At 46.6% G+C, this 117695-nt stretch overlaps 2 protein-coding genes across 3 annotated transcripts; one reads left to right on the top strand and one right to left on the bottom strand.

Annotated features, from left to right (window-relative positions):
• Positions 1–22258: 22258 nt before the first annotated feature.
• On the top strand, positions 22259–27557 carry LOC122919841 (protocadherin-8-like). Its single transcript, XM_044269030.1, has 5 exons — positions 22259–24607; positions 25338–25402; positions 25614–25729; positions 27103–27117; positions 27181–27557. Exons 1-5 carry the CDS (start codon positions 22259–22261, stop codon positions 27555–27557), a joined length of 2922 nt encoding a protein of 973 aa, XP_044124965.1.
• Positions 27558–31444: 3887 nt separating this feature from the next.
• Positions 31445–102517, bottom strand: PLXNB3 (plexin B3). 2 transcript variants are annotated; one of them, XM_044269103.1, is made up of 35 exons: positions 102409–102517; positions 76782–77828; positions 76368–76547; positions 75501–75626; positions 69185–69285; positions 67113–67245; positions 66265–66421; positions 64098–64206; positions 62981–63092; positions 62653–62781; positions 61404–61526; positions 60208–60301; positions 54249–54418; positions 53991–54136; positions 51743–51848; positions 47302–47432; positions 47040–47216; positions 45713–45878; positions 45378–45611; positions 42492–42656; positions 42259–42407; positions 41487–41587; positions 41175–41392; positions 40909–41087; positions 40761–40827; positions 39108–39414; positions 37771–37874; positions 37244–37331; positions 36993–37159; positions 36749–36909; positions 35182–35329; positions 35011–35075; positions 33886–33961; positions 32994–33068; positions 31445–32425 (listed from the first exon to the last, which is right to left on the bottom strand). In XM_044269103.1, exons 2-35 carry the CDS (start codon positions 77817–77819, stop codon positions 32321–32323), a joined length of 5607 nt encoding a protein of 1868 aa, XP_044125038.1. In that variant the 5' UTR covers positions 77820–77828; positions 102409–102517; the 3' UTR covers positions 31445–32320. The 2 variants fall into 2 exon arrangements, with proteins under 2 accessions (XP_044125038.1, XP_044125037.1); XM_044269102.1 differs by lacking the exon at positions 102409–102517 and adding an exon at positions 82634–82773.
• Between the last annotated feature and the right edge of the window lie 15178 nt (positions 102518–117695).

The following is a 117695-nucleotide window of genomic DNA, read 5'->3' as shown; positions in this document are numbered from 1 at the left end:
TTCCATTTCTGCTAACTTCTGGCAAAAAAAAATAAAATCTCCCACGGACTCACTATGCCCCTCAGTGAATACCTTGGGGTGTCTACTTTCCGAAATGCGGTCATTCGTGGGGTGTGTTTACTGTTCTGGCATTTTGGGCGGGGCTAAATTGTGAGCAAACCTGTAAAGCCTAAAGGTACTCATTAGACTTTCGACCCCTTTACGCACCTAGGCTGCAAAAAAGTGTCACACATGTGGTATCGCCGTACTCAGGAGAAGTTGGGCAATGTGTTTTGGGGTGTATTTTTACATATACCCATGCTGGGTGAGAGAAATATCTCTGTAAATTGACAACTTTGTATAAAAGATATTCTGTCACTGCAGTGGGGCGGACTGAGTTCAAGTGTGCGCACAAGATCAGGCCTGATCAGGCAAACACTGCGTTTTTTGTAAAGCCTTAGGTGACCCTAATGTAGTGATATAGATCTGATTGCGATCAGTCTTGATCACTTACAGATACTATACAGTACTAGTGCTGATTAGCGACAGTGATGACGCTAATCAGCGACTAATCAGTGACTGCGGTGCGGTGGGCTGGGCGCTAACTACCTAACAAGTAGCTAACTACCTGGCGGTGATGAGGGACCCTTACAGGGGGGTGATCAGGGAGTCTATATGGGGTGATCAGGGGTTAATAAGTGGCAGGGGGGTGTAATGTGTGTGTGTGGTAATTGGTGCTACTTACAGAGCTTCCTGTGTCCTCTGGTGGTCGATCCAAGCAAAAGTGACCACCAGAGGACCAGGTAGCAGGTATATTAGACGCTGTTAACAAAATAGCGTCTAACATACCCATTTCATTGGTTATTTTAAAAATCTACAGCCCGCCAGCCAATGATCGCGGCCGGCAGGCTGTAGTTCAACTTGAATACTGCTCAATCCTGTGAACGCGCGTTCACAGGAAATCTCAGGTCTCACGAGATGACGCCAATAGGCGTCACTGAGACCTGAGAGCGCTGCCGTCCGGACGCCTATCGGCGTTAGTGTGACGGCAAGCGGTTAATCTGTCAGTATGTCTACATGGTGCGAGAAGCAACGCTACAGTACAAAATGTTCTCTAACCTCCTAATAGAGACTCTTTTGATTTCATTGCCCCCCCCCCCCTTGCTGAAAACAAAAATCTGTTCTGCAGCAGCTGAAGCGAGTCCACCACAGCAAGAGCTGTTGCATTCGGGGTCTCTGCTCTGGCTCATAGAGGGGTCCCAAGGGAGATATGGACGGAGGTTGGCATAATGAGACAGGCCCTTGACAGAACTTGTAAGACACCTGGAGCACCAGCTGGATGGAGTAGATTTAATTTTCCTAAGGCGTCATGCGCACGACCACGTGCGCAACTTATAACGGATGCTGACCTATTCACTTGAATGGGTCCGCAAGGACCGCAATCTGTAAGATATGGTGCGGAACGGAGGCACGGATGGAGTGCTTCCGTGGATTTTCTGTCTGTGCCTCCGCACCGCAAAAAGCAGTGCATGCACCCCTTTTTTGCGATGCGGACCATCAGAGGCAGAGCCCATTGAAGTGAATTTGTCCACGTCTACAGACGGCGGGCACACGGTGGGTGCCCATGCACTGCGGACCACAATGTTCATGAGGCCTAAGGACGCACCAAAATTATTAAAGGGGTTGTCTGAGTGTCCAATACTGATGATGAATCTTCAAGATAGGTCATCGGTATCTGATCGTGGGGGTCAGCTGTATAAAGAGGCTGTGGTGCTCTCGTGAGCGCCACGTCCTCTTCCTAGGCCAGTGATGTCACGTTCATCGGTCACAAGGCCTAGGCGCAGCTCAGTAAATGGGCCTGTGCCGCAATACCAAATACAGCCACCATCCAGCGGACGGCGCTGCGTCTGTCGAGCTGCAAGTAGGTCACGCCGCACATAGGAGCTCCGCAGCCTTTTCAAAACAGCTGATCGGCAGGGACCCCCATGATCAAATACTGATGACCTATCCTGAGAATAGGTCATCAGTATTTTTTTTATAATAGTCTTTATTCATCATTTTAAAAGAGAAAAAAAACACATATAAAATAGTTCACAACACAAGTATCACGCGTATCATAGAGACATTGCCACAGCTTGCTTAATACAATATAGAGGACGCCATAAAATACTCCATAAATTCGCTGTTGCATCTTAATAACTGCAAGATGTTCTTAACAGGAACCTGTCACCTGGATTCAGGGCCGGCGCTTCCATAGAGGCAAGGGGGGCAATTGTCCCTGAGCCTCCGAGTCCTTAGGGGCCCCCCCTCGCCGGCCCGCAATTAACTATAGGCAGGACAGTAACACGGAGATGAGCGCTTCCATTGCGCTCATCTCCAGTCATCTGTATTGCCGTCCTCAGGACAGCGATACAGATGGCTGTGCAGCAGCAGGGGAGGGAGGGGTGTGTCCCTTCCCCTTCCTCTGATAGGCTGCCGGCCTAGTGCCTGCAGCCTATCAGAGGCCGGCGCAGGCGTTGCGATGACGTCATTGCGCCGCCTGAGCCCTGAGCCGTACAGCGCGGGACACAGGCCGGAAGAGGCCTGCATCACATCGCTGCCAAGGAGGTAAGTATAAGTTTTTTTGGTTTTGTGGTCAATACTGGTGGCTACTGGCACATGATGGGGAGCTCTGGCTACTGGCACATGATAGGGTGGGCTCTGGCTACTGGCATATGATATAGGGTGGGCTCTGGCTACTGGCATATGATATAGGGGGGCTCTGGCTACTGGCACATGATATAGGGGGGGCTCTGGCTACTGGCACATAATATAGGGGGGGCTCTGGCTACTGGCACATGATATAGGGGGGGCTCTGGCTATTGGCACATGATATAGGGGGGGCTCTGGCTACTGGCACATGATATAGGGGGGGCTCTGGCTACTGGCACATGATATAGGGGGGCTCTGGCTACTGGCACATGATATAGGGAGGGCTCTGGCTACTGGCACATGATATAGGGGGGCTCTGGCTACTGGCAGATGATATAGGGGGGGCTCTGGCTACTGGCACATGATATAGGGGGGGCTCTGGCTACTGGCACATGATATAGGGGGGCTCTGGCTACTGGCACATAATATAGGGGGGCTCTGGCTTCTGGCACATAATATAGGGGGGCTCTGGCTATTGGCACATGTTATAGGGGGGGCTCTGGCTACTGGCACATGATATAGGGGGGGCTCTGGCTACTGGCACATAATATAGGGGGGGCTCTGGCTACTGGCACATGATATAGGGGGGGCTCTGGCTACTGGCACATGATATAGGGGGGCTCTGGCTACTGGCACATTATTGGGGGACATCTATGGGGGCACTTATTACTGGCACATTGGGGGCACTTATTACTGGCACATTGGGGGCACTTATTACTGGCACATTATTGGTGGGCACTATAGGGGCATCTACTGAGGCCACAAAGAACGGTTATTTTATATGGGGGCTCTGTATAGGGGCATTTTATACTGGGACACATTATGGTGGGTACTATGGGGAAGGTGGAAGAGGAGTACTATGGGTCATCTACGGGGGCACTGAGAAGGGGTATTTTATACTTGCAAATTATGGGGGACACTGAGGTCATCTACTGGGGCACTATATATGGGGCATTTTATACTGGTATATTATGGGGGGCACTAGCAGGAAGAGGGGAGAGGAGCACTATGGGGGCATTATATAGGGGTATTTTATACTGGCACATTATGGGGGCACTATGGGGACATTAGCTCAATGGGGGCATTACAAGGGGGTATTTTTGCACTGTCACATTATAAGGAGAATTATTACTACTGGGGGGGGGGGCATTATGGTAGGCTTTATTACTCCCCCATGGTATGACCCCCTAGTAGCGGCACCAGCCTCTCCCTGCTCTGCTATTCCTCTGCCCCTTCTCCAAATCCTTATTATGAAATCTTTCTCATTAGGATAAAACACATCAGCTCCACCGAGCCCCGGGCCAAAGTGGTGAAGTGGCGTCCGAGATCAGCAAGGGCCAAGCCAAGTAACTGTAAGTTTTCATATGAAATATGTTTGTTATACACATATAGCCTACACTGTGCCCCACAATATACAGTTTCTTCTGTAAAAGTCATCAAGTGTCATGGGGGGGGGGGGCCCTTATTGTTTTTCGGCCCAGGGCCCCATTTCATCTAGAAAAAAAACAAAAAAACTATTTGATACATATGCAAATTAACCCGAGATGTGTCCTGTACATGAGATGAGTCAGGGACAGGACACATCTCAGGTTAATTTGCATATGTATCAAATCGGTTTTTGTACACAATAAAAGCACACAGAGCTATGGGGACTGGGTATTGCAGATGTGCTAGCGGCGATCTAGCAACCCATGTCCTCACCTCTATACACTAAATCCCGGGGACAGGTTCCCTTTAAATACCATTCAGTCACACATACACACCACCACAGCACTACAGGCCCCCCCTCCTGATTTAGATCACCGCTGTCCTAGCGGCCAGCCACGGACCCCAAATCTTCTCAAATCTCTCTGGATTCCCCCTGGTAATGTAAGTCAGTTTGTATATTGGCAAGTCCGCTTCAATAAGCTGCACCCAGGGTTGGACTGAGGGAACCTTCGGGGGCATCCAGTTCAGCAGGATAACCTTCCTAGCATAAAACATTAGGAGACGATACAATATCCTAGGGTTTGGCTTGCAGCAGGTCGTTAACCAGTCCTAACAAGCTGTTTTCTGGGGAGCATATCGCCGGTAATCCTAACTTCAAATTTAAGAACTCATGAACCGCTAACCAATACCCCGCTATTACCGGGCAGTCCCAGACCATATGAAATAGAGTGCCCCTCTCTCCATTAGGCCTTTTTTTTTCCGTTCCGTTTTTGCGATTTCGTTTGCAGTCCGTATGCGGAACCATTCACTTCAATGGGTCCGTAAAAACAACGGAAGGTACTCCGTATGCATTCCGTATTTCCGTTCAAAGATAGAACATGTCCTATTATTGCCCGCAAATCAGGTTCCGTGGCTCCATTCAAGTCAATGGTTCCGCAAAAAAACCTGAATGTCTTCCATATCCGTTCCGTTTTTGAGGAACCATCTACAGAAAATGTTATGCCCAGCCCAATTTTTTTATGTACTTATTGTTTAAACATTATTGTTTGCTTCCATTTCCGATCTGAAAAATCGGATCACAAACGGAAACCAAACGTAACGGCAGAACGGAAACGGAAATACTACTGAAACAAAAAACGGAACAACGGATCAGTGAAAAATGGAACGCAAAATACCGAAAAAGCCATACGGTCGTCTGCAAGAGGCCTTACACCTAGTACATCGCGAGCCAGCAAGTCTGCGCATTTGTTCTATTCTGACCGGAGTAAAAATAAACGGTGTTCTCCGGTTATACATCAATTCCTTCTCATGTCTCTCCTCCTGGAATGTCCACTTTCCATTTCACTAGGGCACTGGACAACGGGGAATCGGGGATGTCTGCCGGTTCAGTAGCACCAAATAAAAGGAAGATACTGGCTTGTGTAATATTATTTGTCTAGCAATTTTTTCTACCTCTCCGTACTCTATCTTGATCTTGCCTCTTCCAAATTGTTCAGTACAGGCATGTCTTAGTTGGAAACATCTATAAAGACTGGTCCGAGGCAGGTGAAACTCATTCTTTAAATCTCCAAAGGTTATAAAGAGTCCCCCTGAGTATCGTTGGGTCAAATACTTGATACCATGCTGCGGCCAGAACTCAAAACCCTGCATTTTATGCAGCTCCGGTGGCCTTGAATTCCTCCACAATGGCAGTACAGAAGACCAAGCCTCACCCCCTCCTCTGCCACCTCACACCCAGGCGTACTGATTCCACACTTTCATGACTGCTGTCATATTAGAAGTAAGACACCTAACTGAATAATTGCCCGCTCTGTAGGGAAAGTTCGTCAAAGCCTCGTAAGACCCCAGGAGCTCCGCTTTGAGAGTGTCTTTAGCTAGTCGCGGTTTCGTATTGGCCCAGAGAAAGGGGAGGTAGAATTTTGTCCATCACCACAAAGTGGGATTTCTGAGGGGCCATTGGTGTCGCCCTATACAGATAAAGCAGCTTGGGTAGAATTATCATTTTGAAGATATTTATACGCCCCACAAGAGACAGAGGAAGGGTCTCCTATGCCTTCAGTTTCCGGGCAAAGTATTCCATTGTTGGTAAGATGTTGAGGGGGGAAAATTGGTGAATGTCCTTATGCACTATTATCCCTAAGTATTTAAACTGGTCCACAACCAATAGTTTTGATTGAGGTGAGACAACCCGTTTATCCTCCCTATCCACCAAATAGAGAGCAGATTTAGCCCAATTGACCATCAGGCCAGAGAACCTACCATACTCATTAACCACCTCCAGAAGTGCCCTCAGTGCGACTTCCCAGTATCCTCTAGATGAGACTAGCATGTCGTCCGCATATAGGGACAACTTCTCGGTGATCCCCGCAATATTCCATCCCTCTATACTGTTGCAGTTATTTAACAAACTGGACAAGGGCTCCATCACCGATGCAAAAAGCAGCGGGGATAGGGGACACCGCTGACGTGTGCCTCTATGAAGGGGGAATGATTCAGATAGGTACCCATTCACTCGAACTCGAGTTCTGGGTTGCAGATAGATACATAAGACATAGCCATTTCCGAAAATTCCCTGGAAACCCAAATCTGTTAAAAAATTCCCACAAGAAGACCCATTCCACTGAATCAAAGGCCTCCCCTGAGGCCTCACAGCCACATTGGCAAGATGGCTGCTGAGTGTACAGGCCGCGGTGTCTGCGCCACTCCTACCAGTAGGGATAGTGTCTCACTCCTGTGGAGGCCGTGGGGTGACTCTAGTACTTCTCTGCAGGGAGTATGCGCCAGCCATGGGGTGTCCCCTGTCTCACGACAATGTACAGTGCCGCGCAGCTCTCTTCTCTACCTCTGAGATGGCGGTTCCCGCGTCTCTCAGGCTCGGTACTGCACGCGCTCCTCTCCCTCAGCAGCAGCACACTTACACTTGCAGCTCAAATATGTCCAGGGCTCTCTACCAGGTGGGGAAGGCAATCGTCAGATTAAAGGGAGATGGGGAAATCAGGATACTCTGCAGGATTCTTAGGAGACCTCTCTCTAATGCTGCCTCACGCCATGCTTGCCAGGACATGCCTCTCAAGGTCATCAGTATTAAACACTTGGACAACCCCTTTAAGAGTATAAGTCTTTTAATTATTCACCCTAAGTTCACACCTGAGCGTTTTACAGTGCGTTCAAACGCGCTGTAAAACGCTCAACACGTGAAAACCAATGCTTCCCTATGGCCCTGGTTCACACTTGAGCGTTTTACAGCGCGTTTGAACGCGCTGTAAAACGCCCGACGCATAAACAAGTTCTTGAGCTTTTTTTGGGGCGTTTGTCGCGCGTTTTGGCCCATAGACTCATTGGACAACACTGCAGTCAAACGCGCGTTTACTATTGCAAAAAACGCGCATAAAACGCGTCAATGAATTAACTTGACATAAAACTGGAAAACGCTTTAAATTATCCCATTTACCAGATTTAGTTGGAGAAATAAAAGGCATACAGAGGTACTGTAAAGTCCGGTGTACCTCTATAAGTACTGAATTACGCCCCTGTACAACGTGGTGCCAAAATACAGCCATGTGCATGAGGCAAGGCATCTGCCCACCAGTGGAGTCTCTGTGAACATGCAAAGCAACAGGGGGTCCAATCCTTTCCTTTACATATTACTCACAGATTTATGGATTCTACATTTCTGCCTAGTTCTTCTGATCCGCCATAAAATCCTGATTAGCAACACTTTATATTAGACAATTATTGGTCCTATTGAGGTATCAACAAGCCATGTGTGGAGCAGGATGGGACAAAGTCCACTGGAGTGGCCCCAACAACTAATTAATGGGGATCCTGATTTCAGGCCCCACCATGTTTGACATCCACAAGTCCTAATAAGGCTTGTGGACAAGTTTTGTCCTCCTAAAACAAACCCTTTAATGTGGTTGTGACATCTTGGAGGCCTCACTGATATTTCTCCTTCAGATAAGCTCCTTGTCTATCTAGGCCATTTGCCTGGCCAGCTTAACAAAACAGGGCTAGTGGACAACTTGCAGATTGCCTGTCGCTCTTATCAGTGGGTGATGGATATGTAAGATATGTAATCGGTGACTGTCAGGTTTATAAGCCACATCTGCTCAGGAGGAGCTGGCATTTGTTAGGAGAACACACACACACATGCCAAGCTGGAGATAACAGAAATCAGGAACAGCTGGAGGAGCCACCATATCAGATCATTCTGCAGCAAAGTACAAGGTCTCAAGGCGAGGTGTGAAAGCAGGCACCTTACCAAACCCTCACCCATGTGTTTCCAGGGACCAAATGTAGCAAGTGTGACTTAACGAGCCAACTGGGCTGGTGGAGGACATGAGGAGGAGATAGATCTTGAATCTTTAGTTACCTTCACACCCCAACTAAGTTCTTAGCAGCCACTTCATTAAATCTTAAAAGGAGCTCAGGCTCCATAAATGAATACAGATCCAGCCCAGACCCCTAAACAACCCCTCTTGGTTCTGCAGAGTGAATGAAACTCTCTTTGCGGCCATTCTTCACTCTGGGTAATAGACTCAGTGTATACTGCAAATCTGAGCTAGAAATGTTCCATCAGCCGCAGATTTCTGTCGCAGGTTCCACAGCAGATTTTACCAAAGGTCTATATAGTTGTGTCAACCTACCCTAACTGCTTTCTCCTTATTCAAGTAAATTGGACAATATTAATCATAATAATCTTTATTTATATAGCGCCAACATATTCTGCAGCGATTTACATCAGGGGTTCATGTACAAACGGTCATAAATAACTTAGCAACAGACAAGTCAATAATTAGAACAAGAGGAATGAGGGCCCTGCTCGCAAGATCTTACAATCTATGAGGAGATAGGGATGACACAAAAGGTAAAAGTGCTTGTTTTGTACAACGGTCCAGCCATCTTGGGAAAATTGGGGAGCAGATATAAAGCTGCATGAGCCTTCACTAGAGGATATCTGTAGTCCTTCTGGGTGCGGTGGAAAGTTTTGTTGAGGATCAGGTTCAGAAAATGATTATAAACGGGCTACTCATGGAGAGGAGCTAGATCAGAGGATGTGATAGGCCACCCTAAAAAGATATCCTAAAACTGTGTATATTGTGATTTAACCTAATTTCTTGGGGTAGAGCATTCCAGAGAAATGATGCAGCTCGGGAGAAGTCTTGGAGCCAGGAGTGAGAGGTTCGGATTATGGTGGATGTCAGGCGTAAGCAGGGGTGCACCACCAATGAGGCCAGGTGAGGTGATCGCCTTAGGCAGCACCAGGTAGGGGCAAGAGGGGGGCAGCGGAAGGGCCATGGGCAATGAGCAATTATGTTTGTGGTTTTTAGCTGCAGATTTCACCCTTTTCAATGGAAGGGTGAGTTCTGCGGCAAAACCGCATCTGATCCGCACCAAAATCCACAGTTAGAAATTGCGTATTTTGGTGCGGATATGCTGCAGAAACGCACATCGATCCTCACGGAAATTCGTGTGGATCTTATGTGCGTTCACCCGCATTTGTGTGCCTAAGGCTGGGTTCAAACGTGACTAATTAGCTGCGGATTCTAGTGTGGCAAATTCACTAATCAGTCACGTGTGAGCCCAGCCTTAGGCCTCATACACATGACCGTAGCAGGTCCATGCCCGTATTGTGGGTCTACAATATACGGGCACCGGCCATGTCCGTACTGTATCATGGATGTGGACACATTCACTTGCGGAACAGAGGCACAGATCAGAAGCCCACAGAAGCACCACGGAGCGCTTCCGTGGATTTTCGATCCGTGCCTCTGCACCGCAAAAAACGAAATTTTTGCGGTGCGACCTGTCAGATGCCGATCACGGACGACCGCAGACGGCAGGCACGCGGTTGGTGCCTGTGCATTGCGGACTGCAGCACAGGCGTGGCCGGCACACGGTTGTCTGCATGAGGCCTAATACACAGAATGCAAATGGAATACGCATTTACCAGCCGTCCCCACTACACACATACACACCAGTCTACACTGTCCAATACACAACCGTGTCGTCCTCCTACCTCCATCATGAAGTCTGAATTGGGCCTAAAGCACTTTAGAAATTGGACTTTGGATACAGATTCCAGGGGGCAGGGAGCGACATCATTTACAGGGGGTGCAGAGGTCGTAAACTTTCTAAAATCCCATTCCCTTGCATTGCACTACAATTTGCTGTGGATTTTCCTTGTGTACCAGTCAAAAGCAAAAATTGCATAAACGGAGATACGAGAGGATACCGGCCATAGGAGCTTACAGTCTAATTAACAACGATGCAGAGTAAAATCTGAATAAAAATTTTTGCAACTGGTCCAGACCAGTGGCTAACCTCCGGCAGTCCAGCTGTGGTTAAACTACGACTCCCAGCATGCTCCATTCATTTCTATGGAGTTCTGAGAACAGCTAAGAAAGTGTGCATCTTGGGAGTCGTAGTTTTACCACAGCTGGAGTGCCGGAGGTTAGCCATCATAGGCCTAGACCAGGCATGTCCAAACTGCGGCCCTCCAGCTGTTGCAAAACTACAACTCCCAGCATGCCCTAATAGCTGTAAGCTATCCAGGCATGCTGGGAGTTGTAGTTTTGCAACAGCTGGAGGGCCGCAGTTTGGACATGCCTGGCCTAGACCCATCATGGCCTTGGAGCCTCATGAGACCCTTCGCTACCTAAGGCCTCGTTCAAATTTCCGTATTAGTGTCACGTCCGCGTTTCATCCGTGAAGGATCCGTGGTTGCTCCATGTGTCTGTTTTTACTGTACCATCCGTGTGTCATCCGTAATTCACGAAAGTTGCTCAGCTGAAAATAAATTTCCAAAGAATCTCCTATTAGTCTTTATTGAAAAACGGACGCAACACGGATGCCATCTGTGTTGTGTCAGTGATTTTTTGCGGACTTTTAGACTTCAATGGGCGTGCTTGGTCCGCATCACAGATCAAAGTAGTACATGCCCCCATGATTTTTTCTACAATCAGTAAAAAAATACTGAACTGTGAACAGACACATTTAAATCAATGGGTAGAAAATGCGGAGAACACACGTCAGTGAAAAACGGAAATGTGAACGAGGTCTAAGGCAAGAGCAACCATCTACAGGCTCTGATATTGAGGGCCATTGCCTAAGTCAGCATGCATAGCGTTAGGCCTCTTTCACACAAGCGATATGGATTGTGTCAGGATCTGCTCAGGGAAAAACTTTTTTCAGCAATTGAGTCCAGCGTCCGCGTCTTTTCCGTCCGAATCGTATCCGGGTGCCTTCTGTTTTTTTCACGCAAACCCCAGTCACTTCTATGAAGCTGCATGGAAAACCCACAATACAGAAAATGCTGCGATTTTTCCTGAATGTAGAGATGATGCGTGTAGAGGATGTGTGTTTACTATACACATCGCATCCGGGACGGAAAACTCGCTCGTGTGAAAGTTGCAGAAGCCAAAAGCAGGAGTGGATCTTAAAAGTAGAGATGGTATCAAGAAGAGAATACGCTCCGTACCTCTAGTCTTTGAAACAGAGGGAAAAAAATAAAAAATTTCTGCCACCCCCAGCAATTGGACATTGATAGTACTGATGGTTATTCAAAAAAAATAAAAAATATATATATATATATTAGATAGATAGATAGATAGATAGATAGATAGATCAGGGATGCCCAACCTGCGGACCTCCAGCTGTTGCAAAACTACAACTCCCAGCATTCCTGGACAGCCTACTGCTATCAGCCTGCAGCAGGGCATGGAGGGAGTTGTAGTTTTACAACAGCTGAAGGGCCTCAGGTTGAGCATGCCTGGGATAGATAGATAGATAGATAGATAGATAGATAGATAGATAAACTGGATAGATAGATAGATAGATAGATAGATAGATAGGAGATAGATAGATAATAGATAGATAGATGGATAAACTGGATAGATAGATAGATAGACTGGAAAGATAGATGATAGATAGATGATAGATAGATAGATAATAGATAGATAGATGGATAAACTGGATAGATAGATAGATAGATAGATAGATAGATAGATAGATAGATAGATAGACTGGAAAGATAGATGATAGATAGATGATAGATAGATAGATAGATAGATAGATAGATGATAGATAGATAGATAGATAGATAGATAGATAGATAGATAGATAATGATAGATAGACTGGAAAGATAGATGATAGATAGATAATAGATAGATAGATAGATAGATAGATGATAGATAGATAGATAGATAGATAGATAGATAGATAGACAGACAGACAGACAGACAGACAGATAGATAGATAGATAGATAGATAGGAGATAGATAGATAGATAGATAATAGATAGATGGATAAACTGGATAGATAGATAGATAGATAGATAATAGATAGACTGGAAAGATAGATGATAGATAGATAGATAGATAGATAGATAGACAGACAGATAGATATATGAGAGATAGATAGATAGATAGATAGATAATAGATAGATGGATAAACTGGATAGATAGATAGATATGAGATAGATAGATAGATAGATAGGAGATAGATAGATAGATAGATAGATAGATAGATAATAGATATGAGATAGATAGATAGATAGATAGATAGATAGATAGATAGATAGATAGATATATGAGAGATAGATAGATAGATAGATAGATAGATAATAGATAGATGGATAAACTGGATAGATAGATAATAGATATGAGATAGATAATAGATATGAGATAGATAAATAGATAGATAGATAATAGATAGATAGATAGACAGACAGATAGATATATGAGAGATAGATAGATAGATAGATAGATAATAGATAGATGGATAAACTGGATAGATAGATAGATATGAGATAGATAGATAGATAGATAGATAGATAGATAGATAGGAGATAGATAGATAGATAGATAGATAGATAGATAATAGATATGAGATAGATAGATAGATAGATAGATAGATATATGAGAGATAGATAGATAGATAGATAGATAGATAGATAGATAATAGATAGATGGATAAACTGGATAGATAGATAATAGATATGAGATAGATAATAGATATGAGATAGATAAATAGATAGATAGATAATAGATAGATAGATAATAGATAGATAGATAGATAGATAGATAGATAGATAGATAGATAGATGCTCCTATGTGGTATATGGTCTATGTACAGTCAGAGTGTTGGCATAGAGCTGTATATGTCTAGGTGCATGTGTAACCCCCAAAGGCCATGTGAACAGAGCCTTGAACATACTGTCAAATGAACATGAGAATTTGCAGCATTTTAGGAAAATCTCTGCATGATCATATGATTTCCATTATAGCCAGAAATCCGATGGGGATCTGAATCGATATCAGGACATATTTCCATATTCCTGATATTATAAATAGCGTTGAGCGAATGGAAGTATCCAAAGTGGACTTCAATCCGAATTTCAATAAAAATTTGATTCGATACGAAGCCGAATTTCCTTGCGTTTTGTGGCGACGAATCGGTTTTCCCTGAAATGGCGATAGAAAATAAAAAAATACATACTCACCTCATCCATTTGCTTGCGAAGAGCCTTCCACGGCCTTCTTGATTGAAGATACTGCTCAAAATCACGTGCGCGGTGACGTATGACATCATCACATCACTGTGCAACATTTCGCAAGGTGTCTTCAATCAAGATAGACAAGGGGGGCTCTCTGTGATTAAAAAGGATGCGCTGAGTATATTTTATGTATTTTTTTTGATTGATTGACCGCGAAAGCCCTCATTTTTAATCTTAGATGCCACTATCAGCGATGAACGCGGCATCTGAGGGGTTCAATGACGGGGGGACAGGGCAATCACTGCCCAAATCCCCCCCCCCCCCCCCCGATGAACGCGCCATCTGAGGGGTTCAATGACAGGAGGACAGGGCAATCACTGCCCCCCCCCCCGGTCATCATTGCACAACAGCTACATACAAAGAAATGTGCTTTGTGACACAAGTAATTTGTCACAAAGCGAATTTCTTCGTGAAATTCGGTGAAGCAGCCGAACCTAATTTTCAGTAACTTTGCTCAATACTAGTTATAAAGACTGAATGTGAGTCTCCATTTTACCAAGATGGCATAAGGAGTCTGTTTCATCTCCAGCTCTAGGACAGGAAGTCCTGTCTGCCCCCCCCGCCGACTCATCAGCCCACGCCGGACTTCAATCATGTAAATGAGGACACAGGTTTGTATATCCAGCAGGGTCATTACATTAGACATTTGCATCGCTTTGCTTTGTTAATGTCCTATTTTTTTCTGCTTGTTTATGTTGGATTTAAAAGGGGTCCTCTCATTTCAGCAAATGGCATTTATCATGTAGAGAAAGTTAATACAAGGCACCTACTAATGTATAGTAATTGTCCATATTGCCTCCTTTGCTGGCTGGATTCATTTTTCCATCACATTATACACTGCTCATATCCAGGAGTTACGACCACTGCTGCAGCGCAGATACGAGTCTGGACGGGACGGGGGCTGTTGCGCATGCGTGCCTATGGGCACTCCTGGTCACCAGAGAGGCCAGCGCTTTTTCCTATAATGTTCAAGCACGACCACCGATGCTGGATTACAGGGTGGTCATAACCCCTGGAAACAAGTCGGATATAATGTGATGGAAAAATTAATCCAGACAGCAAAGGAGGCAATATGGACAATCACAATACATTAGTAAGTGCCTTGTATTCACTTTCTCTACATAATAAATGCCATTTGCTGAAGCGAGACAACCCCTTTAAGATATTAAGTGCCAAAACATGGGGAATATTTTTCCTTGAACTTCCATCCTCACATATACTGTAGCGCAGGGATCAGAAACCTTCTGTACTCCAGCTGTGGGGAAACGATGACTCCCATATTTGCTTAGCTGTTCTCAGAACTCTCCGGAAGTGAATAGAGAATGCTGGGAATTGTAGTTTCACAAGAGATAGACCAGGGTCTATGAAATGCTGGGTGACTGTCATCAAAGCGCGGACAAGAATAGGACATGTTATATTTTTTTAGCGGGGCCACGGAACGGAGCAACGGATGTGGACAGCACACGGAGTCTTAGGCCTCATGCACACGGCTGTTGTTTTGGTCCGTATCCGAGCCGCCGTTTTGGCGGCTCAGGTGCGGACCCATTCACTTCAATGGGGCCGCAAAAGATGTGGACAGCACTCCGTGTGCTGTCCGCATCCATTGCTCCGCTCCCTAGCCCCGCAAAAACAAAAAACATGTCCCATTCTTGTCCAGTTTGCGGACAAGAATAGGCATTTCTACAATGGGCTTTCCGTTCTGCAAATTGTGGAAGGCACACGGGCGGCTTCCGTCTTTTTTGCGGACCGCAAAAAACGGAACGGTCGTGTGCATGAGGCCTAATACAGATTTTTCACACTGATTTCACTGCGTTTCCAGACCAAATCTGCACAAATAATCGCCATTTGTTACTTGCAGATTTTGTCACAGATTTGCCCCAGATTGCAAAAGGTAAAATGTTCACTGAAAATCCAAACAATTGACATGATGCAGATTCCAAAATCGCCACCGCCAGTCAATTTCATCACGTAAAAAAAATTGGAAAATTTTGTTAACTTTGCTGGTCCTGTATAATGCTGTGGATTTTCCGCAAGAAAATCTGAGGAGAGAAATAAACCTTACATAATCTACACCGTGTGTATGTGGCCTACAAGTGGCCATACACATTAGGTGAACGTTTTACGACCATTTATATGGAGGTGTCCTGATGGCAGATGGCAGCGAAGAAGGAGGATCAGGGCACGCCTGATGTTAAACATGCCCCGTCCGTTGTTCTTACTGTCAGCAGCGTGTCGTGGCTTTCATTATAAACTGGGAACAGAGATCTATTATTTAGCAAATCTGTGCCGGATTATCACCAATTCCGGACTATCCGATGCTGGATTAAAGGAATCTGACCATACTTTTCTTTGACCTGAATCTGATGATTCCTGGCACCAATAATGTCATTTTACTGTGTATAAATCAAGCTTTAAGCTAATGATTAGTTTAAAATCCAATTTTGTGGTGTAAATTAGCACCATATTGAGAAAATTAGCACATGTCCCTGAAATTGCATTGAGCTCTCTGGGGGGGAGGTTCATCACTTTGGTTACAGTCAGCAAATTGAGCAAAGGGACAAACTGTGTCACCTCCTGCCCACCTGACACTTTTGCCGTCTGAACTGCTGCTTCCGAACACACAAACATGTGGCGGAGGCTGGAAATGCTGGAAAATTTTAGCTATAGGTCCCCGATTTACAGAAAAAATAAAAATAACCCAGCCATTTGCTTGTACAAATGGGACAAATGTGTGACGAACAACCACCATTTAAAGACATAATTACTGCAACCTATGAGGTAATTTAAAGAAAAAGTGCAAACAATTCTAGAAAGTGGAGCAAATTCTGACTGGCCACCATATTTATGGAGAACCTGAGCCACTTTTTCCCCACATATATCAATTCAATGGGGTAGATTTATTAAAACTGGTGTAAAGTAGAACTGGCTTACTTGCCCAAAGCAACCAATCAGATTCGACCTCTTATTTTTCAGAGCTCCTTTGGAAAATGAAAGGTAGAATCTGATTGGTTGCTATGGGCAACTAAGCCAGTTTTTATGTACACCAGTTTGATAAATCTCAGAACAAGTGCAAAGAACCTCAAAAAATTACATCCTGCTTTTCTGTGCTGCCTTGGTGTTTTTAGCATACACCCAGGGGATGATACACCCTACACGGAGTGCCATGGGCCTCATTCATCAAAACCTGTCTCACAGGAAAAAAACAGGCCTTCCGTTTGCCCATGGCAACCAATCACAGGGCAGCTTTTATTTGTCCACAGCAGTTTAAGAAATGAAAGCTGAGCTCTGATTGGTTGCTATGAGCAACAAGGTCTGTTAGAGTGATAAATTAGGTCCTGTGTCAAAGGAAAGCTGCTTTAACACGTGATGTGTGTCTATTACACGTTTTCTTCACCATTTGAAGTCTGGGTGGAAAATTCAACACAAAAACGCCATCCGAAGGGCACGCACCTTTTTAAATATGTGGGCTTTTATCTAAACAGGCTGTGCCCATAGCAACCAATCAGAGTACAGCTTTCATTTGTCCACAGTAGTTTAAGAAATGAAAGCTGAGCTTTCATTGGGTGCTATGGGCAACATGGTCTGCGTGATAAATGAGGCCCTGTGTCCATGGAAAGCTACATTTTACATGTGATGTGTGTCTATTATATGTTCCACCTCCCCCCCTTCCTCCTCCCCCCTTCCCATTTGAAGTCAGGGCAGCAAATTCAACCCAAAAACGCCATCCCCTATTTAAACACGTGGGCTTTTATCTAAACAGGTCATGCTGAGTGGTATCTGGTTGCTAGGGGCAACTTGGCCAGTTTTCTGTTAGCCGATGTGCAAACTATGTTGGGTGTGAGGCTTTAATTGGTTGCTATGGACAATAAAATGACGCTTTTGGATTTTAGGCCTCATTTATCAAATCTCTTTCTGAATTCTAATCTTGTTAGAATTATGTAACGGTCAAGGCCTAATTTCCAAACAGGGGCAGTGCCTGAGGACCCGTGTCCAGAAGAGGTCCACAAACCCTAAGTCAGATAAAAAAAAATGCATTGGAAACGCAAATATGTATGCTATTTTAGTGTTGTACAACAGTCTGACATTTTTATGCAAGCAGCATTTTGAAAAAAAAATAAAAAATAAATAAAATAATTATGACAGGCTTAGAGCATACTTGCCAACTCTTCTTGAAAATGGGGACACGCACAGCGCATAAAGGGCTGTTTTCTCCCAGAAAGCAGCCCTCTGTGAGCTCTAACTATAAGGGTGTGTTCACACTAGCGTTATGGAGTCCGTTATGGCTTTCCGTTATAACAGGGTTATAACGGAAAATAACGGAATCCATAGGATGGAATGCAAAACAGAAGCCTTTTAGGCTACTTTCACACTAGCGTTCGGCTGTCCGCTCGTGAGCTCCGTTTGAAGGGGCTCACGAGCGGACCCGAACGCTTCCGTCCAGCCCTGATGCAGTCTGAATGGATGCGGATCCGCTCAGACTGCATCAGTCTGGCGGCGTTCAGCCTCCGCTCCGCTCGCCTCCGCACGGACAGGCGGACAGCTGAACGCTGCTTGCAGCGTTCGGGTGTCCGCCTGGCTGTGCGGAGGCGTGCGGATCCGTCCAGACTTACAATGTAAGTCAATGGGGACGGATCCGTTTGAAGATGCCACAATATGGCTCAATCTTCAAGCGGATCCGTCCCCCATTGACTTTACATTGAAAGTCTGGACGGATCCGTCCGAGGCTATTTTCACACTTAGCTTTTATATGCTAAAATAATGCAGACGGATCCGTTCTGAACGGAGCCTCTGTCTGCATTATTATGATCGGATCCGTTCAGAACGGATCCGATCGAACGCTAGTGTGAAAGTAGCCTAAGAGGCATTCCGTTTTGCTCCGTCCTAATAGAAGTCTAAGGGGAAAACATAACGGATCCGTCTGGGTCCCATTATTCAAGACGGAAAACAAAGTCCTGTCGACAGGACTTTGTTTTCCGTCTTGCAAAACGGGAACAAGACGGATCCGTTTTGATTCCCATAGACTTCTATTAGGACGGAAAGCAAACGGAATGCCTTTTAAAGGCTTCCGTTTTGCTGCCCATAGACTTGCATTATGATGGAATGCAAAATGGATTTCGTTATTTTCCGTTATAACCCTGTTATAACGGAAAGCCATAATGGAGTCCATAACGCTAGTGTGAACCCACCCTAAGGGGGGTAAAAAATAAATGGTAGATAAGACCTTTATCAACCCAGCAAATATAACATAATTTTTGTCAGAAAATTTTTGCAGATTTAATGGGGTTGGCATATCTGTAGGATATGCTATCAATGTCAAATAGGCGCAGGTCCCATCTTTGGGACCCACTCCTGTCTCCAGAAGTGAACAGAGAGCAGCCGCGATGTGCGCCCACCGCCTGTTCACCGTTATGGAAGTTCTGAAAGCAGCCGAGTGCCGGCTTGGCTATTTCCGGCAGTCCCATGGTAATAAATAGAGAGGTGGCTGCGCTTACACGGTGCGTTTCCATTCACTGCCATAGAGCACGCTTGCTTGCCTCTTTTCAGAACTGACATAGCAATGAATGAATAGAACATTGTGCTCTCTTTCACTTTGGGGGCCCAGTTCTGGAGATAGGAGGGGGTCCCACAGTTGGGACCCACACTATCTGACATTAATGGCATATCCTAGCGATAAGCCATCAATGTCCCAGATGGGACATCCCCTTTAGGGTCCATTCACATGGCCGTATGCATTTTGCGGTCCGCAAAAAATACAGATGATGTCCGTGTGATGTTCATGTTGCATCCGTTTTTTTACGGACTTGATGTAACAATGCCTATACTTCTCTGCAAAATGGACAATAATAGGACATATTCTATATTTTTTTGCGGGGCTACAGAACTCCCATACGGATGCAGACAGCTGTCCGCATTTTTTGCGGACCCATTGAAATTAATCTGCAAAAAATGCAGATTGGATGCGGACCAAAAATACGCTCATGTGTATGGGGCCTAATTGACGCATCTTACTTCACCAGACTCTTTATTAAGACCGATGTATGAAATGCCAGTCTTAGTAAATCTGCCCCAATGTGTTACCCCATCCAAAGTGTATTAGAAGTATAGGGGGCGATAAGGGGTCCATTATCATTATTGCCCAGAGGTTCCTAGGAGCAATTGCTACCTCTAGATCCCCTATTGCTACACCTCCTTAGGCGGGCCCTTGGGCAAAAGAGTCACCGTGGGCCCCTGTCTGCAGACTCATTTTGACAAGCATAAAGCATCTCTACTTCTCAAGCACCCTGAAGCCCAGCGGGCCCTAGAAATCTATACCTATGATGAAAGGCTGGTTGGATCTGGGGCCACTTGACACATGTATGGCCTACATACAAAGCATCCCTCTAATTGCTATTAGCAGATGTGTGAGACCTCTTTGTATTAGGACCCTGCAGCCATTAGCTCCAATTACCACGTCAATTGTATTGATTTGATGGGTAACTTCAGGGCTCATTGGGACCAGGGCCGCACACAATAGACCATTAATGGTCAAACATCCTTTCCAGCTTGAGCAATAGTTTCAATTATTTCTTTATGACCCTCTCCCACCGCACACCTACGCCAAAATTATTGTCTTATACCGCAGGCCACTCACAAGTCATCAGAGGATACGACCCATAATTCACTACTCTACAGCTCAGGCCAGGCCACTTTCACCTTCAGTTTGGTACCAAATGCTCATCCCAAAATTTTCCAAGACGATAGCGCAGTGAGGCCTCTTTCACAAGTCAGTGATTCACGTACATTTGCTGTCCATGGTCTACACAGACCACTCACGTATGCATTGACTCGGTGGGGGGTTCTACCGCTGGGATTCCCACCGATCACAAGGACAGGGACCCTGTACACCGTGGAGCCCCCAAAGCGAACAGCGTGGCCGCTTGACATGAGCGCATTTCCTCCATTCATTTCTATGGGACTTCTGTAGATGCTCCCAGTGGTAGGACCCCCACCGATCTAATAGTTATCCTCTATCCTGTGGAGGTTATCCTGTATGGGCCAACTTTTACATACCGCCGGAATACTCCTTTAATGTATGTATTTACACAGCCATAATTTACCATGAATCACGTGTCTGTGGTAACATCATGGAAGCATGCCTTATTTTGTCCATAGTTACAGATCCCTCACGAATATTATAGTAAATGAGTCTATGAAAACCACAGACACAAAAACCTTCGGTCTGTAGGTTTCACTGATTGTTACTAGAAGATGGAAACTCATTTTCAGCCTAGCAGTGTCCGTGAAGCACAGAAACACGGATGAAACACAGACTGAAAATCACAGAATCACGGATCGAACACAGATGGATCATGGACAGTGTCATGGATGAAACACAGACCATGCCATCACAGACACATTCTCACGTCTATGTCCGTGATCACATTCATGAAGATGTCCGTGAAATGTGTTTGGTCCATGAGTCCGTTTTTTACCCTCCACGTGTCATCCATGTTCACACTTTAGGCTGAAAATTAGTTTGCAGAGTATCTCCTACCAATGATCCGTAAAAAGCACGGACCAAACATGGATGGTATCCATGTTGTGTTGTGGTATTCAAGGACCCATAGACTATAATGTGCATGAGGGATCCATAATCACGGACAAAATAGTGTGTGCTTCTGTGGAGTCATCACAGACTGAACCACTGATGTGTAAATGCACGTGTGAGCAGTCCGTGGAGACCATAGATAGCACATGTCCATGATTCACTGACGTGCAAAAGAGGCCTTAAATTCCGGGTATAACAAGTGATAACTCTGATTGGTAGGGGTCCTACCGCTGGGACCCTACCAATCACGAGAACGGGGACCCCATACCCTATGAAATGGACGGAACAGCTGGTCAAAAATGCGCTCCGCCGGTCCATTCATTTCTATGGGACCTCCAGAGATAGCCAAGACGAGAAATTAAAGGAATAATCCAGAGCTGCTCCGTCCAATTCAGGGGGGCTCCACAGGGTATAGGGTCCTCCTTCTTGTGATTGGTGCAGCTGGCTTTACAATTACTCTTTTCCCAAAAAAATAAATTCTCAGCTCGCTTGTATTTCATTACACATAAGGTTTATAATTTGCAGTCGTTTTGATGTCTGAGGGTCCAGTACCGGTGATATTAGAGGTGACATTTACATCTGAAGTATAACTAACCATCTAATCAACTCCTTTCTGTAGTTGGACCTAATTGGGTTTCCTGTGTAAGTTACTATGTGTATTTGACTTACACCCTACAGGGACTCAAGTCTACAGTATATTAGCTGGAACCCCGCTGAGACCACTGTTAATGGCAACTTAATTTGTCAGTCCTCAAATCCTCAATGACCATTTGTCCTAGAGAGGCAAAGATTGGTGAAGAAGGACTGAGGTGGGAGGTGAATCTGCATAGTCATGAGCATGTAACCTAAGAGGTGGGAGGATCAGATTTACATTCACTCTGATTCCTCCTTAGAAGAAGTCCTCTGGACCACCACACAATTGATTTGGCTTCTTGGATGCTGAACTTTCCTTCTGCTAGACACATCAGGATTTTAAACTTTGCTGCATCTGCAGCTTAGACTACAGAGACTGAACATGCTGGGAGTTTTAGAAATTACCCCGGTATTACTACTGGGCCTCTACACATCACTATGCCTTGGGGAGACCCTCCATTTCTACACCAATGAAGAAGAAGCTCTTGGAACCATAATTTCTGTTCTATCACATCATCCTATGTTCAACTCCACTGAAGGTCCTGCTACTAATTTCCGTGTTATGAAGCAGCTCAACAGTACCTTCATCCAGGTGCGAGAGAGTGATGGGCAACTGAGCATCAAGGAAAGGGTAGACCGGGAGCAGATCTGCAGGAGGTCTCCAAATTGTGTTCTTGCTCTGGACCTCTTCAGTTTTTCGAAGGATGCCTTCAAACTCATTACTGTGAAAGTTGAGGTGAGAGACATCAATGATAATACCCCCCATTTTCCCAGTCCTGAAATGCATGTGGATGTTTCTGAAGCAGCTGCTGTGGGTACAAGAATCCCATTGCAGATAGCAGTGGATGACGATATAGGTCTCAATTCTGTCCAGGACTATCTAATCTTAGGTAACAGTCACTTTGGCCTTGATGTACAGACCAGGGCGGATGGACTAAAATACGCAGACTTAATTCTGATGAAGGAGCTTGATAGAGAAAGTCAGGCTTTCTACAGGCTGGACCTGATGGCTAGTGATGGAGGAAGCCCTCCACTTTCCGGCAGTACAACCGTGATTGTTCGTGTTCTGGACTTCAATGACAATAGTCCAACCTTCCAGAAGAGTTCGGTCACCGTAGATTTGTTGGAGAATGCTCCTACAGGCCATCTTGTAGTTGATTTAAGTGCAACTGACCCAGATGAAGGTGCAAATGGAGAAATTGTGTACGGTTTCACTGCTCAAGTGTCTCAAGAGGTACGTGAACGCTTTAAAATTGATCCAAAATCAGGTGGTGTCATATTGAAAAGTGAAGTTGACTTTGAAACTAAACATTTGTATGAATTTGATGTCCAAGCCCAGGATCTTGGGCCTAACCCATTAACAGCAACTTGTAAAGTCACTGTGAACATTATAGATGTCAACGACAATGCTCCAGCCATTACTGTGACTCCCTTGACTTCCTTTGACCATGGAGTTGCTTATATCACAGAGGCAGCTGCTAAAGACACTTTAATTGCATTGATCAGCACCTCAGATAGAGACTCTGGCCTAAACGGCAAAGTTCACATAACCCTTTTTGGACAAGATCACTTCAAACTGCAGCAAGCCAATAAGGACAGCTTCATGATAGTCACCACCTCACTTCTAGACCGGGAAACCATAGCTGAATACAACCTCACCCTGGTGGTTGAAGATATGGGCGTTCCATCAATGAAGACAATCAAAAAGTATACCATCAGATTGACCGATGAAAATGATAACGCTCCTTACTTCAAAAAAACTATATATGAAGTGTCCTTTCCAGAAAATAATGCCCCTGGAGCTTATATTAATACAGTATCTGCTGGAGACCCTGATGCTGGTCACAACGGCAAAGTATCTTATAGACTCTTGGATGCAAAAATAATGGGACAGTCCTTGTCCACTTTTGTGGTCGTTGATGTTGACTCAGGGGTTCTACGGGCAGTACGGTCTTTGGACTATGAGAAGCTTAAAGAACTCAACCTTGATATTGAGGCCTATGATCATGGAGTTCCCAAGCATTCGACACGTACTCAAATGAAGATTAAGATAACTGATGAAAATGACAACTATCCAACGATAATCTCTCCTCTACTCGAAAACGGAGGAGCAGATATCCTGCTGCCGGTCAAAGCGCCACAAAATTACTTGGTATTTCGGGTGAAGGCCACAGATGCAGATGATGGAGCGAACTCTCAGTTGTCCTACACTCTACAGGATAAGCATAAGCTATTTACAATGAAGAGAGACACTGGGGAGGTCTACCTACGTAGAAGAATCAACCCAGTACAAGATAAAGATCTCAGTATAGTAGTGGCTGTATCAGACAATGGTAGACCATCCCTGTCCTGCAATGCAACCATAAGATTCACACTTACTGATATTACTCCATCAAACATGGAGATAGTCATGCACCCATCTGAGGAGGAACAGCATCAACTAGACCTATCCATAATATTCATTTCGGTGTTATCAGGAGGTTGTAGTTTACTTCTGGTGGCCATTTTGTTAGTTGCCTGTTCCTGCAAACGAAGATCTGATCAGTCTAAGCAACAATCCACAGGGAGCGCTGTAGAAACAAAAGAACGACTACTCAACACTACCGCCCAGTTTAAGGAACGTCCCTCATCTTCTCCCGACTCCTGTCAGCAGTCCCTCAATACAGAGACTGAGAACCTCAGTGTGTCCTCCACTAGGGAACAGTGCGGAGAACTCCACTCAGCTTCATCCGTAAGTAATGCTTTCTTCCTTGCTTCATTCAACCAATTGTATTTTTTTCAATGATAATTATTACATTGGTTTATCTACTAAATCAACCCTATCCTGTCTGGTGGGGTTGATCCTGCTGATTAAAAATAGATTGTGGCTTTCCTGAGAAAAACTGATTTTATTACTTATGCAAATGAGGGCTTCGGTGCACCAGTGGGTGGGGTCTAGCCACTTGGTGCACCACACCCCTCATTGCATAAAGTCTTTTTTTTTCTCTCAGGAAAACACAACTGATTTTCCAATGACAGGTATAATTTTAATCAGCAGAATCAACCCTTCCAGGTAAGCATGCCAGGTTTAGTCTGGTCTTCTTAATGTCTATGTGCACATTTGCAAAAAATAAATAAAAAATTGCCTTGATCTAAAATTAAAAAATAAATCCTATTATTTTGTCTTTACAGCTCTTATCAGGATCAATGTGTCTCCATGGTAACAGACTACATACAAACGGAGCGGTCTGATTCTGCAGGCACACCTTCTTCCATGTGTCCACAGCTTTATGCTACCGTACAGTCTGTAGGTTAGCAAGAAGTAGGGAGAAGCTGGAAGAGAGGATGCCCCCAGGATCAGACTACACTGGCTTTGTTGTTGTCTGTTACCATGGAAACACACAGGTCTGCACAGGAGCTGTAGACACAAAATGATAGGAGTTTTGCAGTACAGTACTGTAATATTTTTCATATCGTTTCAGAGCTCGGTTTCAGCTCCTTCATGTACGTCTGATTGGCAACAGGACAGATTGTCGGACGGTGTAAGGTAATACCATAGAATTTTTTTTTGCATTTTTCTTGTTTCTCTTGGTGACATCAGAAACTGATCGGAGTATATATAGGAGCATATGGCTCACGTAATGGCTTATGGCGGCACTCCTAGTCCCTAGGGGTCCTGGAAGACCTAGCAAGTTTCTTTAGAAATCTTTCAAATGTGACAAAATCTAAGCTCATCCCATGATATTATTATCTTGTAGGAGTTCCCATCCAGAGACCGTAAAGGAAGGTGACAATGACGTCAACAACAGCACCTCTGACACCAGCGGGGAAGGTGTGGGGAAGGGAAGTGGGCTGCCCACCCAGGAACAAACAGGTACAGTATAGCATCATTATTTTTCCACCTGTTTCCTTCTGGTACTGTGTATATGTAGGACTTGATCTTGGGTGCAAGAAGCTTCTATTGAAATCTGCTCTTGTTTTTTCATGGGTATTGAGTAATCCGTCTGTCCCCCTGTAATTTAGGGGTCATTGTGTGTGTGTGGGGGGGGGGGGGGGGTAATAGGCAGAAGCAGATGGAGAACTTAAAGTGGCCCTTAAAAAAAGAAAAGCCTAAAATTGGCCCCACATCATAGACAAGGTGAGGCCAACACAAGTAGGCAGCAACAACTCAAGCAGGCAGGATGACCAATACTATAGTGCAGCCACATTACTACCCCAGCAGAACCAAACACCACAATGCAGTGCAAAATACTGCCCCAGCAGAACCCAATAATACAGTGCAATACAAAATACCGCCCCCAGAAGAACCAACTACTACAGTGCAGCACAAAATACCGCCTCAGCAGAACCAAATACCACAGGGCAGCACAGAAAACCACCCCAGCAGAACCCAATAATACAGTGCAATACAAAATACCGCCTCAGCAGAACCAAATACCACAGGGCAGCACAGAAAACCACCCCAGCAGAACCAAATACCACAGGGCAGCACAGAAAACCACCCCAGCAGAACCCAATAATACAGTGCAATACAAAATACCGCCTCAGCAGAACCAAATACTGCAGTGCAACTCAAAACACCGCCCCAGAAGAACCAAATACTACAGTGTAGTACAAATTATTCGGTCTTCATTGTTCATGGGCATGTGATAACCAGCAAAACCGCACGGCCACTAACAATGAACACCGAATAAACAATTCACGTTCTAATTGGTTAATTTGATCCAGCTGCAGCTTGTACGGCCACGGCCCAACCACAGCGCAGCCGCCCCGATTAGCCATACCCTACCGATCAGAAGACTCCTTTCATATTTTCAGACTCCTCCTTCTTTCATTTTTTCAGACCCCTCCTTCTTTCATTTCTTCAGACCCCTCCTTCTTTCATTTCTTCAGACCCCTCCTTCTTTCATTTCTTCAGACCCCTCCTTCTTTCATTTCTTCAGACCCTCCTTCTTTCATTTCTTCAGACCCCTCCTTCTTTCATTTCTTCAGACTCCTCCTTCTTTCATTTCTTCAGACCCCTCCTTCTTTCATTTCTTTAGACCCCTCCTTCTTTCATTTCTTCAGACCCCTCCTTCTTTCATTTCTTCAGACTCCTCCTTCTTTCATTTCTTCAGACTCCTCCTTCTTTCACTTTTTCAGAGCTCCTTTAGAAAATAAAAGGCAGAATCTGATTGGTTGCTCCAGGCAACTGAGACAGTTTTTCTTTACACCAATTTTGATAATTTTTATTTTTTGTTCTTTTAGTCTTGTCCTATCGAGGTGTGTAAAATGTGTAGTGTTATAAATACTAAAATGGAAAAAAAAATCTATCCTATTTTTCAGAATCTCTGTGCACGGAGAAGCCCATGGCGTACCAAAGCGCAGAAAGCGAACTCGTTCAACGCAGCAACAGATCTCTATACAACGGGCACTACACCATCCAATATCAAAAGGAATACGCCATGTCCTACACAATGGCTCCTCCTTACTACAGCACCTACAACCCCCGCGTCTACAACGGTCAGCAGCCCCATTACAACATAAAGGACTCTTATTACCATGTCCACCACCAGCCAATGCTGAGAGAGTACCAGCGAGACCCCATCTACCCAAACGCAACTTTATTACCACCCAAGCTCCCCAGGGTGCACCGAGAACTAAGCTGCGATCCTGAAATGTCATCCCAGACTCGTTCTAGTAACGTAGCCACGGCCTTCTAAGCTCATGTGTTACACGTGACACGTACATGCTGAGCAGGCGACGAGAAGGCAGCAGGGGCTTCCATCTATGAGGATCGATCGGCAGCCATACATGAAACACGTCAGCTCTGCTCAATCGCTCTACACAACGACATCTGGAACGTTAAAGGAACGCTCCACGCAAAATTGATCCCGAGGGGCGGAGCATGACACGGTGATTCTCTAATTGGTATTCTTTGACAGTGTATAGCAGGCATCCTCAAACTGCGGCCCTCCAGCTGTTGCAAAACTACAACTCGCAGCATGCCCGAACAGCCTACAGGTATCAGCCTACAGCAGGGCATTGTGGGAGTTGTAGTTTACAACAGCTGGAGTGTACAACAGCTGGAGGGCCACAGTTTGAGGATACCTGGTGTATAGGATTTGCCCAGAGTCTTCCTTTAAGTTTTTAAGTAATTTTTTATGATATGAATGGGTTTCAGATGTTTTTCTTATGATATCATGTAAATAGGACTTTGTATATTAAGGACTTGCATTTTCAATAAATATTTATTATTAAGTCTAAAGTGTATGCTGCTTTATCTGTGACTAGAGGAGAAATTCTGGAAATGGGGTATTCCATTGAAAAATTATCCCCTATCCACATGTTTCGCTGGAATACCCCTTTAAGCAGTTTCTCAGTCATATTTGTCCCTTGAAATATCCGCCGAGATGTTGCTGAGATTTTTGATTGAATTGGAAATCCGCCAGGCTATGGAGAGCTAAAGCTTCCCTTCTAAGCGTATAACCACGCGGCATGGCCATGTTGCAGTCAAGTATCATGCAGCCGTACAAGCCGTAGCGTCCTCTAATGAAGGCCTCAGGCCCAGGACCGTACTTTTTGATCCGTGTCCGAATGGGTCCACAATAAGCAAGATATGAAGCGGTTCGGAGGCATGGATTGGAAGCACTACTAAACGCTATTTTTTTGCTTGTGCCGACCTTCTCTTGTGGATCGCGGATACATTCAAGTGACAGACGTTGCCCGCGCATTGCGGACCACAATTTGCGGCTCACAGCAAGAGCACGGGGCACAAATGATCGTGTGCATGATCCCGAAGACTGGTCTAATCAGTATGAGCTGAAAATACGCGCATGTCTCCATGAAAGGATGACTTTTTAGGATTTTGTTTTGCAAAACTCACCACTTAAAACTGACAATGTAGAAATTGGACAGTTTTTTTGTGACTAAAACAGGCAAAACCTACATAAATAGGTGGGAAAAAAGGTGCAAAAGTTAGAAAACTTCTGAATTAGTCAAGAAAATGTAAAATAGGCAAACAAGGCGCAAAAGCCTCCAAAACAGGCATGGAGACAAAAAAAATAAGTGTCTAAAACAGCATTTTTATGCCTAAAAACAGACACCTATATTATAGTAAATGTGCCCCACAGAGGGCAGCACCATGCCATGCATGCAGTTCACCGTTACCGGCCTGTATAAGGGCGAGTTCACATCAACGTTATTTTTCCGTTCTTCTAATCCGTCAGAAGAACAGAAAAATAAAGAAATAACAGATCCAGTAAAAAAAAAAAAAAAAACGGATTCTGAGCATCACTTATGCACAAAAAAGCAGCATGCAAAATATGGTCGTGTGCATGGGACCTAAAGGGAATGTGACACTAGAAAGTGATCTATTGTTTAAAATTATCCTTAAGCATATTTTTAAAGAATTTTTTATGGTTATTTTAATTTTCCATTTCTATATGAAAAACAAAGTTTGCAGTTTTCACATTGGCGACTAAGGCTACTTTCACACTAGCATTCGGGGCTCCGTTTGCGAGTTCTGTTTGAAGGCTCTCACAAGCGGCCCCGAACGGATCCGTCCAGCCCTAATGCATTCTGAGTGGACGCGGATCCGCTCAGAATGCATCAGTCTGGCGGCGTTCGGCCTCCGCTCCGCTCAGCAGGCGGACACCTGAACGCTGCTTGCAGCGTTCGGGTGTCCGCCTGGCCGTGCGGAGGCAAACGGATCCTTCCAGACTTACAATGTAAGTCAATGGGGACGGATCTGTTTGAAGATGACACAATATGGCTCAATTTTCAAACTGATCCGTCCCCCATTGACTTTCAATGTAAAGTCAAAACGGATTTGTTTGCATTATCATGAACAAAATGCAAACGGATCCGTTCTGAACGGATCTAAGCGTTTTCATTATAGGTGCGGATCCGTCTGTGCAGATACCAGACGGATCCGCACCTAAACGCAGGTGTGAAAGTAGCCTAAGCCGAATAATGGGCGCCACTTCCTGATCTGTACAGTTCACTTTACTGCAGTTAACTGCTTATCATTACAGGCAGGATTACAATGACAGATATCACCACTACATAGATAACACAGGATCCATCATTTACTATAAGCTGTGATATCACAGCTTATCTACTCCTTCCTGACCTCTGAACAGGTCACAGAGCATGCCTAGAAAACTCTGCTAAAGAAGTCAATGAGGTCCCCTCCTATCCATTGTACCTATGGGTCATGGTGGCTCCTGTAAAGCACATCTCTTAATGAGTTTAAGAACAGCTCAGGCAAAATGTCCGCCCCCATAATCATGTTCAGGAAATAGAATTAAAAAATATATAAATCTGCAATGAGAAAATAATATAAGATTATAAAAAAGGATGTGTGTCGCTATCTGTTTTTAACTTGCAAAAAAAATAAAAAAATTTCAACAGATTCCCTTTAGGCCTCATGTACACAACTGTAGAAGGTCCGCAATATATACGGGCACTGGCCATGTGCGCAGCGTATCACGGATGCGGGCCCATTCACTTGAATGCGCCTGCAATCTGGAAGATACGGTGCGGAACGGAGGCAGCTACGGAGTGCTTCCGGGGGTTTACAGCCGGCATACGGTCATGTGCATGAAGCCTTAAGGGAAGGTTCACACTGAACTTCTTGGAGTAGGTCTTGTGCCAGATTTGCCTGCAGGTTTTTCAAATAAAACCATACGAAAAGAACCCCCTGTGGGATCCACTTCTGGCTGTGGGTGAAAAAGCTCTGCCTCAAAATCTCCTAAAAAACACACACCAAAAAACTCAGTTTGAACCTACCCTTTGGCCGAGCGATACGGGAGGTGTCAGGGTCTGTGCAGTGAAAAATTAATGATTTTGCAAGCAAGTTGAATCAGTTTTGCCTGCGGCTGGGTTCAGTTTTTCAGTTGTTGTTTTTTTGCAATCCTAAATTGCTGTTGCGGCAACTTGCGACCCCATTCAATTCAATGGCTGCACTTCACAGTGATCTTAGGTCGAGGGGTGTCGTGGCCAAGATCGCTGCGTAGCTCCAAGGTGAAATAGTTACCCTTCATTTCAGTTAGCCAGTCCCAAACTAATACCACAACTACTACTCCCAGCATGCCTCTTACAGCTTGTGGGAGTTGTGCTGTAGATTGGAAATGAATACAATAAAATAATTTGTCCAAAGAATGATTCTAATTATAACATGCCGGATAAAACAGCATATCATACAAAAATCTCACACCGGAGCAGCTTGGAATCGAACCAACTCGAGTTTCGCCTCTTATACAGTAGAGGGGCTGTGCCGTGGGGAAAGCGGTCAACAGCGACACTCGAATTGGACTCGATTTGGTTAGTTTCCAGGCTGCTCCATTTGATACGATTTATGCACTTATTTATCCTGGATGTTTTGTAAGCTGGTGTCTGCAGCTTGTCCTTATCGGAGGACGCCATCTTCTTTTTCTTTCCTACGAAAGTCCTGAGGACACCGTCTTTACAGTTTGTGGACTGTACCCTGTACCAATATTGGATCTTCAAGATAAGCGGCTCATTTTCTGAGCCCACTACAGAATGGAGACCGCCCAAGGGAGGTGAAGGGTGGTAGGCCCAAAAATGAAAAATTCGGACAAATCACTTTCTAAAAAATCATTTTATTTGCGAAACAATTTGCATAAAAACAACAATAAATATAGTTATACCTATGTACAGGCTTTGCATAAGTTAGAAACACACAAAAGCGAAATGACGCTTTCTGGAGACAGACGCAGTGCGGTGATGAAGACTGTCCTGTGGGGCACCACCACCAGACAAAACAGTCACTGAAGGCCTCTCCTAGGCAACACTCTGGCATCCTAATGACACAATATGGCCACAATTTACCAAAGCAAACAGTGTCCTGTATTCAGTGGTTCTGTCCCCCAGGGCCAGTCCGGTAACGAGCTCAAGCACAAGCACAAAAGACTCAAAGCACATACATACAGTATATTGAGGGACATGAACGAGCATTGTGGTCCACAGCAAACAATCAGAAACACCACTGATTGCTATGGACGATACCACGTACAGTTATGATATACATCCACACTGTGTACTATGTATTAATTCCCTATTATACAAGGCTGGGGCTGCGTACTGTCACGCTCCTACGGACAAGTCACAGGTGGACCCCAAAAGACCACAGGAAGAACCAGAAGTAAGGCACTTATACAGTTCCACTGAGGTAGGCAGTGCACCGCAGGGCTGGTGATGAAAAGAGCAAAGGATTCTGGGTAAAGTAGTTCAAATTCATACGGCAGAACGAGCCATTTCTTCTGTATTGGGGAAAAATAGTGCAAAAATGGTAAATCTCATTTTGTTCTTGTCCATTAAGAGTTCCCAGATCTCACGCCTTTTGATCAGATGGGAACATGCACTAAAATCCTAGTCTGAGACCATCATCTGCTTCTCCAGGGTATGGTCCTATAGGGCATTGCTATGGGAAGCAGCAGAAAGTCCGGGGATACTGCATCAATTATAGATCCGTCACTTTGTTTTCCACCAGAGCAGAGATCTGTTGAAGGCGATATGCCAGCTGCATCTTCTGCCCGCTGGGATCCTCCTCCAGAGCCTGGCTGATCTGTTGTAAAGGAAAGAAGGATGAAGGTTAGTGGAGATCTCACGCAGGTAGAAAGGCATGTAAGGGTATTTTACATGATTAAGGGGACTAGTCCCTTTAAATATTATATCACCTTCTACATTATTATTTACCTTTACTATTCTGTATTTTCTGATTTGTCTGTTTTGACATTTATATATTTAATCACACTTAGTAAATATTTTTAATCACTCAAGCCTGCTTAAGCCTATTTATTCTCAAATCTTTGAATTCACGTTAAAACAAATGCACAAGAACATCCTCCATATAATGCCACAATCCGTCCTGGATACAGAGGATGGGTCTGAATGATTGCTGACTGGTATGTCAACCTGGAGCCAGCAGTGCAAGAATGCAATTGTTATAAACAGAGATAAGCGACTGCCAGATACAACTGTAGGCACTTATCTCTAGCAAAATCCAACCTGTTTGATGGGTGACGGCAAACAGACACGCCACAAATATCTCATGTCTACAGTCACAGGCGAGGCAGCGCCTCTGTAATGGATCTGTATAGACCGAGATAAAAGGAAGTAAAAGGCACACTCACCGGATCGTAGTACTTGTTGATATAATTATATAGTTCTTGTAAGGCAACCAGAGTGTTCAGGTCATCGGAGTGAATCTGAAAGGAAGCAGAGGGGCTATCTATTATACATATATAGGCATAGTATAAAGCCTGGGAAACAAGAAAAGTCCCAGAGAAGACCTAATACTCATAACCACATGCTGGGCATGCCCTTGAACCTGCAGGCCTCTCATTTAAAGGGGTTTTCCGGGATTTTCATATTGATGGGCTATCTTCAGGATAGGTCATCAATATGAGATCAGCAGGGGTCCAACTCTTGGACTGCTATAAGAGGCCACAGGCCATGTGATGTCACGTTCATCAGTCACGTGGCCTAGGAGCAACACAGTTTCGATAAAGTGAATGGGGCTAAGCTGCGATACCAAGTACAGCCACTATGCAGTGGACAGGAGTTGGACACCCACCGATCTCATATTGATGACCTATCCTGAGGATGGGCTATCCATCCGAAAATCCTTCAAAACCCCTTTAAATTTATTCCTGTTTGTGCACAGGCTTCCATTTCATTAAAAACATTGGGGGTCATTTACTAACAGATATACGTCACTTTTGTGGCGTGTATCTGGCGCAGATCCTGTCGCACGCCACGGCAGGTGTAAAAAATAAATAAAAATGAGGGCATGGCATGGGTGTCCCGTCTCTTTCATCATTTTCTACACCTGGTTTAGGTGTAGAAAATGGTCTAAATGTAAGACAGCAAGGAAGCCGGCTTACATTTAGAATCGGTGGTGGATACATCGAAGTTATGTAGAGGCAGGCTCCTCTTCATAACTTCGGCAATCCACCGCCAGCATAGGGTCTAAAACGCCGGTCTCAATAAATGTGCTCCATTACACCCAGGAGATTTACTCACCCCTGACAGCTCTGTGAGATAAGAGTTCATTTCCTGGTAGCTAGCAGGGGTGGTGTCTGTGATGTCAGCATAGTACCTAGGAATGGAAAACATAATACACATGTATAACACACAGAAGATGGACGATATTAGAACACCATTGTACTAAGATTTTTTTTTTTTTTTATTTGCTCCCTAAATGGAAAAATAAGCAACTTTCTAAATAGCCTTCTTTCGAAATGTCCTACCACTTTGCTTCTGCATAGTGTAAGCCCTTCACCTCGCTGCTGAAGTGGACATAACTCTGTCACAGCTCTGCTCCTATTTCTGATGTCTCTCTCTGCTCTCCCCCTTTCTTCTCTGAGTGTTAAAGAGAGCAGAAGGGAGGGGGAGGAGGTTGTACAGTAGAGTGTGGAGAGAGGGGAAAGCATCCATGGAGGGCAGCTCACACAAGCTATAGATTGGGAGGAAAGCACATACAAGGCCGGGGGAAGATAGCAGCACTCTGGACACACAGATCCAGCATATATTACTAGGGGGCAGAAGTCCAATTGAGGGAAGTCTAAAACTAGGAGCAGGTTGCAAGTTGAATATCAGGGGGTCTGAAAAGGAATGAAGATTGCAGCCTGGAACTTGTCATATTAAAAGGTGTTCATAGCCAAGGCTTTCTCAACTTTCCTGAAACATACCTACTGCACAAGGTGAGTAGTGCGTAATCCTAAACTATTTGGGCCGCTGTGCGAGAAGCCGGAATACAGTTAACGGTCTCTCCCTATTGGCCGAATTGGATCACTTGGCTGCATTTACAACATCAACACCCCAATTTTTACCCCCGCTCTTTGCTCTCACGAGGCCCCCAGATTGTTGTATGTATGTGTTTTTCTAATATATAGATATATCTCTCTCATATATCCAGCCATCTCATATCCATCAGTCTGTCTACCATATCTCTCTCCCGCATATCCATCCACTTATCTCTCATATCCATCTCTCTCTCTCCCTCTCTCATAGCCATACATCATCCATCTTATATCTGTCTATCTATCCATCTCAGCTTGTTGCTGTGCCCCCCCACCAGCGAGACCCATGAGGACGCGAATGCCAGACAGCCTCTAAGTCTTATGCAATGGATGGGTATGTACTTACTTCTCCACCAGCTGCTTGTATCGTGGGATTTCACGAGCATAGAGTAATTTATTGACAGGCGAGTCCTGTAATGAAACAAGAAAAGTCATCCACAGAACGCAACAAGACGAAAGCCGTCCACAGAGCCACATTATAGATGGAGAGAAATTGCAGAAATCCTTATGTACTCACTCTGCCCACTTTATGCTCCGAGACGGTACATGAGTCGATGAAGGTCTGAGCAATGACTGAAAGGATGGAGTCTACATTCTCCGACACCTCGATATCAAAGACCATCTGAGGGTTCTTCAGTATGAGCACCCAGAACCTCTGCATCAGGCTGTGACCAGGCAAAAAGACAGATGGACCCCAGGAGTCATTATTAAAACATTGTTATGTTCTAGCGGTGGCTCCCCCTAGTGGTGATCCCAGGAAAAAGAATCAATGTTCCATCCCCTGTTACAGGGATGCCAAACTGGTGGAAAGCTAATGCCCGTACAGCCTACTGCTATCAGGGCATGCTGGGAGTTGTAGTTTGCAACCGCCGGAGGGCCACAAGTTGTACATCCCTGTTCTATTGCAATAAGGCATGGATGCCCAACCTGCGGCCCTCCAGCTGTTGCAAAACTACAACACCCAGCATGCCCAGGCATCCTACAGCAATCAGCCTACAGCAGGGCATGATGGGAGTTGTAGTTTTACAATAGCTGCAGGGCCGCAGGTTGAGCATCCCTGCAATAAGGTATTACATTAATGGTAGATTAATGGGTATTACACTTTCAGGGAATAAAACATATGTTTTCTATAATGTAAATTCATACTATTTTTCCGGTATACATTCTGTACCGATTCCTCATGATTTTCAAGAGCTCTGCTTGCGGTCATTCAATAAAAACCTTAAATGGTTACTTCCAGGGGATAAAAATCTATCTCAGTCATGTAATGAACACGTGTGCATGGCCTGTTACAAGACACAGCTCTGATAACAACCGTCAACCTGTGCGACAGTTTATTCGGCCTTGGAAGTTGACACTGAAGGATCATGGAATGACAGCAAGCAGAGATCTTAAAAATGGTGAGGAATTAATATATACAGAACTATATAACTTTTCATTCCACAATACATTATGGGGGTTATGACCAGATATACACCCATACATCAGGCGCAGATTTTGTCGCACGCCATAGTGCGACAGAATCTGCGACTTTTCTCCGCTCACGCCAGGTCCAAAAAAGGGGGCATGATGTGGGCGGCCCGTTTCATTCATCATTCCAAATGGTCTAAATGTAAGCCAGCGCCTCTTCATAACTCCGGCGGATCCACCTCCAGCTATAGGGGTTAACGCCGGTCTTAATAAATGTGCCCCTATATGTATTCCATGAAACCGGGACACTCATTTAACGCGTGCTTACATCTTTGTTCTGCCCAATCTGACCTTCCAGTGTGGTGCAATGCTCCTGCGTGCTGGGCGGTACAACTTCGCATGCCCAAAAAATACTGTGCGCTGGTCCGAGTAATTACATACACTCTGGGTATGGTACTCCCGCGAGTTGGAGCACTGCACCAGCGGGGAGAGAGGAAGGAGACAGCTTTGGGCCAACTCTCTATAGCCTTCCGAATGTCTGACTTTGGTTGCACCAAGAGAGAGAGCTCTGGAGCACAAACTTCAGCTCTGACAAGTGAAATACTCTGCACACTAAACCAACAGGAAAATTTGTGGGTGCTAGTAGGTTTTATTATTACTGTTACTGCACCCACCTGTGTGTCTTCCAGATATGAACTGTCTCCTTATCTACAATTCCATGTTTCTCAGCCATTTCATCCAGGAAATCAAAGAAGTATTTGATGGCTATGGGGACAGGCCGATTTACCCCCAACATGGCCTGGAAGGTGTCATCGACAAACTTCTGCAGTGTTCCCTGTGAGGAGTAAAGATGGGAAGTGTCTGCTGCGGCACATCATAACCAACCCTCCCTCTCCACCGGGCTGCCATCCTCCTTACCTTCATGTACAGCAGGCGCGTTAGGTAGATTTCTGGAATGGCTTTGGCGCGCTCTCTCTCCCGCAAGCTGCTCCGCCGCTGCTTACACACCTCCGGCTCCTCAGCAGACTTCACCAGGTGCCAGATTCTGATACCACCTTCTTCACCATCTTCCAGCATTGGAGTTTCTGATAAGGAGAGAAGCGATAAGATGGTAGGAGAAGTGACGTGGGGCAATGACAGTTCCGGGTCAAGAAGACCTGAATACTTACTCTCACCACCCATGTAATTGTTGCTTGGCGTCTCACATTGATTATTATGTAGCCGGGGTATTAAAGCGACAGTGGCGGCATCTGGGACCTTTTACAATAAGATGAGAATGGTAAAATATGCCCTAGACTGCGCTCTCAGATACATCACACTTAAAGGGGTTGTCAGAGATCTTGATGGCCTATCCTCAGGATAGGTCATGAAAATCAGATCGGCGGGGGTCTGACTCTTGGCACCCCCCCACCCAACGATAAGCTGTCTGGAGGGCCTCTTCCTCAGCTCGCAACATTACATTCATCGGTCACGTACAAGTGATTGGGGCTAGGCTGCAATACCAAGAAAAGACTCTACTCAATGGACGGCGCTGTGCTTGGTAAACTGCAAAAAAGCCACAGGCCTTACTGAAGGACCAGGGTCTCTTCAAACAGCTGATCGGAGGGGATGCTGAGAGTCGGACCCCCAATGATCTGACATTGATTACTTTAGGTCATCGATATTAAACACCCAGAAAATCCCTTTAATCCCTTACCTTATAATGGTTCAGTGTATTCAGCTTCTTCCATTGACCCTGAACTAAGGACGTCAAGTCCTCATCCGAAAGAGTCAAATGGCCTGCTTGACCAGAGCGCCACTCTGTGGAGACATCAGATAATAAAAATTACAATTCAGGATCCAAACTATATACCCGTCAACTTGACGCGCACAAATGCAATTTCCTTTAAAAAATATGAAGATGCAATAGAGACTTTGAAGACATGAAACTTGCATGCCACCATGACCTTCTCAGAATCAGAGAAGACATAGCTCTGTATAAGATCTCATCCTTTAAAGGGGTTCTCCACTTTGGACAATCTCCCCTGACGATAAGCTGGGTGCCTGCAGCACCACCACTGGTAAAGTGTAGTATTGCACAGTCCCTAATGAAATGAATGGGCTATCCATGTAATGCACAGACTTGCTGGGCCCTCCAGAGCAGTAGATGCACTTTGTATCCACTGTTCACTCTGGCTAATAAAAGAAGGTGCTGAACTTGGGGAACCCTGTAAAAACTCATAATTCTCTATTCGTGTATGTGATGTCTTTGGTCCATGCCTGGCGATATCTCCTCTCTCCTGGTGGGCACAGTCAGCGGAGTAATTACCTTCCCCACTGCACACTGCTCGCAGTCTTCCCGATTCTTAAAAGGCCAGCACCTGCACAGGCTTATCTGCACACAACCAATGGCAGTGTTCCCTGCGGTATACAGTACGCCTTCCGCTATGGGAAGGTGCCTGAGCAATAGGTTCCTAGCTTATCTAGTCCTGCAAATGTGTGCTATTGAATTGTTCTGGCCTCCTGTTCCTGAACTCCGCCTGATCACTGTATTGACCGTGTGCCACCTGCCCTATTGCCTGACTACGGTACTATATCAACTCTGCTTGTCCCGTTGGTGCCATGCATCAGTGTTTTTTGTCCCACCTGTCTCAGCAGCCACTAAATGGAGACCACTTGGCTTGGTGGTTCCTGCAGCGAATTACAGAACCCCTGTATGAGGATGAATGCAGGGGCCCACCTTGACAAGTCCCTCAAGCCAAAAATGTTCAGCAGGCACAGTGGGTCCACATATGTGTTATAGGGCATTTGAACATAAACCAGACAATCCCTTTAAAAGGTCCCCAACCCATATTCGCATGGTACATGAACGTGGCATAAATAACGGTTCCTGGTTGAATAATGCAGAGACATCCACCAGTCACATGGGATATGTAGGTTTTAATTAGTTGGGGAGGCCCAAGTGTTAGAAGTATGAAAGAGAAATTTGAAGTTTGTGCCGCATATTATAATACCCCTACACATACACCCTTACGGTATCTCTGTAGGCCTTACCTAGGTCAAGCGTGTGGACAGGAGATCGCTGAGAGAATGGTGTTCCTTTGTAGACATGGTTCAGTATCTTCCTTTTAACCTGTGTGATGGTGTCCGTGTCCAGCACCTTGACTGGAACCTGCTGCACTTCTGCCCCATTCTTCACTATGACTGTCAATGTCATCGCCCGGCACTCAATGTCCTCCCTCAGGAGCCGTCCATCGTTCAGAGTGCGCTTAGCTTTACCGGTCACTGCGTCCACCGGGCCTTTATCTACCTGATACATAATAGCCCGGTACAACCTGTACAAAGGCTCTGCTGCGGCCTCCTGTGGGTGGAGAAAGGAATCCGAGTAATTAAAGGGGTATTCTGGCCCGCGGCAATTATCAGTTATCCACTGGATAGGTGATAGATGCTATAATGGTGGAGGTCTGACTGCTGGGACCACCGCTGACTGATAGAAAGGTTGTGGCTAGAGGGGAGTTTAAATGGAGGGGTATTCAAGGGCTATGGCACCGGTGGCCTTGCAGTGCAGGGTAACAGGGTTCCTCTTCTGGGGATTATGGGGTCCCAGTGGTCACACCCACAGCAATCTAGCATTAATCACTTATCCAGCAGATAGGTGATCATTTCTGCAAGACAGAATACCCCTTTAACACAATATTTCAGATCCCCACATTAGGGCACCCCAAATATATAGGGGTAGGAGGTCTGTCTGAAGCCAGGAAGAAAAAATATTGTAGGTTGTAGATTAATCTTCAACAAAATGGCAGCTCACTGTATCAAACAATGACTGAAGATGTCAGAGCTGATTATACAATGATACCATTCAAGACGTATTGTCCAAGCGTTTAATACTGATGGGTCATCCTGGATAGGTCATCAGTATGTGATCGGTGCATGTCCAACGCCAGGCAGCCCCGCTGATCCGCTGTGTGAAGAGGCTGTGGCACCACGACCTCCCCTCTGCTTGCCGAGCACAACACCATCCATTGGATAGTGGCTGTGCTTGGTATTGCAGCTCAGCCCCATTCATTTGAATGGGACGGAGCTGTGTCTAGGCCTTGAGACCCAATGAAGGTGATGTCATTGACCTAGGAAGAGGCTGTGGTGCTCATGGAGCTGATCATCAACGGTGCTGAGAGTTGGACCCCGTCCATCAGATACTGATGGCCTATCCTGAGGACTGGTAACCAGTTTTAAAGGGGTTATCCAAGACTATAAAATGCTCCCCCATATGCCGGGCCCCTCACAATGAATCTACTTACCTGTCTCCCCCACCCCTTGCCACTCCTGGTCCCAGCACCGCCGCTGCTGCTTCAACGGCTGGCGGGGACGAGCCGCCCTAGCATCGCGGATGACGCTAAGGAGGGCCGTCCCCGCCTGCCATTGGCTGCTCCGCCCCGACACCGGATGTTTTCATCCGCGCACAAGGAGAAGCAGCAGCAGCAGTGCGGGGACCAGGAGCGATGCGGGGAGCCAGGTAAGTATATTCATTGTGAGGAGCCCGGCATATGGGATACCCCTTTAAACACTCAGACAACCCCTTACATATCTCTAGGACTTCTGGAACCTCTGCTGACCCTGAGAACAAAGGCCCCAAGGTCCCTGGACAGGAAACATGACATCTCGGCCTCACGGTGATCAAGTTTCATTAGACACATGAATACTAACCCGAAGGAAAGAGTGCAGACAGATGGACATCCAGTTGGTCAGCAGCTTCTCCACTATTGTTTCAGTCCTGACAACAGAGAGAGGGGTTCATGCTTGTCATTTTGGTCCTGACCAGTCACGTCTATATGGTGCTTAGTTCAACACCTACCTGCGGAGTACAAGTTTGGGGTTCTTGGCCACGCACTGCTCTATTAGGTTACATAGTAGGGTCTTCATGACATCGGTCAGATACTCCAGTTTACCGTGCAGAGCTACAGTGAGCAGGGAGGCGGCGTGACAGCGATCACGCTGCGATAATGTCACTTGGGTGTCCAGTGTTTCGATCAGCTTGGAGAGAAGAGATTTTACATTTTACCACCATCACATTATATTTCATAATAGTAGATAGAGAAGAGAGTCGGGATAACCATGTACCTTGGTAAGGAAAAGCTTATTATTGAGCAGGTTGGAGAGCTGTGTAAGGCCTTGCTCCACAGTGTTTCGTCTGCTCTCGGGAACATCCAGGCTCCTCCTGAGTGGTGAGATGGTGTCTCCGGGGAAGAATATCTTCTCGGTGTACGTCGTGTAGTCCAGGAATGGAATGCCCGAGCCTTCAATGTCACTGGTGAGATCCATCATTTCAGTCATTAGATCTGAAAATGGAAAAAATATATATAAAAAATTAGAACCCTGAAATACAATCCCCAAATCTAATGCGGAAAGAAGAGGCAGACACTGGGACAATACCAGTAAACTCCTTTCTGCACTGGTCTCCCACACTGGTCTCCAGGTTCTCCAGTTGCACGAGGACCTTCTCATAATCCCTCTTTGCCTTCTTACTCTGTCTCCTGTAACAAACCAAAACTTTTCGTCAGGACAGCATCTATCGTGCCTCTAGGCCTGTTGCTTATATAATGCCTACATATACTACTACTCACATCGGTCCCTGTACCCAATAAGGCCCATGTCATAGGAAGCCAATGAAAGAAGACCCTCCTGACTGACATGCCAGCTTTGGTAAATACATGTATTTCCTATAAAATAATTCTGGACTATTTTATTTTTTATTTTTTTAGAGCCCTTCTATTATTCCTCCTGCAAAACTATAAATAAATTGATAACCAGGTCTTCTTCCCCATGTCAATGCGTCCTTACACTTTTATATCAGAGCTTATAATGGCAGATTGTGTAGGCACACATTCTACCGACAAGTACGATAGACAACTTATACAGAGACGTCAAGGAGGAATAATAGAGGAATGTATAGAAAAGAGTTCTAAAAAAAATAAATAAAAAATGGCTCCATAATTGGAATATCATGGGGGACACAGGCATATGATAGGCGCTCTTTAGCCTGTGTTTTGGGAGGAAACGGAGTGCCCCAATGAAATCCAACCAAACACAGGAAGAACATACGAACCCAGTGATGCACGACCACCATGCTAACCGCTAAGCCACCGGCTTATGACAGAAAGTGGACACCAGCATTTATGAGTAGCAGTGGAATATGCAATCGTACCTGTACATGAAGATGATGATCAGCACAATCGGTATGAGCAGAGCAGCTCCTACTCCTATCCCAATCTTGGCTTCTTTAGGGAAGCTGGACTGCCCCTCCGCATCATATTTCACTTGTCCGAGGTTGAAACGCAGATTCCCCATGTGCACCTAGGTAAAGGAACGTATAAGGCTGTCGCATTTCTGGCAGGGCTATGTATACATGGAAGGGGGGGTACTTTATGGATCACTAACCACAAACTCCGGCAGAGAAGAAGCCCCGGCATCGAGCGGCTGCGGTGACGCAAGCGGCGGCTCACAGTACAAGTGGTTGTGGGTGAGCGTTTTCACCGTACATACACCATTTCCAATCATTGCCCGAACTTCTTGTTTAGTGATGCCAGAATCCAGACCTTCGCCCTAAGAAAAGTACAAGAAGAAGCAATGCTATGGACATACGAACTAAGGGGGTCATTTATTATTGGTAGTACGCCACTTTTTGGAGTAATTTTGTTGCAGTGGCCAAATCTGTGACCTTTCCCAGCCGGCCAAAAAAGTGGGCATGGCGTGGGCGAAAAGAGAGCGGGGCCAGCCGGACCGGCTCATTCATAATTTTTCATGGAAAATGGTCTTAAACTACGCCAGCAAAGGGAGATGGCGTAGTTTAAATCATGTCACACGGCCGGCAATTTATGTGGAGGCCCGCGCCACATCCGGCACCAGCGGAGGGGGATTAAGACCGGCGTCCTCTAAGTCAGGCATGCTCAACCTGCGGCCCTCCAGCTGTTACAAAACTACAACTCCCAGCATGCCCGAACAGCCTACACCTATAAGCCTACAGCAGGGCATTGTGGGAGTTGTAGTTTTACAACAGCTGAAGGGCCGCAGGTTGAGCATGCCTGCTCTAAGTCTTTATAAAAATAAAAAAATTTCGTCTATGCCAGTGTTTCCCAACCAGTGTGCCTCCAGCTGTTGCAAAACTACAACTCCCAGCATGCCTTGACAGCCTTTGGCTGTGCGGGCATGCTGGGAGTTGTAGTTTTGCAACAGCTGGAGGCACACTGGTCTATGCTGTCAGGTTTCCCAATACGGGAACGCCGATACTCCAGAAAACGCATATCCTGGACCAATAGCATTGTCAAGCTACCAGAATTTAGCTGTAGGACACAATGCAATAGGGCGGCGGTGTTCGTTGCGATTAGCGTCTTACACTGGCCAATAATAGTATGGAACGAGCGCTAACCGATGATATAACAAGTCGATTGGCGCTCATTTAAAGGACCTTTTACACGTGATCATGCAAACTGTACAGAGGATGAATGATCGTTAGTACAAATCGTATGTCCCCCATACTATGCGAATATTGTCCGTAGCACATCCCGTTTACACAAGGAGATGCGCTGCCAACATACAATCATTTTTACGTTAAAGGGGATGTCCCACGAAAAATATTCTACATTTTTCAAACCAGCACCTGGATCTGAATACTTGTGTAATTGCATGTTATTAATAATCTAGCATAGCCACTGAGCTATTCAATAAAATGTATCTGCATAGCGCCACCTGCTGTTTGTTATTTTCCGTATTTCTCTGTCTGCCTTGCTGAGATGGACGCACATGCTCAGTTGCATCCTTCAACTGCCTCCTGAGCTGTGATGGACCCTCTTCACACGAGCAAGTTCCATGCAGCGTACGTCAGCGAGAGCTCCCAGCACTGATGGGTCGCATAGCATTATATTGATTTATGATGCTATGTAACCCTTACAGTTCTAGAATGTATTGGATAACATTATGTCAGTGTTATACAACACATTCCAGAACTGTAGGGGTTACACAGCATCATAAATCAATATAATGCTATGCGACCAGTCAGTGCTGGGAGTTCAGGACGGGAGCTCTCGCTGACGCATGCTGCGAGTCCAATGCATGGAACTCTCTCGTGTGAAAGGGGCCACAGGGAGAGAGCTGCAGCGGAAAGGACACCCCCCCCCCCCCCCCCGAGCTGTGAGATTGATATAAATGTAGCAGAGCAAATGGAAAAAAGTGGAGACTTCTGGACCCATGTGAGGTACAGAACTAGTTGTAGCTTTGTTAGAAAGAGATTGCCATGTACTATGTCTGAATTTCATTTTTTTTTATTAATCATGGGGATAACCACTTTAACCCATCTCCGGTGGGTATGGCATTGTAAAAAAATAAATAAAATAAAATATTAAAAGTAAAAAAAAATATATATATAAAAAAAAAAGTCTCATCATATCATTGTGTGTCCAGTGCTGAGCTACCATCTCCAGCTCCAGCACATGAGCAGAAGTATGACGTGCTTTTCTACATGTACGCCAGTCAGGAGCAGCATGTGCCATTGCTGACAATTAGCCGTCGAGGCCACTGATTGGCCAGTAATGGTGACATGTATGCAAACGGCACATCACTCTCCCAGTCCTGAAGTGAAGACAGGGACTTTGAGTTGGACCTGACACAATCTGAAGAGGCATTTTTAAAAATGTTAACCTTGAGAACATGCCCAACCCACCGGAGATAGGTGAACAGCCTCGGACCACCTCTTTTATAAAAAAGATCCAATCAGCTGACAAATGAGAGACGGTTAGAGACCCATCGGCCCATGGAAAAATGGGCCTTTAGCCACAGAGGATGGAAGCCTCAGATGCAGCATTTGTGGTAGGGTGGCCACATATAGGCGACCCTCTCACTGTCCTTTATAGCCTATGAAAGACTGAAAGCAGACTGAGCTGTAGGGTGTCTGCATGTGTGCAACCACCTCTCTGCTGCACAGGAACCTTGATCTTGCCATCGCTGAGGGTCTGAAGATGATCTAGTCCAGGCATGCTCAACCTGCGGCCCTCCAGCTGCTGTAAAACTACAACTCCCACAATGCCCTGCTGTAGGCTGATAGCTGTAGGTTGTTCGGGCATGCTGGGAGTTGTAGTTTTGCAACAGCTGGAGGGTAGCAAGTTGAGCATGCCTGATCTAGTCAAAATAAAGTACACAGCTTTTTCTATGTGTGCACTTTACACGTTGTCAAATACACAGATGGATGAAGTGAGCCAGTGGACACAGGGAGAGCCCTCACCAGCTCCCCACAAAAGCTATAGGTAGTAGATGACCATGTTGTATTTGCACCTCTATGTCCAGTACATTCCCAGGCTTCAGGCTGTATGGTTTACTGGGGTTGTCACGGTTCAGAGGCTTCAGAGTTGGGTTCTTCTGGTAAGTGAAGTTCTCCCCGAGGCTGCTGAATGGGATCCGAATATTGTCTAAAACAAAGAATATATCCACAAGGATGCAGTTGTCGGGGACAGAGGGTGAAATGCACTCCATGACTGCGGAGGAGTTTTGGAGACAATTTTCACTAATCTGAAAGACAAATGAACAATTGATATTACAAACAAAATACTGGAGCTAAAAATTCAAAGTATTAAAAGAGAAAGCAGCAAGATGATCATGAATGGCCTCACCTCCTGGACAGGACCAGGTATAAATTCCCTCCTTCGTCTCCTTTTCCTTCTCCTGTTCTCGTCTCCAGGCTGAGGGTCTTCTACTGGTGACCTGGTCAGGGCAGACATACGTGGAGTCTGAACAACGTCCAGGTTCAGACCAGTTACCACAACTCTCCGTCCTCCCCTGTGGAAGAGGCAATGGATTATACATGAGATTCCGGCTCCATGGAGTCTTAAAGAGCGTTTTCGGGGAGATTTTCTACTGATGACCTATCCTTAGCATTAGGGCCAATCGGGTCTGACCCTCCCCTCTTCTTCCAACAGCGCCAAAACTCCCAACAGCAGTAACCCCCATTTAAATCGCTGATCGAGGTGTAGCGACACGCATATAAGGCCTCATGCAAACAGTGAGTCCGCAATATACAGGCACCAGGAGTTTGTGCACCACATCACTTGAATGGGTCCGCAATCTAGAAGGTGAGGAGCGAAGGCAGAGAACCCCATGTAAGCATTACGGAGAGCTTCCGTGGGTTTTCTGTCCATTCCGCTACACCGCCAAAAAATAGAACATTTTCAAATTTTTTTTGTGGTGGGGACGGATCATGGACCTATTCAAGCTGAATGGGATTGCATCTGTCTGCGCCAGCCACGCGGATGGTGCCAGTGCATTGAGAACCGCAATTTACAGTCCCCAAAGGACAGAACGGGTGGCATGCATTCATGTGCATGACCCCTAACTGTGTAGATGTGACTGGTACTGCAGCGTAGCCCTGTTCACTTTAAAGGGGTTATCCAATGCACATATCAGTGTCTGTATTAAAAGAGTTGTGCAGGCAGGCCATATTGATGGACTATCCTCAGGACAGGTCTTCAATATCTGATCGGTGGGGCTCCGACTCCTCGCACCCCCTCCGATCAGCTATGTGAAGAGGAGGCGGCACTTCCAGCGGCGGTGCAGTGTAAGCACTTGTAATTACAATGCGCCGCTAAGACTTCCAAGACAACGAGCAGTGTAATCTTGAAGAGGAAGTAGAACTTGCACGACTGCCACCTCCTCTTCAAATAGCTGATCAGAGGGGGTGCGAAGAGTAGGACCCCCCACCGATCAGATATGCCTATCCTGAGGATTGGTCCTCAATTTTACTGGCTGCACAACCCCTCTAACAAATGACGGGGCCATGGCATCCTGGAGAAAGTAAAGGCCCCTTAGTTCTGCTGATAATGGGGTTCCTGGGGCTTGGACTTGCACAATCACACATTGGTGGCCTATCCAAGGAGAGACCATCAAAATAAAATCGCCAAAAACCTTTTAACCTAGACTGTAGACCATGTTTTCGGTTCCTACCCATAGAAAGCACTGGAAGGGTAAGCAGAAGAAATGGTTGGGTTTTCTGTGTAGTTGTACAGTGCGTCCTCCAGACGTCTTACTGCTTGACCATAGAACACACGGACCTGCATCTCCTGCTGCACAGAACTGGGGCTTGTGATACAATATAACTCGTCGTCTATTAAGTCTCCAAACCTGAAAGAGGCATAAAAAAAGGATCAAGTCTTCTGGTCACCGACGACACAAAAGAAGATTAACAACAGAGAATAGGACTACTAACACTTCACAAGGCAAATCCCCCACAGTCACAGTTATCTGGTCACCAGTCAATAGCTTGGAACCAGAAATGGTGATCACTGTCCCACCAGCCATGGGACCTCTTAGTGGATCCAAAATATGAAGAATAGGGTCCTGCATTAAAAGAAAAAAACAAAACAATTTATGTTATTAATGTGATGCCCTGGTCCCAAAATGTATTGCAAAATGTTAAAACAAGGGCCAGGGGTGTACACAAAGAAATCTCATGGTTCCATCCAGAACGAGCCCTACACAGAAGTGGCATAATTAAATTAAAAGGAATTTATATAAAACTCTGGCTGCCCACAGCCACCACCAGGGGGAGCTCACTGCATATGTATTTATATAGCTTCTACAGCTCCCCTAGTGGTGGCTACAGGAAAACGCTATGATTATAGGGCAGGAGAAATTCAGTTCCAGGCAACATAGTAGTTGTGTCGTTTGTGTTTATGGAAGGTACATCACTGAATGCAATTAAACAGAGGGCAAAAAAAATAAAAATAAATCACAGAAATTCTTATAATCAACCGGAATCGTCAGCAACAAAACATACAGGTAAAACTCGAAAAATTTGAATATCGTACAAAGTTCATTTATTTCAGTAATGCAACTTAAAAGGTGAAACTAACATATGAGACTCATTACAGGCAAAGCGAGATATTTCAAGCCTTTATTTGTTATAATTTGGATGATTATGGCTTACAGCTGATGAAACCCCAAATTCACAATCTCAGTTGCCCTTTGCTCAGGGAATATGGATTAATTAGCTGACTAGAGTCTGACACTTTGAGCCTAGAATATTGAACCTTTTCACACAATTCAAATTTTAAGCTGCATTAATGCAATTCCTTATAATTTGCATTACTGAAATAAATGGACTTTTGTACGATATTCAAATTTTTCAAGTTTCACCTGTAAAATGTGATCTAAAAAGAAACCCGGTAAAGCAGTACTGTGAGATTTTGCAGTACTAGTTATTATATGGTACAAACTGCCATGTATGATTTGTATTACAAGGGTTTCCAACCCGTGGCTCGTTAGCTGTCACATAACTACAACTCCCAGCATCCTTTTATAAAAGCACAAGATGTATGCACCCAGCATACTATTCTTCGAGCACTGACTAAGGGTCCATTTACACAGCCGTAAGTGTTTTGCGGACCACACATCACAGACACTAATAGAAAATGCCTTTTCTGGTCCGCAATTGCGGATAATAGGACATGTTCTATTTTTTTCATGAACAGAATTGCGAATCCCGAAAAAACGGATGCTGATCCCAGAAACGCTGATTCGCATCCGTTACAGCCCCATTGAAAGTGAATGGGTCCGCAAATTACAGATGTGTGAATGGACCCTAATACATGCAGTGTATTATATCAGCACAAGGCATTGGCGTAGGGGTTGCAGCGGTCGCAGTTTACGACCGGGCTCCTAAGCCAGGGAGGCCCACAGGGACCCCTTGCCAGTGGTTCAGTGCATCTTACAAAGGCAATACTAGTCAGCGCTTCCATTATGCAGGAGGCGGGGGAGTGAGGCGATGTGAGCACTGCACTTACCCCTCCTCCTGCTCGGTCTTCGCGGGGCCCGCGCTGCTGTGTGCTGGATGCCTATAGCGTCAGGACGTACAGAGCGCTCTATGACATGATGCTGCAGGAGGTCAGGTGACTGTGCAGCATGGGCCCCGAGAAGAGAGCAGGAAGACCGCCAGACATGGAGAGTGGTGGCAGGAGAGGAAAGTTAACTTATTTTGAAGTCTGATATGGGGGATCTGAGAGGTGTAAAGGGGGGGGGGGGGGGTCTTGAAGTCTGGTCTGAGGTCTGATATGGGGGTCTAGAAGTCTAATGGGGGTCTGGAGGTCTGATGGGGGTCTGGAGGATACATTGGTGGTCTGAGTGGTCGAATGGGTGTCTGGTCCGAGATGGAGCTTTCTGACATGGATGTCTAATGGGAATCTGATCTGAGGTCTAAAACTGGGATCTGATATGTGGTCTCACAAAGAAGTCTAAAGGGGGTCTAGTCTGAGATTGGGGGGGAGAAATCGGGTCTCACCTGAGGTCTGATATGGGGGTCTGGGGTATTTTTTGTACTGGTACACAATATAAAGTGGTATTTTCATACTGGCGGAAGGGTTGCACCGGGTATTAAAATTATCAATCCCCAATCAATACTTTTCTACCGGTATCGATACGATACCGGGGTCTGCCTTTTACAGATACTAGGCTGCGCTACTGCACAGATTAGTATCAGAAAACATGGCACGCGCTGCTCTCAGCGCACACCATGTTCCCTCAGCAGCACAGGGGAGAAGGAAACAGTCTCTCCCTACTACCCCCCTGTGCCACTGCTGCTGCCGCTGCCACCAATGAGAAGAGAGAGGGGAGGGGCTGTGCCCACTGCACCACCAATGAAGATAACTCACCCATTAATACAGATACAGGAGGCGGGTGCCGGCGGCAGAATCACATAACCGGCACCCAAACCTCTATGACAGGGAGCTGCGATCAGCAGCAGTTAACCCCCTCAGGTGAAACCCTGAAGGGTTAACTGCCGCTGATCGCAGCTCCCTGCTATAGAGGTCGGGTGCCGGTTATGCGATTCTGCCGCCGGCACCCGCCTCCTGTATCTGTATTAATGGGTGAGTTATCTTCATTGGTGGTGCAGTAAAGTCATTGGTTGTGCAGTGGCAGTTCTGATTGGAGCCCTAGCAGCGAAGCCCTGGCTGCCATAGTCGGTTCCCTGCTGCTGTGTGCACAAAGCCCAGGGCAGCAGGGAGAGTGTAAAGTCCTATTCACCCTAATAGAGCTCTATTAGGGTGAAAAGGACAAGGGGTGAAAAGATACCAGGTTCTAGCCCCTAAGGGGGGAAAATTGTTATTAAATAAAAAGTAAAAAAAAAAAAAAAGGTTTTAAAAAGACCCCATCAAAATATTAAGTATAAATCACCCCCTTTCCCTATTTTACATATAAAATATATAAAACAATAAATAAACAAACATATTACATATCACCACATCCGAAAAAGTCCAAACTATTAACCCATTCGCTACCAGCGCCATACATGTACGGCGCTGGAGCGATGTGTAAACATGGCGCCCGCTCGCAAGTGCGCGGGCGCCATGGCCAGCAGATCTCTGCTGTTTCAAACAGCAGAGACCTGCGGCTAAATAGCGTGACCAGAAATAATAAGATCACGGCATGTAAATGCGCAAAAACCCGGAAGCGCTTCCTACCGATGCCCCATGAAGCCAATGTGGGCATCGGTAGTTGCGCTGATCACTGTAAGCCTTGCTGACGAGATGGCAGACAGGATAAGAAATGAGCAATTTCTAGTGTAAAACTCATTTTAAAAATCCCTGACAGAACAAAAAATAAAATAAAATAAAAAACATTATTTATAGGCTCATATATGAGCTTCAAAATTATATATATAAAAAAAATAATATATATATATATATATATATATAGTTTAACTCACCCCCCCTTTCCATATAATTAAAAAATAAATACCTAAATAACAATAAATAATATAAACATCATGGGTATCATCGCGACAAAAAAAATGCCCATACTATTAAAATATAAAAAAATAAAAATTCCAATACGACGAATGGCGTAACTGAAAGGGTCAAAATTGCTTCTCTTACACCCAAAAAATTTAATAAAATGTGATCCAAAAGTCACGCACACTCCAAAATGGTATCAATAAAAACTACGGATTGTCCCGCAAAAAATGAGCCTTTAAACAGCTCAGTAGACATAAGTAAAAAAAAAAGTTATGGGGGTCAGAATATGGTTTACATTTATTTTTACATAGACATAAAAAACCTATACATAAGGGGTATCGTTGTAATCATACTGACCCAGAGAATGAAGGGCATGGGTCAGTTTTGCCGAACGAAACGACACGGGAACATCCACCGTTTTTGGATTTTTTTTTTACTGCTTCTCACTACATTTTATGCCATAATTAATGGTGGCATTAGAAAGAACAACTTGTTGCGCAAAAAATAAGCCCTCATACAGCTATGTGACCGCAAATATAAAAAAAGTTATGGCTCAAGGAAAATAGGGAAAAAAATTAAAACTGCGTGATTTGCCATTTTTTAGTCACCTTGTCTTTTTCCGCGTGGTATCGAATATCGGAATATGTTTTTATTGTTTTGAAATCAAATTTTTGTATTGTGACAACCCTAACTGGCGGTACTAATATTTGCAGGGGGGACTGTTTTTGCAGGATAGTATTGGGGGGGTGGCAGGATAGGGTGTTGAGGGCAAGCTGAACTGTTGCACCAGGACCCATGAGCATTTAGCTACACCCCTGGCACAAGGCGTATGCACGGGCAACATGCAGCAATGCCCCTGGTAGCACCTCCAGAACTTACTGGCACTGACCGCCTCCGCTCTATGTAAAAACCACTCACCTGATAAAAGAAAACCTCGCTGGAGATACCAGGATCACGACCATTTACTGAAACTTTGACAGCGCCAGACACCTCCTCTGGACTAGCGGACAGTGTGCAGACAACCCTGTAGGTATGGAGTTGGCTTTAATCAATGCAGGTTTTATAAGACCTCAGAGTACATACAACTAATGATACAGTCTCTCTAGGTATGAGATCTGGCCATGAATATCTGATCGGCGATGCCCACACCCTACACCACCGAGCAGCTGTTCTGCAGCAGCTACAAAGTAGGAAGTTGGGATAAGTTGCATCATTTAATATTTCATACAATGTATCGTATTTTCCGCTTTATAAAACGCACTGGACTATAAGACTCACCCCAAGTTTAGACAACAGAAAACTAAAAAAAATATTTTCTAGAGTCTCTTTGAAGGGAATGTGGTTTACTAATGTGGAGGGGTCAAGGTCAGCAACTTTAGGGTGAAGTGTGTGAGTGTGGGGGAAATAGTTTTGATCAGCTCCTGTTACCCTTAGTGTGTCCTGCTGACCATTGTAACAACCAGCAATGGTTCATGTGGTCACCTCATTAAATGTACCTATCCCAATAAATGTGTGTCCTGTCATTGCTCTGTTGTGTCCTGCCATGCTTCTTGTTCTGCTAATATTTTTAAGTATATGTCTGCGACACATACACAGCTCTGCTATACACACACACACAACACTGCCATACAGAGATACAGCTCTGCCATACACATACAAGTATGCTAGACACACAGCTCTATGACGCACACATACAGCTCTGCTACACCCACACACTTATCTTTAATAAAAACTCACATTTCCCTGCACTAGTGCCCGCTGGATGTGCACTCTGACGGATCATTAAGGACGCGGTCAGGGGGTCTGGCCACACTGGATCTTTGTGACTGCTGTTTATAAGACGCAGATTTTTTCTTGCTAAAAAAGTGCGTCTTATAAAGAGAAAAATACGGTACTTTACACTTTCACTGTATATAGTCGCTCAGCAGTAAGGAAGTAGTTAAAGGGGTATTTTTTCAGTGCAGCTTTGACTGCGAAAATAAGAAATGCTGATCTGGACTTCTTATTTGCATTACTGCTCATGTAGTCCAGAATCATGGTGACAGATCCCCCTTTAAGGAGCACTTTTTTTTTTCTTGCAGACACTGCACCTCTCCACATCCGTTTTAGTAAATAATCCCATTACGCGTCAAAAAATTATTTATTGTGGATCTGTGTTGTGCGGTTCCTCTGCCATTCCTCCTAGAAATTGATAGATTAATTGACAACCTGGGTGTTACTATCTGGGGTGTGTCCTACAAACTCAGACACCATTCAACCAGCACTGACTTTGCTAGGGACACACCCTTTTAACTTTTTTTTTTAAGGAATAAGAGGAACGGCAAGTTGAGTTCTAAAAAAGTATGTTCCTGAATTGTAATTTCATGGGAAATACAAGTCCTTACTAAAATATGCATGTCAGGAGATTTATGTGACTCTTTCGGGAGCTCTCAAACTGACAAAGGGGCTGTGGATGTCTTCGGGAGCAGCCATAATGGTCTGTCCAAACCTACTGTGTGTATACATATACACACACATACACACACAGGGGGTGCACCACCAATGAGGCTAGGTGATTGCCTCTTGCCTCAGGCACCACGAGGTAGGGGCAAGAGGGGGGAACGGAAGGGGGATTATCTGTTTCTGCAGTATAGTATTGGGAAGCACAGTGGGCACAGTATGTGGCGCTGTATTACCCTGTATATTTTGTAGCGCTCTATGTAATGTTTGACAAGTATGTCTTTAACAGTAGGGCTGGAGGGAAGGGGTTAGGTTAAGAAATTGGCATTGGGGTGTTGGGGCACCGCTTCAGTTTCCACCTCAGGCAGCAGAAAGGCTAGGTGCACCCTTGCACACACAGTTTTTCTCCCTAGGATACCGCAGAATTCAATCCTGCCCCTGCAGTACTACCAACCTCCAGCAGGTGGAGCTATTAAATAATAGGTGAAGCTTGGCACGGCAATCAAACCGTAACCAATTAAAAGTATGTCTGGGTCCAATGCGCTAATAAACACGTCTATTTCTGGATGGCTCCTGGGGATCGCAGGCGCTACTGGAACTTTTACAGGCTGGACACTAAAATTGAATGTACATTGAAGTAAACAGCAGGGCTGAATTAGCCAGAGTATTGGAGGAAATAACTGAAAAGAACATCATACATCAGGGGTCTACATGGCTGTATACTAACCGGTTGGACACGACGTAAAAATCTGGCAGAAGGGCGCAAGGCTTGTCACAGACCGTCACCGACACTTCATCGGCTTTCTGGCCCATATTTTCCCCATCAATAGTAATGGTGGTTCCTCCTTCTAAAACACCAGTCTTTGGTGAAAACTAAAAAAAATAATAATAAATTGTACGCAAGGTATTGTATTGCCCTCTACATAATCCACTGCAATTCATGGTCTGTGGAACCAAAACGCTGTACAAGGTCCTTTATATTTACCGTGTGGATGAGCGGCGTAGGACAGACATGGACGGTGCTCTGTTCACACTGACCCTTGTGCACGCACGACGCCTTCTCTTCCGCTCCGCACCACAAGCACTGGTACTCGGGCGGTAAGGACTGGCAGCGGCTGCAGTCTGTCTGGCCCACGGAGCAGTTATAGAGAGTCACTGAGCGACAGAACCAGAGAACAGGAGAAAATGGTATGAAACCCATACATTGTCAATAGTTGTTAGCTGACTCCCTCCCTCGTTCCCCATACACATTCCATAGTTGTCGGCCGACTCCCTCCCTCGTTCCCCATACACATACATATTCAATAGTTGTCGGCCGACTCCCTCCCGGGTTCCCCATACACATACATATTCAATAGTTGTCGGCTGACTCCCTCCCGGGTTCCCCATACACATACATATTCAATAGTTGTCGGCTGACTCCCTCCCGGGTTCCCTATACACATACAATAGTTATCGGCTGACTCCCTCCCGGGTTCCCCATACACATACATATTCAATAGTTGTCGGCTGACTCCCTCCCGGGTTCCCCATACACATACATATTCAATAGTTGTCGGCTGACTCCCTCCCGGGTTCCCTATACACATACAATAGTTGTCGGCTGACTCCCTCCCGGGTTCCCCATACACATACATATTCAATAGTTGTCGGCTGACTCCCTCCCGGGTTCCCCATACACATACAATAGTTTTCGGCCGACTCCCTCCCTCGTTCCTCATACACATACATATTCAATAGTTTTCGGCCGACTCCCTCCCGGGTTCCCCATACACATACATATTCAATAGTTGTCGGCTGACTCCCTCCCGGGTTCCCCATACACATACATATTCAATAGTTGTCGGCTGACTCCCTCCCGGGTTCCCCATACACATACATATTCAATAGTTGTCGGCTGACTCCCTCCCGGGTTCCCCATACACATACAATAGTTTTCGGCCGACTCCCTCCCTCGTTCCTCATACACATACATATTCAATAGTTGTCAGCTGACTCCCTCCCGGGTTCCCCATACACATACAATAGTTGTCGGCTGACTCCCTCCCTCGTTCCTCATACACATACATATTCAATAGTTGTCGGCTGACTCCCTCCCGGGTTCCCCATACACATACATATTCAATAGTTGTCGGCTGACTCCCTCCCGGGTTCCCTATACACATACATATTCAATAGTTGTCGGCTGACTCCCTCCCGGGTTCCCCATACACATACATATTCAATAGTTGTCGGCTGACTCCCTCCCGGGTTCCCCATACACATACATATTCAATAGTTGTCGGCTGACTCCCTCCCGGGTTCCCCATACACATACAATAGTTTTCGGCCGACTCCCTCCCTCGTTCCTCATACACATACATATTCAATAGTTGTCGGCTGACTCCCTCCCGGGTTCCCCATACACATACATATTCAATAGTTTTCGGCCGACTCCCTCCCGGGTTCCCTATACACATACAATAGTTGTCGGCTGACTCCCTCCCGGGTTCCCCATACACATACATATTCAATAGTTGTCGGCTGACTCCCTCCCGGGTTCCCCATACACATACATATTCAATAGTTGTCGGCTGACTCCCTCCCGGGTTCCCCATACACATACAATAGTTTTCGGCCGACTCCCTCCCTCGTTCCCCATACACATACATATTCAATAGTTGTCGGCTGACTCCCTCCCGGGTTCCCCATACACATACAATAGTTGTCGGCTGACTCCCTCCCTCGTTCCTCATACACATACATATTCAATAGTTGTCGGCTGACTCCCTCCCGGGTTCCCCATACACATACATATTCAATAGTTGTCGGCCGACTCCCTCCCGGGTTCCCCATACACATACATATTCAATAGTTGTCGGCTGACTCCCTCCCGGGTTCCCCATACACATACATATTCAATAGTTGTCGGCTGACTCCCTCCCGGGTTCCCCATACACATACATATTCAATAGTTGTCGGCCGACTCCCTCCCGGGTTCCCCATACACATACATATTCAATAGTTGTCGGCTGACTCCCTCCCGGGTTCCCCATACACATACATATTCAATAGTTGTCGGCTGACTCCCTCCCGGGTTCCCTATACACATACAATAGTTGTCGGCTGACTCCCTCCCGGGTTCCCCATACACATACATATTCAATAGTTGTCGGCTGACTCCCTCCCGGGTTCCCCATACACATACATATTCAATAGTTGTCGGCTGACTCCCTCCCGGGTTCCCTATACACATACAATAGTTGTCGGCTGACTCCCTCCCGGGTTCCCTATACACATACAATAGTTGTCGGCTGACTCCCTCCCGGGTTCCCCATACACATACATATTCAATAGTTGTCAGCTGACTCCCTCCCGGGTTCCCCATACACATACAATAGTTTTCGGCCGACTCCCTCCCTCGTTCCTCATACACATACATATTCAATAGTTTTCGGCCGACTCCCTCCCGGGTTCCCCATACACATACATATTCAATAGTTGTCGGCTGACTCCCTCCCGGGTTCCCCATACACATACATATTCAATAGTTGTCGGCTGACTCCCTCCCGGGTTCCCCATACACATACATATTCAATAGTTGTCGGCTGACTCCCTCCCGGGTTCCCCATACACATACAATAGTTTTCGGCCGACTCCCTCCCTCGTTCCTCATACACATACATATTCAATAGTTGTCGGCTGACTCCCTCCCGGGTTCCCCATACACATACATATTCAATAGTTGTCGGCTGACTCCCTCCCGGGTTCCCTATACACATACATATTCAATAGTTGTCGGCTGACTCCCTCCCGGGTTCCCCATACACATACATATTCAATAGTTGTCGGCTGACTCCCTCCCGGGTTCCCCATACACATACATATTCAATAGTTGTCGGCTGACTCCCTCCCGGGTTCCCCATACACATACAATAGTTTTCGGCCGACTCCCTCCCTCGTTCCTCATACACATACATATTCAATAGTTGTCGGCTGACTCCCTCCCGGGTTCCCCATACACATACAATAGTTTTCGGCCGACTCCCTCCCGGGTTCCCCATACACATACATATTCAATAGTTGTCGGCTGACTCCCTCCCGGGTTCCCCATACACATACATATTCAATAGTTGTCGGCTGACTCCCTCCCGGGTTCCCCATACACATACATATTCAATAGTTGTCGGCTGACTCCCTCCCGGGTTCCCCATACACATACAATAGTTTTCGGCCGACTCCCTCCCTCGTTCCTCATACACATACATATTCAATAGTTGTCGGCTGACTCCCTCCCGGGTTCCCCATACACATACATATTCAATAGTTGTCGGCTGACTCCCTCCCGGGTTCCCTATACACATACAATAGTTGTCGGCTGACTCCCTCCCGGGTTCCCCATACACATACATATTCAATAGTTGTCGGCTGACTCCCTCCCGGGTTCCCCATACACATACATATTCAATAGTTTTCGGCCGACTCCCTCCCGGGTTCCCCATACACATACAATAGTTTTCGGCCGACTCCCTCCCGGGTTCCCCATACACATACAATAGTTTTTCGGCCGACTCCCTCCCGGGTTCCCCATACACATACAATAGTTTTCGGCCGACTCCCTCCCTCGTTCCCCATACACATACATATTCAATAGTTGTCGGCTGACTCCCTCCCGGGTTCCCTATACACATACAATAGTTGTCGGCTGACTCCCTCCCGGGTTCCCCATACACATACATATTCAATAGTTGTCGGCTGACTCCCTCCCGGGTTCCCCATACACATACATATTCAATAGTTTTCGGCCGACTCCCTCCCGGGTTCCCCATACACATACAATAGTTTTCGGCCGACTCCCTCCCGGGTTCCCCATACACATACAATAGTTTTCGGCCGACTCCCTCCCGGGTTCCCCATACACATACAATAGTTTTCGGCCGACTCCCTCCCTCGTTCCCCATACACATACATATTCAATAGTTGTCGGCTGACTCCCTCCCGGGTTCCCCATACACATACAATAGTTGTCGGCTGACTCCCTCCCTCGTTCCTCATACACATACATATTCAATAGTTGTCGGCTGACTCCCTCCCGGGTTCCCCATACAATAGTTGTCGGCTGACTCCCTCCCGCGTTCCCCATACATATTCAATAGTTGTCGGCTGACTCCCTCCCGCGTTCCCCATACACATACAATGTGTGGGGCCAGCAATAGGTCAGGCTTCCAGATGGCACAAACTGAATGAGAGGGTTGATCTCCCAAAAAATAGTCCCTGTACAGAGTGCCCATTGTGGACAAAATGCAATTGTGATCCATTAAAACTATCGGGTTACCGTAGTCACTCCATTATGGAGTACAGATCACGTCTCTCATCTGATAGGATATTGGAGTGAGGTGTTGACTTAATTCTGGTGGGGGAAGTTGATCCACCAGTATGTTAGGGTGAATCTATAGGTATCTAGATTACCCAATACGTCCCTGGCTACCTATTGGATTCTTCCAAACTAGCAGAGGAGTACTCGATTTTGTGAGTACTCGCTTTAAAGGGGTTCTCCTATATCCTCAGGATAGGTTATCAATTTCAGTTCGGCGGGGGTCTGACACCAGGCAACCCCACCGATCAGCTGTATGAGGAGACGGAGTGCGCAGTGCACACGTGCCGTCTCCCTTCCTGCTCTGCTGCCTATGGCAAAGCATCGGTGAGCAGGATGGGAGACGGCACGTGCACACTGTTGGCACGCCTTCCCTTCATACAGCTGATCGCGGGGGTGTCGGACCCCCGCCGATAGGGGATATCTTCGGGTCATCAATATAGATGAGCCCGGAGAACCCCTTTAATGAGCAGTCAAAACATAGGTGTGGAGAGAAACCCTTCCCTTGCTCCTTTCTTACACCCTTAGGAGAAGGTCGAGAATGCACGCAAGGTCACAGACGCAACTGGTATCAGGAGGTAGGTGTGGAGAGTGACCTTTTCTTACACCCCTAAGCGGGGCAAGGAGACAGGGGGAGAAGGTACCTTCAGACCACACATACACACTCCTATCAGAACCTAGGTGTGGAGACAGACTTCCTCCACTGCTGAGGACCTCTCCGCTTGCTCTTTTCTTGAACCCCTGAGAGGGGGAAAGAGAAGAGGAATAAGGGACACTAAATTCCCCCCCCCCCCCCCCCCCCCCCCACACACACACACACACACTTCTATCAGGAGGTAGGTCTCTTAGTTAGCAAGTACTACCCCGTGCCAGATGGCACAGGCACCGCTTCTCCCCCATACTGATGGGTTGAAATCAGAAATGTCAGAGAAGAGCCGCCATGTTGTGTCCATACACATTAGGGTCCTGTCATGAGGACTCACTATAAGCTCCCAGGTTAGATGTTAGATGGACCCATTATACCGATAGAGGCCAAAAGAGTGTCCTTTTGGCTTCCATTCGGCAGTATCCACCGGTGTTTACTTAACTTTTTTTCATTTTAAACATGGCTGCCCATGGGTGATGGTTTCCATGAAATGCACGCACCCAAAGACTCAATGTCTTCGGATCTCACTGACCTGAGCGACCTTCAAAGGGTTGTCCCACTCATTAAATAAATTGAATTGTCACATCCTTATAAAAGAAGCTATACTCACCCATTTCATCCCAGGCTGCTGCAGCCACGTCGCCATCTTCTTGGCTTCATACCCTGGACACCACTGCAGCCAATCACTGGCTTCAGTGGTACATAGCACAAGACAGATGAGGTCAGCGATTGGCTGCAGTGGTCAAGTGGAGTGTATGAGCAAATCATCGCTGCTGCCAAACAAAGTTTGGTGTGTCTGATCAGAGCAGCAGGGGGTGAAATGGGCGAGTATACGTTATTTTATGACAACTGCTGTTTTACATCAGTCATTTTTTTAAACTAAATTGGGCGACCCCTTTAAGGGTGATCAGCTGATGCCTGGATTCCACATCTCTGAAGGTTTACCTGTAACGTCACCATTATTGTCCACGCGGTACATGTCCCCTTTCTTCACGTACACAGGAACCTGATGCTCCATCACTTGTAGAGGGTACTCATACTACGAGAGAAGAAGCCGACTGACATGAATGTTTATGTCCTATACATGTTTACAGTTTCATTACATTTATACATTTATTTTTTAACCAGTCCTTTTGGGACTTAAAGGGGTTGTCTCATGTCAGCAAATGGCATTCATCATGCAAAAGAAGTTAATACAAGGCATTTACTAATGTATTGTGATTCTCCATATTGCCTCCTTTGCTGGCTGGATTAATTTTCCCCTCACATTATACACTGCTCGTTTCCATGGTTACGACCACCCTGCAATCCAGCAGCGGTGGTCATGCTTGCACACTATAAGTAAAAGTGCCGGCCTATGCGCGACCTCACAGTCCCGGCCACCAGAGAGGCCGCAGATTTTTCCTACAGTGTGCAAACATGACCACCGCTGCTGGATTGCAAGGTGGTCGTCACCCCTGGAAATGAATCCAGCCAGCAAAGGAAGCAATACGGACAATCAGAATACATTAGTAAGTGCCTTGTATTAACTTTCTCTACAGCAGTGTTTCCCAACCAGTGTGCCTCCAGCTGTTGTAAAACTACAACTCCCATCATGCTCGGACAGCCTTTGGCTGTTTGGGCATGCTGGGAGTTGTAGTTTTGCAACAGCTGGAGGCACACTGGTTGGGAAACACTGCTCTACAGGATAGATGCCACTTGTTGAAGTGAGACAAACTCTTTAATAAACAATTGACACGTTTGAGAATGCCATCAATAAGTCAGATCAGAAAATCCCTACAAAAAAGACCCTCACCCTCGAGAACTGTGTAATGCTTTGTTTTCCCTGTGGTGGCGCTGCAGGAGAATTGAACACTTGCTGATGGGTTCCCTCACAGATTAGGCTACTTTCACACTGGCGTTTACTCGGTCCGGCAGGCTGCCGGATCCGTACTACAGTGTACACCTGTGAGCTGCTGTTAGTCTGCCCAGCCACATTCACTAAAATGGGGAGCAGCGTAGATCCGGCCGCAGCACGGCAAATATGCAGAGAGGCGGCTGGACAAAAAACGCTATGTCCGGTTTGTAAAAAAAAAAAAAACGCAAACTATCCCTTTAAATGATGCCAACCTGAAACCAATTACACCGAAGATCTCACTTACCTTATGGGTCTGACAGTGCACTTTATACAGGTCCTTCCCCACAGTCATCCTCTCAATCTGCGCTCTCAGGGTGATGGGCGTCCCTTCCACCTCGATAATGCAGCTGAATTCGAGGGCCTCTCCCTTTGGACCAAAAGAAGCAGATTGTAAAGAAAGGACTACTGGCGCATCAACAGGAGCCTTTTCTGCGGTCAAGAATAGGACATGTTCTATTTTTTGGCGGAACGGAAGTGTGGATGCGGACAGCACACTGTGTGCTGTCCACATCTTTTGTGGCCCCATTGAAAATTTATAGGTCCGAATCCGTTCCACAATGGATCCGGACCCATTTTGCGGACATGTGAATGGACCCTAATGGGCAGAGCTGGTTACAACAGCACTGCTTCCACTGACACTAACGGGGTTTTCAGGGATTTTACTACCGATGACCAATCGTCAGCACGGCGGCTCCCTGGAACAGCTGATCAGTGGGGGTCATCATGATCATTTCTTGGATAACCCCTTTAATATGAGCAGCACTGCAGTTACCAGCTCTGTGTGGATGGAGCGGTGTAGTTCCAGCACAAGTTCCGGCTCTGGAGTAACCCCGAACTATCTGGCAGGGGTGCGGGGTGTTGAATCCCCACTGATAGGATATTGATGTCTGTCCTGAGAATACATCATCAATACTAAAAAGGCCATCTGGAATTCCAAAAAGCGGCTTGATCAGCATTGATCCTGTCCATGGCCGTTTATGGTATTGCAGCTCAAGCCCATTCACCTGATGGACAATCCCTTTAAGTATGCTGATACTGTAGATTGCAATTCGATAGGTTAATATAGTATATATAATATAATGATGTTTTTATTTAAAGGGAATCAGGAGAAAGGGTCTGAATTTTTTTTCCATGAAACAGAACCAGGTTTGTTCATAATCGTATGCGCATGAGCTGCAACACCAGGCACAGACCAGGGAAAACGTGGCGCTTAATCCTGGACAAAAAAAAGATATGAAAACTTTTCTTCTAATTCTGGACTGCCCTTTTAAAGCCATCGTAAGATCCCATATGCTGTAGGGAATCTGCCAAGAAGAACAATACATGCATGGCAAGTTTACACAAGTCACTTGAATGAGGCTTGAGCTGCAATACCAGATGCAGCCTATGGACAAGAGTGGCGCTGTTTTATGTTCCTGTGAAAGCAATAGAATCTGTGTCTATTCTTTCATATGGCCACAATACAGAAACATGGGGGGATAAGGCATACTCACATTCAGGAGCTGTAGGTTGTATCCTATCAGATCCAGTTCTGCTTCCAAGCCAACATGAATCAAGGGAGAGCCTTCAACTTTCTCCACTCGCGGGCAAGATCCCGGACCCCACAGCTTCTTCTGATCGTCCTGCATGGACAGTACAAACAAACCAAGAGTTTTTCGCGGTTTAGGGTAACATACGATCACAATGTGCAAATGCCAACCCACAGCAGCTGAGGACACGGTAACCCAAAAGCATGGTAGATTCTCCTCCCGATCTCACAGCAATGTTTTTGAGGTCATCGCAACCCTAGCGCTATGTTCTTAGATCACAGGCGATCCTTACATTCTGGCTGTAGATGATGGTCTCCTCTTGGCTGCACTGCGGAGTATGAGAGCAAAGCTGATCGGCCAGACACCAGTAACACCTCCAGGGACTGCTCACACACGCGCTACACCTGTAGAGACAAACCGTGCCTTTAAAAGGGGCTGTCTCACTTCTGCAAATGGCATTTATCCTGTAGGGAAAGTTATTACAAGGCACCTACTAATGTATTGTGATTGTCCATATTACCTCCTTTGCTGGCTTCATTCATTTTTCCCATTACATTATACACTGCTCGTTTCCAGGGGTTACGACCACCCTGCAGTACATCAGTGGTGGTCGTGCTTGCACATTATAGGGGGGAAAAAAACGCCTATATGTGATCCTGGCCACCAAAGAGGATGGCGCTTTTTACAGTGCAAGAATGACCACCACTGATGGTGGTCGTAACCCCTGGGGATGAACAGTGTATAAGTGATGGAAAAATGAATCCAGACAGCAAAGGAGGCAATATGGACAATCTCAATACATTAGTAAGAGCCTTGTATTAAAGGGGTTTTGTCGCTTCAGCAAATGGCATTTATCATGTAGAGAAAGTGGATACCAGACACTTACTAATGTATTCTGATTCTCCATATTGCCTTCTTTGCTGGCTGGATTCGTTTTTCCATTGCATTATACACTGCTCGTTTTTAGGGTTATGACCACCCTCTAATCCATCAGTGGTGGTCGTGCTTGCACACTATAGGAAAAAATTTCTGCCTCTCTGGTGACCGGGACTGTGGGAGATCACTGTGGATGCTTTTTTCTATAGTGGGCAAGCATGGCCACCGCTGATTGGATTAAAGGGTGGTCGTAACCATGGAAACGAGCAGTGTATAATGTGATGGAAAAAAGCAAGTTTGGAGAGCTATAGTCTTTCTTCACCCCATCCCCCCCTAGGAAGAAATACTCGCATAACGGCAAAATAAAGTACCGCCACCTCCTGATGACACCATCCCGTCATTAGCACATTCACAGAGGATGCAAAGCTTTTTGTACAGGCATATGCCGCCCCTCCCTCCATACATCTGTTCACACCAGTACTGCATGTCCATGAGACCAGTCAGTAGTAAAAGAATTCAGGGATCTGACTCACGGATTAGTTACTGCCAGGTGCTTCACAGCCGCACAGTCATAGAAGACAAAGTCGGTCACTGCGACGGTGACTTCCTGGAAGACCAGCGCCAAATGGACAGTCACGTGATCTAAAAAAAAAGGAGGAAGAAAAGATATACTGGTAGATGTATTTCACATACACATAGATATCACATCATTATCTAGATCGAAATATATGTATATAGGGGGTCATTTATTATTAGATCTACGCCTATTTTTGGTGTATATCTGTCGCAGATTTTTCCCCGCTCACGCCAGGTCTAAAGACGGCGGAGTCTCTATCATTTTCTACGGAGAAAATTATCTAAATCTATGCCAGCAAAGGAGCCGTCTTATTTTTAGGCCGGCGGTGGATGCGCCTAAGTTATGTAGAGGCCTGCGCAAGGGGTATAAAGACCGGCGTCTAAAATACGGATCTTAATAAATTACCCCAATAGTATTTGTAAAGCAGGAAAACACCCCATGCTGTATCCTGTAATATCCAGCAGAGGGCGCATTCATGCACAAGACCTGGCAGGCTCTGAGCGTGTCCAGGAAGGTAGGAGGCAGTGATGGTCAGTTCGCAGTGTTCGCCAGCGAACACATGCGGGCTGCCATCTTTAGTAAGGTAGACTCACTCGTCTGGCAATGCACAGGTAAGCCCTTACTTGTGCTGGGAGCCGGTCTGAAATCAAATGCAGTCACCGGGAGCAGGCAGATCCGAGAACAGCCCAATGAAGGCCCCCGGCGGCTGTTCTCGGAACTGCCTGCTCCCAGTGACTGCATTTGATTTCAGACCGGTCCTGTCACAGGGCTTACCTGTGCATCGCCGGACGGGTGAGTCTACCTTACTAAAGATGGCAGCCCGCATGTGTTCGCTGGCGAACTGACCATCACTGGTAGGAGGCAAGGAGAGGCCTTAATAATATTTGTAATGTAAATTAGATTTGGGAGCAGTGAAAGCCTTTAAAGGGCATCTGTCAGCAGTTTTGTACCTATGAAACTGGCCGACCTGTTACATGTGCACTTGGCAGCTGAAGACGTCTGTGTTGGTCCCATGTTCATATGTGCCTGCATTGCTGAGGATAATCATGTTTTAATATATGCAAATAAGCCTCTCGGAGCAATAGAGGCGTTGCCGTTACTCCTAGAGGCTAAGCTCTCTCTGCAAGTGCCACACCCTTTTCATTTTGATTGACAGGGCCAGGCAGTGTAAATGTGATCACACCTGGTCCTGTCGATCAAAGTGCAGAGGGCGTGGCAGTTGCAGAGAGAGCAGAGCCTCTAGGTGTAATGGTAACGCCCCCGTTGCTCCTAGAGGCTCATTTGCATATATTAAAACCTCATTTTTCTCAGCAATGCGGACACATATGAACATGGGACCAACACTGATGTCTTCAGCTGCCAAGCTCACATGCAACAGGTCAGCCAGTGTCATAGGTACAAAACTGCTGACAGATGCCCTTTAAGGACTACCAAAACTCCCAAGCCATGTACCACAACCTATGTTCACATCAGACACTGAGCCCTGAACCTGGAAATGTCCTTCTGCAGCTACTGATTCTGGTACAGCTTTGCCCTTTACTTATCGGCTATGGGTAAGGGTGCAGCTTCACCTCCTCGCCATGGATCACTTGTATAATAGATTGTGAACCCTTCGTATCACTATACAAGATATTACCCACACGCCTGGTCACGGCCTCCGTAAACATGCATGGTGGGGCGTGCATGTTTATGTCAAAGGGAAAATGGGAATAAGTCATTGTCAGAATTTTCTGTTAGGGGATAAAGGTTCGGTCATGTCCAACTCCAATATGCTCAATGCTCCCCTCGTTGACATCTGTGGTCCAGGGACATTTGGGAGACCCCTATACACAGGGTTCAGCCGAACGTTCTCTCATGTATATGGCGGGGCTTTACTACACCACAGGGTGAGCACAGTGGGGCAGAGACACAGGAGATAGAAAACGCGACAACACGCTGAGCAGAGGTTTGAGAGGAGACAGCCTGACCAGCCAGGAACCTTAAGAATGCGCTTGACAAACCTGAAACATGTTGCTCTATGGATACCATCTTCAGCGGGATACTGGGTGACTACGCTGGTCTCCGTGATGCATGGAGGCAACGTGAAAAAAAAAAAAAAGAAGCCATATAGGGGAAAAGCTCACCTTCGTCGTGTTGGTTTGGAGGCAGTTCTTCTGGTGGAGGAGAGGGGCAGCTGACTTTGTTCCCGTAGACCTGTGCAGGACTGGACCAGTCGTTAAATAGACACTTCCAGTTGTCTTGTTCTGCACCAGCTGGAAAGTTCAGCACAGTCATGGAGACCTGACAGTACACGGAACGAGAGGACGCTTTATCTACAAATGCTGAATATCTTTGCTTCTTGGTTGTAAGGCAACTCGTGCTCATATGACCTCTCACCCCCCCCCCCACGCAGGACCCCCCTTTATGTATCAGAACGGAGGTCCACTCTATAAGGGCGGCTCCCACTCTGCAGCATGGATGGTCATTGAACTGAAACGTGGCTGGTAGTGGCAAAACCAGACTAGCAGTGATTAGTTGGCTTCTGTTTTAAGGCTTGGTTCACACCTCCTTTAATGGGAGCCTCCCTCACAGTTTCCTTCAAAAGTGCTGGGTAGAACCGACAGGCACCATAATGAAAACCCAATGGAACCCACTATAGTCAATGGGGCCCGTTGGGCGCTGCTGGTGTCTGTCTACGGCTTGCACGGAAATTTTCTGTTCCAATGACGGAAAGGAAGAACGGAATGGACGACGCAGATGTGAACGAAGCCTTAAAGGGGGCGTCTTCTTGAGACAAACTCTCAGCTGTTTGGTCACATGACTATATTGAAATTCCAGTAGAACTTTGATCTTGACTTCGTTAGTGAATGGAGAAGAAAAGGGCATATATAGCTCATAATCAGGACAACAAAGCTTTATATGCAGATCTATATTATTTAGACTAGTCACCCTTTACATGGCTACCTACCCCTCTGTACTATGTCACACGCACCTGTGTCTGCTCATGTCTGCTCTGGTTAGCTGGTAAGAGACCTTGGATGGACACACATTGAGTCTGATGGTCAAAGCTCCATAGCCAGTGGTTCACCTCGTTGCTATCGGCACATTGCTGCTTCTCTGTGCACCTGAAAGGAGAATGGGATGATCTGGAGAACAAGCGGATTTGAGGAGGCCCTATTGTGTTAAAATTCCTCCTGACACCATATTGGTGGCTTTGCCAAATCAAAAAGTGAAATCCAGGTAAATATGACTTAAAGGGGCTGTCTCATGTCCCATTCGGGACAACCCGTCCTACAAGTCAGAGAGGAGAGCAGCTAATTCTTGACCTGGTAAACTGGGTCTGTCCATGTGTTACGTGGATGACCGCGGATTTTAATGTCTCCATGTAATACCTTTTTTTCCCCTGTAGTGGTCACTGCAGGACAATGTACAGCTGGCTGCAGGCCTTGTGGCATCACCATGTTAGTTCTCATATGAAAGAGGAGGTCTGTGATGGGGGAAGGGGGAGAACGTAGCATTGCATGGTGGTCCATCAATCACATCTCCGTCCCTGGAGAGCATGGACAGGATGGGTCTACCAGCTCTCCACGGGTCCCCTCTAGGACATCACCATTCCCCAATGGGGCATATGGACACCTGTTGGCTTCCATTGGGATCTGCTCTGTACTTTTTGCCTTTACTCACAGTAGAAAACGATGGTGAGCACAAATGCGTTGTACCGAATTTCATCATGTTGTTGATATGTAAATGAGTCAATATAATTATCCCATTAAAAAAACAAACACATTTTATATGTACAAATATAACGCCGCAGCATCACTAAACCATAAACCGTTTACTGGACAATGACACAAACATCCTATAACCCAAGTAAATCCAGGACATAGAAGACGCCCATGGGATGGGATTTATCATCACAATCATTGGTGGTTCTGTCAGCCACGGGTTAAAGGGACAGCAAAAGTGGTGTGATATACAACACAGTCAACCATACTGCCTGCTCCCTCTGTCACCAGGTCACCCAGAGCCTGCTCACCCCTCCATCTTTGTAAGGTGTCCTGGTCAATCAGTGAGGGAACCCTCCTATCCGTTCACTAGGCAAGTGTAGTGACACTGGCGATGGTAGCTAGCTTCTCATGCCACTTAAAGGGGATCTCCAAGACTGGGAATCCCTTTTAATGTTTACAGGCAGGGTTCATCTGTCTCCAGCAGTCTTCTCGTTTGCTTCTGGTTCCGGTTGGACTGAAGTGTGATGTGCCATCTACACGCCAATTAGCACCTCACGCTTCATGGTCCAACAAGGACCAGAAGTGGAGAAGTAGGGAGCTCCACACAGGAACTAAAGCACTGGTGACAGGTGAGTTTTTTGGTTTTTCTTAAACCCTTAACCACGCTGGTCTTGGGAGAACCCCTCTAAATGGATTTTCCTCAGGACAGGGGAGGCTATGTGTCTGATCAGTGATGGTCCAACCATGAAAATGAAGGCATTTCCCCAATAGCGGTCAACACCATTCAACTCTACGTTACAGACCTCGGTCCTCTCTGGGAGTCCCATAGAGTTGAATGGCGGAGCATCAAACATGGGTGCCCACAGCTTCATATAAACTGAGGAACATGGGATCCCAGTTCTAGTGATCAGTGGAAACACCAGCGGTCGGCGCCACCCCAATCAGACACTGATTCACTATCCTAGAAGTATTTATACTAGATCCTCAGGGACCTGATTTTACACAAGAAAGGCCATATTGGATATTAAAGGGGTTGTCTTGTCAGGACCACCACATCCATATACCTAAGTGAGCGTTACATTAAAGTGCCCATGCTCCAGCAGACTGGGCCTGTAGTCCATTATATGGGGAGCTATTGGGGGTAACGTATGGCTGTCAGGAGTGATAACATCTGATCGCCTTTAACTAAAACCCTATCGTTCCTCCACTGAAATGTTCAAAATTTTTGTTTTCATTGCGATCAGTAGAGCGTACCTGTCTGAATGTCCCCTCACGGTCCGTCATCCGTCTCTAATGTGTTTTATACAGGCTGTAATTATGAACATGAATTATTTACCTTCCCTGCAGGACGCACCAGCCGCAGAAGGGGTCCCCGGCCCCCAGACACGAATCGCATGAAGAAAAGCTTGAACACTCAGCAACTGGAAGCCTGCTGACCTGGAACGTGAAGGAAACTGGGTATGAGGGGCCGGAAAAGAAGTCTCAAAGCTGCAGAACAATAGACGTACAGATCACCCCCCTGAAGTCGCAACCTGTGATCGCGGCGTTCAGCGGGAAAGGAAGGTACACACAAGTGGGGGTAGATACCACTAGGAGCCATTATGGGGGCCATAGAGAGGGGTCCCACTCTCTCGCAGCATTAGAAAACATGGAGGGGTGGCTTCACTTGAGGGTTATGACGGATGACGTGCCAGTCCCACCTATGCGGAAATGGACAGAGCCAGCACCGGCAGGGACTGTACAGAGCCAGCACCGGCAGGGACTGTATCCAGATACGGGACCTCCTCTTGGCGGTCCACCAATTTTTCTGCCACCTTGAGACTAAGGGGATCATTGGGCACAAAAATCATTGCCCAGATTAAACACGCCACCCGATGTCTCTTCCCCATTCAATCAAAATTGGGCATTGGAAAAGCGAGCGCCAACTGACTTGTATATTGTCAATCGGCGCCCGTTTGAGGCTGAAATTGGACCCTTACTTGCTGGGAAGATTCATCGCTGCTGTGCGGTACATGAATTCGTAAGTCGGTGAAAATGGCCTCAATTGCCCCACAGGGGGTGGATTTGATGTGGGTCCATGCAGATTCATTTATTTTTTGGGGAGATTTCACCCCTCGTATTGAAAGGAATGAAATCCACAGTGAAAATCCATGAAAAGGAAAGAAACGCTGCGGATGTCAGTCTACAGGTAGAATAAAACCACAACGTGTACACGAGATTATGAACATAGGTTACGCTACCGTAACACGCAATGTGTGCATGTGGCCTTAACATGACACGATATAAGGGCACAATGAGATGTTACCTCTGCCTGGCGTATGGCCATGTACCAAAATTAGCAATTTTTGCATATTGTGTTCACCGACGGATTTTAATATTCACACCGTCTCATCCAACACAACACGCATGTCAGGTCGTGTGTCAGGGCTGTTGTAGCCTGTTTAAATTTGCATGTGTGAACCCGTAATCAAATATTCAACGGCACGGCCCGTCTGGAGGAAATGCTGTGGGGCTGCTCATTTCCCCATTAATTATGGATAGATATCTGCTTGAGTGTGAAATACAGCAAAAGGCTGAAACCCCGCCGGCCAGACCCAGAAGCGCTGCACGTCTAATGTGTTATTAGGGTGTTTAATAATCCTTTACAGATGGAGCAGAGTTGAATTTGTCACTTAGCACAAACACACAACCTTTTCTCCTCAGGTGAACCATAAACGATGCACATTATAATTAAAGGGATTGTCCACATTGCACAGCCACTGTCTACATGTCATGGAGGGGTTACCCCCAAGAACAGACAGCCGCTAGAAGGTGAGGCTTCTGCTCCAACATTAGATGGTCTCTAAGGTTGCCAGTAGAACTTTTACTATTAAACATGTAAACAGGATTAAAAAAGGAGGGTGTTTTTAGGGGCGTGGCTATGTTTTGGGTCATGGGCAGTGAAGGGGTTAATACTAACATCCCTAGTGGTCTAAGGTAGTAAAAGGGTCTGTGTACTGAAGGGGTCAATGCCACCATCCTTGGTGTTCTGATTTCTTGAAAAAGTCCATGCCAAAATCGGAAGAGAAGTTGCAGACGTAGCAGTTGCCCCCTGGACGTGGGGGTCCCTCTGCCACATGAGAAGACACATGTATTGGAAATGGAACATAGCAGGTGACGGCCCATTTGCCGATTCGGCATTAGGACCCAGGAGATACAAGTTATGCATATAATCCCTCTTGGTTCTTGGTTTAAGGCAGTGAAGGGTTTAATGTAAGCATCCCTGGTGGTCCCGAGTGGTGAAAGGGTTAATATCAGCATTCCTGGTGGTCTAGGACAGGGAACAGGTTGATGTAATTATCCCTGATGTCCTAGGGAAAAGAAAAGGGATAATACAAGTATCCCTGGTGATCTAGTATGGTGAAGGAGTTAATAACAGCAATTCTGGTGGTCTAGGGCAGAGAAGGGGTTAGTACTAACATCCATAGTGGTCTAGGGTAGTTAAGGGGTCTGTGTACTGAAGGGGTCAATGCCATTATCCTTGGTGTTCTGGTTTCTTGAAAAAGTCAATGCCAAAATCTGCAGACGTAGCAGTTGAACCCCCTGGACGTGGGGGGTCCCTCTGCCACATGAGAAGTGGAAATGGCCCATTTACAGATTCGGCATTAGGACGCAGGAGATAGAAGTTATGCCTCTAATCCCTATTGGTTTAGGGCAGTGAAGGGGTTAATATAGGCATCCCTGGTGGTCCTGTGTGGTGAAGGGGTTAATGCATTTCTAGTGGACAGGGAACAGATTGATGTAATTATCCCTGATGTTCTAGGTAAACGAAAAGGGATAATACAAAGCATCCCAGTGTGGTGAAGGGGTTAATGACAGCATCCCTGGTGGTCTAGGGCAGAGAAAGGGTCGATTAAATCATCCTAGGAGGTCTAGGGCATAAGTGGTTAAAGGGTATCTATCATTTCAGAAAATGTCTGACATGTTATTGTGTAAGTTTTGATCAGTGGGATCCTGGTGCCGAGACCCCCACCAATTGCTAAAACTAAGTAAAATGCAGCTGAGCCCTTTGGTTCCTGGTGCATACGGTCGCCTAGAATATCTATGAGCCTGTACACCGCTCGCTCCACTCTCCAATGACGGACGACTAGAACAAATGAGGCACAGCACTCACCTGATCGCGTCCGCCCCCAAAATTATAAAATGACCGCTACCCTTAAATATCAGCACTTGTGGTGGTCTAGGGCAGAGAGGGGGTTAATGCAATCTTCCCTGGGTTCAGCTTCCTATTCCTTCTCTGCACTAAGGGGTAGAGGACCTTCAAATTGTGAGGCGAGATCTCCCTGAGAAGGAGCAGGCACATGCTATACCGGCCTCCTGGTAGCAATTATCGGGCGGACCAGGCAGGATGGCCACCTTGAGGTGAACCTCTTCTAGATGTTCTGCACGCATTTTACTCAAGGTGGTGGCGCCGTGTGGGACTGTACGCTAAAATCCGCTGACTTGCAAAACTCTACCTTGTGTCAGGGATTTTTCTAACGTTCTCAGTAGTCATTCTATTTTGGGTTTTGGATGATTAGGGTAATTTTTCAGCATTTAGGACCAGGTGTGGTCACTTCTCCTTTATTTAAAGGGGATCTCCAGCCATATGCCGCTTTACCAAGTATATAAACGTACAGCTGTTACCTTGTAGAGCTGCGCGTGTCAGAATAAAGGAATTTCACTAACATTTTACATTTGGGTCCCACAGGCATCAACCTGATTGACCGTAGGGTCTGATTGATAACGGGCCAACCATGCTGCCTGTAAAGAGAAGCAGAGTGGGGCGGTGCTGTCCACAAAACAAAGACCTTTATTGTAAGCGAAAATGAGGGTGTCGCAAACCTTTGGGCGTTCACTCTCGGGTTGGAGTTTCCCTAATGGTTCCCCCTTAAGATGAGAGGCACCGTAGGAGTTTGGTTTCCCCTTCACTACGCATGGAAAAAGTTTTTATTTATAGTCAACCTTAAAGGGGTTGTGCGGTTTTAAACTTATCCATAGAATAGGTGATAAGAGTCCGATTAGTGGGGGGGGAAGGGGTCTGACTGTTAGGACCCCCACCAATGGGGGTCTTCTGTCTCCCTTATGAGTGGAGCAGCGGCCTAACACGTGCGCTGCTGTTCCTTTCATCACTACAGATATGCCGGATATAGCTCAGCGCTGTACTTGGCTTCTTTTTAGCAGTCCCATAGAGATGAAGCGCGTACTCTCAACCGCCACTTCATTCATAAAGAGGGACACATGACTCCTGTCCCCGATGGAGTTCCTGCCGTTCGGATTTCCTGATCCCATACTTACCCCCTATGGTGTGTATAGGAGATAAAAGGATATGTTGGCACAACCTTTTTAAAAAGTATATCTATATACCGTATGAACTGAGGACCCGACAGGGGGGGGTCCGAACTGAGGACCCGACAGGGGGGGGGTCCGAACTGAGGACCCGACAGGGGGGGGTCCGAACTGAGGACCCGACGGGGGGGGTCCGAACTGAGGACCCGACAGGGGGGGGTCCGAACTGAGGACCCGACAGGGGGGGGTCCGAACTGAGGACCCGACAGGGGGGGGTCCGAACTGAGGACCCGACAGGGGGGGGTCCGAACTGAGGACCCGACAGGGGGGGGTCCGAACTGAGGACCCGACAGGGGGGGGTCCGAACTGAGGACCCGACAGGGGGGGGTCCGAACTGAGGACCCGACAGGGGGGGGTCCGAACTGAGGACCCGACAGGGGGGGGTCCGAACTGAGGACCCGACAGGGGGGGGTCCGAACTGAGGACCCGACAGGGGGGGGTCCGAACTGAGGACCCGACAGGGGGGGGTCCGAACTGAGGACCCGACAGGGGGGGGTCCGAACTGAGGACCCGACAGGGGGGGGTCCGAACTGAGGACCCGACAGGGGGGGGTCCGAACTGAGGACCCGACAGGGGGGGGTCCGAACTGAGGACCCGACAGGGGGGGGTCCGAACTGAGGACCCGACAGGGGGGGGTCCGAACTGAGGACCCGACAGGGGGGGGTCCGAACTGAGGACCCGACAGGGGGGTCCCATCTGAGGATCTGACATAGGGGTCCCATCTGAGGATCTGACATAGGGGTCTGATCTGAGGATCTGACATAGGGGTCTGATCTGAGGTCTGCTGATATTTTTCTTATTTTCCTCCTCTAAAACCTAAGTGCGTTTTCATCAGGTGCGTCTTATAAAGCAAAAATTGCGGGTTAGCTGGCTGTCAGTGGAAACAGTCAACAGGATTATAGTGACATACATTCTTCTCAGAAAAGGCGAGTGTTTACGAGGCAGTGGGGAGGTTAGTTTTCCCTAAATTAGGCTACTGTACGGTGTATAGACACCACCTCCTAGAGTGCAAACCACTAGCTCGGTGCAGACACTGAACCGGCATATGCTGGGAGATTTAAGCTCTGAAGCTTGCAGAGTTGTGAATGCAGCTCTGGATTAACATACAGTCTGTAATTCAGGATCAGTACGGTATCCTCATCTAGGCCACCTCACTGTGTTCATGTCACTGCTGAGTAGAGACCATTTGGCAGTAAGTAAGAGTCAGGTGCTTCCTGCCGCCTCGGTCACTGGAAGTCTTACCATGAAGAGAGAGAGAAGCGATACTGGTCAAGCTGCTCTGTGAAAATGCAAGGACGAATCGCGTGGAACAGGAGGCTTTCCTGGCGGAGGGGATGATCTGGAACATTGTGTCCTCAGCACAATGGAGCTCTATATGGTCTGTGAACTGTATCATTGTGTCAGTGATAACAGGAACGGGCGCAGGCAAGTAGACGACCAGACAGCTACTGCCCGTGGGGCCCAAAATACCAGATTCTTAAGAAACAGATCTGCATGCTCCTCAGCCCTTCATGTGCCAAGTGGGTGAAGATGGCACTTTACAAAACAGCATGACTAATGGAAAATCCAGGAAAAGGCAGAAAAGGGAAATGCCCGGCTGCTACGAATTCTGCTTAAAGGGGCACGTTTTTCTTTCTTTTGTATGTGTTTAGCTATTGTATAATATAATGTTACGCAACTTTCCCATATATCATGCTATTCCACCCCAGAGGCTGAAAACCAGCCTAATCTAAATGACACCGCTGCAGGGTTTGTTACAGTGTATCAGCGCTCTACCTCCTTACAACCTAGGTGTCTGTGTCAGATGATTAAAGGGGTTACCTACCTTAGATCCACAGGACATGCCATAAATGTCTAATAGGGGCAGGTCCCACCTCTGGTTCCTGTACCTTACTCCCAACACCTGTCCAACCTGGCAAGATCGCTGCCATATCCAGTTGTAGAATGGTTGGAGAGGTGGCCGTGCATAGGCGCGGCCATCTCTAATCAGGTCTTTGGGTCTTAAAAGGGTTGTCCGACAAAATATTCTACAGTTTTCAAACCAGCAGCAGGATCTGAATACTATTGTAAGTATGAATATACCACCAATGTCTCAGATGAGACAACTCCTTTCAAGCTTAGAACATGGGCTATTCTTTGGGCTATTTCCATGCCCGGATCTAGGTTTACAGATAAGACAGTGGATGCAGGAATCATCAAGGCCATGTACATTTACTGTAAAGGTATACCACGTGCTGCAGCCGATCCACCAGACATCAAAACACAGCAGGGTGGGGCCCTCTTACCTTTGACTCAGTCATAACATACAGGAGCCTCCCAGAGGTGTCCAAAACTAGGTCAGGGCTTACAGGAGATCCTGGCGCCACCATCAATGAGCTGTAGACTTGTCCAGTACCGGAAGAAACAAACACCTATAAGAAGGAAATATAGGCAAGTAGAGTAGTAAAGTTATTTTGGAATCATTGTAAGCGGTCTAAAAATTCAAGGGGTTGGAAAACCCCTTTAAAAAGAGTCTTGTCAGCACTTTTGACCATGCTACACTAGGTAGGGGCCAATGGAAGCAGTACAAATATACCTTTTGTGGAGCTTTTTTTTATTTTTTATCAGGAGTAGTGTAAATATGAAGGTTTATTCTTCCAAGTTCTGCTCCTGCAAGTGCCCCTGAGGTGTAGCTTCACCGTGAAGTGCTCTCTGCTATGAGCTGCCTCACAGCTCCTCCCCTTTTCTTTGAGTGAAAGCTGTAGTGGTCTCCTGGTTGGATGCTACAGGTGCCACTCAGAACAAAGGGGAGGGGCTGTAAAGCAGCTCATAGCAGAGAGCACTTCACAGTGAATCTCCATCTTAAGGGCACTTGCAGAAGCAGAACTTGGCAGAATAAACCTTCATATTCACACTACTCCTGATAATAAAAGCTCCACAAAAGGTATGTTTGTCCTTCTCTACCTAACCGCTTCCTATACACAAAGCCTGCCACATGGAGGAAAACAACTTAAAAAAAATCTGTGTTTGACAGATTTCCACAAGACTGATTGTCCAGGAGACTTAACCCTCCTATACACTGAGAAGTAGACAGGTGTTTGATCCTGTTGTGTTTGTTCCTTGTACTGACTGAGAATCCCTGCTTCATTCCTACACATATCAGTCGTGGTCACCTTATGTATAGATCCGCCAGCATCTCCAAGAAAAACAACCGTGCGTGACTCTTCCGCCAATGCGGTAACAGCAGTAAAACTGGAGTCATTCGTGAGCAGAGGTGAAGCGATGATGGGGAAGAGGCTGACAATTGGGCTGGGTGTGTGATCTCCTCCACATGGAAAGTTCTGAGGGGATTCCTGAAAAGAGAAACAAATTAGATGGTTATCAAATATCCAATTACAGAGCATTATTTGCCCCATGTAAGACAATGGAGACTTCAAGATGGATTCTTCTTTTAGAGTCTTTGGCAAAAATATGGTTCCTTGATAGGAAATAAGCTAAATACAACATATTCTGGTGAACAAAAAAAATTCATTCTGAAGATGGCTCCTCAACCCTATAAGGAGGACATTTTGCATTCAGGAACATACCTTAGGGAGTGAAGCGCACTTGGAGTTGACTCCATACTCAATCCCAGCCTCCTCTTGACCATTTTCCCCCTTGCCAGACTCGGTGTAACACAAGACTCGCGCCCTTTCAATTCGGGCTTCAATGTCTTTCATCTTAAAGGAACAGAGTGCTGTTTGGCTGCTGGGAGATGGTATGGAACCTTTGCTGGCAGCAAACACCACAAAAAGCTCTCTGGTTTTAGTCTCCAGGTGGGCCGCTTGTGCCAGATTATACCCATCACATTCAAGAGGAACTTCCACATAGGAGTAGAGGTGAATGTCTGTACTGCAGACACTGCCAAGGTACGTTTTGTAGTCCCTAAGTGATGATGATCCACGACGGTAAAATAGGAAGTAAACATGGCCTTCATTGGAGAAGACTCCCACAAATGCATTGTTGTAATCCGAAAAGTCACCCACCACAAGTTTGCCCAAACCTTCGTTAGAGAAAACAGATGGCTTCTCCAGTTGCCGTATTGTAATGGGTGGGATTCCACTCGATAGTCTAGCAGTCAAGCCCCGTCCTACAAAAAGGTAATCCCCCTGTAGAGTTGTCTCAACTATTCCTACAGTGGTCACTTTGGGATCATTGGCTGCCACAAACTGATTGTCACCAGGGTCCTCTGTGCGGTAAATGATATTTGAAATATTAGCCAAGCTCCTTTTCTCACAAATTCCTTGAAACACATGTCCACAGGTCAATAACTCTCCTCCATGAGTGTTGACTGTCAAGAGCTTGTTGGAGTTCTGAGTGTAAATGGCCTGGGGACAATCTTTAAGTTCTTTGAATGGAAGGCACTCCGGACTGTCCAACACCGGCCCAGTTGAATCCTCTGCCAGAAGCTGAAGATTGGGTGAAAGCTGGAAGATCCAGTTGACGGCCCCAACATAAATGAAGCCCGAGCCAGGGTCATAAGCCATATGGTTGAACGTGACATTGGGTCGGAGGAAGTTGGGAAAAGAGGAAACGGACAAAGATAGGCAGATGCAGACAAGCAGGGATTGGGCCAGATCCAACATAACGATTGCCTTGAAAGGGGGGGAAAAAAAAATACAAGAGGAAAATATTAATACTGAAACAAAGTCTACTCATCTATCAGTCATGGAAACAGAGGTGAACAGAGAGAAAATGTGACACTCTGCCAAACATTGCTGGCACAGGTCTACAGTATTTGTGGGAACTGATCACAAATTTACCGTAGGATGCCAAAAAACATGTATCAAAATGTCAACTGCAGGAAGTTCTCTGGCAAAGCCATATCTTGAGGTTTTATGCAAACTTTCAATGCATAAAACCACAAGCTGGCCATCAACTATACAGTTGTTAATAGATCTCACCATACAAATAACACAAGCGTCAACCGATAAACTGTCCATGGGATTGATTCCACCAGTACGATCGTACGGATGGCTGATGACATGGGATGACAAAACTAAATGATCAGGGAGCCTTCTGTCTTATGTGCATGGGCAACTTAAAATCTATTGACAATGGAAGACTCTTGCCAAGCTCTGAGGTCAAGGAGACCAAGACTGGACAATTTTCATGGAGGCATCAAAGGTACCCGATATCTGATCATCTGCCCCTGTTCCACCACAGGCTATAGGCTTGAGAACCCCCATTTTGAGTCGTTTAATTGGTGTCCACCAGACCTTCCAGATATTATATACTGCGTAGAAAACATCCCAAAAATATTGGCACCAGAAGCAACTTTTTAGGCATTTCATCCCCGGCTCCTGGCACAATATATACATCTACAGTGTTAACCATATGAGTGCATATGACCACATTAACAACCATGGGGGGAGGGGGTTGTACCTTTTTTCTGAGGCCTTTTAGAGAGTTGTGTCCTTATCTGTATCATGACCTTAATCACCACATAGAAATCATATCAAATCTGAGTCAGTCTCGGGCAGAGGAAGTTAATCAACCATCCATGGGACTTGTCTGATCGTTCCTACCAGTGCGGAGGCACCAAAGGTATCTAAAATCTGATCATCTCCCCTGTTCCATCAAATAGGCTTGAGAAACCCTCCATTTTGGAGACTTTTTCTTAGTGTCACCTTTACAGCAGCCATCAGTTACATCATTATACAACCACTGTCCCAGTATCCACCAGTGCTCACATGAGGGACGCCTGGACAGATTGGATGTTAGGTTATACATTGTGGGGATAGGTATTGGTACCTCCAACTACTCTACTGTCACCAGTCCCTCTATAATTGTTGCAATATTAACTGTTCCAGGTGCAACCTAACTAGAGTGTGATTCTCCACAATGTTGAGCCCCATTGAGGCTCGGTTCTTCATGTCCTGTCCCTTTTGACTTTACCTGTATTGATTGTGCTACTTTATTGAATAATAGATATATTTTTTATCAGGAACATCCTCGATTTTTTGGTGTCGATTTTCTTAGTGTCCACCAGACCTTTCTACGGTGTGTAGAAAATATCCCAAACATTTGCCACCAGAAGCTACCGTTTAGGCATTTGCTCTATGGGTCCTGGCATGATAAACCAATCTATGGTGTTCACCAATCCATATGAGTTCTTAAGATCCTTCTCCGTATAATGACCTTAACCTTAGCTACCACATAGAAATCATCTCATCTAATCCGAGTTAGTCTTGGGTAACAGGGAAGATAATCTTTTGGTTAAATCCAGAAGGTTTATAGTTCAACAAATCACACAAGAACCAAAACGCGTTGAGTCATTTATAGCATCCAGTGAACATTAGGCTCGCGTATGGACACTATACCCCATTATATGGGTTTTTGCTCTTGTGTTGGATTCCGTAGGGATCACATTTATGGCTCAATTACTGGATCACATTAGGGCCCTACCAAAGAGCCCCCCATAGCTCAGCTTCTCGGGCCCCTAGAAGAGTTACATAACAGGTTAATAGAATAAGAGCATGTTATGTGAAATTTAATAGGCTCTTAGTTATGCATCCAGGTGCACCACGGCAAAACAATCCCTGGTACAGGTTGTACAGGCACAGACTAGTCCACCGCCAGATGAATGTTCTCCTGGCCGTAACCTCGAGGTCCTATCTATGGGAACTGGAGGTGGGGAGCGTAAAGGTTATCTGTCACCTAAACATGCACTGAACAGATAGGTCACATCCACCGAGCTCTGCAGATAGGGTGGGCTGTGAGGAAGTTTACATAACTTCAAACATCTGCAACGCATAATATCTGCACTGACCGCCATTACGTGATTAGTATTATGGAGATGTTAATCCGCACGACAGCCCACACTAAGTTCGTTTAAAGGAGCACTAACAAAACTAAAACTACACATCGCAATGAAAAAATAAAATAGAATCGTAACTTAAAAGCACCAAAATAACAACTTTTACACTGTACGGGTGTCCCTGGAGGCGTCCATTGTGTTTCATGTCAGGAATCCACTGCTCTGTATGCAATGACAGGCAAATGAAGCCCCTCCCATTAAGATAGCTCCACCTACTCAGACAGCGCTAGCTGAAATAGGATTTCCTTAAAGGGAACCTGTCACCGGGATTTTGTGTATAGAGCTGAGGACATGGGCTGCTAGATGGCCGCTAGCACATCCGCAATACCCAGTCCCCATAGCTCTGGGTGCTTTTAATTGTGTATAAAACCCGATTTGATATATATACAAATTAACCTGGGATGAGTCAGAGCTTGAAAATATGACTTCTCTGGTCACACAGGTAAGATATGACTCTTATGTTAATTTGCATATGTATCAAATAGTTTTTTTTTACACAATAAAAGCACAGAGAGCTATGGGGATTGGGGATTGCGGATGTGCTAGTGGCCATCTATCAACCCATGTCCTCAGCTCTATACCCAAAATCCCAGTGACAGGTTCCCTTTAAGACAGGGATGCGCCAACGGAGTTAATAAAAAATAAATAAAAAAAATGGTAAAAGGCAATTCGATGGCCCCGTTCTAGAGACAAGAGCAGGGCCCAAAGGTGGGACCTGCACCTTTCTGATCTATCTGCCATCAATGTCCTAGATGGGACAACCCCTTTAAAAATAACAGCATTTATATTCTTCGGTTCAATTCCCCTCTGCTCCAGCGCCACCTCTGTGGTCTAAGCCCTACAGCCATGACATGTTCTTGGCTGCTGTGCTCCAGTGCCATCTCTCTGGCGCTCTTTGCCACTGCAGCCACGACATCATGTTCTTGGCTGCTGCAATGACGTGCCGTATATTGCATGTGCCCACTGCAGCATACCCCACTGTCGTCAGAGATACACGGGATGAGACTGCTGAGGCCAGTGATTGGCTGCAGTGGTTATATGCAGTATACGGGCACATCACCGCTGCAGCCAGGTACAAAGCCCAGCAGGGAGGACCGCAGTAGCAACACTAAAGTGGAGGGGGTTTGAACCGGTGAGAATAACTTATATTTTAACATGGTCCCCGCCTTTCATCAGTTTTTTATTAAAGGGGTGTGTCCCATTTTCGGCATAATGATATCCCAGAGGTGGGCCCGCGCCCATCTCAAAAAATGTCTCAGGCGTGAATTGCGAGCACGCTGTGCCTGCGCGGCTTTCACCATTCGTTAGCTTGACTATTTTTGAAAGTCCCATGGCAGCGAATGGAGAAAGCTGCGCATGTGCGGTGTGTCCTCTCCGTTCTGGAAATAGAAGGGGGTCTCAGAGGTGGGACCAGCACCCATCATACATTTATGGCGTATGTCCCACGTTAACTCAGACCACCCCATTCAGTAATGAGTTGTACCCGTGTTTCCATTCAGTGACAGCAAGCAGCTATTAAAAATGGCAAGGAATTGATGCACAAATTATATTAAAAAGCTGCATAACACAACTAATGAGGTTTAATGTAAAATAAAAATTCCCTTAAAGGGTTACTCCACCCTCCTATGTCGATTCGGGATGGTGGGCGTCGTTCTGCAAATAGCCAAGTGGGCCGTGCCATACGGTTTCAGTAGCATCCATTCGCTTTTATGGGAATTACTGAAACAGTGAATCGATTCCACCATTTCTTAGTTATATCTGTTTCGGGAAAAGCTGGGTGATCATCAATTTGGGCTGTCACCATGTCCTCCAAGAGTCTTAAAAAGGGACAGAAAATGGGGGCCAAGTGCTATTCAAGAGTCTGGAAAAGCTAGGTGATGTCGGACGCACCGGTAGTCACCCAGCTTTCTCTTATAGGACATGAGTCACCACTGAATTAACTAAACCAGGGTGACGGAGAAATTAAAGGGTTCTTAAAGGATTCTTGCCGCAACCACTTAAAAGACACAGAAGTTCCTTGTATGTTCATGTGTGGATTTACTCCTGAGACGAGTCAAGTGTGAACCTGCTCACTCTTTACAAGGAAGTCTATGGAGGTGTATCCTAAAAATGAGATGATCCCCCTCCCTTCCTGTACCTGTAAGAGCGATGCTCAGGGACTAGATGAGGACGTGTAATAACATTACTCCAGCTATTTTTATACAGTCATGGACAATCCCTTTAAGTGAAAATTCGATGACTATGCAACTGTAAAAACGAATACAGCAAAGTAGTCCGTGCAGAAAATTGATAATGGTGCCAATATGAGGGTGGCAAAAATGGTCAAAAATACACTACTAGCAGGTCCATTGGGGAGTATTTAGGGTAAATTGGATATAACTAACAACGGGGGCAAAGTAAAAAATATAAAGATGGTGTCTTTGCATATATGGTGCCAAGCCACTCGTCGTACTGGCAGGTAGGTTGATGCCCGCCTTTGGGGCTGCCCTGGTTGAACTTTACGATAGGGACTGAACAACGTGACATACAGAACTGCCCCCCCTTCCCCTAATACAAGTAATGCCCAGGACGGGTACTTACGATCCGGTAAGTCTTACTGTTGGCGAAGCCCCTCCGCTTCTATACGCAGCCCATACTGACGGCACAGAAACAATAGGCAGATGTGTGTGCGCGGGGACCAAGGGACACCCGAAGGAGGAGGGGGGGGGGGGTCTGCCCATGAAGAGACGGAGCAGAAAGTGCACAGGGGTGTATTATTGGACGGCTGCATCCTCATACCCCCTCCTCCCGACAGCATCTGCCACATGGGGAATACTGGCGACATCCCGCCGTACAGAGCTGTGCTGTGAAGTAACCCCTTCTGTGCCGAGAAGCCGCAGATCGTCCCAGGAAAATAAAAAAGGGACAAATGAAGAGGAGGGACGGGGGCCAAGTTCCAGCTTGGGAAGAGAGAAAAAGGCAATTTCCATAAGAATGATTAATTATGCCCAGTGACAACCCGGCACATTAAAGCCGCACTCTTCCATTCCTTAACAACATCCCTCTGTCCTAGGGAAGCAGGGACGACCGCTCGCATCCCCCCAGGGAAGGGTGGTGACAAGAGTATATGACATCATCCCCCCTGACCCCACCGCCTTCCATTAGAGGACCTTTTAGAGCCCCCTTCCAGCCACCTGATCACCGCTATGCTGTAAATACAGATTACAATTGTCACCTGCCATATAGTGACACCTGCTATACTGTGATTGTGGGATCGTGCAGGAGTTACATCTATGTGAGGCGCTGTCATTTTTACACCACTCTTGATATTCTCGGGGAAGGTGGTTGGGGCACGCCTCTAAAGATTATGCTCTCTTCCGCAGGCGCGACCACATTAGGGGGTGGGGGGCGGGGATCTGTCCGAAAAGGCCCCTGAAGGTGGAAAACCCCTTTAATAAATCCAGCGCATTTTTTTTTGGGGTCACAATAATTGTGAATCCGAAGCGCTTTGCCGTCATCTTGTGGTAATCACAGGTAAAAATGCCCCAAAAGCTGAAGACCCAGTTCAAACGGGGTATTTTGACGTGAAATTTTGGCGCAGAAATTTGCCTGGCTGCCGTACGTTTTTCTTGCTGCGGAACGCAGGGCGGCAGCTTAAAGCTGCAGCGGCCCCGAGAAGGGATATGTTTGTCCTCGGCGTGGCCGCGATCAACTGCCAGAGGGAATTTGACGACATTTCAAAACCAAAATTCTGCAAAAAATAAATAAATTAAAAAAAACGCAGCGTGAACGGCCGCTTACGATAAGACTACACGAGATGTAAAATACAGCTGAAAAGTTCGCTGCGGATTTGTAGCTAAAACCGCCACAAAAAAACTAATTTGTTACATTCAATTTTTACCGCAGAGATGGCTGTGGATTTCACGCTCTGCACTGAGAGTCAATTTACACTGCACGGAAATCCAGGGCGGCGAATTTGTCACGCGTGAACCTACCCATACAGCGCCAACAGTAGTGGTCACCTACCTTAGCAGGTTATTATGCACTGCCTCATCTCTGGGTATTAAAGGGGGTTGTACAGGATTAGAAAAAAAATAAACTATCTACATAAACAGCGCCACTCCAGCGCATGGGCGGCGTCTGGTACTGCAGCTCAGATCCTTTTATTGAAGGGGAAGAAGCAGCAGTGATCCCAGACACAAAATGTCCTACTAGATTGAATCCATGAATCGGACAAAAGGGCTTAGTGTACAGGGGGGGGGGCAATTGTCAGAGCCGGTACACACTGAACCCGCTCCTATGCCAAGATGTCCTGCTCAGGGTCAAGAAGACTTCAAGATCCTTGAAGAAGGTAATGCGCATGGTGAGGTTAATACCGAGATCTGGATTCACGTCAGGGGGCCTATATTCTGTTCTGCACCCCGGATGGGCACAGTATGTGATTGATGGGTAGGGGAGGGTGGTGAGAGACTATCGTTCCCACACACAAGCGGGTTTGAAGCCTGGCAGAGACGCTGACCTCCCCCGCCCACCAGCCTTGGAGCAGGATGCCAGTACAAGCTCTGAAAGCCCCTCTTTGTCCGGGGGTCTGTGATAAGGTCTCTGTGGAACTAAAAGGATTTCTCTGCAAACCATGAAAATAATTGGGACATCGGAATAATGACTCATAAAAGCCGCTCTGAAAAGTGACGCCATTCCCTGACAAGCAGCACAGATACTGAAAGGTGAAAACATTGCTGTAGACAACAGTAATCATCTGACCAGGCCTGATTTAGGCAGATAGAGCTTTTCGTCGCCTTACCATACAACGTGCCACGAGATTGCAATATGTCATCACCGATTACAGCGGGTAAATATGTGCGGTAATCTTAAAGGGATTCTTCATGTGTTAAAGAGGACCCGTCTCCCTCTCCTGACACATCTGTTTTAATAACTACTGGTATTCCCCATGAAATAATAATCCTGGACCATCTTCTCTTATATGTCTATGTTGTGCTGTTCCTCCATTATTCCTACTAGAAGTTTATGAATATATTACTAAAGGTTACTCTGTAAGTTACCAGTTGGGGGTGTCCCTGTGCAGTTTGACATTATTCAATCAATGCTGTGCAGGTACACACCTCCAACTGGTAACACCCATCTGGACCTTCATTGTAAACTGCTAGTCATTCATTCATAACTTCCAGCAGGAATAATAAAGGAGCGGCACAAAAATAGAGGCATAAGGATAGATGCTTCAGAATTGTTATTACATGGAGGATGCAAGTAGTTACTAAGACAGACATGTCAGGAGAGGTCCTCCTTAAGTCTACAGATGATCTGGGAAGATCCCGTACCATTTGCCCGAGGAATGGGCCGCCGTAAATCGACTAAACCCGCCAATTTGGGTGGGCGTATGTATGCATTAGGGCTCATGCACACGATAATTGTTGGCCGGTTACCGTATTGTGGCCCTCACATGAATGGGTCCGTAATTCGGAAGGTGCGGTGCGGTGCGTTACGGAGCGCTTCCATGTTTTTTATGTCATGTCTGGCACGCACAACTTTTTTTGCGGTGCGGACTGTCGGATGCGGATTGCAGACGCTATTCAAGTGAATGGGTCTTGCGTCCGCATACGGCGGCCCTACGGTCGGTGCCCGTGCATTGCGGAAAAACAACTTGCGGTCCGCAGCACGGGCCTGGCCGGCACACGTTGTGCATGAGCCCTTAGACATCACTTTGGCACATATTTGTGGGACAAAAAAAAAGTATCTGGCATGTTGAATTTCAAAATGCCCGATCCTTTGTTCTGAGACAAGCCGCCGCTAGAGTCGACTGGCAGCGACTAATCTCCCTCTTGCCACACGTGCATGCTCGGCCTGGCTGAATGCACCTATGAATGGTGAGTTTGGGAGGAATTGCTGTCAGTGTACGAAGCTGTATGAGCAAATACTCCAATTCTCCCCAAAAATTCGCTTGCATGGGCGAGTCTTCAAGGAGAATTGGACCAAAGTAGCACATGCTGTGTTTTTTTCTGGGGCTGCCAAAATGTACAAGGGTCTGTTTTTCATTCACAGAAATAGCGCCACTCTTGTCTGAGGGCTGTGTCTGGTACTGCAACTGAGAGCCAATTACCTAAATGGGGCTGACCTGCAATACCAGACACAGCCTATAGACAAGAGTGATGCTATTTCTGAAAAAAAAAAGGAAAAAAGTAGCCCCCTTATCTGCACCCAAGCCACAGCGCTCACCAATGAGCTTCATATTTAACCACTGTGGGTCACTGCGCCGTAGGAAGGCCTTAGTCAGCAATATTTTACCTGCGGGGCCCCCAGGATGGAGAAAGTCCCCATTCTTTTGGTCTGAGCTACTGTTTTGGCTTTTAATCTCCCTGTACCTGTGGCCGCCATCACAGGAGGAGGCGAGGAGGGGAAGGTTGGGCAGATCTGGGGAATCCGGACACCTCAGAGCACAGCAGGAATCCGTCTGCTCGGGGCGGGGATCCCATCTGCCTGAAATGATTGTGTAAAGCAAACAGTCATATTAAAGATAGGGCTTTGTGGGCTAATCCTTGTAATCGCGGGCTTAAAGGAGAGGCAGGGATGAAGCCGTCCCTCCATTGCTGCGCCTGGCAGAAAGAATATTATATACTACCGCCATATACCTCAGCACAGGAGCAAAGATCGCCACCTTTCACACCCTTTCCAGATGACCCTCGATCCAATCCTACATGGGTCATTGCCACCCAACTGCAAAGGGGCCGGGCCCCCCTCTCCAAACACCCACATGGGAGAAATAGAAGCCGATTTTCAGCCATGTCCAATACTTTCAGCTAGTCCTCGATTTCCTTCCTCCGTGGGATAAGGGTGGTGAAGATGTCTGAAGACTACCCCCCTAGAAGTCAGAGACGACCATGCCAATTAAAAGGGAGGTGGGGGTCCTAATGTCATTGATGACTTTTGACATATTGTTTTTCCCAGTGATGCAACTACTGCTCCCTGTTATCAGCCTCAAGCTGTTGTGAAACTACAACTCCCAGTATGCTCCAGTCCTTTCTATGGGGGCGTTCTGAGAAGGGGCGAGCCAGGGTTCCTGCTGGGAGTTGTAGTTTCAGAACCGCTGGAGTGCCAGAGAGACCCCTGGCCTAGAGAAAGGCAGTCCGATCAGGACGTATTCAGGTTTCCATATCGATCACTGGATTTAAGCCTCATGCACACGGCCAACGTAAGGCGCCCGTGTTGCCTTCCGCAATTTGCGGAACGGAACGCGCGCCGGCAATATTAATGCCTATTCTTGTCCGCAAATCGCGGACAAGAATAGGACTTTTTTTTTTTTGCGGTGCCGCGGAACGGAGCCACGGATGCGGACAGCACACGGAGTGCTGTCCACATCTTTTGTGGCTCCATTGAAATGAATGGGTCCGCATCCAAGCCGACAAAACGGCGGCTCGGATGCGGACCTAAACAACAGCCGTGTGCATGAGGCCTTAAAGCAGAGGATGGATCAGGTCCCCGGAGATAAGCAGCGCCAGAGGTGTCTGGCAGCAGCTTATCTCCGTATGGGAGCAACCATGCCTGCTTTATATGTAAAGCCTATGTACAATCATACAATATGGCATAGTCGCAGCCCCCCCCCGTCCGTCACCCCTGATCACTGCGCTGGCGCTCTCCAGTCTGCGCACTCGCAGCCCCTCAGTTACACCACAATGCAAATTCAGCAGCCGTCCATGCAAATCAAAGCCCAGGAAGTGACTAATCTGATACAGACATTAAGAGTATTCAGGTCATGCACTGGTGGACCCTCACAGGCGATGGCGGTGGTGGGGGATGGGCGATTAATCTGTGTACTAGTTATTTAGACATGGTAAGTGCCCCTCCATGGAAAAAGAATTCCATAATAAGCGGCCATTACTCTCCCTTAAAGGAATCGTAAAAAATAGCATTTTCGCCTCTTAGTTCCATGAAGAGATAAATGTACAAAATGATTGCGGGCCGCAATGCACGAACACCGACCGCGGGGCAGCTGCAGCGGATTGCGGACCCATTCACTTTAATGGGTACGAGATCCACCCGTTCCGCAAAAAGATAGAACATGTCCTATCTTTTTGCGGAAGGGAAGTACGGGACGAAACCCCATGGAAGCACCATTCCGCATCTCCGGATTTGCGGACCCATTCAAGTGAATAGGTCCGCATCCGTGATGCGGAACGCACATGTATTGCGGATCCACAAATGCAGTCCGCAAAATGGCAACGGGACACCTACGGTCGTGTGCAGGAGGCCTTAGTCTCTGATGTAAAGTGTATAGTGCAAACATATTGGAAGTCAACATTTTTCACCACTTTTTGGCGCAAAAAAATTAAATAAATCACATCCAACTTTTTGCGATTTTTTAAAACGCCTGTGCAACAATATTTTGTTGCACGGGTGTTTATGCTCCGTTTTCACCACTTGGAAATGGAGAGGGCATGGTGGGGGCCAGACGAGGGCCGGGATTATGGCGAGGTGTTTCAAGGCGTAAATGTTAGCAAATTTGCCAGGGCTGGAGTCCCATCCACGACATGGCCCACGACACGCCCAACTGGTGAACGCGGCCTAAACCTGGCCATGCTACAATATTTAGTGTAAACCTCCAGTCAGGGTCTGGAGTGGTTTTTACTCCAGGCACATGGACTGCTGGAAGTGCACCTAATTTATGATGAGGAGCACGCCTTGTCATAAATTAGTCAAATCCTCCGGCAGCGCAGGGAGGAAAAAGCCGGTCTTAGTAAACGCCCCTCATTGCGCTTCAAGCATAAGGCCTGCTTTAAGAATGAGTGCCAGTATTGCTCATGGCAACCAATCAGATTCCAGCTCTCATTTTAAAATTGTCTCGGAGCAGTTGAAAGCTGGAATCTGATTGGTTGCTACGGGTAACACTCAATAGGCAGCTGTCATACAGATTAGAAAAAGCAATGTCTGTGGCACTAATGGACGCCATGTCCTCGAACCTTTTAAAGGGGTTGTCCAATGAAGACAACTTATCCCCTAACCACAGAATAGGGTAATTTATCAAACTAGTGTAAAGTAGAACTGGCTTAGTTGCCCATAGCAAGCAATTAGATTCCTCCTTTCATTTTCCAAAGGAGCTGTGAAAAATGAAAGGTGGAATCTGATTGGTTGCTATGGCAACTAAACCAGTTCTAACCCCATAAGTGTCTGATCAGCGGGGGTCCGACTACTAGGGCCCTGGGCTCCCCATCTGAATGAAGCAGCACACGTGCATGTGTGACCACCACTCCATTTAGCTGTATGGAACGACTGAAGGGATGCGTGACTGCCGCTCCATTCAAACGAGGGAGAGGGGGCCCCCCATAGTCAGACTCCGCTGATCCCCTATCCTGTGTCATAACCTCATTAAGGTCCCCTCTGCGCATGTCTTGTCAACCCCGTCTTCTCAGCGTTTTTCTTCTTAATCCAAGCCTAGAACAACATGGCGGTCCACAGGTTGTGTCTGGTATTAGGATAGGGGATAACTATCAGATCAGTGGGGATCCTACCGCTGGGACCCCCACTCATCATGAGAACAGAGGCTACGTATCCCATAGAGCTCCCCTAAAATGGTCGGAAAGGGCGCCGCTGCTCCATTCATTTCTATGAGAGCGCCAGAGATGAGCGGAGGTCCCATAGAAACAAATAGAGCTGTGGCACACATTTCCAACAAGCCGATCTGTCCATTTCAGGGGAGCTCTATGGGGTACATGTGCCCCCGTTCTCGTGATCAGTGGGGGTCCCAGCGGTTGAACTCCCACCAATCTAATAGTTATCCCCTATCCTGTGTCTAGAGGATTATAAGTGGAATATCCCGTTTAAAGGGGTTGGTCCCATCTCACACATTGGTGGCATATCGCTAGGATATGCCCCCAATGTTAGATAAGTGCAGGTCCCACTCCTATCTCTAGAACAGGGCCCTGAAAGTGAAGGAGCGCACACCGTGCACTTCTATAGGAGTTTCCGAAAAGAGCAGAGTGAGCGCGCTCAGCTATTTCCGGATCTCCCATAGACATGAATTGAGAGTGGCTACCTTTCTATTGACCACTACAGGAGTTCTGGAAACAAGCGCTCGGCTATTTTCAGCACTCCCATAGAAGTGAATGGAGGATAGCCGCGCTTGTGTGGTGCACTCTCCTTTGTTTGCATTCTAGAGATGGGTGCAGGAACTAGGGTCCTAGAGATATGCCACCAATGTGTTAGATGGGCAAACCCCTTTAAAGGGCATCTATCAGTAGATTAGTACCCGAGATTTGTTGTTGAGAAAAACAAGGTTTTAATATATGCAAATGAGCCTCAAGGAGCAATGGGGGCGTTACAGTTACACCTAGAGGCTCTGCTCTCTCTGCAACTGCTGCGTCCTCTGCACTTTGACTGAAAGGACCAGGTATGATGACATTTTCACTATCTGGCTCTGTCAAAGTGCAGAGGGTGCGGCAGTTGCAGAGAGAGCAGAGCCTCTAGGTGTAATGGTAACGCCCCCGTTGCTCCTAGAGGCTCATTTGCATATAATAAAACACAATTTTTCTCAGCAATGCGGGCACATATGAACATGGGACCAACACAGATGCCTCCAGCTGCCAAGCGCACATGCAACAGGTCAGCCCGTGTCATAGGTAGAAATCCCCTTTAAGACTTCCAGTGTGTGCCTCCACCACATAATAATTCTCAGAGACAGACGACTTCAGAGCCGCGCTGTTGTTTGTTTCCCATTCATCCCCTTGTGACGACAGCCTAAGAGACTGGGAGTTATACTGGAAACCACAAGAGAGTCAGGTGTGTGCGCTCCTGGAAAGAGCTACCCCGCCACCAGACAGACACGTTCTGCAGGTGTGGGGGAGGGGGGACGAGGCAATCAAGACAACCACAAACTGCAGCTTCAGAGCCAAGGGATGATCCCGGGATCGTATGATTTGGGAACAGTCAGCAAGAAGGAAAAAAAAAATAATGATCCTATCTTCTTGACTTGGCGGGTGACAACCACTAAAGCCTAGCAATGGGCCTACACACAGGTCTGCAGCATTACATTCTCCCCCTTGGTCCTTCTCACACTCTTCTTCTTAGAAAGTGTCAGTCTTCACTGTAGTTCAGGCATTCTATTCATGAAATGCCAGCAGAGCCTCTACTCCCTGTATAGTTGTATGCCAGCAGCGCCTCTCCCCACTATTGCAGCACCTCTCCCCCTAATTATTCGATGCCAGCAGCGCCTCTCCCCCTTTTAGTCGATGCCAGCAGCGCCTCTCCCCCTTTTAGTCGATGCCAGCAGCGCCTCTCCCCCTTTTAGTCGATGCCAGCAGCGCCTCTCCCCCTTTTAGTCGATGCCAGCAGCGCCTCTCCCCCTTTTATTCGATGCCAGCAGCGCCTCTCCCCCTTTTATTCGATGCCAGCAGCGCCTCTCCCCCTTTTATTCGATGCCAGCAGCGCCTCTCCCCCTTTTATTCGATGCCAGCAGCGCCTCTCCCCCTTTTATTCGATGCCAGCAGCGCCTCTCCCCCTTTTATTCGATGCCAGCAGCGCCTCTCCCCCTTTTATTCGATGCCAGCAGCGCCTCTCCCCCTTTTATTCGATGCCAGCAGCGCCTCTCCCCCTTTTATTCGATGCCAGCAGCGCCTCTCCCCCTTTTATTCGATGCCAGCAGCGCCTCTCCCCCTTTTATTCGATGCCAGCAGCGCCTCTCCCCCTTTTATTCGATGCCAGCAGCGCCTCTCCCCCTTTTTATTTGATGCCCCCTTAAACAACTTATTTCAGAATAGTAAAATCATTGTGAGGGCCATGCCCGCTCTTCGGATTGGCAGTAAAGGCTGAATAAACATCAGGTGACTTCATGTGAATGTCCGCATTGTTGGCGCAGACCTTCAAAGGTAAGTGACCTCTGTGGGGCAGGGTGACAACTCAGAAGTCACTACTCGATTAACAGCAGGTTACAATGAAGTTGTGCCGAAAATGCTCTCTATACAACCACGTACCTCTCACTGCTGCACAATCTGGGCAAAGCTTAAAGGGATTCTCCTTGCAGCACAAACTTAAAGGGGTTATGCCATCATTTAAGGGCATCTGTCAGCAGTTTTGCACCTATGACACTGACTGACCTGTTACATGTGCACTCGGCAGCTGAAGACATCTGTGTTGGTCCCATGTTCATATGTGCCCGCATTGCTGAGAAAAATCATGTTTTAATATATGCAAATGAGCCTCTAGGAGCATTGGGGGCGTCGCCCCTGCAGTTTTTTGTTTATTTTTCACCTGTTTCCAGGTGAAAAAGTAGTAAATTCGCACAGCCTCTGAAACACCCCCATAACGTCCACCTTTCAAACTTGGCACCTGTGTGTTAAAACTTAAAATAGTTGCAAAAATGTCAGACGACCTTAATAAATGAGCCCCCCTTCTCTTTACCACATTTGAAAGGCGCCCCCTGGGGTTTAGTCTGTGTAGTAATGTGCACGTCCATCGACTGAGGTTGTCGCACATGCTCAGTTCCATCCTTTAATTGCCAGCAGCTGTATCTACTGTTAGAAGCTGTGACAGTTACAGGAACGGAGGTGTAAAAGAAAGGACACGCCTCCTGAAAGGACACGCCCTCTCCTGAGCTTCCAGACTGAAGAATGCAATTGGAGCAATCAATGGGAAGATCTCTGGACCCATGTGAAGTACAGGGCTGGTTCTATATGACTACATGATGTGTGGTCGACATAACCCTTTGAACTGTCCAGTGAGGAAACATTTTTTGGTAATGGGTTCAGAGTGGGTTAAAAAACAGATTCCTACCTCACTAATCCTCCGTCACTCCCATTCCAATACTTACAGGGGCCCGTCGTTAAGAGGAAATATCCGCTCAGCCAATCACTTGCTGAGGTGGGCCACGACCTATCCTCAGGACAGGTCATCAATATCAGACCCAGGTGTCGGACCCCTGACGATCTGCTGCTAGGAGAGGTCGGACACTCCATGAGCGCCGCAACCTCTTCCTAGGCCATGTGACGTCATTGTTTATTGGTCACATGGCCTAGTTGCTGCTCAGTCCCATTGAAGTCAATGGAGCTGAGCTGCAATACCAAGAACAGCCACTATACAATGTACGGCGCTGTGCTTAGAAAGCTGCCGGGCTCACCAGAGTTCCAGTGAGCACGGTGGCTCACTCAAACAGCTGATTGGTGGGGGTGGCAGAAGCCAGATCCCTGTCAATTTCACAATGATTATCTTTTTTTGATTATCTTTTTCAGGATAGCCCCTTTAAGTCCCTAAGATCATAGGGTCAAGGCTAAAGGAGAACTTGTGACGCCACCCTTGTCCATGGCTGTGTCTGGTATTGCAGACCAGCCCCATTCAAGTGAATGGACCAAAAAAAAATAATAAATAAAAAAATACCGCCATATGAAATAAGAACAAATGATGTTTTCAAGGACGTGGCGCAGACCAGACAGTTGAAGTCCCTGTGTTAAGACTTCACGCGGTGGATGCATGCTGCGTGCAGAACACATTTCCTTCCTCTCAAGACACAGGTCAGACTAACTGCTAAAAGGGATCTGCGACTTTCCAAGGAATCGCCCGCTGTTTATTGTCAGGCGCTATTACACCCGTGGATGAAGACTCAACGTGTTTCATAATTTCCAGGTACTCCTGTTACTAAATCTGGTAATCACGAGGATACTGTAAAAAATGACTAATTGTAGGGCGGTAATCTCCGAAAAATTTTCTCACCTGTTCCCCTACATGTGAACAAGGCCTATGGCAATGGGAAAACCCCTTTAAAGGGCACCTTCAGTAGGATCAACCCTATGAAACCAGCTATACTACCTGATAGGGATGATCCTGCTGGTTAAAATAATACCAGTCTTGTGAAAATCGGTTGCGGCATTCCTGAGAAAAAAATGTATTTTATTCTTTCAGAAAATGAGGGCTTCAGTGCACTGAGGGCGGGGCTATGCCCATCACTGCACCAAAGCCTTTATTTGCATAAAGAATAGAAGTCATTTTATGTTTTTCTCGGGAACGCCATGACCGATCTTCACAAGATCGGTATCATTTTACTCAGCACGATCAACCCTACCAGGCAGTACAGACTGCTGACAGGTGCCCTTTAAAGCGGTATTACCATTGCCAGAATATCCAATCACTATGTAGTCTGCCCCCTAGGATCCCACCAGTCCTTAGAATGAAGGGGCCGCAGAGTTGATTCAGCGCTGCGCCCTCTCAAAGTCTTTCCCGGCGCGGCAGCGCCCCAAACCACTCGCTGTGCAGGCAAACTGCAGCATTCAAGTGAATCGGCTCTGTGGCCCCTTTATACTCGAGGTCAGTGGGGGCCCGACACTTTATGAGATGGGAATACCCCTTTAATATTCTATTCAACTGTTGATACCGGGTGATAACGCTTTATGGCCGCCATTAGAGAGCACTACCATGATTCCCCATTTCTGCTCCGCCTGTTTAGGGGTCGGTCTTTACTGTAGTCCTTGCATTCTATTCATGAGCCAGGAAGATGAGGAAGAACAGTGTGACAGGCCACATGAAAGAGTATCTGGAGCGCGAGGAGAGGCCCAAATAGAAGCAAGATTATCACGAGTAGCCAATATTGCACAAGTGTCTGCAACCTAAGGGGCCTCCTAAAATAGCTGCGAGGAGCTCCCCAAAAACACATCGAGCAGCCTGTTCACAGGATGTGGTTTTCATGAGTCAGGCCAGTAGTGAGGAGATAATGGAGACGACACGGCTGAAGTTCAGGCAGGGAGCGGCCGGAGATCAAACCACAACAATCATCCCAGGGAACGGGGACGTCTGCATTTAGGATATTTAACGGAATATAAAAATACAATATGGACGCCGCTTATCGACCAGGAATGTGATGGACTGGACAAATAAAATCTAGCCTTTAGAATCTACATTCCCCCCCTCTATTAGCAACTATTGCAGTGCTCCTAGTGCTGGTGGCCACCAATCCGGAGGGCATTGTGGTGCGGCTGCCATCAAAGTGCCCCCTGGACTAGCGGATACCACAGTGCCCATTGCCCTTGCGCCCGCCCACAGTCGCCCTTGCGCCCGCCCACAGCCACCCTTGCGTCCGCCACAGTCGCCCTTGCGCTTGCGTCCGCCACAGTCGCCCTCTGTGTAATGGGGCCTTAAAGGGGTTGTCCCACGAAAATTATTCTACACTTTTCAAACCAGCACCTGGATCTGAATACTTTTGTAATTGCATCATTTGCATGTAATTAAAAATTTTGCATAGCCACTGAGCTATTCAATAAAATTTTATCTGTATAGCACCACCTGCAGTTTTTTTATTTTCTTATTTCTTTGTCCTCACTGAGAAGGCCGCACATGCTCAGTTTCATCCATCAACTGCCTCCTGAGCTGTGATAGGGAGAGAGGGGACACGCCCCCTGAGCTTTGATTCGGAGAGCATGGACACGCCCCCTTATCTGCAGCAGAAAAGACACTCCCTTGAGCTTTCAGCCTGATATAAATCTAGCAGAGCAATGAATGGTGAGATCTCTGGATCCATGTGAGGTACAGGGCCGGTTCTAGCTTTGTTAGAAAGAGGTTGTCATGTACTATGTGATGTGCGATTTTCATTTTTTACATTAGTCATGGGATAACCCCTTTAAGGCATGCCTGACCCAACAAATGTGCATGTAAATGGGGGAGCAACATCAGCTTAAACAAAAAGGCTCCACATCCTTCCTTTCCTCCTGGCATATCTTCTCCCCCTCCTTGGGAACCTTTCCGTCTCCTTCAGGGTAGAGATCGTCCAACTGCTGCGGCTCTGCTACATCTAGCACCTTCCTGCTTTGTTCTGTTGGGTAAACACCATGCCGAGCGCTCATGTGCTGTCCTCGTGTTTTATCCCCGCGGCTTACAGACAAACAGCCCCGGGTGGGGCGGAAGACAAAATGACAGAAGACTCTAGAAGCTATATGCCAATTTTATCAAAATGGCGCCACAATTCACTAACTGGATTTATCGTCACCCTTTGGGCCAATGCCACGCGGTAAAGGCCAACGGATAATTTCCTAGTCATGTTATCGGCTGACTGACCGCCTGCGCTGTTGCTTGTCAACCAAGGATGCTGCCTACGGGTGAAAACAGTAGGTCTCCATAGCGCATGCGGTGGCATGGTCTCCAATATCGGACCAAAAATGGTGGCCATGGACATAAAACAACTGATCTCTGAGTCAACTAAGCGGGCAGGGGATAAGCGGCTGCCTGGATCCATTGTCACGCTTCTCTTACAACCAATCTGATCCTGTTGCCCGCCTATGGGAAATTTAAAGGGATCTGCCAGCCAGCTCCTATCTATGGCTTTTGATTGTGACTCTTCCCTGACCCCCTGCGCTGATAAGTTCCTGTTGTGAGTCTGTTTTCCTATCTCTGTGGGGAAGATAAAAATCAAACCATATCAATGGCTGGAGCAGGAAGAGCCGCACAGGGGGCCCGGACAGATGGACAACAGAAGACGTCTCATGGAAGGAACCATAACCAGATATCCTCCTGCATCTGTATCCTGCGTCTGTATGTTCCTGCGGACCGCCATAAATAATCTACTTCACTAAGGCTCATGCTAAACTACAACTCCCAGTATGGGAATTGCAGTATTCCAACTAGAAAGTCATAGGTTGGAGACCACTAGCATGGACGGTCATAAATGGCGGATTACAGATTTACGGGGGAACTGCGACATTCCCTGGGCTGTGAAATCTTATTAGAAAACGACTCCAGTCCTAAGGGAAGTGCTACTTATGCGATTCCCTGTAATATACATAGAGGCTTAAAGGGGTATTCCAGATATAAAGTTATGCCCTATCTACAGGATAAGGGATAACTATCATTGGTGGGGTTCCTACCGATCACCCATACACAGTGGAGCACAGCTGAAATGGATGGAGCGCGTGGTCAGAAAAGCGCATCGCTCATCCATTCATTTCTACGGAAGCGGAGTACAGCGCTCGCCTATCTCCGGCCCTCCCACTGAAATTAATGAGAGTGGCGGCACGCTTTTCGGACCAGCTGTGCCCCCGTTTGGGTGATCAGAAGGGGTTCCAGCGATAGGACCCCCACCCATCTAATAGTCATCCCCCATCCTGTGGATAGGAGATAATTTTATATAACCGGAATATCCCTTTATGTGGGTTTTCCAGGGGTCAGACTCCTGGACTCCGATCGGCTCTGTAAAGAGTCTGCATCACTTAGGCCTCTCTCTAGGCAGAAGGCCTCATGAATGTGAATGTGGCTGAGCTGCAATACCGAGTACAGCCACTATCTAAAAGACGGCACTGTGCTTGGTAAGCTGAGAGGAGTCGGACCCCCACTGATCTCACATTGATAACCTATCCTGAGGACCCCTTTAACTGGGATGGCCCAAGACTGTGTGAATGGAGCGACACATGTGACCACCTCTCCATTGACAGTGTATGGGACTGTCTCCTACAGTCCCATAAAAGGGAATGGAGTGGTGGGCACACCGACCACAGTCATGTGACCACTCGTGGCCCCAGCCATTATACATTTTGCCGCTGGTTTCCCTAAGTGGGGTGAAAAACATAATCAATTCTAACAGAAACTGCGACGGACCACCACGTGAGGAGATTGAGGAAAGGACTGTCTCGGTTGCCCGTAGCAACCTATCACAGTGCAGCGTTCATTTCATATTCTGCTCCTGAAAAACGAAAGCCACGCTGTGATTGGTTGCCATGGGCAACAAAGTCTTTTCCATAAATCAACACAGATTTTCCTTTTCTTTCCTAAAAGGGGGAATCTGGTTGCTATGGGCAACAACTCCACGTCTGGCTTTCCCAACACGGCACCAATGAGGAGGCCGGTGTCAGTCATGCGCTGTCAGTGCGAGCGTTCATGAGGAGGCTTGCAAGGAAAAACGGCCTGAGGGAATCTTCGAGATCATTATCTGCTCCGCGGCCTCCGCCATGGGAACGAGTTGTGGGAATTTTTTTTGGCACAGATCTGAGAGGAACACTGTGGACTAAGATTGTACTGAATGTAAAAATTCAGTCCCTGAGCGCCATCTTGGTCACATGACGCCACCCAACACTACGAGGGGTTAAGTGGTCATACACATCAGCAGAACCCATGGGAACCCCCCAAGTCTCCCCCAACAATAAACATAGGGCAGAGGAGGATCGGACTGTTGGAGTTCAACATGCCTGATCCTTCAGAGAGATACTTCGCCCCTACAGGAGCCTAGTAGCAGCTTACTCCCCTCAGCAGACATGCATGCTCGGCCAAAAACTACATCTACATGCATGTGTGCATGCTGGGAGTTCTAGTATCAAAACAGCGGAAGGTTGCTGACCCTTTATCTAATGCGCATGCCCAGCTTAAAGGCGCCTACACATATTGTGGCCAACAGTCTCAAATTTGAAGGGACTGTCCCTTATTTTCAGAGAAAATCCCGCAAATTTGGGCAGTCCAGTGCTACAAAAGTGGGTGTTCCCGCTCAGTTTGGGACAGTTTGGTGCGCTCCCATTCATTTCTATGGGGCCGACAGAAATAGCCAGCACTCGACAATTTCCGGCAGCCCCATAGAAATGATTGGAGGGCGGCCGGGCATGCGCAGTGCGCCCTCCATGACTTTCAAGGCTCCGTTTACGAGGTGGGACCCGCACCTATCACACAATGGGGGCATCACTGTCTGAGATGGAAACACCCCTTTAAGTAAGGTGTCTCGCACTGACTACACATTTTTCAACCAAGTGCCCACGTGCGAGTTGGAAGCAATAGTTGTCAGCCCGACAACTACTAAAGGTGCACTGGGACCCTTTAGCCTAGGGCTACACGACGACATTTTGTCGCACGACAATTTTTATAATGATAGTCTATGGTGTCGCACTGCGACATATACCGCGACGCGACAGTAGCAAAAAAATCCATCCAAGATCGCATCGCAGTATGTCACATGTCGCAGTGCGACACCATAGACCAGGCATGCTCAACCTGCGGCCCTCCAGCTGTTGTAAAACTACAACTCCCACAATGCCCTGCTGTAGGCTGATAACTGTAAGCTGTTTGGGCATGCTGGGAGTTGTAGTTTTGCAACAGCTGGAGGGCCGTAGCTTGGGCATGCCTGCCATAGACTATCATTATAAAAATTGTTGCGCGACATTGGTGCAACATCAGTGCGACACATGTTACAGTGTAGTTGTGCCCGATGTGTCACGCGCAGTGTCGGACTGAGGTACCTAGGGCCCACCAGTAAAAGAAAATTGGGGGGCCCACCGTACGGATACATTCGAATATAATAAATAATTTAACGAGTTTTTTTTATATGAACATAGGCTGGTTGAGGTGCTGTATATTGAATATATGTATATAGTGCAGTAAATCCAATGTGTTATGTGCCACTTGTGGAGGGGGTGGGAGACTAGGGGCCCACTTTGCTCAGGGGCCCACCGGGGGATTCCCCTGTACCCCTGTGGGCCAGTCCGAGCCGACACATTTCGTCGTGTAGCCCTAGCCTTTAGGGTCACTCTCGGAGGTAAGGCTTAAAGGGCACCTCCAGATTTCCCACTGATTGGGAGTCCACAAAGCTGTACCCCCACGTAGGTTATTCTAGATCGGCGATGCACAAAATACTGTAGGCTTTCGGAGCCAGCCTGACCTCTTTTTAGTGGTCAGTAATAAGACCCTTCATAGACCTCAATACAAAAACACCAAAAATTTGCATCAAATTCCTTGAACCATTAGCAACATGGGATCAGCACGACTCTTCATGGGCCCCCACACCGTATAATTTACATGTCTGAACATCATATTAAGTGGACTTCACCTCTAAAGAGCGCCGCCGCTCCCTTCATCTCCCAGAGACCGCCAAGTACAACCCTTAGCTATTTCTACTCCGATAGAGATGAGTGCACATGCCCGAATTGCCACTCCGTTCATTTTGGGGGGTGGCCCCGTGGGGTATAGGGTCCCCATTCTCTCATTATACTGCTGGGAGCCCCACCGATCTTATAGTTATCCCCTATCCTGTGGATAGGAAATAACTTGATACAGCCGGAATACCCCTTTAAGCTTGAAAGGGTCATCAAAAATGAAAGGCACACTTTCCAAGTTGCTGCATGAATGGGCCCAAGCGCCAGAGTGTCTCCCAGAGGAGGACCCCAGCATTTATGTGCATACACGTCTTTATTAGATGACCCCCTTTAAAGGGATTGTCCAGAATACAAAAGAAAAAAAGTGTCTTCTTTTTTCTAAAAACAGCACCACACCTGTACATGGTTATGTCTGGAATTGCAACTCGACTATGATAGAAGTGAATGAATGAGTTGCAATCGCACTCACAACCTGAGGATAGGTGGTGGGGGTGTCATTTTTTTTTAAGAAAGAAGCCATGTTTTTCCCATCCTGGACGTCGTCCTTGGCTTCTCTCGTCTGGAGCTGTTGGAGGAAAGACGAGGGACAACCAATCGACCGCCCTCAGCTTTCCAAGACCCCTGGAGACCGAATCATGCAACTTCAGGCTCAAGCACACAAGAGTATGTATTTTGCGGTCCGCAAAACACGGATCCGCAAAATATACAGATGACGTCTGTGCGACGTCCGTATTGCATCCAGTTTTTTTGTAATTCAAAAATGGACAAGAATAAGACATGTTCCATCTTTTCTGGACACGCACACAGGGCCATTTCCATTTTTTTTGCCGACCCATTGAAGTGAATGGTCCCGCATACGGGCCGCAAAAAGCCCACCCCAAAAACGAAATAGACGTGAAAAAAAAATAGGAAGTCCCGACTGGTGAGAAGACCGGCGGCAACCATATCGGTTTAGTGATGGTCAGTTTGCCAACGAACACATGTGGGCTGCCATCTTGACTCACCCGTCCTGCGATGCACAGGTAAGCCCTTGCCTGTGCCGGGAGCCGGTCTGAAATCAAATGCAGGCAGTTCCGAGAACAGCCCAATGAAGGCCCCCGGCGGCTGTTCTCGGAACTGCCTGTTCCCGGTGACCGCATTTGATTTCAGACCGGCACAGGCAAGGGCTTACCTGTGCATCGCTGGACGGGTGAGTCAAGATGGCAGCCCGCATGTGTTCGTTGGCGAACACTGCGAACTGACCATCACTGTATCGGTTGTCCAGAAACCCGCATAACACGTAAGTGCGGTCGTTTTGGGGTTTGTTTGTTTGTTTGTTTTTTTTACAACCTGGCGGCTCAAGGACTCATTTACTGGCGATTTAGATTTTTACGACCTGTACCCACCCAGCAGGAAGCCAATAAACCTACCTGGGAGGGAACCTACCAGCTCAGAAACGGTAAGGCCCCTTTCACACGAGCGAGTGCGATGCATGATGCGAACGCAATTCGTTTCAATGGGTCTGTGTACATGAGCGTTGGTTTTCACCCATCACTTGTGCGTTGCGTGAAAATCGCAGCATGTTCTATATTGTACGTTTTTCACGCATAGAAGTGAATGGGGCTGCGTGAAAAAGCAAGTGCGGATGCGATGCGTTTTTCACGGATGGCTGCTATGAGATGTTGTTTGTATACCTTCAGGTTTTTATCACGCGCGTGAAAAACGTATTACACGTACTACATAGAAGATTATAGTGAATGGTATCAAATGGGTGAAAGCTCTGACACAACATGGCTGACAACCAATCGGTCTGTTACAGTAGCACCCGTAGGAGTTGTCACCCAAATTTCTACAGTTACCAAGCCCTTGCTATTCAGGGAACCCCCACAATCTGGCCCAGTGGCGTTAGAGGATATAGTGAATGCGAATAATACTGTGAAAAAAATATATATATAGAAACTCTAGTTTTTGGCAGGGTTTCCCTTTAAAGGGGTACAATGGCTACAAACAAATCCCAATATAGTGTCCTTTTCACTGCGGCACAATACGTAGTATGGCGCGCGGTCGGAGAGCCCCCTTTAACAACCAGAAACACAATGTTCCGAGCAGACGTTAAAGAAAGCGGCGTCATTCGTTCACAATTTGACTACTTTTTTGGAGGACAGGTGCCATTTTCGGAGACATAACTAAAAAGTAAGTGAACCCCCTGCGCCCCCGGAGGGCTGGTTAGACACACGATAACAGTATTCTATACCCATACCATCCTAGAGCAATTTTTTGTTAAAAAAAAATTCGCAGTCCCCATTGATACATGGAAATACCTAGCAGGTGAAGTACTCCAGTAAATCAAGAGGGGTCCCCCCCATTTTTTTATTTCGACTGCAGCAAATAAACGCTAGAGATGAGCAGCAGCGAGGGGAGGACCCCCACAAGTCAGTTTAAAGGGACAGCACATGTATTTTGCAGTGCCTCTCCTCTCCACCTGTTTACAGCCCCACTGTGGGGGGAAGGGCAGGGCTGCACCTGAGTTTAAAGGGGGGATAGAGGGAAGGAAGGGAGGTGAGTACTTACCTGCTGCCGGGGTCCTAGCAGCTTCTACCCCAGAACTCCTGAGGAACAAGTTACCTGCTCGTCTCCCTGAGACAACAGGCAGCGGCTCAGCAGGGAGCCGGGTCCTCCCACCAAAACCCAGCTACATTACCATTGAGCCGGATCTGCCCGTCGAGCGCCCTCTGCTGGCGGCCGCGCGCATTACCGCCTCTCCCCCATACATTTCTCCCACATTTCTGCAGGTTTTCTTACCCCTATGGATTTCTCATAGACTGGATTCCAACTCTTATGTTTTTTTTGTTGTTGTTGTTTTTTCAGAGATAAGTGGCGACAGAGGTGTCTGGCGACAATTATCATAAAAAAAAGAAGAAAATTGTACATTAGCTAAGTTAAATTTGTCCTTTACGTACGATTGGGAGTAGTAGTTACACAACGGCTAGAGAGCGCTGTTAGGCGTGACGCCATGTGATGTCTGGGTCATGCTATATTCCTGGTATTCAAAGAGGGAAGCCAGGAGTGATCATGTGATGGGTCTGCCTTGTTTCCATTCACTGACATGGCGTCTTTTACTCCCTTTAACTTCGCCCTCCACGCCTTTGCAGTCTCGCATTAGGCTACTGGGGAAGACCCTGAAATACGCAAGTACATAAAGTTCCTATGGGGCCCAGCCTTTTCGAGTTACGCCCCTGTAGTGTACATCGACTAAAATGGCGTAAAAGTTTGTTCTGACGCTTGCGCCATACGACATCACCCCGCGGTGGGTTGGTGTAGCCGAGGATTTAGGCCTCATTGCCGGCCATTGGAATGAACACACAGATACGTTTTAGGACGGCAACCTTCGCCAATGCAGCTGTTGCGAAACTACAACTCCCAGCATGCGCACTTGCTCTGCTCTTCTCGGAACTGCCATAAAAGTAAATGGAGCATGCTGGGAACTGTCGTTTCGCAACAGCTGGAGTGCCGAAGGTTTCTGATCCCCGTTCTAGGACTAAGGGCTCATGCACACGAATGTATTTTTGTCCGTCTCCGTTCCGTTTTTTTTTTGCAGCCCTTATGCAGAACCATTCATTTCAATGGAGCCGCAAAAAAAAAAATGAAATTACGCCTTTTACACTCTGTATCCCTATGTCTGCAAGTCCGTTCCGCAAAAAAATAGAACATGTTCTATTCTTGCCCGTTTTTGCGGACAAGGACAGGCATTGTTACAACACGGACGTCACACAGATGTCATCCGTTGTTTTTTTTTGCAGATCTGTGTTTTGCGGACCGTGGTCGTGTGAAAAACCACAGAGTCGTACAGTACCAAAGATTAAACAAATCGCAGGTGCACTTTGTGGTTCCGCAGTTATGTTTGCGGTTTTAGCATGTTGACACGCACACAGTGCATCAAAACCTTGCAAAAAATAAAAACACATAAGTCCGCACTATTTATTTTAATGTGTGTATTCACACGATCCGGGGGTCCGTGCATTTAGCACGGATTACATGCTCTATTTTGTCACAGATCCATCATGCTCATTATAGTCTATGGGTCCGTGAAAACCGCGGATACAACAGGGACGCCATCCGTGTTTAACGGATCATTAAGAATAGATTATTCGAAAATAATTTTTCAGCTGCACAGTGTCTGTGAAACACGGATGACACAAGGATCCTTCACGGACAGCTTCACGGCTGCATCACTGACCACATTTTCACGGATTTAAGCACAGACACGGACGTCTGAATGAGGGTTTACGCCGCGTAAACACAAAAATCCGCACAGAAAAAGCAAGCATGATCCGCATCGTGTGCAGGTAACCCATGCAATAAGCAGAAGATCCGCAGGAATTTCCGTGCAGATTTCTGTGTGTTTCTGTACCAAAAACCGCATGTGTAACTTGTGGTTCTTGGTGTGGATTTAATGCGGTTTCGCCGCAGATATCAAAAGGATGGAATCTGCAGTTAAAACCGCAAACATAATTGACATGCTACAGATTTCTAAATCCGCACGGCAGCTCAATTTCCGCACAGAACGAAAGAGCACAAGATTTGTCTCATCATCCATTTTGCTGGTGCTGTATTACACTGCGGTTTTTCTGCACGAGAATCTGTGCTAAAAGAAATGCACGTAATCCGCAACGTGTGCAGGTAGCCAAGGGTGGTGCACATAAGGGCTCATTCACACTACAGTATCAGTTTTTGCGGATCTGCAAAAGATGGATACAGGCCGCGTTCGTTCCGCATTTTGCTGATCAGAATGTCCTTCTCCATGATAGAAATGCCTATTCTTGTCTGCAAAAACAGACAAGAATAGGACATGCTCTATCTTTTTTGCGGCGGGTGGAACGGAAGTGCGGATGCGGACAGTTCACAGTGTGCTGTCCAAATCCCTTGATCCCATGACTGTTCATTTAAATGAATGGGTCCGCATCTGATCCGCAAAATTGCAGAACGGATGAGGACTCAAATATACAGTCGTGTGATTTTCATACGCAAAATTAACACCATAAGGGCTCATGCACACGACCGTATATTTTTTCCGCATCTGATCCCCATGTTTTGAATAGAATGTTGACCCTCTCATTTCAATGGGGCCACAAAAGATGCGGACAGCATCCGTATGTCTGTTCCGTAGCCCCGGAAATAAAGAAAGAGAATGTCCTATTCTTGTCCGTTTTGTGGACAAGGATAGGCATTGTTACAATGGATCCGCAAAAAAAAAAAACGGATGCAACACAGACGTCATCTGTATTTTTTGCAGACCGCAAAATACATACGGTCGTGTACATGAGCCCTAATGCAGTACCAGCTAAGTAGAGGAGATTTTCAAAATCTACATCTACATGGCGTGGAGATTTTCCACACAGAATCTGACCTGCGGGGTCGATTTTGAAATCCACAGCCTACTTATTTTTTGTGTGGATTTTCATTAAATTGCAAAAGGGTGAGATCCGTGATTTGGTGCAGAAACGCGGAAAAAGCCTCTCGAAAATCCGCATAAGCTACACTGCCTTGTGCATGTAGCCTCAGGCTGGCCATACACATGCATGCTCGGCCGAATGGGCAAAGGGGAATAAGCAGCAGCCAAACACCTCTGGAAGTGGCTTTTCTCCCTGAAAACAAAAGGGATTTTAAATGCCCGATCCTTATGAGGGGGGAGATATCTGGGAAAGTCGGGACTCGGCCTCCATACACATGAGATGGTCAGCCGATCCCGAGCATCTGACACAAAGTACCCCTTTACCATCAGGCTGCGCCCCACAGGGTCACTGAAGTTACTCCCCGCACTCTGGGGTCATTGGGGTTCTGAATTTAGGGTCGATATTTGTAATATATTTGATGAATCTACAATTTATGCTCAAATCCTGCGTCTCCACCCAAAGAGAAGAGGAAAATATTAAGGGGGAGATTTATCAATACTGGTGTAAAGTGAAACTGGCTGAGTTGCCCATAGCAACCAATCAGATTCCAGCTTTCATTTTCCAAGGGAGCTCTGTAAAATGAAAGGTGGAATCTGATTGGTTGCTATGGGCAACTCAGCCAGTTTCACTTTACACCAGTGTTCGCTGGATTCTACACATAGGGGGTCATTTATTAAACTGGTGTAAAGTAGAACTGGCTTAGTTGCCCATAGCAACCAATCTGATTCCACCTTTCATTTTGGACAGCTCCTTTGGGAAATGAAATGAGGAATCTGATTGGTTGCTATGGGCAACTAAGCCAGTTCTACTTTACAGCAGTTTGATAAATGACCCCCCTAGCCTCACCCACTGATACTATAGCACCCTATGGTGGAGTATGCAGTACATGCTTTAGGCCCTTTTACGTGTGCTGATTGACTGAAAGAACGTACGTATTGGTATCCTTAGCAGAAATAAACATGCCGGCCCACCGCCCCCCCAAAAAAAGAAGCAGAAAACATGACTGTTTTAGCACTGTACATTATGGGGAGGATAGGATGAATTTGCCTGAGGCGTGACAGACATCTGCGCTGCAGGTTCAGACACCGCGCGGTGCAGGCCTTAATAGACGTTGAAATACACGCACGTTTACTTATAGTAAGGGCCAGTTCACACCTAGCAGAGCTCACGTGGATTTCGGTGTGGCATACTTCCTATTAGGACTCATGCACACTAACACATTTTTTGTCCGTGTACATTGTTTTTTTTTTGCGACCCTTAAGGCAGACGATTGGCCTTAGGGCTTATGTACACGACCGTATGTACTTTGTGGTACGCCAAAAATACTGATCACGTCCTTGTGACATTCATATTGCATCCTTTTCTTTTTTTTGCAGATACATTGTAACATGTTCTATTTTTTTGGCGGAACGGACACAGTCACTTCCTTAATTTTTTTTTATTAAGCCTCATTGAAATTAATGGTTCTGCACACGGACCTGCTGTTGCGCATCCATGCCCGTATTAGGGGCCGTATTCACTTGAATGGGTCCGCAATCCGGAACATATGGCACAGATCGGAAGCCCACTGAAACACGATGGAGTGCTTCTGGGGATTTTCTGTCCATGCCTCCGGACCACAAAAAAGTAGTGCTTGCGGTGCAGACCGTCGGATGCAGATCGCGGACCCCATTCAAGTGAATGGGTCCACGTCCGAAGACGGCGGCCATGTAGACATTGCAGACCTGTGCATTGCCGGAGGTGTGCATGAGTCCTAATGGAGGTGTCTGACGGCTTGGGCCCCGGATGATCATGAGAACGGGGCCCATTCTCCCTGTTTGAATGCAATGGCAGACATGGAATTGCGCAGTAGCTCTCTACAACTCTGGGACTCTTGTAGATAGCGGAGTACAAGAGTTGAATGGAGTGGTCTGTGTGATCACCGCTCTGTTCAAACCAGGAAGCATGGGCCCCCACTCTAGTGATGGCCAGGGGCCCCTGCGTTCAGAACCCCACTGAATAGGGGGATAACATGTTGTCTTCATGGGACAACCCTTTTAAACCAGGCTCAGGGCTAGCTGAGCTGAATGTAATGATACCTTTCACTTAGTGATCTGTTGCTTCATTGTGGAGAAAAAGTACTTCAAATCCATATGCAAATGAGCAATTAAGTGCACAGAGGGTGGGTCCAAGTCACTCTGTGCACCGCTGCACCTCATCCTTTCTCTGCCAGCCCCTCCCTCTCCTTCTTGATAGTCAGGGGCCATGTTCCTGCATAGTCATCTTACCTGGTTGTTTAGAAGTTTTTCTTTTCAAATTTGCCTGAGTGCTTCTTCAGTTGACCACCATGGCCCACAGAGATGGACATCCAAGCGTACGGCGGTCTAATAGGTATGGGGGCAGTCTGACTGTCCCAGGTGGCAGATGTCGGGATACAAAAAAAAATTGGCCGTGCAGGAATTCAACATGCCCGATCCTTTGATCCGCAGGAGATAAGTTGAAGGTCTGTAGAGCACGTTGAAGGCCCTCAACGAGATCATCTTCCCTGTGGAGATACTTGGAGACAAAAACCTCGATCCCATGACTCTTGCTGCCCCTCAACCCGGCAGTGAGTATAAAATACATTAGTTTTATACATGAACTGTAATATTTTAGGTCATTTCCCGCCATCAAAAACCGCACTTGATAAAAAATATGAGGTTTTCATAAAGAGAAAACCACACTTCTCTTATGTTCCCTCAATGTATGTAGAGTGCTGCCCATAATTATTCATACCCCTGGCAAATTTTGACTTAAAGTTACTTTTATTCAATAATAAGACGATGTACAAGAGGCATTATTGTGGGGGGGAAAAAAAAAACATTTCTCAGCTTTTATTTACATTTGAGCAAAAAGTGTCCAGTCCAAAATTATTCATACCCTTCTCAATAATCAATAGAAAAGCCTTTATTGGCTATTACAGCAATCAGACGCTTCCTATAATTGCAGACCAGCTTTTTGCAGGTCTCCACAGGTATTTTTGCCCATTCATCTTTAGCAATGAGCTCCAAATCTTTCCGGTTGGAGGGTCTTTTTGCCATCACCCTGATCTTTAGCTCCCTCCACAGATTCTCAATTGTGGACTCTGGCTGGGCCTCTCCAAAACATTAATGTTGTTGTCTGCTAACCATTTCTTCACCAATTTTGCTGTGTGTTTTGGGTTGTTGTCATGCTGAAATGTCCACTGGTGCCCAAGGCCACGTTTCTCTGCAGACTGCCTGATGTTGTCGTTGAGAATCCTCATGTATTGCTCTTTTTTCATGGTGCCGTTTACTGTGATTAGGTTCCCTGGTCCATTGGCTGAAAAACACCCCCAAAGCATTAGGTTCCCACCACCATGTTTGACAGTGGGGATGGTGTTCTTTGGATTGAAGGCTTCTCCTTTTTTACGCCAAATGAAGGAAACATCATTGTGACCAAACAATTCAATTTTTGTTTCATCTGACCATAACACAAAAGAATATTTGTCATAATTGTATATGTGTGTCCCCTGTGTAATTGGTTGTGACATAACACAGAAGACCACAAGTCTTCTTCTTTGTCCAGATGAGCTTTTGCAAAGGCCAAGTTCGCTTTTGTGTGCCTGGTCTGCATCCGTAGAACCCAGCGGTATGAATAATTATGGGCAGCACTGTATGTAAAAGTCTATTAAGGGCTCTTTCACACCTGCGTTATAGTCTTCCGGCATAGAGTTCCGTAGTCGGGGCTCTATGCCGGAAGAATCCTGATCAGGATTATCCTAATGCATTCTGAATGGAGAGAAATCCGTTCAGAATGCATCAGGATGTCTTCAGTTCCGGAACGAAAAGTTTTTTTTGGCCGGAGAAAATACTGCAGCATGCTGCGCTTTTTGCTCCGGCCCAAAAAACTGAAGACTTGCCGCAAGGCCGGATCCGGAATGAATGCCCATTGAAAGGCATTGATCCGGCCTTAAGCTAAACGTCGTTTCGGCGCATTGCCGGATACGACGTTTAGCTTTTTTAGAGTGGTTACCATGGCTGCCAGGACGCTAAAGTCCTGGCAGCCATGGTAAAGTGTAGTGGGGAGCAGTATACTTACCGTCCGTGCGGCTCCCGGAGCGCTCCAGAGTGACGTCAGGGCGCCCCAGGCGCATGGATGACGTGATCGCATGGCACGTCATCCATGCGCCTGGGGCGCTCTGACGTCACTCTGGAGAGCCCCGGGAGCCGCACGGATGGTAAGTATGCTGCTTCCCCCGCTCCTACTATGGCAACCAGGACTTTAATAGCGTCCTGGCTGCCATAGTAACACTGAAAGCATTTTGAAGACGGATCCGTCTTCAAATGCTTTCAGTACACTTGCGTTTTTCCGGATCCGGCGTGTAATTCCGGCAAGTGGAGTACACGCCGAATCCGTACAACGCAAGTGTGAAAGAGCCCTAAATGGGCTGACCGTGGACACACAGTCTGATCCAAGTTCAGATCCCACCACTGGAGGTCCAGGTCTCCAGAACTGGCCAGCTGTATGGAAAGTCCCAGTCACTTGTCTTAATGGGTTTGTTTTCCACTTCCCTTTAATTATTGGCAGATACAACACCTCGCTCATTCACCCTCATCTCCCCTGGTGTTACAGCACGTACAGGCCCTGTTCACACCACGCCGCATGAAAATACACACGTAGCTGGAAACCATCAAGTACCGGCCTCATTAGCATGTGAGCAGACCGTTATGTTGTGCAATCTGGTAAGGACCTTACATCTGCATGTAAAAAAAAAAAGTGAAACGGCGTTCAGGAGCGGACATACCCTTTAAGTGAACAGAAATATTAAGATTGCAGATGTTTTTATCCCTTGGGGGCTCTTTCTGGTGTGATGCAAGTTTTGATGGGTCAATCAGATGCCTCCACTTCATGTGTCCGACCATCTAATATATATTGGAGCCTCCTGACTCTCCCACATCTGCTGATGTCAAGGGACAGAAGGATCAGACATGTTGGATTTAAACTGCCTGGTTCTTTTGTGCTCAGGAGAGAAGCTGCTGGCAGCGGTGTCCAGCAGAGGCTTTCTCCCCATTCATATGCATGATCAGCTGAATCAAACACACAGATAGATATGAGATAGATAGCTTTCGGTTCAGTCTGTCCTCTGTGTATCACCAAATTAAAGAGGACCTCTCACCTCTCCTGACATGTCTGCTTTAATAACTACTTGCATCCCCCATGTAATAAAAATTCTGGAACATCTATTCTTATGGCTTTTATTCCTCTAGTATTCCTGCTAGAAGTTATGAATGAATTACAAGTCTGCAAAGGTCTAGATGGGTGTTACCAGTTCGGGAAGGTCACTGATTGGACAGACTGCAGCGACACAACCTTAAAGGGCTTCTGTCACCCCACTAAAGTCATTTTTTTTTTGGCTACTTATAATCCCCATACTGCGATATATCAATCTATAATGCTATTACTCATTTTGGTTCAGTAGTAATAAAAAAAAAAACAGACTTTTATAATATGCAAATTAACTCTCTACCAGCAAGTAGGGCACCCCCTCCTCATGTTGATTGACAGGGCCAGCGAGCGCGCTCGTCCTCTGCTGGCCCTGTCTGCATTCAAAATCTGGCGCCTGCGCCGTACCTGTCTTCAGTCGGCGCAGGCACACTGAGGAGGACGCTCGCTCGGCCACTCCTTCCTCAGTGCGCCTGGTGTAGATGTGACGTCATCGGTGCAGGCGCCTTGAGGATGGAGCGGCCGAGCGAGCGTCCTCCTCTCAGTGCGCCTGCGCCGACTGAAGACAGGTACGGCGCAGGCGCCAGATTTTGAATGCAGACAGGGCCAGCAGAGGACGAGCGCGCTCGCTGGCCCTGTCAATCAACATGAGGAGGGGGCGTCTATATGAAAGGAGGATGCGGCTGCTACCAGCAAATAGCCGCCCTACTGGTAGACAGGTAATTTGCATATTATAAAAGTCAGTTTTAAACTACTGAACCAAAATGAGTAATAGCATTATAGATTGATATATCGCAGTATAGCGATTATAAGTAGCCCAAAACGACTTTAGTGGGGTGACAGAAGCCCTTTAACTGGTAACTCTCATCTGGACCTTCACTGCAAATTGCTAGTAATTCCTTCATAACTTTTAGAAGAAATAATAAATGACTAGGAACCCTAAGAATAGATGTTCCAGGATTGTTATTACATGAGGAAGGCAAATGCCATAGGAGGGGACTAGAGCTCTTCAATTGGATATCTTCAGCTGAAACCTCCTTCCCTCCCCCTCCTCTATTTACAGTTTTACACTAGATGAATTTTTGATGACTGAGGAGGATTTCTAACATTCACAAATATTGTGCGGGGGCAGAAAAAGGGGAACTAAAGGCTGCTGCACTGAAGATGCCACATGATACATAAATGTAAGCAGAAAGAGAGAGACAGAAAGAGAGAGAAGGGGGGGTAAGAGACAGAAAAAGAGAGAAGGGGGGGGTAAGAGACAGAAAGAGAGAGAGAAGGGGGTAAGAGAGAGAAAGAGAGAGAAGGGGGTAAGAGAGAGAAAGAGAGAGAGAAGGGGGTAAGAGAGAGAAAGAGAGAGAAGGTAGAAACACAGAGACAGAAAGAGAGAAGGGGGGGTAAGAGACAGAAAGAGAGAGAAGGGGGTAAGAGACAGAAAGAGAGAGGCCTCATGCACACGACCGTGGTGTGTTTTGCGGTTCGCAAATCGCAGATCCGCAAAACACGGATGGCGGCCATGCGCGTTCCACAATTTACGGAACGGCACGGACAGATTTTAATATAAATGCCTATTCTTGTCCGCAAAGTGCGGACAAGAATAGGACAGGTTATATTTTTTTAGCGGGGCCACGGAACGGAGCAACGGATGCGGACAGTGAATGGGTCCGCATCCAAGCCACAAAAACTGCGGCTCGGATGCGGACTACAACAACGGTCGCGTGCATGAGGCCAAAGAGAGAGAAGGGGGAAGAGACAGAAAGAAAACTAGAAGAAAGAACATTTCTGGTTCTGAGACGATACTGGATCCAAGCAGAAGGAAATAATCACGCCACGCTGCGCAGTATTTTCAAATCGTACATTTATTAGTATCTAACCAATAGAAGACATTTGGTCGGAGAACCACCAATTCATTAAGGCACATAATCTGATTGACGGCATTGCATAGTCAGTTAGAAGAAGCACAATATTCAGAGATCCACTTGGCTATTGGGGGTGTAGGCAGTAATAGGTGAACGCCGCTGTCCGCTCCGAGGCCGTATATGGCGGTATATATGGCTGTAAGTGCTTTCATATAAAGATACTAATAGTGGATACAGATATTAGTTATACATGTACAGTCTCCGGATTCACGGATATATTAGCTGATCCTGCGCGGATTATTCCACCTGATAACAATAAGGTTCAGAGATCATTAGGCGTCTGGAGCCAAGAAAGGTCCGGCTCAGACTTGGGCAGAGAACATTAGGAAATGGGTGGGCAGGAAGCGCGGTCAGGTTCTGAAAACCGTGCTCTGCTCTGAGTGTTTGAAGGGGCTCTCTGGGAATAAGGAAAATTAAAATACTTAAAGGGAACCTGTCACCGGGATTTTGTGTATAGAGCTGAGGACATGGGTTGCTAGATGGCCGCTAGCACATCCGCAATACCCAGTCCCCATAGCTCGGTGTGCTTTTATTGTGTAAAAAAAACTATTTGATACATATGCAAATTACCCTGAGATGTGTCCTGTCCCTGACTCATCTCACGTACAGGACTCATCTCAGGTTAATTTGCATATGTATCAAATCGGTTTTTTTTACACAATAAAAGCACACAGAGCTATGGGGACTGGGTATTGCGGATGTGCTAGCGGCCATCTAGCAACCCATGTCCTCAGCTCTATACACAAAATCCTGGTGACAAGTTCCCTATAAATATTATTTTATTATAAATATATTTCCAAATACCTTTCATTAGTTATAGTTGCTTGTTATGTCTGGGGAGCAATCATCGGGGAAATAAAATGGCCACCGTCCTATTCATACACACAAAATCTGTCCTAATCACACACAGGACAAGTTACTGCACAACACTGAGGTAAAGAGCTGCCTCATCCTCCTCTCTGCTCTGCTTGTCAGGGATTATCATCCTGAATACAGTTTAGGCTACATTCACATGACCGTATGGGTTTTGCGGTCCACAAACCACCGATACCGGCTGTGTGAATGTGCGGACAAGAATAGGACATGCTCTTATCTTTTTTGCGGGGGCCGCAGATCGGATCTACGGATGCAGTCAGCCCCATTGAAATGAATGAGGCCGCACCCGTTCCAAAAAATTGCGGAACGGATGCGGAGCCAAAAATACGGTCGTGTGAATGCACCCCAAATATAATCTTGAGCTGAATCTCTGTGGGAATGAAGTTCATGAGGAGACATGGAGTACAGAGAGAATTGGACAGGACAGACTGTGGTAATGGAGACTGCATACAAGTGCTGCTGCTCATTATCCACACCCCACCTCCTCTCTGTACTTCATGTCTCCTCATGAACTCCATTCCTACAGAGATTCATCTGAAGATCATATTAAACTGTATTCAGGATCATAATCCCTGACGAGCAGAGCAGACAGGAGGATGAGGCAGCTCTTTAGTTCAGTGTTGTGAATTAACTTGTTCTGCTGTGTGAATAGGACAGATTATTTGTGTACCAATAGGACGGCGGCCATTTTATTTCTCCTGATGATTTCTCCCCAGACAAAACGAGACACTATAACGAATGAAAGTTATTTGGGAATATATTTATAAGTAATATTTAAGCATTTTATTTTTCTTAATTCACGGAGAACCCCTTTAACTGTGTATGTGCGAAGCCTGGCATCGCCCTCATCAATGAGAGGCTATGAAATCCTGACGACCCTTTATGCACAGAGAATGGTTTTATTTCGACAATTTAAAGGGGAAATCCTGTTACCATCCCCTGTGTTATAGATACAAGTAAGATCACATTGGTCTATGATTTCCGCCCCCCGCTGCTATATTGAGAAATCAGACCCCTTTGGCACTGCTCGGAGATTTCTTCATTGATTTGAATGGGCCCTTTCACAAAAATGGTGCTGGACTTCCATTAACAGAAGGGTTAGGGTTAGGAATCAGCGGTGGCCCCACCTCATAGACTTCACCAGTCTCCCATCTATCCGATCATTTTGACTAGACCTCCCTCTTTAAAAGGTTACGTGCACCATTTTTCTATCGCTCCGATGCATCTAAAGTGAAAAATCAAGCAACATTGCAAATAGTTTTCATTACAAATCTCCTACCTTTTTTTATCTACAGCTTCTGCACAGAGCTATGTGTTTCTATGGTAACAGACTACAAACAAACCCCAAGTAGTCTGACTATATTCCCTGCTCACTACTTCTCGCTGTTGTAGATTTAGAAGGCAAGTATGAATCAGGGAACAGGTGGATAGTAGCGAACGGACTACCCAGAGACTGTTTGTAGGTCTGCATAGGAGCTGCATACACAAAACTTTAGGACATTAATTTTTGTATTCATACTATTAAATATTTCCATGTTTTATTTTTATTTTTTGATGCATTAAAGCTGGAAAGGTGGACTTACCTTTGTGCTAGCCAAAATCTAATGTTCCCTGCAGCTGCCAAGCCAAAAATCAACAGATTCAGGCCGCCTGCACACAACCATATCTGTTTTGCGAACCGCGGGTCCACAAAATATGGATGTGGTCTGCGATTTATTTATTTTTTCATCCCCCATTGTAGAACGTGCTCCATCATTGGAGGCACGGATGCAGGCAGCACACGGATGATGTCCGCGTACTGTTCGTATTTTTTGCGGCTCCATAGAAATGAGTGGGTCGGCTGGCAAGCCAATTGTGGATCGGACCCACCAAAGCAGTTTCCTTGTGCTGACCAGTAGTGGGGCATGGGTTACCGCTGGATATTTTACATGGGTACTTGTAATGTTGAGATGAAGGCATGGCTCTGAAAAATGAAGGCTGCTTCAAGTCCTCGCATTATTCACAAGAATATATTTTTACCAGGGGTGGTTTGAAGAAAGAAGCCTCAGTCTCCCAGAAACAGCGCCACTCTTATCCATGGCTGTGTCTGGTATTGCAGCTCTGCCCTATTCAATTGAATAGAGCAAACCTGCAATACCAGACACAGCCATGGACTAGAGTGGTGCTGTTTTGGGGGGGAAAAAATCCTTTAGACCATATCAATGAACTGTCCCTGTGGGGGGATAGATAAATCAGCTCTGGCTACAGTCTCATAAAGATGAATGGAGGAGCAGCAGCACCGATCCTGCAGATAGGGATACATTTCAGTGTGCCACCCCCTTTAAATAAATACATGAGGGGTTGCCTGCTGTGTTCCCAGACACCTCTGTGCTCCCGAATCACCTGCGTCTTCCCCCCTCCCTCCCCATCCAGCAACTAAGACAAAGGCTTCTTCCTCGGAGCCGCCCCTGGATCTGCCCTGCGGGTGAAAACCGAGGCCGCAGTGTCGTATGATGAAGCAGCCGCACAATGGGAGCTGTGTATTTATTACCTGGGAGGGGGCGGCACTGGTGGAACCCGACCCACAGCCTCGGGTCAGTAATTATTAAGCTCCCCGCTGCGCCGCCGCCAAATAAACCGTGACGTTTAATTAACCCAATCCCTCCTGGAATTTAGGGGGAAAAAAATATAAATAAACTTCTGGGGGAGGAGAACGATGGGTGACAACCAACGTAGTCACCATGACATCTCCCACAGAGGTTGTCAGCCGGCTTATCCAGGCCCCTGAATGGCAAACCTGTTTAAAAGGGCATCTGCCAGCAGGTTTGTACCTATGAAACCGACTTGTGCTCTTGGCAGCTGAAGGCATCTGTGTTGGTCCCATGTTCCTATGTGCCCGCATTGCTGAGAAAAATGATGCTTTAATATATGCAAATGAGCCTCTAGGAGCAACGGGGGCGTTACCATTACACCTAGAGGCTCTGCTCTCTCTGCAACTGTCACAGGCAGACGTGATTTCATTTTCCCTGCCTTGCCCTGTCAATCAAAGCAGAGGTTGCGGCAGTTGCAGAGAGAGAGCGCTGAGAATCTATGAGTAACGGTAACGCCCCCATTGCTCCTAGAGGCTCATTTACATAATAAAACACAATTTTTCTCAGTAATGCGGGCACATATGAACATGGGACCAACACAGATGTCTTCAGCTGCCAAGTGCGCATGTCAGTTTCAGAGGTACAAAACTGCTGACAGATGCCCTTTAAGTGGAAGGGTGCATACAGAGATTACTAATGATATGAGGTTAAAGGGGTTTATGCAGTTAGAACCATGGGGCGGCGCCACTCTTGGCCGTGTTTGGTACTACAGCTCAGCCTCACTGGGGAGAACTGATGAAAAGAGCCGCAGTGACCTACAGACAGCTCAGCGCCGGGATGGTTAAAGCAATGGGGAAGTGTCTGCAGAAACTTCCGCGAGATGCCACATGATGTCTTTGATGGCATGGTACATGCAAAAACCAATTCCTCTTTTTTTCCTTTCTACCAGACTGCCGAAAAAAATCTAATATTCTGTCCTGCTCATTCGTTTTAGATACAGGTCCAACGCAGAATGCACACAAAAAAAAAATTTTTTTTTAAAAAAAAGCTGCTTCAGGGTTAATTACGGCCATTAACCCCGAATGTTCACATCTTATTGGGCAACGTCTTCAATTTACCCAACAGAATTTAGTCGTCAAGTGCCAGGGGGTAAATTGAAACAGATATCAGTTTGGCCTTATGGTTGCTAGGGGCAAGAGCCAGAGTCCTCCTTCCCTTTATATCAGGGGACAAAACAACCCCCTACATCTCAGCTTCCTTCATGTCTGTGAATGGAGAATTTGTCGTCCTACTTGAATATGTGAAGGGGGCTCCTAGTAATTTGTAGAAGATCTGACGTCATGGTCTCTGTACACATTACCATTGTTCTGCCAACAGAGCAAACACCCAGGTCCTGTCACAGCTGCGGCGGCCATATTTACTTTCACAGGCCTTGTGAGATATATATATATATATATATATATATATATATATATATATATATATATATATATATATATATATATATATATATATATATATATATATATATATATATATCGCCTCACCCATGAGAAATGCCCCCCCTCACTCCCCTCGCACTTACATGGCTGTCTACCTCTAGGTGCTCAGGAGCTCTGCCATCTTGTAGGGGGCGTGACAATACAGATGTCTGTCAGAGGATGTGCTGGGGTTGTATCAAACGGGAATTTATACTGAGAACTAATATACAAGCGCTGGCGCCTCGCAGGCACGCGCCGGCTTACGGGGAATGTGCGGGCCTCTAATCTGTCCTGCTTAAGTGATTAGGTGAGATGCTATCTCCCTGAGCCGCTGCGTGACGCCCCCACTCTGTCAGC

This window comes from Bufo gargarizans, chromosome 9, assembly GCF_014858855.1.
Source record: "Bufo gargarizans isolate SCDJY-AF-19 chromosome 9, ASM1485885v1, whole genome shotgun sequence".
NCBI lineage: Eukaryota > Metazoa > Chordata > Amphibia > Anura > Bufonidae > Bufo > Bufo gargarizans.
Note: the sequence above shows the minus strand (reverse complement) of the source record. Positions and strands in the feature narration are given on the sequence as shown.

Excerpts from the sequence above, each read along its gene's own strand:
- LOC122919841 (XM_044269030.1), top strand. The coding sequence starts at position 22,259 with ATGCTGGGAGTTTTAGAAATTACCCCGGTATTACTACTGGGCCTCTAC. Across the intron at positions 24,608-25,337 it reads AACTCCACTCAGCTTCATCC|AGCTCGGTTTCAGCTCCTTC; the intron begins GTAAGTAATGCT and ends ATATCGTTTCAG. Across the intron at positions 25,403-25,613 it reads AGATTGTCGGACGGTGTAAG|GAGTTCCCATCCAGAGACCG; the intron begins GTAATACCATAG and ends ATTATCTTGTAG.
- PLXNB3 (XM_044269103.1), bottom strand. The coding sequence starts at position 77,819 with ATGTTGGATCTGGCCCAATCCCTGCTTGTCTGCATCTGCCTATCTTTG. Across the intron at positions 69,286-75,500 it reads ATGTTATGACTGAGTCAAAG|GTCAGCAGGCTTCCAGTTGC; the intron begins GTAAGAGGGCCC and ends TTCACGTTCCAG. Across the intron at positions 42,657-45,377 it reads GGAATGTACTGGACATAGAG|GGCGAAGGTCTGGATTCTGG; the intron begins GTGCAAATACAA and ends TACTTTTCTTAG.